We start from the raw sequence: 144,179 nt of genomic DNA on the forward strand, positions 1-144,179 counted from the left end.
TGTTAGTGTGTGTGTGTTTAGGGTCGGGGAGGAGGGGGTTTGGTGGTGTTAAGGAAGCTGTCTGGCAGCAGGTTTTGCCTACTGTGGTAGCTCTGTCTACACGCACATGCACAGCTGTGTACCACACAATCTAATCTCGCCATAGGGTTAAAAACACACACACACACACAGACACACAGACAGCCACCACTACAACCTTCTTCACTCCAACAAACATCTTCCTGAGCCTTTTGCAGCTGGGTATATAGTTGGAAATGAGTCTGAAAATCACTGACCAACAACCCTCCATTACATCTAAACGGACACTTTGCTTTTCTGTTCAGCGGTTCATCGATCACCTGCCATATGTCAAGCGGAGGCTGTTATGGATTACTAAAATAATGAGGGGCTACTAGCAGCCGATACGTCTGTGCTATTCCTTTGGTTAGTGAGTCAGAGACCCTGAAGATGGAGCGAGAGTCTGGTCCTGGGAGAGGAGGACTATTTCTGTGTCGCCTGCAGCCACTGACACAGCGCGAGTGTTTACTGCTGTGCCATGCTGCCTCTCACAGTGGGAGCAGTTGAAGGATGACGGCTGACATTATTGTGCCTCCAGCCTGTAGCAGGAACAGTACAGGGAGAGCTTATTTAACCATCAGGTCACCGGACCAACTGCAACATTACAGAGAAAAGGAGTTGATGACTGCAGTCGCATGGCCGTTGCAGCAATATGCAGTCTGTTAATTTGTCAACCTGCAGCCAAGGTTAAATTTAAATAGACCTCTTTTAAAATGTGAGACTTTTCTCAGAGAATCAACAGTAAATGTATTTACAGCGATGTAGTTTTAAAATGTAAAAATATGAAAAACAACGGCTGGTTTGATTTTGCAGCAGTACACCTCTCTCTGCACAAGATGGCACTGGTAATACACGTGTCCTGAGCAGAGCCTGAGCCTCTGTCTGGATTGGAGAGCTATTCCTTCAGGTTACTAATCTAAATACAGACACTCCTCATACATTGGTTTTCACTCTCCTCCGCCCCAGAATAGCAACTCATTGATCTAAATGAACGAGAGATTATTTGAAATGAAAATAAGCAGCTGGGAGTGAAGTTTCACTGCTTTTTTTTTAAATAAGTAACAAAAGGAATTCATTCACTTGTGAGCTTCAATGATAGTGGCCATTCCTCAGGCCAGGTAGGCAAAATCCTTTGAACTCTGCCAACCTGGTAGACGCTCGCTATCTCTGTTTTTCCTGCAGAGTAGTCGATGTTGTTTGCTCTCCATCAAAACAGTGATAAACAAGTGCTGGAGGGGGGGTTCCTAGACAGTGTATAAAATGCATGAGAAAAATTGTGCAGGGCTTCATTTGAAATGATATATTCTTTCATTCTAGTTTACAAGGGAGGTGCTCGCTGTCACAGACTCAAGACTATTTTGCCTCATATCTAATGTAGACAGTATTAAACCATACAGGGTATAAATGCAAATTAATCTTCATTTATATAGATGTAAGGGTATTAAAATGCCCTATACTAATAATCAAAGATCATTTGATTTGGAATAGTTCAAGTGTTTGCATTTTCAGAAGAAAAACCAAAACAACTTTATCAAGCTGAACTCCACCGACTCTGCCTTGTTTAGTTTTCCTCTACATATTTGAAGTGGTCTTTGAAGGCAATTGCTGAATATCTTGGTAACCAAGCTACATTCATTTACTTTACGTCACATTATTTACATTTTATTTGAAAAGGAAACCATCAACACTGAATGCTAGCAGCTTCAAAAGCTGTAGATTTTTGCTGTAGATTAGACTCAACTGGTTTCCTCAAGATGATTTCATTTTTACTTGATCTCTGGAGATTTGTGTTTCACATACCACGATGTGAATGCACTTTTTCAGCATATAACAACTGGACTGTGATCTATGTTTGGCTTTTATAAAGGTACAACTGCAGTATCACCCCGACCCACTGCCTTTCCTGGGTCTCCTCCATGATGATTTTTAATTGTGAGACGTCTGCACTTTAAAGTTTGACTTTCATGGTTAATATTGGACTTTTGTCCCATCAGACATGAGAAGCTCTCAGGGAGCCAGCTGTAATATCTGTATCAGCCTCTCCAGTCAGGGTGAGCCATCCCTTTCAGACCGACTCTCAGGGCTTCCACGGCAATTTGCTCTCACGACTACACAAAAGAGTCCTCAAAGTCCTCAGAGACCTTGGTAGATAGACAAGTAACAGCATCTTACGGAGAATAACACTTTACACTATTTCCCAATGTTGTGAAAGCAAAAGCTCTACAAAAGCAGCAGCAAGCAGCATGCTGTATGCATCACTTCAATAAACACTCAACTATTTGATGTGATAAGCGGGACATAGTGAGAAATGAATTATATAAACAATGATTTTATGAACTTTTCAGAAATGCCTAGAGGCTTTGCTGTACACTTGTCAGTTTATTTGAAGTATGTTTGCAATTATTGCATTTGTTAACTCATTTTTTACTTACATGTTGCTTTGGGCTATTGACATAATTGATTTAAAAATAACAATAAGGTTGCAGTCTGAGTTCCATTTATGAGCATATCCATAAAACATTTACATACAGTAAAATGTTTCACCCTTTTTCACATAATCCATTTCACTGCCAAATATTGATATCACTGATATTATTATCACACTGCCAATATGAGTCATCATCCAGCTTTACCTTTAGCAGGCGAGATGCTCTTTTATTACTGTAAACAATGCATTATTATGCATCAGATACACAAGAGAGACTCGAGTTATGAAATAGAAACAATAAAAGCATGCACGTCTAGCTTTTTCTTGTCAATTTGATGCTAAATGTTTTTGCTAATGAGCAATGGGACTAATGGAGAAGAGACAAGGAACCCTTATGGATTGCATGAGTCAGATTCAAACCCACACATCAGCTTTCAAATCAGATTGTTTCATATGATTTTACAACTCACGTTATTCATAAAATGAAATTTTAATTGGAAAGAAATTCATAAAGACACAGAAACATACAGAAGCCTTCAAAGCAAACTATGACAACATGACTGCTCCATTTTTGTCTCTCTGTTTAACTTTTTAATATCTCACATCGCTTGAATACTCCTGGGCATTTATGCACCTTGTTATTCTGATGACAGAACATCAATTGCAAATGCCTATCTTGCTTGCTTATCTGTTACTTTCAGATGATTCTTATTTCAGCTCGACAGATTGAGATGTGGTGTTACAGATTAAAATTGCCTAAGCAAAGAAGAAACAGTTTGAACAGTAGCACTATTTAAAGAATGTTGTGGATTGCAGCAAGAGGGAAAACAATGAAGCATAAGACAACAGCAACTGCATCACAAAAGACAGCTGAGGTCCATTATAATGTACCTCCTTAGTTTAACATGATATTAAAAACAGATAAAAGAAATTGTTCTGATACATAAAGCCAGAAGGAAACTTCCTCTAATTATGTTTTATCTTATTTTAATTTGCTTATTTGTTTCTTTCCCTCATTTTGTTTTAAGTTGAATATATTGCATATGGTATTCAAATTGTACGTGGATATAGAGAGGGTTTTTCATTTGCTTAAGCAATAAAGTTAAACAGATCACAAACAACTGAGACAAAACATATATTTAGGTAAATGTGATAGCACCACCCAGACTGTTGCATATATTTGTGTACTGTATGTACATTTCCATACATACAGTATTAGTAGAACAAGTCTTTTAACCTATGAAGTAAAAAAAAAAAAAATGAATGCATGACAAAGTCAGGACAGAGTGCTAGAGCAGATTAGTTTCTGCTAACATCTTCCAAACTAAATTGCACCCATTCAACAGAATCAAATAGCAAGAATACTAAATGGGTAGATAAGCAAAGGAAATTAGACAGCTGTAAACGCGGAATGCCTTTTAAGAAAGAATCAAAACACTTCAAATGCCATTTAGACTGTGGGCCAACTTTCAGATTGGATAATAATTGTGTGCAATGGACTGCTTTGGTCTCAGAGTGGTCTGGAATATTTATCAACAGGAGAATTTGCACCTACAATGACATACAGTTTAAATCCCAGACAGCACACGCCCTCCTCAGATCCTCCCCAGCATGCGGGCGATCCACCAGTTGCACGGCATGACAACCTGACAGATGACCCGGCCTCCTTGGTAGTAGTATGGCCACGGGTTGAAGCCACCCAAGGGCTCGTGGTAGCGGCGGCAGTAGCGGTAACCACGGCGACAGTACTGGCAGCAGTAGCCGTTGTCATCCAGACGGTTATCCAGCTCGATTCCAATGTCTCTCTGCAGAGGACACAGCAATGGGCAGGGTTACAATCACACGCACATGACAAATGCCAATCCTCCCAAGGCAAGGGCAGGAGAAGAAGAAAAAAAGAAGAAGAGGAGGGGATGGCGTGAATTGATGAGCCTGTTTTGCTTGTAGGTCAGCAGAATATATGTAAAAACCAAACAGGAGTGAAAAGATCAGAATTGATGTCTGTAAAAATGCAAAGTTGTGCCATGCTTGATGACTGTGACAAAGAGATCAAGATAGCGGACAGAGTGAGCGAGCTTGATTTAAGCTGCGGGAGCATAAAACATGATATAATACCCTTGACCTTTCTATTATACCAGAGGTAGCATGGCTTCACAATGCCCCATCTCTGAATCCAGCATTCACAGCCTCTCTACCAGTGCTATCTTCAATCAAAGGGACTCTAACGCCGATAGGTACCAGCTTAATTACACTATTTCTTTCATCTCTGACCTCTTAACTCCCTCGACCGAAGCCCACACTCTGCACCAAAATGGCAGACCCTCCTCCAGTAGAGCATTCAAATTAGAGCTCCCCACGTCTTGGCGGCCTCCCCCTGACCTTGACTTTAAGTGCATGGCACATTCCTAAAGCAATTAGCAGAGTAATGATCGCCTAACAAGGATTCTTTCATTTGCTCTTGCTGGCTGCCTCTGAATTTATAGAGGGGCCAAATGAAACCCAAACGAAAGGTAAATTGGGTAGAATTAATGGCCCTTGGATTTTTCTATTGTGGTGGTTGGTTCATACCCTCATAGACTCGGGGGTTGGTGGTGGGGGGTTGAGTGCCATGCCTTTGATCAAGAGCAACTCCAAATGGGGTTCGGAGAAGTGCCACTTAACTCACCCCGCAACTGCCCTCAGTGTGCATTTGACCACATTTCAATCTCTTTTAGTAAATGAATCCTTAGAGACAATCCGGCGCTGTCTCGTTAAACTGCTGGGATCCAGCAGACGATGACTTCACGTTCAGAACAAACTGGCATACAAGTGCTTACAGTGAGTCAGCTACATGCAATAATGCAAAACAGAACACATCCGCTCCTGGGAATAAAAAAATGTGTGGGAATTTCTTTTATGTAGCAGCTATAATCACGTAACAAAAAATTCATCATAAGCATGACTCATAAAATGTACACCATGCATTTCATGTGCGCTATGATAAATTGAGTAAAATTACACACTCGTGAGACATACTTAAAACACATAGACAGGGTGCGACAGATGATATCTAGGATAGCTGGGTTTGATTTATTACTATGACAAGAGCAGGTAAGCTTTTAATGATTTATTGTTTCAGTCAAGTTTCAGGTCATCAGCTTCCAGGCAACAATCTGTTATAGAAACAACACGAAAGCTGTCAATGGACCAATGATAATCTTATCTGCTCCTCGCAGCCCAAACTGGGATGTTATGAAATCTGGAGCTCCGGCTCAGAAAATGGAGAAATTATTCTATTCAAATGATGCTGCGTTTATCAAAACAAACAGCCAATAGGCGGCATTGTACCTTAAAGACAATTAATCAGAGCTATCCTTTTAAAACGGAGGGTACATATTAATCACTCTGGCTCGGTGTTGCCGTCTCTAGTGGGATGCTGCGGTGATAAGAATTGTTCACCTTGGGAAATCTGAGGCAGTCACTCAAAAACAAGCAGCATTAATGAAGAGTAAAAGCCATTACCCCCTTGATGCATCTGATTTCATCACACACTCCGGCACACGTATACACATGCAAACACACACACACAAACACACACACACAGACACACACACACACACACACACACACACACACACACACACACACACACACACACACACACACACACACACACACACACACACACACACACACACACACCTATGTGCATAATATGAGGTGCTGGATATGAATGAGTCTGCAGAGTAGAAAACTGCGTCAGTCGTTCAATAAGATGTAATGAATCACAGCACGACTCCTCTAATCTCCACACTTGTTGGTGTTATTTCACACATAATGATCACTGCTCTTCATGAGCTTGAAGCACGCGCCTGAATGTGGTATTACATCTCATAGCAGAGCTTGTCACATTCATTCTGGGATCAAAACAGCGGAGATAACATTTCTGTTTCATACCCTGCTTTTCAATCCAAACATTTTTTTTTTTATGTAGAGGTACAGGACGGTCGCAACACATAGAACTGCCTCACCGCTTGATCCTGATCTCAGATTTTCATCTCACAGTGGCGTGGGATGACAATGAAATTGGATATAATTGAATGAGGAGATAGTCATGTATTTCAGTAAACACTGCCTGTTTACCAGAGTGATAAGGGGCTTTAGCTTCAGTGTAAAGATTTCTCTGCAGGCACAAACAGCTCCTGCAATCATGGATTTGAATTCCTTCAGCTTTTTACACTTGTGTTATGCATTAACAGCCATCTAGCCTGACCCTGAGTGTGGTCCAAGTTTAACACACAATATGAACACTTTGATGCAGGCAGAAGCACACGCCAAACATGTTTCCATGTGTATGTGAGGTCAACTCATATTGGAAGGCCCTCCTTGCTTCATGGGTCAAGGACAGTGCTACCATCCCTTCAGCCTTGTCATATGGTAGTTATTCAGTTGGAAATGTCCAGGGCCACCTCTGATACACACTGCACTCTGACATGGCAGCTGTGGCAAAGGTCACTTTCATATATCTGTCAGCCTCTGTCACAAGGGCTCAAACGATTATTCTGCTTTCCAGACATGAACTGTGAAGAGTTCTGAAACTCAGACTTATGAAACGCAGATGAAGTGAATGCATATTACTATGTGTCAACGTGTGTGAGCATGATAGATGAAAGGATGTAGGTAGAGAGCTAAATAGTGTGAGCAGCGTGTGTGTGTGTGTGTGTGTGTGCTTGGTTGCTTTCTGACTGTGTGCACATTAACATGATGTCTGGACAAAGCAAAAAAAAAAAAAGGAAAAAGGCTTGGCTAACACATGTGGCATCCCACTGGAATAAGCGAGAGTTCAGACTCCCAATTACAGACTGCTGCCTGCCCTCTGCTTGGCCACAAAGGCCTTTGTTATCGCCGGACCCACAAACAGAGCCTGGATGTGCTGCTGGAATGTATTGCAGTGGTATGCATTACTCAGCTGATAGTGCCAGAATGCTTCAAAAGGAGAGACAAGTTTTTCATCCCCTGGTATGTTTTAATTGCATAGCACTGCATCTCCTGCCGCAGAAGATGAGGGAGAAGACACAGGAGGCTGGGGGGAGGGGAATTGAGAAGTTGAGCGAGAGGTGTTTCTGGGATGGGCCTGATAAATGTCAACATTATAGGACGTCTCATTTCTCTGTGTGTCTCTCACCGAGCCCGACTCATTATCCTTGAATTTAGCTTTAGTGGCTATTCACCTGTGAGTACTGAATGTGTGTGTGGGGGATATCGTTGCACCTGTTTCTGATATCTGACTTTTGTGTCAGTATGCATGCACAATTCCTGTGTTATATACTGGTTTATATGGTTTTCCCTCAGAGTCAGGGATGATTAACCATACAGTGTTGAGCGGTTTACATCAGAGCACCAGAATATTTCCAGTCATTTTATACGCTTTGATAATTAAAGCATTATTAATAAACGTAACTCATCTGTGAAGCAATGAGTGACCTTGAGAGTGCTCCTTCATAGTGCCTCAGAAAAAAAGGAAGTGAGAAAAGGAACTAACGGGGTGCTGTAGGCACAAGTTTCTGCCTTTGAAAGGCTGGATATTCCTCTCAATTAATGGAGAGACATTAAGGGAGTCTTCAATGAACTGGCCTTACTTAAACAGATATATAGAGCAATTGCTATGCCCTCTGGTGCACAAAGTCAGTTTTAACATCAATTAGTGAGCGATTTATATGCAGAAAGAGTCGAGGCAGAGCTGCAGCTGATTGAAGTGGCTCTACTGTAGATCGTGGTGTGGCCCTGGTTGATGTGCCGCAGGGGGGCCTACTTACGTAGTCGTTTACGGCAGGGTGGTCCAGGACGTCGCGGGTGAAACGCTGACCTGTAACCTCTGCATCGGGTGCATCCACATTTCCAACCTCAGCATCTGAGAGAGCGTGAAAGAGAGGAGCTGTTTATGTTCTTGCAACAGTTTTTCTATTGTTTGAAGTAAAGCTCTTAGATTAAATTTTGGCTCGCACACTCTATTTTCCCAGTGGCTTGATGTTAATTACTAACATTCAGGAGAAATACTCTGGAATTTATTCCAAGCTTTTTCATGCTTCTGTGTAACAATGATTTTGTTGCTGTTGTGATACTAACATACAAATCACTTTCCACAGATCCTAATTAGTAAAGCCTACACAGCCTTTTGAGGAAGATCCCTAAAAAGCAAATCTCCAGATGACTATCAGCTAGAATGGAATTTAAGTAGTACTGTACATTTACTTAAGTACAGTTTTGACGTACTTGTACTTTAGCTTCAACATTTGTATAATCCAACATCCTGTACTTTTTGTGTTCAGATTTGGTAAATACTATTGGACACGTTTGTCTTTATATAAGCTACGTGAGGTTTCCAAGAGAGTTTATGATCAATAATTACACTCAACATTTAGATTTCTGATACATTTTCAATATAAACTCTATCCATCATCTATTAATATTGTGGCTTCATCCTCCTTTTTTCGATTTTCTATAAACTCTAAATTCTATAAAATCACTTCTAAAAAGATGATTTCTAAGGTTGTGATAATCTAACTAGACTTTCAGCTTGATTTTCTTTATTTGAAAAAAAAAAAAAACTTCATGACTCACATAACTACATAATTCACATTTGTTGCAGAACACGTAACATAATCGTCACATTAACCGGTTAACAGCAGCTTCACCTCAACCTTATACATTAAAATGCTGCTTACACGTTGATACTACATATTTGACGTTATGTATTAAAACACTCTGAATGGGGGTTGTTCTGCATAATGAGTATTTTTTAGTTGATCATTTAAGTAGTCTTGCTAATAACACCTCCGTACTTTTACTTTTACAGTGTACTTGTAATTCCACTCTGTTATTTATAATTTTACTCAAGTACTGTAAATCATCTGAATGGTTCTTTCACCAGTGGCTATCAGTCTCTCAACTTTCCAAACACATAGGGAGTAGCCCAGGCTGGATGCTTAATGTGGTCGGGAAAATATGTTGTCCCTATGGGCCTGCCTATAGCCTGTGGGGATGCCCTCTGGCGAGAGTGTTAATAATCTGCATTTAGAGGCCTCTGCTCTCACCACTCAGAGGAGAGGGATGGATCCAGTGGATAGGCAGCTCCTGGCAAATCTCCCAGATCTTAGAGTTGAAGAGAAAGGCTGGGTTAACGATGGGCTCCTCGGCAGGAACCCATACTTGGGACTCTTCCACCTTCATATCCATATCCATGGCCTCGGTCTCCACCTGCGAGGAACACACACACACACACACACACACACACACACACACACACACACACACACACACACACACACACACACACACACACACACACACACACACACACAACATAGCATGTCAGAGGCCGCAAAATGTCCATGCTCCCTCCTCTTTCTCTCCTTCACCGTCTTCTCAAGCCTGCGGCATGCTCTTTCTATCATACATCATTGAAATTCACAGACAGTGATGATTTGACTTTTAAATGACTTTAGAAGTGGTCTTCATTACTCTGAGTGTGGCTGCAATATCGTTTAATGTGACAGACACAATAAAGCCTTGCATTCTCCTCCCTCCTGCCCCCTTCCCCCTTCCCCCCTGCCTCTTTCCCCCCTCCACCGCAATGCTTCGCTTGGCACCCAGCACTATCAGTGTGCTTAATTTGTTGATACTGTAGTTCATGAGCTGTAAAGTAAACTATTATTGCTTAATGATAGGGACTACACGTCAGTGTTGTCTAATAGAGACATATGAAGGGGATTTGGTAATGCTCTCCCCTAACAGTGCAGATATTTATTTTCTTCATGTATATGTAAATACACACACAAACAAACCCCTCTTCCCATTCCCTTGTTAATTAGCAACCCAGAACAGAAAAACAGTTCACTTGACAAATGTTTTTACAAGGTGATTTTCTCCCAGTCTAAAGCTTAATTGCACATTAGTTAAGCTTGACGTAGAATCCTGGGGCTATAATAGGAGCAAGAATCATTTATACTGGGTCGTGCCCCCTCCCTCATGTTCACCCCTGTCACTCTCGCTTGAATTACAGTTTTGCTTTCCATGCTGCTTCTTGTTTGTCATTGAGCAGCACAATTGTGACCTGCAGAGAGGAAAAAAAGACTTAAGCACATTCTGTTGTGTTTGGGTGAAGGAGGTGTGTAGCCCAAGCTTTAGACACACTTCCTCCACTTTTAAGCGCCGGCCAGCAGACTAATGATGACTCGGAGGACGGGTGTAGCAGGGTTGTGGTGGTACAACGGAGGGGGTGCTTTGGCAATGAGCTGGTGGGCTCACCGTTCCTGTGGCTGCAGAAATTAAAATCACACTCGAGGAACACAAACAGCACTCTCTAATTGGACCTCTTAACCGCTGAAGCCAAGTTAGTCTTCTCTGAAAGTAAATCGAGGTCACGACACAGGGCTCACAACATGACTTTGACTTCACAGTTGAGAAACGACTCCAATAACTTGCAGGAGAGGGCCTGGGGGGAAGTAGGAAAGGTCAGCATGGGGCAGGGATTTCTAAATGCCAGTTGACAAGCACAAAGACAACATGATTATAGTCCTCCAGTTTATACACAGTTTTGAAAGGCTTTTCTATTTTGATATTGACAAATGATATATTATTGGGGCACAAGCAACTTTTTATCAAGCATTGGACCTTGGGAATGATGCTAATTTGTTTTGTGCGGCCTGCTCCTGGTGTATATATGCTTTCTGCCCACAGTGCTTACAACTTAATTATACACCAGTTGTGTTCTAGTTAATGAATTTACCCTCTCTTGCCACTGTGTCCCAATGGGGGGAAACACTGTCTACATGACACATTGTTTAAAGTGGAGCTATGTTTGCCAGAGATCAACACATATTTTCTCATGAAGAGTGTGTAGCATACTGTACATTACACAGGGAGGGGTACCAGGTGGGGAATTTTAGTTGACACCCATATTTAAGCAACTGACAGTGAGAGTGCTGGCACTTGCAATAAAGGCCTGACGGACTTATACATGGTTTGCTCGTGGGAGCAAAGTTAAACTTTCCAGTTTTTCCCGTTTTGAGTTCAACTTTGGTGAACTTTGACATGCAAATTTGTACCACAAATAGCAAAAAATGCTGACCTTTGAGGGGACAGACAGAGAAAGCGTACAAAATGGCACTGTCCAGTTGTATTGAGCCCTTCTCTGAGGAAGCATAAACTTCTCTGCAAAAGCGACATGGTTGACAGATAATTTTGAGACTACAGTTGGTTGTACAAATACATCTTTTGAATGCTAGTTGAGAATTACCAAGTTTGCTAGCTTGGATAGAATAGAAATAGAAAAAAAGTGCAGAGAGTTACGTTATGAAGTTCCTGGCTGGCTAGCATGTTAGTGGTTAGCTTTTTTTTTTTTACTAGTTTACAAACTATCCTTGCAAATAGTAGTCACTCTTTTGGAAAGACACTGCTGTGCTTTAGCTGGTGTAACCAGGCTTTATGATTGAATACGTCACCAACTGTAGGAACTGAAGTTTTTTGTTGCAGAGTAGTCCCACCGGTTACCCTGTCATGAATTGAGCTCATATCTTCATGCAGACAAATATGAGACAAAACAAACCATACTGTGTGCTTGCAGGACTTTGGTGTATTCACATCCTCTGCAGTTTTTCTGTTTGCAGTTGTTGTCTGAGTGGGAGGTTTTGGGTTGCTGGGTGAGCTTTGGTCATCCATATTAAGTGGCCGTTTAATGGAGCAAGCAGCATCAGTTGACAATGTTAAGGGGTGTGAGGGAGGTGGATGGTGATTTCCGTGTCAGACTGGTGGGACTGGAATGAAGCTCAGGGATTACTCCCTCAGACGTTTCATAGGGGAGGCAAATTGAAAAGAGAGGAAGAAATCCTGGAAAACAATTCATGTTTGTCACCTGGTTCTCCCTCACAGGGGCTGCATTTCCTTATCAGCCGCTTGCAGTTTTTCCGCAATTTTTCCCATTGTTTTTCACCTCGGCTCTAAAGCCTGCCGCGGCTGCTCTGAGCGCTCTCTCCTAAAAGCCTGCGGCTGGGTTAAGCTAGGAACTATTAGTGCTTGGCTTTAAACCCTCTGAGCTTCATGTTTCACCACCTGAGGAGGAACTTGTGCTGATCTTCTCCAGGGTCACACGTGGACGGAGGACGGATCAGGGGCCACTGTCTGATGTGATAACCATGCCAAGGTCACTGTTTATTATTATATTATATTTGGAGTAATGACAAAAATAAACTTCCTTATACACAAAATAATGTATGGGATTGAATTGAATAATTACTATAATTTGACATTTGGGGAAATATGTTTAGTCAGTTTCTTGCAGAGAGTTTTAATTATTAAAGCTGTTATACAATTAAAGTACTTTAATATGAAGTTATACTGTAAGTTAACTTAGGTTTGGGAGTGGTAGCCAGGCCTCAACCACACGCAGTGGTTTAGTCTAATGTATTTTAGCAGGTATACTGTACTATATAAATATATGGACCAGAATGGACATATGGGGTCTGGGTGTCCCCCAGGGAAATTTTGAGTGTCAGAGACTTCATTTCCTGCATTCTGATACACTCTCATGCACTAATTTACAGTGGAAATCCCTTTATTTAGCTTATGCGGAAAGTATGTTGTTACATGTCACTGCACATTTTTAATTGGGTATATGGAAATCCTGGAGCTTTCTTAGTGGGTATACTGCGTATACCTGCGTATCATGTAGACTACACCGCTGACCACACCTTTAATCACCTATTCAATCCATCCTGCCTCGTTTTTCGACCCACCCTCCCTTTCCCTTCATCCATTTTCCTTCCTACCTCATCCCTACCCACTTCTCTTCATCGCCCTTCCCTTCTCCCCTCATCCCTTCCTATTCAGTCTGGTGCATACCTCGCTCATATCTAGGTACTGTCAGGGGGGACTTGTAATCAGCTTGGTGGGAACAAACCTGAGACGGAACCCAGAAACTGACTCTCCCTCCTGTCACGTCATACAGTAATCAACCTGTTGGTTTCTATTGGCCACCAGGCTGGGGTGGGTGTGGCTTATCTGTGTCGAAAAGCGGAAGTGAAGCAGACTAGAGGAACACAGGAGCTCAGTGACAGACTACTGAAGGCGATTGTGTTTTCTGACTTGTTGTGATGTTTCCCCCACGAAGTTGGGGTGTTAATGTTACGTCCGCGTTTTGAATGTCAAACAAATGAACTGTCAACTGAGTGCCATTGCTTCTTGCCAGAGGAAAGAAGGCCGTGCTAACCCAAAGAGAAGAGTGGAACGCCGCCGGGTACGACCAAGGTAAGGCCTCTAATCCTTAACTCCAGTCTGGCGGTCAAGCGTTAGCTTCTCTAGTTTTCAAATGCAAAAGTAAAACCAACTAAACGTCTGTTATAATCCTAAACGTAACAAGAGTAATCAAATTTTCCAAGGTTGGTTATGCCGTGACACTCTGCCCAGACTACAATAGACTACGTCCTTCCAGACCAGCCTAACAGAAGACAACCTTCTTCAACCTTGACCCCTCCCCTTAACATCCATTTATCTTCCTCATCATCCAATACCTCCAGAATTTCTATTAAAACAACACAATGTTGTGGCATGGTTCTTGCTAGTGAAGCAACCCATAAAGGAACTCTTGATCATTTTAGTTTATCACAAACATTCAAAATAAACACGTGGAGATACATGGTTTTCACTGGACAGTAAAAAATAAAAAACTGTCATCTGAAAAGTAACTAAGGCTATAAGACAAATGTAGTGGAGTAAAAAGTACACATACCTTGAATGTGTACAGTACTTCAATAAATGTACTCAGTTACATTCCACCACTGCTTTTATTTTTATTAGGGCCCGAGTGCCCCCTACAAAATTAAAGAAATTTAGCCCCTGCAGTACGTTTAACCTAGACTCACGAAACTTGGTACATATATGTAGCATGTCAAGACGTACAAAAAACGTCATTGGAGCCATACCCTAAACCCAACAGGAAGTCTGCCATTTGAATTGAAATTTCCAAATTAGTGCGATTTTGGCCATTTCCACATGTCGTACTTTAACAAACTCCTCCTAGAGATTTCATCCGATCAACTTCAGATTTGCTCTGAGCCATCTTAAGACGTTAAAGATGAAAAGTTGTTAAAAGAAAAACTTTTTCATCAAACGGTGGGGGCGTGGCGTGGCGGCCATTTTGAGTGTTTAGCGATGAACAAGAAAGTGGCTATAACTACAGTGTACATTGTCATATCTGCTTGAAATTTCCCACAATCAAGAGTCCAGGCCTGAGGACATATACAGGCCAATATTGACTTTTGGTCATAGCGCCCCCTGCTGGCAACAGGAAAACAGCCTTATATGACAAACATCATCCAATTTATATGAAACTTAGAATGTGTGGTCTACTTGTGATACTGAGCCGTAGCCCTATACTTTAACCACGCCCATGTACTCAGGCCACGCCCCCTTTTATGGCTTTTGACCCGTTTAATGTAGAGTCTTGTGTGAGGTATCATTGAACTCAGCAGAGAGTTTGTTTGCTATTGGTCATGGTTTGGCCCACCCACTATGTTTAAGCCACACCCCTTTCATAACTAATGACCCTTTTCTTCTACACTATTGTGTGATGTATCATTGAACTCAATAGAGAGTTCCGTTTCCATTGGTCATAGTTTGGCCCCCCCCCCATGCTTTACGCCCTTTACTTTTTACGCTCCCTTTGACAGCTAATGAACTGTATGACGTAGAGTCTTGTGTGAGGTATCATTGAACTCAGCAGGGAGTTCCCTTTTCATTGGTGACGATTTGCGGTGTCTGAGTGCTGCGCAAATGCACGGTCACAAGGAGCGGCGTCCGCCAGTAACCCCGATGTGCGCAGAGGCGCAAGGGCCTGTCCAACGCTGCTTGCAGCTTTAATTTTATTTATTTTTTAAAGATAATTATTTTGGGCATTTTAGGCCTTTATTATACACGACAGCTGAAGATTTGAAAGGGGAGAGAGAGGGGGAATGACATGCAGCAAAGGGCCACAGGCCAGAACCGAACCTGCGGCAGCTGCGGCAAGGACCGAGCCTTTATACATGGTGTGCACACTCAATCAGGTGAGCCATCCAGACTCCCCATTCCACCACTGCTTTAACCTAATCAGTCCTGCACTTTGTACGCCCACCATCCACCTTAACCAGCTCCCTATGACTAGCATGCGGTACAGATACTCAAACAAGCTTTGCCTGTAAATAAGTTCAGGCAGCAATTATGTTTTCCCCACTCAAAATAACACATTAGTAGTATATAAATGTAGTTTCAAGGAGACAGGGTTGCGTGTTTGGCTGCCTGGTTATCACTTCTTAGTCTGACAGTTGATTCAAGGATCCTTGCTAAGTGTAAATCAGTGTCATCTCATAAGGCTGTGTATGACTATTCATAATTATTGATTAGAACAACCTTGTGTAAATAACAACATAAAAACACCTTTTTATTGAACATGGTATAGAATAATATATTTTATTAATGTCAGTAATAATTAGGGCTTCTGTTACTACTGGTATAAGCCGTACTCACTTTCCTGGTCTTAGATGATTTACTTTGAAGCTGTGCATTAAGCCAATTAGGCTTTACAGTGCACAAAAGAAGACAGGAATGGCATGGACATATGGTGGTGCCTGGGCAATTAATATCTGTAAACGTGGATCAGACATATGAAGATAAGAGGAAAAACAAAACATATTTTAGTTTTTGGGTGTAACAGCTTGTGTTCTTCAAGTTAAAACTGAAACTGGGTTTTGCTTGGACTGACAATTGGCTTATTCTGTTTTTAAAATGAAGCTGTGAGTGAACAGCGTCAGATATTTGCCAGCAACTTCTTCCCAGCTACAATGTGAAATGTAAATGAGAGCATGCCAGCAGCAGAGACATTTGAGAGAGGGATTTTTCTCTTTGAACATACGGCCCACTCAGTGAATTGCACTGTGACATTGAAAAAATTGAGAATGTTGATTGATTGAATTTCATCCATTCCTTTTGCTGAAGTTCACATACAACTAGAATCCAGAGAATCACTCTAAACTTGGAGAGAGAGCCTCGTGAATTTTACAAAGAAATCGTCTTTTAAGAAATACCATTTTAATGGCTTACCTCTCACTCAGAGCTCTCCTGCACCCTTCCCCTTTAGGCTATTTGGGTAGAGCCTTTGGAGGTGATGATTAAAAATTTACATTGGCTCAAGATTGACAGCAAAAACCATTTGATGTGAGCCACAAAGATGCTATGGGTTTGTGGACAGCTTTCTGACAGTTGCAGGCACCACAAACCACAGTTTACTCTTCAGTGAGAGGGGTGAGGGAGATAGGATAAGATGGACAGACGGAGGATTTGTGTGGTGCTCACAGAGCTCTACTCTGGTTATCTCCCAACTATATGCATAACAGCCTCTGTAGGACTACAGAGAGTCTGAGGTACAGACAGATGAGGGAGGAGGCGTACCAGTAACTCTGTGTCCTCAGCTTCCACCTCTGCCACTGTGGGTAGTTTCTTAGTTTGGGTCCTGATGTAGCACCTCTGATGTTTGGCAAACCGGATCCCAGTGATTCCCTTTGAAAAAAGAAAAAAGAAATGAAGGGATACTCAGAAATTCAGATGTATCATTCATTAGCTTTCTGTGATGTGGATATCCCATAAGCACTGGGGCGATCGTTTTAAAATGCTCAGCCTTTTGCTGATAATCAAAGCTCTTAAAAAAGTCAAAGAAGTTACCTAAACCTAATGAGTGAGAAGAGGTGTCATCTTTTTTTTTAGCATGGTATAACATTGATGACTACCTGGCCCTCGTAACACATCTCTTGCTTTCTTGCTGAATGGAAGTAAAAAGGCGGGGGTGTTCCTCTGTGGCTGTATAATACTTCATAGCAGCATATATCGCACAGGAGAGCAAAGTGACATTGTTGAGAATGAAGTGTTTTCTACAGAGAGTGCCCCCATTGAATTAGGCAGTCATAGGTCCCTGTCACTCTCTTAATCTGGGCAGTCAAGTGTAGAGTCACTCTTCAGCTCCACTGATGATCCTCCACCATGTGTACTGTAGCTCTATTCAGTCTGACACATAGAACCTCAATAGGCAAGAAAGATCAGTTAATTCTCTCTCGCTGCCATTATGTGTTAAGATATTCAGCCGGAATCAGTCTGTAATACTCTCAGTATCTCAGATTGTATCCAATTTATTTTCTGCAGAGCAGAGCTGCTCATTCAGCACACTGTATTAGAACAGACGGCAGGATCTACATCTGCCACGGCTGCTTTAGAATTGTATCAACTGAAAATTGTATGAGCGGTACCATGAAAATGGACTTGATTCAATCTACATTTAATTACAGTAACACAGTGATTGCTATGACATCTCCTTTGAATTGGTTAACTTGACCATGTGGGTGCTTTTTCTACATTTTCTGTGGTGCTGTCATTCTGAAAACCACATACCAGCCGCACATGATATGATACAAAGTGATGTCTGTCATAATCTACTGCGTGTAATTTCATCCGTGCGGAAAAAGGATGGGGCAATAATGGTCTCAAGCACAAAAACATACTGTTTATGCCAGGCTTTATTGTGATGAGTCTCTGTTTAATTTGGGTCTTTTGTATTGGTGAGCTGCAGCAGAAGATGAGGAGCAATGTTGTGATGAGATACAATGATTACTGGGATTGGTCAATCAGAAAATGAAGACACATTAACACAGGGATGAAAAATGGAAAAGCGATGTAATCCAAACACACAATGATAAAATATCCACTTGGTGCAAGATGCTCATCTATTCATGAGGATAGAGAACATGTACCTGCATGCATCATTCAGCTCCTGTGAATAAAGAATTAAAGTCATGTCATCAGGTATTAGTTTGATTGATGTCTTGTTATTATCAACATCATTTTCATACTCTCCAAATACCTTAAAATCCAAATATTTGTGCTTTAAACCACAGAATAAAAATGGTTTAATGTGTAAAATCTGCATTAAATATCCCAACTTTATTTTAAACATAAAAATACAGCAAATGTAACATATTACATATGATCAACGTGTCTGTAACTTTATGTATAGCTACATAAACCTTCTTACAAATTGCATAAATCATTGTTCAATGACTGTATGATGGCAATAGCCATTTCGACAACATCTGGAAATCACAGTGGAGCACCAAATGATGTAATATAACCGTAGGCTATCCTCAACATCATCAGTAGTTTTCCTGCAGTCCCGGATTTCCAAAAATGCTCCAAAGAATCTTTGGTCGGATGAAACGCTGGAGGGGATTTTTGTTGCTTCCTTATGATTGTCTCTGAGAAAAAAGGATGCAGTTCCTACACGTGGTCTGGGAGTGTGAACAGGTACATGAGTTTTGGAATAAAACAACATCAATAATATCTGATGTGATAGGATGTCAAATTCCTACTGAACTGATTGTTTCGTTACTTAATGATGACTCTAAATTACACCTGCTTGGGAGACAGAAGAAAATTTGGCTAGCCGGCTCAACCGCAACCAAAAAAATGATAGCTCAACGCTGCCCCCCCCCTCCCCCCCACTCGCTTTGTATAAAACAGTGGTTGGCGTACTTCCTAGACATAGTTATGTTTGAGCTCTCTACAGCAAGGATTAACAAAGCCAAGCCATCGACTATAGATCTATGGAGAAACGCAGCAGCACAGGTATCGGTCCTGGTCACCTCAACGCCACAAGAATTAGAAGAGAACGACTAGGCAAGGTGTGATTTTTTGTTTTCTTGTATATTGGTTTGTTCTGTTTTTGTGAAGACCGCAGAAGGTGGTTGGGTCAGTTGGGGGTTGTTCTGTATGTTGTGCGTTCAAAAATATAAAAATAATAAAAAATGTATCATTAAAAAAAAGAAAAAAGGTTGCAGTGCAGTGTACACCTTTTTTTTTTTTTATTCCCCTCTGACCACCACATCCTCATGGCTGAAGGGGATCTGAAACGACTATACACCTACAGAAGTATATTTCATACAGTTATTTGTGACTGACAAAAAAGCAAAGATTTTGGCCAGCATAGTTGGATATTTTTTATAAAATTATTATTTCATATTTCATATTATTATTATTGATAATTATTATTATTATTAATAATAATAACAATATTTATATATAATAAATCAAATAAAATCATAATATTTGTTTAACCATGTAAAAGTCTCCTACAGATATGACTTTTTAAACAGTTATACTATTTTACTTTGTTATCTTGCTTTTACTATCGTGCTATTTTTTTGTTAGCTTGCTATTTTTTTTTTTAGCGGACAACAACCACAATGATCACCTGTACTCAGAGTCATAATCCATGATTTTTTGTTGATGGGATATTTGTTAAAGTGGTTGAGTGAAATCGTTGCTTTTTCCCTCCACAGAGAATTAAGATATAGCCTACTTGTAAAACTAGCCAGTGTCACAATGTCTGCCTCAGTTGTGTTTATTCTTTCTGTCCCTCTTTTCAGCCACATTCCCAGTTCCCCAGACCCCTTCATTGCTGTTTCTCTACCTGCCCACTAGATGCCCTCAGACTTTCCCACCTGTCCCAGTCACATGACTCCCACTTACAGTCACTCCCTCCCGCCCTGTAGTAACCCCTTTCCTGCCAATCCCATCACCTGACCTTCCCCGCCCACCTGCTCACCTGTTCCCTATTCCCCTCATTAGTTGGAGTGTGTAGAGCATGACCACCCTACACGTTTCCCCTCAGATTCTCCTGTCCACATATTTGGATAATTTTGGTAAGGTACATGGTTTTGGATTTACGTATGTAACACAAAAAGTAAGGAAATTTGTGTTTGGTAGGTTATTTCTCTGTGGTAAAAATTTGCCAAATCTTCTGCCAAACAGCTTATTCTGCCATTGACTCGTTTGGTGTTTGGTGGATTGGATGATTGAAGTTTGAAGAAACAAGACATATTGGCAATTGGACAATTTATTCATTTCACAAACAGGAGCCTGTCACCTCCTCCTCATGCTGGTCACACACTGCTGTGAGACGGCATCCCATTCTTCAACCAGCAGTCCTGACCTCAACTCCGTTGAACACTTGTGGGATCAGCTTGGGCGTGCTGTTCGTGCCAGAGTGACCAACACAATCACGTTGGCTGACTTGCGACAAATGCTGGTTGAAGAATGGGATGCCATCCCATAGCAGTGTTTGACCAGGCTGATGACCAGCATGAAGAGGAGGTGCCAGGCTGTTGTAGCTGTGTATGGTTCTTCCACACGCTACTGAGGCTCCTGTTTGTGAAATGAATAAATTGTTCAATTGCCAATATGTCTTGTTTCTTCAAACTTCAATCATCCAATCCACCAAACACCAAACGAGTCATTGGCAGAGAAGATTTGGCAAATTTTTACTGGGTGCAACCCACATACTCAGTGCTGCTGCTCATCCCACAAATGCATGTTCCTTACAAGTGGGGCACCATTTGAAAGGGAACTAAACAGGCTTTCCAACGGTATAAGATTTATTGCCAAAAAGCATTGTTCCCACAGAGAAATCTACCAAATACAAATTTCTTTACTCTTTGTGCTAAGTTTATAACAAATTAGATGAAATTTCAGGTGTCCACATACTTTGACCCATGCAGTGTATGTTGAGTTTCAGTCTGGTAAACAATATTTATGTAATTAAGCTTAACAGTAGGACTGGTTAATTAGAGATTACAAATTGTTTAAGTTGTATGGTGAATGATGTTGTATGGTAATTGAAACATTAAAAGTTGGACAAAGAAGCTGAATATTAATGTAACTCATAACATGCAAATTGATGACACACATTAAACAAGCTAGTTAGAAATAAGGCTCAGGTTATATAAACCTTTCATGTGTTGGGTGGGTGGGTACAAAATGCATTTTTAAATGGCTTTTGAAGCCGAGATGATCGGAAAGGCAGAAAAAATATCCCCCAGGCTTCAGTAATTGTTAGTAACTTATTTAAACTAAGTTTGCACACAAAAGGCCAGCATTAGTATCAAATTTAGTAACACTGTGATTGAGATTGAAATATATTAAATGGCTAAAAAGTCATATTGCCACAGCCATTTAACTTCTGTTATGTTTGAGGTTACCAGCTAAACTTTAGAGAATCTATCAGAGCAACTTAGTTGGAAAAAAGAAATGGCAAGCTAAATCCATTGAGAAACAAAGCCTATTACATTAATATTATTTATTACAGATTGGCTGCATTCACCAGCTGTTTCTTCCAACATCTGTGGTGATTTACTGATGTTGGTTCAAGCTTCAGGCAAGATGCCATCTGAAGGTAAGCAACGAAAACAATGACTGACAACTGCTGCACTGTGAATTCACCATAACTGAATCTGGTGTAGGAGGCAGTATCTGTGCTGAGAGGCTGGTGGCTGTAATGTGTGTGTGGAAGCAGACAACTGATCTAGTAGGCCGGTGGCAAGTGAAAGAAAAGGGTGGCACACTGGTGCAGTCCAGCAAGAAGGCTTTGAGTCCTCCGGTTTTCTCCCATAGTCCAAAAACACAGATTAGGTTAATTGTGACTCTAAAGCTGCCAGTAGGTGTAATTGTGAGTATGATAGTGTTATCCTGTTTGTCCGTAATAGTATGGGATTAGTTTTGTGACTTTAATTCCAAGCAAAACTTCTCAAGTATCAAACAAAAAACACTAACTCAAGCAAAAAAACTGTCACCTCAAAGGTAAAACTTAAAACTTGCAAACAAAACATTTGTGTAGTTGTAAACTATTGGTCTTTTATTTGTTTGATATTATGTCCTTTTGTTTACAGTTCCCTCTGCTTCTTTCTCAATGATCAGTCTTTTGCTCTCTCCATCACGTTTGCAGTCATGCTCCCAGCTTCTTGTTTGCTCCCTGACTTTTTGCTTGCGATTCTGACACAAACCTCAAACATGTGGGCGTGGTCTTACAGGGGTGCGTCCCCATTGGCTAATGAGACTTAAGGGGGAAAGTTTGAGTGACAGCTCAGCCTCAGTGCAGGTAAACTAACGCGTGAGAGACTCAGAGTCTGGTCTGGAGGACACACAAGCCACTCCACAGGGGATTCCTACAAGATTAATAAAGTTTAAGTATTATTAATATATATATATATATATTATCTGTGATCTACGTTGCAAGCATGGTTACTAGACATTTGTTGTTTCGTGTGTTAAGTGACTAGCTAGCTAGCTAGTAAAGCTTTTTTAAGTTAGCATTTAACATTAGCTATAGGCTACTGCTAACGTTATCTAAAACTTGTAGCTAGCCACCGGCTACCTTACTGAGCTAATAATTTACCATGGGAATCATGTATTCTTCGTGAGGCCTTACTCAATGGAGCTGTATTAATTATCGTCTTCTCTCTGTAGAGACCTGCAGGACCCGAGCAGAGCTACGATGCTCTCCCAGGTAACCTAAAGGTTAGTAACGTAGCTATATTATGGTCTATTAGGAAAAATTATTATCCAGCTAACTACTAATTGTTGTGGTTGCTAGTATTGGTTAAGTTGTACAATGTAGAAGCTGTGAATGTAATATATATAGGGTTCGACACATACATTAGATGTTCCATCTGTACACACTGTTCTTTCTTTGCACTACCTTAAGATGGTAGATAACGGACGTATTTTTTGTATTTTTTAGCGCTGTAAATGTCAACAATATTTAGAATTAATGCATAGTGTTACTACTGTCCAAACTATGTACTTTAACTAACACACCAGGCCCTTGACAAATACTTTGCTTAGTGATCCTTATGGTTTGATGTGATGTGCATGTGTCCTGGTGGCTGGCCATATCTTACTTTACACATGTAGTCAACGTGGAGGTAGGAATCTAGAAAGTGTGATCAATAATATTCCAGAAATAAGTGTTCCAGTAGTGTTCAGAAAGCTAGAAAAAATGTTTCTAGAGTGAATTACAATTATTTATTATTAAGCTAACACTTTTTTATCATCCAATAAGGTACTTCAAGCTTTACAATAAGAAGTCAAGGAAGTGAAGGACTACAGCCACATCCCAGCCCTTCAGAGAACTGTCCTGCAGAAAAGGCTGTCGTCCAGACTGGAGCAGTGGGCCATCAGTGAGCTCAGGAGACCAGATGATCCCAGGCGTCCAGGAGTTGTGTGTGATATTCCTGCACCACCCTCAGAAGTGTTGTTGCAGACACAAGTCAGCAGAGAAATACAGCTTGCCTTAGGTGAAACTGAATATGTGAAATATATACATAACCCAATTACTCAGTATGTTTGTGTATTGTTGGTGATGAAAAACTGACCCTGACCTGTGATGTACTGCAAATAATGACTGACACTGAGTTCCAGCTTCTTCTACCACCGGAGCCCCAGCTAAATATGTTCAAATATCCATTATGTATGTGAAGTTTTATATTGGACTAAAAATAAAGCATTATAATAGTCTCAACCTTATTTCCTGTTTTATATAATGAACCAAACAGACAAGGGTGAATGTAAAAAAATGTTTTATATATTATGTGCATTTTAAAATATAATTACAGTAAGACAATGTAAACACAAATTAAATTACAGGACCGTATACTGTAGTAGGATATATATTGACATACAATGGACTAAGAAACTACAAGTACACCAATGAAAACTTAAGAAAAAAGGTTATTGTAAGTGTTAACTGAGTATCTGAGCAAAATATGATCAATACATACACTATTGGTCTATACCCTGGCTGTTTGAAGCCTTCGCACACAGTGTTTCCTCCACAGAGAGACCGAAGGCTCCTCTCCCTCTGCTGCTCCACATCCTCCTGGTTGGTCTGCCTGATGTGAGCTGTGATAGAAAATTATAACAAAGGTTCTTACACAAATCAAATGGTAACAAAGTTCTTACTGATAACTGAGGCTTCCAAGGTTGTGTGATTTACAATTAAAATAGCTTGCTTTTAAGTAGCCATTAGCAAATGTGTAGCCTTTAAAAACACTATGAACATTTTCCTTATGCTGACCTGCTTGCAAATGCAACAGAAGACATGTAATTGGAGTTAGGATAGCCAGTATTTGTCCTAACTAGGAAAGTACAGATGAGCACAAAACTATAAAGATGAACCAGTTAAGCAGTGCTAACACTGCATTTGTACTGTACAGTATGTGTCAACCTCTAGATATAATACATTACATTCACAGCTTCTACATTGTACAACTTAACCAATACCCTAGCATTGTGTATTATCAGGCCAATAGCAACCACAACAATTAGTAGTTAGCTGGATAATAATTTTTCCTAATAGACCATAATGTAGCTACATTACTAACCTTTAGGTTACCTGGGAGAGCATCGTAGCTCTGCTCGGGTCCTGCAGGTGTATACAGAGAGAAGACGATAATTAATACAGCTCCATTGAGTAAGGCCTCATGAAGAATACATGATTCCCATGGTAAATTATTAGCTCAGTAAGATAGCCGGTGGCTACAAGTTTTAGATAACGTTAGCAGTAGCCTATAGCTAATGTTAAATGCTAACTTAAAAAGCTTTACTAGCTAGCTAGCTAGTCACTTAACACAACGAAACAACAAATGTCTAGTAACCATGCTTGCAACGTAGATTACAGATAATATATATAATTAATAACTTACTTACACTTTATTAATCTTGTAGGAATCCCCTGTGGAGTGGCTTGTGTGTCCTCCAGACCAGACTCTGAGTCTCTAACGTTAGTTTACCTGCACTGTAGTGATGGGTCGTTTCGTGAATGAGTCGGCTCTAAGAGCCGGTGTTCTGTCGATGTAGCATACTTTGTCAGAAGAGCATACCGGAAGTTTAGTTTTATAGCGGGGTCTGTCAATTTGGCCTACTTTGTCAAAACAGCATACCAGTGTTTGTGAAGGGTATGCTGTTTTGATAACCCCTGGTTTAATAAAAAAAAATACAGTTTATAAAGGGGTATGCTGTTTTGATAACCCCTGGTTTAATGAAAGAAATACAGTTTATAAAGGGGTATGCTGTTTTGATAGCCCATTTTTTAATAAAAATACAGTTTCTATAGGGGTATGCTGTTTTGATAACCCCTGGTTTAATAAAAAAAAATACAGTTTATAAAAGAGGTATGCTGTTTTGATAGCCCATTGTTTAATGCGATATAACAGCCCGGTCTCATGGAAGTTCGTGTAATTGTGACGTTATTTGAATCTATTGATACGTGTTCACGGAGACGTTTTTGTCGGTTTTTACGTGGACAAGACGAAAATGTAAAGTAATGTATTTCACCAGCGGGCCGCCTCGCGGGCACCTCCCGGCTTATGGAGCGTCCTTTTCGGCCGCCTCCCGGCCACCTCATCCAGCGCGTCCCCAGCGGCGCTCGCGGCGCCTCCCGCTTATGGGCGGAGCGACCTTTCGGCCACCTCCCGCCACCTTATCCAGCGGGTCCCCAGCGGGGCCTCGCTGGCGCTCTCCCGGCTTATGGAGCGACCTTTGCGCGCCTCCGGCCCTTACCCCCGAAAATAACGTTACATTTACAAGTCCTAAAATAACGTTACATTTACACGTAAAAATAACGTTACATTTACAAGTCCTAAAATAACGTTACATTTACACGTAAAAATAACGTTACATTTATAACGTAAAAACGGAAAACGTCTCCGTGAACACGTATCAATAGATTAAGAATAAGCGTGGCCATTTACACGAACTGCCGTGAGACCGGGTTGGATATAATACACCAACACTTACCGCTTGTAATCTTAGGTATGCTGAAATGATGGTTTAAATTTAACGCATGCGCCAATCCCACAAATTTCACTGCTGCGCACGCACATTAACCGAAGGTATCCCATTCTGATGGGTATGGTGTTCCGTTAGAACACCGGCTCTTGTAGGTGAACGGAGCGGAGCTGGCTCGCATATCCAAAGAGCCGACTCTATTTTTAAAATATAGCCTATAGAAATTAAATTATATAATAATGAAATAATGAGTGAATTTTATTTTATTTAAAATAATTGACTAATTCAAAGAACAAAAAATAATTATATAGGCACACATTAGTTTCGACTGTCTGATCAGCCTCACATTCTGTTCCTGTCAATCATACCGAGGTGTCAACCAATAATCGACATGAGGGACGGGCCGAGCCATCACACACGCATGCACGCACGCACGCACACACACACACACACACACACACACACACACACACACACACACACACACACACACACACACACACACACACACACACACACACACACACACACACACACAGTCAAACTCTGAGGAGAGGACAGAGGAGAGGAAAAACAGCTCTGAAAACAAAACAAAAGCAGGAAAATGAGTCGGAAGCACAGCAGCATTTGGAATCATCTTAATGATGTAGACAATGTTAAAGCACAGTGTAGAATTTGCCAAAACCAAATCTCATATAAAGCCGGTTCTACGCACAACCTACACCGGCATATGCGAACTGTGCACCCAACTGTGAAGCTAGCGGAGCTTCGAGAAACTAGCGGTCCCGCTAGTGACGGTGGTGGAGCGACTGGAGCCAGCACCTCACGTGGAGATGTATCCACTCAGTCAAGTAGGCCTAATCTGCGACCCACAGCAACGCAGTCTTCATTTCATTTCATTTAATAATTTAATTAGAATTGTTTTTCACACCTATCATAGTCAAAACATAAATTTTTTTAAAGAGCCGTTTGTGAGCCAAAAGAGCCGGCTCTTTTCAGTGAGCTGAGTCAAACGAGCCGGCTCACGAAAAAGAGCCGGAATGCCCATCACTACTGCACTGAGGCTGAGCTGTCACTCAAACTTTCCCCTTAAGTCTCATTAGCCACCAGGGGAGGGGACGCACTTCTGTAAGACCCACCCCACGCGAGATGTTTGTGTCAGAATCGCAAGCAAAAAGTCAGGGAGCGCAAACGAGAAAGCTGGGAGCATGACTGCAAACGTGATGGAGAGAGCAAAAGACTGATCATTGAGAAAGAAGCAGAGGGAACTGTAAACAAAAGGACAAAATATCAAACAAATAAAAGACCAATAGTTTACAACTACACAAATGTTTTATTTGCAAGTTTTAAGTTTTACCTTTGAGGTGACAGTTTTTTTGCTTGAGTTAGTGTTTTTTGTTTGATACTTGAGAAGTTTTGCTTGGAATTAAAGTCACAAAACTAATCCCATATAATAGCCTATTGGTGTTAGTCCTGTGATGGACCCTGCCTCTTACCAATGTGAGCTATAGGCCAGAGGACGCCTGCGATCCTGCTAAGGATAAGCAGGTATAGCCTAGATATTGGTTGAATGTGTACACACATGAAGGACATAATGTAAGAAACACCTGGTAAGATAACAGAAATAAATACAGTATGGTCTATAAAACCCTACTTCTCACCTGATTTACATTACTTCAGTAAAAATGTCCTAACGATTTCATGGTCTTAATCGCTAGTTTCAAGTCTTCTTCAATACAGCATGATGTTTATTTTGTAAATTATGGTTCCATTTAGAGTGAAATAGATGATAAAGCAGGGCACGTTTTAGGGCGTGGCTGCCTATGGTGGCTACCTTGTGATTGACAGGTTACCATGGTAGCGACAGAATAGAGGCAATGCGTATCCATGGCACTGTGTACCTTAAAGGGGCACTATGAGTTCCTGCATGGTTACAGTGCGATTTCATTTTTTTCTCAAATCGTAGGCATCTCTCCTTGATCCGCTAGCTGCTTGCCCCATGAATACACTGTGAAAAATCCCGGTCTCGGGAGACAACACAGGGGTCGTAAACGTCAAACAAACATTAGGGGCACAGGCTGTGCACCAAAATACAACAAACCTGTTCCAGCCAATCACTGACAAGATGGTTGGGGGAGGGGGGTGGGGGTTAGTGACAGTTTGTCAGTTAGTCATGGCAGTTACAGAAACATAGGGGGAGGGGCGAGCTTGCTCTGTTTTGTTTGGTATTTACTTGGAACGTCAACAGAAGTGACGTCATGCAGGAACTCATAGTGCACCTTTAAAATAGCCGAGAACTTGTTTCTGGGTGTTGTCTGTGTTTTTGTTTTTTTGGACTTTGACCCCTCTCACAGTGTGTTTTCACTTCATGACAGTGAATTGTAACATTTTGGTCCCCTAAGAATATCTTGTTTCGTTGCACCTTGCCTACCAAGCTAGCTAGTGTTAGCTTGTACAGGCTCTGTGTCACTGCAGCGTGGGCAGTACATGCATATGGAAAGCAAAAGTCGGCTGGGTGACATGCATTAAAGCGGCAAGGTTTCCCTCTTTAGAACAAAAACAGTAGTCCACAAACCATTGTGTGATGTCACGGTAGCTACGTCCACTTCTTTTTACAGTCTATGGAACAAACTAAAAGCAGTGACTGAAATACATCACCAGAAAGTTTCATGGTGGATCTTTTGAAATGTAGAAAAAAACAATCTTTTTAGCAAAACATGTTTTCTTTTCTAACCACAACTAAACCAAACCTCAACCCAAAATGTCAATGTTTAGCTTTATCCCTTACTGTTTCTGATTGTATCATAGCATGCCTTTCATGTAGGCTATTTGAAATATACATGTATACAGGACTTCAAATTAACTTTTTTGATCACCAACCAACATGGCTAGCAGATTTTTTAAGTTACCAGCCATTGAGATTTTCCACTATCCACATTTGTTTTTTCCTAACTAACTTTACCATCTTCTCCGTTTTATCCTAGCTCGTAACCGATACCACAAGCTGACACGTAGCCAACGGTTGTACGACACGTCACAACGTGGTGTTCATGGGAAATGTAGGATTAGGCAACTACAAGCAGTGTTGCCAGATAAGATTACCTTTCCAAGCAAAACGAACACAAAACCGCCCAAAGTTCTTGGTGGAAAACAGACCAATCTGGCAACAATGAGTCAAACTGCCAATTCAAACAGACGCAGAATTATTTGCTTCTTCATCACCAGCTAAACTGGCTCGTAACTTTATGACCAATGTTAATTTTTACCCGCATTTGGTGGGTTGGCAGGTGTGAATTTAAAGCCATGCATTTATATATGCTGTAACACCAAAGCAGTTGTCATTTTATTGAACTAAAATTTCAGAACAAGTTTAAGGCCAAATGTGCTTTTGTTTACTTAAAATAAATGTTCTTGATAAGTGTGCTTTAACATTTACTCTGGCGATTTTCTCTCAGGATGTCCCTTTTTCCATGTTTTTCCCTGTTAAAATGAGTAGTATTGGTCCGGAACAATAGCGAATGGATTTTTGCCTGCGGTCGATGGACCTGGTGGCATAATCCCCTCATTTTCCATTCCTTACACAGCCCTCAGGCTCGATGGAGATTGTTTTATTTGGTCTGTGTAACAACATACAACTTCCCTTTTTTGTATTAAAGAAATCTATTCTAAGATCAGCACACAAGCTACCACTTAGTACAACCCATTATGTTTTGGTGGGTTTCCTTCCTTTTTATAAAAAAAGAATCACAATGAGGTTTGAATTACTCTGCTCATTCACTTGTTTCTTAGTCTTCCATGGTGGAGCACTGAATCAAACAAATCTCCTCAGGGGCTGTGCTTCACTAACAGAAAGTGGAACAAGCAACAGGCGTGCGTGCATGCGTGTGTCTATGTGTGTGTCTGTGGGAGAGATTAATTGCACAGGTTAAAGGTTTCCGGCACTGTGCTGGGTTTCCATTATTTTAGATTCACAGACCATTGTAACAAACAATAACTCAATGTAGGTTTTTGTTTGGGATGAGTAGCATCCTGTAACGTTCAGCCTTGCATCCCAACATTTCACAGTAAATAATGGTGTGAGAATAAGAGCATCCATTAACCAGTCAAACAGCAAGCTCCCTTTTCTGAGGTGCAGCATGTGTAACACTCGAAAGGATTTAGGAATGAAAGGAAAGTTAATGAGGTCTGCTGAAGACAAAATTGCAGTTGAAGAAAGGTGTGAGAAACAAATAGAGATGGGCTTTTTAATGGTGTTTGTCTCTGCAGTGCAAAGAAGTTGCTGTATAAAATTAGCAGGAAGAAAACGGTCTTTTAGTGACTTTACTTTCTTTCTGGGCTGCTTTTGTGTGCACTCAAACACACATAATCCCTAGGAGTACAGTTACTGATTTAATATCTTTTTAAATAATTTGTCTCATCCCTGTGTACACCTCACTGAGTATAATTTCCATTATTTTGTTTCTCGGATGTTTCAATGGTTTGTCACACCTGTTTTCACTCAGTGACAAAAGCGGAGAAAATATTGTTGAAGAAAATATGATTTCAACAAAGGATAAATGTTGTCAACCGCCTCTTTAAAGGGCAGAAAGTGAACCATGTGTTAATCATAATCCTTCCTTCACTGAAGAGAAGACACAATTACAGCATTTAAGTTTTGAGCAAAAGAAGAGTAGCTTACATGGCTTTGTTTAACCTTTTACTTACATTTTTGAAGTCGTGCACCTCAAGTACCTCCTCGCTGCCGTTCCCCATTCTGAAGATCTCCATGCGCTGCCCTGGGTCAATCTCCATCATACCGTCTCTCTCTACTCCATCCAACATAGCTTTGTACTGGTGGTCGTACACCTGCAATGACACAAAGAACCTTACACCTTTATGCTACTGCGTCTTTGGTTTATTTAGCATTGGCTATATCATCATTTTGTACCAAAGAATAAAAAAACATAACAAGAAGGCCAATTTCTTAGGAGTCCACCCAAAATGAGTCACAATTTTTCATTATTTAATAACTCTGCGCTGAATATAAGAGAGGCCTGTCCAGACTTATGTATGAATAGCTGCCCACATTTCAAGATTATTTCAGTGGTTTAAATTGGTCTTGTGTTGACAGCTGTTTCCCAAATTGGTAAACAATCGAGCCAATAAGAGTTTTGTAGAATGGAGGTGCCATCTTTCTGACGTCATCTGCCAGATACAGGAAAAGGCGACCGAGTAAGTGTACATAACATTTACGCATCTGTACAGGTTGTTGCAAGTCAACTTACAGAAATAACAACCTCCAAAGCAACCACTAAGCCAGCTTGAATGAAAATGACAACTGATCAAACTACATGAGCCATATGTCACTTGCTTCCGAAACAAAACGGCTGACATGAACACGACTGAATAATGAAGCACAATGAAATGGCAATTCAGTCTGATAAATGGTTTTAGAAGGTTAAATTGCTGTAAACAAATAAAATATTAACTGCACTTAGTTTTGTTTTTGGCCACTTGAGCAGCACAACAAGTGGCTGGCAAACATACTGTATTGACATACTATCACTTAAGTATTTATGGACAAGTAGTCTGTTTACACATCCAGCAGCTAAATTATATTTATTCTGCTGTTTGGTGCTGGGCAGGGCAGGTAGCGTACAGTGGGTTTATCAGATGTTGTTTTGCTAAAAAAAAAAGAAAAGAAAAAAAGCTGCACGCTGCTGGAAACGAGGTTGATGAGATGAGCAGTAAGTTGTGGACTCTTAAACCAAAACAATGAGCTGAAAGCCGCTTAAACACTCGCGAATTATCTGTGGGTTTGTCACTATGAAAGGCCCCTTAAAAGTACACATGTGAAATATCGATCATAGTAGCTTTAAAGTATCAAAGCCTGGATATTTCCTTTAACCCCCCTATATTAACAGCCATGATCTCAAACCTCAGAGCAGCTACAGTATTGAGAGAGTATCTTTTAAAATGTCTGTCTCAAATACATCTATAAAATCAGTGATCACAATCACTTGTGCAATCAAAAAATTTGTGTCGACAAGCTGTAATGGTAAATAAGAAAATATTTTGATAGGACCCTGAAGTAAGCAAAATAAAGACCTTTGAATCTCTGGTACAGTTAAAGCCTTCTCTTCACTGTTTCCCCGAAGCAGTGTTGTTTATCACAACTGCTTGCTTATGTACTGTTCTTGGACATGCATGGATGGCTCTTAAAATTCCCTGTCTGAAAAATGATTCATGCCCACCAGCTGAAAATATGCTATTAATATTTATGTGAGGGTTGTGTTATGATGAGAAATATATTGCTGAGTTCATCTTCATCTGTCTCAGTGGCAAATCAGAGCCTCGCCAATGAGACGCATGATTAATGATTACACTCGGATGAGAGTCCATCAGGATTAATATCCCTCATCAGAAACATCTGAATGTCCTCTAGTGGTCTAAAACTAAATTAGCTTTCACTTTGCACTCTTTCACATGTTCAGTATTTAACATGTTTTGTGTGTGCTTGCTTAAATGCAGGACTCAAGCCATTTTAAATACACTGCATCACATACAGCGATGACTTCTTTTTTTCTGGTGGGAGAACAGAGTAGTAATGATCAAATGGGATATAATTCTTAATAGAAGATCACTGTTAGAATGGCTCTAGCCTATAAATCTCCATTAATATGGGTCACAGTAGCCTTGGTTCCAAAGAGAAGTAGAACTTAAAATCGTCAGGAGAAGCCAAATTAAGATGGGCTTGAAATGTAAGTGTCAATTGGGCAGTTATGGATAAAATTGGGGCTATTAAACAGTCTGAAAGTCTGAGTGGTGAATTAAAGTTCTATTTGAGCATTTCTTTTATATTAACATAAAGGTGGAATGGGGGAATAGCTTCTGGAGGCTTATTGATTTATACTAAAACAGTGAATTACATTTTCAGCAGGCTATCACTTTTGATGAAAATCCAGCGGTGAGAATCTCCCCACTGCACCAGGTTGAAATAGATAATAATGTATTACAACAGTTTGACTTCAACTGGTTCAATATCCAAAGCTGCTGCTGTGCACCATAATTGGCATTCTGAAAATAGAAATGAATAGCCTCTGTATGGCCTCTTTTGATACTTATAAGTTCTTCAGTACATAGGGGAACTTGCAGTGTGATTTATGCTGCAATAAGGAGAAGATTTTGGAACACAGCTCAATATTTTGCCTCACTGTAATGACGAGGATCGTTATAATTTGTTTTGGTGCTGACTCTCATTATTTACATTTCACATTTGTTTTTGTTTTTTTAAATTTTAAAATATGCAATGGGAGATTTAAAGAGGGCTAGTTTTGCATAATTTACTTATCTTGTACCATTTCTAAATAACAATTCACAGAAATTGTCACTTGGCTCCAAAATGTTTAAAAAAAAAAGAGTGAAAGTTAATTAGCTTCCTCTATGACACTGAACAGGCAGATAAAAGGCCAGCACTAGGAGGAGCTCCAATTTATGTTACACTCTCTGTACAAAGACTCTGAAAGGCCGCTATATGACTACTTTGGTCACAAAGACTTTTATTTTTTGGGGCATTTGAGGCCTTTATTTTTATAGCACAGATGAAGACATGAAATGGGAGAGAGAGGGGTGAATGACATACAGCAAATGGGCGCAGGTCGGAGTCAAACCCGCGGCCGCTGCGTCGAGGAGTAAACCTGTGCGCCTGCTCTACCAACTGAGCTAACTTGGCCACATGGTCACAAAGACTTTTAATACATTTTAAATTCTTGAAACTGCTGTGACATTAAAGGTGCAGTAGGCAAGATATTTTATTTACAAATACACCAGGCATGTAGTTATGACTAGATCTTAACTCAAAGTCCACTTACTACCTCAATCAGAGACACTGGCGTCAAGAAAATGACCATTTCTAGAAAACGGTTATACAGTTAAATCTCTAATATCATAATATATATTATATAAAAACTGTATATGGATATGATTTGATGAGTCAGCTGATGTCAATAGCTATGATTGAGCCAGTTATTGTGACGCATGGCATGACTGAACTATATAATCTGCGACAACAGAGCAAACTCCATTCACTGGCGAAGCCCATGACATGCTGTGGAAAGCACCAAAGAAGATGGTAAGTGGTGCTTGAGTTAAGATTTTGCAGTAAGTCTACTGAACTTTCATGCCTAACCAGTCGTAAAAATGCATTGTATTAGCTGAAGATTTGCTCTGTTTACCCAAATGATTATTCGATCGATCATATAGATCAGATATAATCAGTGCCTGCAAATGAATTCATTAGGGTTACAAGAAAGATGTATATCAACAAATACAACATCAATTAATATACAAACACTTTTAAACTTGCATTATTCATTTTGTTTGGCCTCTTGGGAACATTGCAACATGCTATAAACACAACATTATCATATTATCACCTCCATAAAGTTGTTTGCAAATGTGTTAGCAAACAGTTTACACATCTGGCAGATATGTAAGTCTAATATTAACTGTCCTTTTAGCTTTTTTTTTTTTTTTAAAACTCATGATAAAAATATCTGACTCTTAAGCTGCTAAATGCTCCACTATGTTCACCAACTATTCGCTAACTGTCTGCAATTTAATGGCTGTGCAGTGGGTTTTTAGAGCTTTTTTAGGGCTGAAAACAGCTGCTTCTGCAAAACGATCCTGATGGAAGCAAAGTGAACTAAAACTGAAGTTGGAGGCTATAAAACCCAAAACCATAAGCTAAAACATGCTAAAACGCTTCATAGAGTTGAGGGGAACTGCAGAGTGGATTGATATGTATATGTGGCTTTGTCATTTTTCCACTGCTAATATGAAAATACTAATTGGTGCAGCTTTAACTACATGCAGTATAAGTGATTAGGACTAATTTTATAGTTGCGCCACAAATTTCTTCATAAAACTATTCTCAAGTATACCATCTCTACTCTTAGCTAAAAACACAATTTTAGAAGAAACTATCTTAGTTAATGAATGTGGTCATTCTTTGAAAGACTACACAGCTCGGGATTTTACATTCTTAAAATTTCAAGAGTTTCTTATCAACATGATAGCTTTCTTCTTTTCTTAAGTTTCCTACAGCGGCTATCCGCAACAGACTCAAATCTGAAGTTCTGCATCCACTCCCTGTCAGCGTAGCAACTTCTAAGAGCACGTCAAAGTGCAAAAACAAGCCGTAGGAATAAGAGCAGAGTTTATACAGTAACTGCTCTTTATAAGACAGCAAAGCAGCAGCAACAATACATTGATGTAAGCAAACAATCTGGCACTGTACTGAAATACTCATTGATTGCCATGAAACATTACTGCGAACCAAGTCTTGTATTTATTTGAAAAACTGCCTTGTCCGATATCCCTCTGGAGCAGGTCCTTTCTCACATCACAAGACGCCTCAGACTGTTGTACAGATTGAGATAAAGAATTCACATCTCCACAGCGTGGAGAAACATTCAAGCTCAGAAGTGTGAGGCGATCTGTGCGAAAGCTTTCACAGACAATTCCTTGTTTATTTCCTCTATTCAAGGTTTCTGTCTGAAATGGTTGTTAACAACCTCCACCTAGATGGTTTCAAGGACAATAAGAAAAGGTCATGTAGCTGTTACAGGTGTGTGTGTCTGTGTGGGGGGGGAGTGTGCATCTATGGAGAGATGAGTTGATGACAATATGTCCTCTTAGTTGTCCTTGAGGGTTAAGAGATAGAGGCTCCAGTCAGGCGGAACGGGATGCCTGTCACTTACGGCGAGGTGGTGATGGCGGTGGAGGCAAAAGGGCGGAAGGCGGTGCGGGGGCTGCACAGTGCACGGGCCTCCTGGGAGCCATAGGCAGCCCTGTGATAGATCGAGGTGGGCAGCAGCTTAGACAATCACACTGGCGAACATCGTGTCCTTTTGGTTTGAGTCTATTTAAAGTCTTTGCTGGTTTTAAACCACCTCGAGACTTGTGGCTTTAAATTCAGTTTGACAAAATTTGTCAAAAATAAGACACGGGTTATACCATATTTAACCACACTATGATGCAGTGTATTTCTCTTATTTATAAAGCATATATTATAGACATAATAGACAAAACAAATCCTAATACTGAAACGACAAAGTAGGTTGATTGTCAGCACCCTCTTTCAGCCCAATATATACAGGAGCTGTACTATATATATTACTAATATATAATCATATATATACTACAAAATAAAAGTATGTTTTGTAAGAAATGTAATGATACCCAGACTGTTCTATTTGCGTAAAGACAAATGTTTAGTTTATCTGCAAAGTCGCAACATGTTGATACTGTGAAATGTTCACTGACGTTCATATGTATTAAATTAGGTTTCCTAATATCTGCTATTGCAATACAATATCCACTCCTAACAAATACTGCATGATAAAACGTGTTAGATTTAGGCATCCACAGCACTTGGTTGAGGGAAAAGTTCTGGTCTTGTTTTCATATAGAAAAAGTCCCATAGTTTAAGTTATAGTTGAGTGTTAACTCAAACTACAGAAAAATCACCTTCATAATTACAATGAAACAAACATTGTTCACTGTTGGTAGAAGACAGGATGTGAATCGCTGGTGAACAAAGGCTCTGTACGCTCAACTATCCAACCGATCTGCCTTCCTCCTTAATTTGCGATGGTACACTGTCACAATTCTTCTGACTTTGCTACTGAAAGCAAACATACCTGATCTTCTTTCAGTAAATGACCGATACTATTAAGTCATTATGTGCATGGCCGCAATAGGTTTTTGTCAGTAAAATGTAAAAAAAAATAGGTTGTTTTGAACCACTGACGAATGCCATCACTGGCATTCGTCAGTGGAGAACTGTGTCATTGTAGAACGCTTTACATTTATTTTTATATAATTGTGCAGACTGAACATATTGTGATCTTTGCATGATATTGGGTTTGTAGTCCATTTAGTATTTAGCTTCTTCGGTTTCAGGTTCCTGGTGTTGTTCATGCTGGCCCATTGTCACACTGTCTCACTGTCACACTGTCATGACTTTTTGAATAGAACAGAGCCAGAGACACACCAAATATATCTGTATTTTTTGATAATATAAATTACAGGTTTATCCAGATATATATTTGTGAGTTTGACTTTTAGATTAAAATGTTGTCTATTATTTAAATGATAGGCATGTGCCTAATATTTAGTTGTTTAGTGATAATATGTGTATCAAAAGACCTGTCAATTTGGGAGTGAAAGCTTGTTTAAAGCCTCGTACTTTGATAGTGGGCCGACCCATTAGATCATATGTGACTGTGCCTTCAACGGGCTCGAGAGCTGCTTTTAAATAGGCAGCGAATGGAACACAACACTTGGCCACATTTGATGGGAAGACGCTGACAAGTGTTTTTTAAGGAGATTTCTGAGTTGCACTGACAACGAAACTGCAGATAGTCATGCTGTCTGGATGCTGAGTCACACAAAGTTTGGTGTCTCTAGATTGTAGTAGTTGTTGTAGACGTTGCATTGCTGTTTGTGTAATGTCGAACTAGTGAAGACTTCAAACGTTTAAGGTTTGTTTTATTGCCATTTATACAGCTTTTTATCTGTAATGCATCTGACTTTTTTTTGCTGTAGAGCTCAAACTCAAATCAGCTGGGCATGGAAAAGCAGAGTTAGTTGATCACCTCAGCTTTCTTGCCAGTGTTGCACAGGCAGCTTTCCCTTGTCTCTACCACTGGCTCCTTGTCCTCAACCAGGCTGCACCAGACTTATTTTTCAGAGCTCAAGTCTCAAACAACTAAAGTATTTATGGTACTCTGGTTGGTAATGTTGTTTTTATTAGTTTCTCATTTTCTCAGGAGTAAAAATGGAACATCTCCTTTAGGTACAGGAAATTGCAACTGCTGTAACCTTTACAAATCAAAGCAAAAACTAACTGCTAGAATAATTAATACACACACAGACAGACACACACACACACACACACACACACACACACACACACACACACACACACACACACACACACACACACACACACACACACACACACACACACACACACACACACACACACACTCTATTACAGGTAATGAAAACAAACCTGGGAGGAGAATTCTTAGAAACGTAACACATTAAGCTAAGGGAATAGCAGGAGCCGGTTCCTATGGAAATATTATTTGAAAATGAGGATCAGAAAGGGAAATAATTACAGCTGGTATAGATTTCCTACCCAGGAGCAGTGGTGCAGATGGCCTTCACACATATTGACACATGGTCTCTATATTCACGGTCTGACACTGTGCGGTATGCATATTTGTGGATGTTTTTTCTCTCGCAAGGCAGATTTTATATGTAAAATCTGAGAGGAAGGGAGAGGTAGGGAGAAACACAATTGATTGTGTGGTGTCTTGAGACCATGGGGATTATGCTTGTGGACACTGATTACCAAACCTGTCAACTCCCAAGGCCTGGAGAATTTGGATAGATGAAGTAGGAATGCTTTCTGGCTGCCAAACGCATGCAGGCTGCTGTTTGGTGATGCCTCCTGAATACAGGCAGTTGGTTCTGGACAGGTGCCAGCTCAGAAAATTAAATTTGAAAATACTGGTCAGTCACTACTGCGTCAACTTAGTTGGTACTGGGTAGAATGAGCCTACTGGCAGTGCACAACATCAATCTCACTGAAGACAACCTGACAGCAAGCAGAATACAACACAATGTTGCAAACTGTAGAAATACAGTATATGGCTGTACCTCACACAATCAATGTCCATTTTAGTTGACATAAAGAAGTATCTTAGATACTGAACGTATCTGCAAAATGTTTACTGACAACATATTCCACTTGTTTTCCCTCGATTATCCACTCTTGCAATAGAATATCAACAATTTAAGGTTAAGTACTCACAGCACTTGATTAAGGTTAGGGAAAGACTGTGGTCTTAGTATTATAGATAGTCAACAGTGATATAAAGCACGGGACGAATTTGTAAACTTCTGTCTTTTCCTACGTGTTTGTGTCTTACCCTAACCAAACGCAGGACTTGTATACCCACCATCCATCCAGATGCAACTTACAACTACTAATTTCATGTATATTGAACTTGCTTTCTGTTTTTTTTTTTTTTACTTTCTCGAAGGAGGTTATGTTTTTTAGTTTGGTTTGTCCCTTTGTTCGTTTGTTGGTTGGTTTGTCTGTCAGCAAGATTACAAAAAAAGCACTGGTCCGATTTTCATGAAATTTGGTGGAACGGTGTAGCATTGACATTCAATTTGGAAGCGGATCAGAATCACAGGGCAGTTACACAAATAAGTTTTCACATATTGCAAGATAGGGCGTTTGTGCTGCATTCATGTGGTGTCGGAATAATCGGAAACATTATTTCCTGACAGGGAAAATTCCCACATTAACATTGCATGGCTTGGCAGCGTTATGAATCTGACTGCTTTCCTTAGTAAGACACGCCCTGCGTAGCATTCAAGCGCTAGGATTGGCCAGGCATTCATGCTGTCGCTCTACGACATCGCGAATAAAACATGCTTTTCAAGGTTGATATCATATAGACTTGTGGCTTCTACAGGGGCATCAACCATTGTTTCACAATCTTGTGAAAGTCTACATTGGATTGTTAAGACATTATGGCTAATAATCCAAAATCCTCCATAATATGAATGGGATTTTCACTTCCGGAACCACACTGTTGAGCTCTACGGGCTGTCCCAACCCCTAACCTCTTGAGGTCGATGCCTTACCTCAACAACCATCTGTCTAACCACTCAGCTGCTACGCAGGGCGGTTCTTGCCAAGAAAAGCAGTGGGATAGGCTACATAATAATGCGTCAGGAAAAATGAAACTGATATGGAACTGTGTCAATCAATTACTATTAAGAACAGAATGTCCAACTACCAGTGACAGAGCAGTTACTTTTTAGTCCAACACCTGAATGTCACAGAAAAAACTGTGCTGGGAGTTACGTGTTTATTTTATGTAATTCTCCATCTATTTTTATTTTTAGTCACTTAAAATATGCTTAACATTCAGATTAACAACCATGCCAGGCTTTCTTGGAAGCAAGGAATCTTCCAAATATAAAGCCAAAGAAAGCATGCAGTCTCAACATTTGTCTGGAAGCTGTATGCGTGGGCCCAGTCAGTGTGTAATGAGAGGACGCAAAATCTGACTCTGGCTCTAAATATAAACATTTGCAAGGCACTGAAACATTGCATTGTAATTAGTACCCGTCTTTTCTGTGGTTTTGTTACATGTGGAGGTAAATAGCTGCATGCAAGCAATTAAGAAACTGTGCCCTCTTATCTGCAGGAAGTTCTATCAATAGCACCAACAAACACCAATGGGTGTTTAAAAAAAACCTGAACCTTGCATATTTACTACTCAATACACTGGCATAAAAATAACGAAAACTTATTTTGATCTTGCTGACATTTATGATGTTGTTGCATACTAGAGCTCCTGCATTTTAGTGGTTTCTTAATGTTTTTGGAAGCCATACAAAACTCACAATCTGAGTGTGTGGTGTATGTAGCATTAAATGAAAAGCTAAAACTAGGTTGGCATGGGGGTTAAAGTGCTTTTGGGAATTCACCCAAGCAATTACTTTAAGCATCAATTTGATGTTAAAATGTTTTACAGCTGCCAATGCCAAAGGCCAGTTAAGGAAAATGCTAAGGTCATTAGCCTTTAAAAGAATAAGCTACAACGTGTCAAGTTGCAAAAGCTTAATGGAGCCATCTTCCTAAAGCACATTAACACTGTAGAAAAAACAGCTACTGGCAATGTACCTTGGATGCACCTCGGTTCTGAGCCAATTTTGTCGTTTGTGTATTTTTCTCATTTTAGCAGATACTTCGCCACAGACAGTACGATGCCACTATAAATATTTCTAGCAGAGCTATGATGGAGTTTACCTAAAACATCAGTGATAAAGGCCAGATTTTGGAGTCAGTCTTACAGAAGAAAAGAGCAAAAGCTTCTTTCTAAGTCAACAAATTTGCACTGTTTAATAAATGCACTGTAGAAGAAAAATCCCGATGACAGAAATCTCAATAGACAGGAATGTAATGCAGCCACAGTTTAAAAGAAAATGCATTTACTCAAAAGTGAATTATGACATTTCATCACAAAAAAACACTCCTGAAGTGCATTAAACATCACAAACTGATGATACTTAACAGTGTAAGAGTATCCGAGCGTGGATATTTCCTTTAGTGTGGAACAGACTGGAAAACTACATTACTGTAAGTCTATCGATGACCTCCTTGAAAAAAGCAGTTTCCTCTTAGCATAGTGGAGTTGAAAAAGCTTGAGCTTCACAAGGTAATGGGTTTGAGTCTTCTGCCCTTAATCAGATTGGTATCAGATAGGTGTCGGGTAATGCAGATGGCCATTGATCTGGTGAAGAATTACTGTGAGATTTACGACTCGTCCATGCTGCAGGAAGGAGTCCTAAAACCTGGAAACGAGTTAGCATTTTTGCACTTCGGGTTCCCTCATCTTAAAGTCAATGGGTTTTTTGAATGGGTTTTGGTTGGATGCCCGAAATAAGGCCTTTGGTTAAGAAAAGCCTAAGAGATTTTAACGTTTTGTTCTACGACATAAAATATGTCAGTAAATACCCCACTTGTGAATTTTGAAGCTTGTACGTTTCTTAAAAAAGGCGGTTGCTAACAACTGGCTAGCTGAGACAATGTCATCATGCCAAGCACTTACAATCTGTTAAAAGCCGTTGGAAGCTAGAGGTGGCGACTTATCTGCTGTGATCCTAAAACTAATGCAAAAACCAATTGGGTTTTTGTCGAGGAAACCAGGGCAGTGCTAACTTCCAGGTCGGCCTACAAAAATATGTCATCCCTGCAACACTGTATTTGAGTAGTACAGCAGGTTATGTCAGACACTCAAAAGATTATAAAGGAACAGCACAACATTTTGGGAAATAGACCTATTTGCTTTCTTACCGACAATTAGATTGATACCACTTAAGTTTAAGAGTGGTATCAGTCTTTTCATTTATTTCCCAAAATCTAGAGCTATGCCTGTAAAGCATGTCAGACAAATACCACAAACACACAAAATAATTTCCTTGGCTCTTCTCTGTTGGCTCAATGTGAAGCCAGTTACAGATTCAGTAAAAATGTTTTTTTGTAGATCCCTTTTAATATGCTAAACAAGTGGAGGAAAGAGGAAACTATACTTTAAAAACCAAAAGAAAACCAGTTACCAAATAAAACGCTTCTTCCAGGAGTACCTTTCTGTCAGGAATAATGGAGCGTGGAGATATCTGAGAGCTTGTGGGAATATATGGAGCATATTTGTGCAGTAACTCAAGTGGAATTTTGGCAAAACTCACAGACTATCATACTTCTCCTGTTTTATTTCCATTGCTGAAATCAATTCATCACAGAGCCTCTGAATCTTTAACGTAGCCTTCCTTTCTCTTCTGTCAACCTACTCATACCTGAAAGGGATGTAATGACCCACTTTCTCTCCTTGTCCCCCGGCGACTCTGCCGCTTACCACGTTTGACCACCTTGCTGTGGCCGACTACAGTTTGCAGCTGCTGTTAATTTACAGGAGCACTGTGTACCCCTTTTTCAGCTCTGAAGCATATATGACTAATCACACCAGTCATTTTAAACAACTTGAGCTCTCTCTGGCAATAAATCACCTTGATACGTGCTACTGTGCCCATAATAGAGCTGCGTTCAGGAGGGAGGGGCACAGGGGGAACTTTGGGAGCTATTCAGTACTTTTGGTCAACACACTATTGTGAAATACACTCAGGGACTGGGACACATTGTTGTTCGATGTGTTTGTTTCTATGATCTCAATAAAAATCTAAGTGAAAACAACACAGGGTTGTATTTCTTCAAACAGCAGCTCGGGGAATGTGATGTTTCCCCAGACTTTTTTGCTTAAAAAGTTATATATTTTCCTTTCTTTTTTATCTTTTTGCAGTTATAACTTGTAAAAGCCACAATCTTAGCTTGATAATTATGCCATAGAGGGTTTTTATTAAGACCCAAAGTTGTGTGTTCAAGCAAATGTGTGACACAGACCAGGCTGAGAATTGCTACATTTAACCAATGTTTGATCAGCTTTCAACTTTTTTTGTATTTTTTTTTAAGTTTTAGCCAAACCCCAGATAAACTAGAAAGAGGAAATGGTGGCTTTTTCTTCACCTCAGTGACATGGAGAAAAAAGGGCCTCCAAAATTGCCAATAGTATATTTTTTTTTATCTTCACCTGCCAACTGTCAGAGAGAACACAGGGACTTCACAAGGCCTTTAAAGATGGTGTTAAACCAACCTTTTAGGACATGACAAATTATGTAACCTCTCTCCAATTCCACAAGCCAACATGAGATAGATATGGCTTCCACAGTATCAACAACCAGTAGAAAGTAGTAAAAACTGAATTGAAGGTAAACCACACGAAGGCCCTTTGACTGTGTTTTGCCATCTCTTTTTACTCTGCCATTGCATTGTACCATGTTGCATCTTCCCTTTGTGCCTTTCCCTACTGAGTAACCACTGTGCCGAGCTGAAGAACAATCTGCTGGTTGTCAGGAGCACTGACTGAATCCTGTTGCTTATTGTTGTCTCACAATCTGAAACCTCAACAGACCAAAGACTGCAAGCTTCTGAAGTATAAGCCAGACAGTCACAAGGTGAATGACCTCTATAGTGGATACGTCTCCTTGTCGCTCTGCTGGTTTTCAGCCATTCCACCTCCCAATAAATCAACAAGAGCACACTCTGGGATCCAGCAGCTAAGTGGCATTTAAGAAACAGCTTGTGTGAGCTGTAAGGCTGCAATTTGGATCATTTAGATGCGAGGCAATAATTTGGCCAGATGAACGCCATTAACAGCAGCCAGAAAGTTTTTAAGCAACTAAAAAAGAAAAAAGTCCAAGTCTCATTTTGTTAAAAGTCAGTGGAGGCTGAACGTCTTGTGGTTCAGAGGGGCAAAAATGCTTTCCATTTGCACAGGTTTACTCAATATTGTGGATGTGACACATTTAAATTCACTGGAAAGTTACCAACAGATGACAATAGAGAGTCGCCTTGGTATTTATCAGCAGTACTTGTAGTGCATTTATCTGCCTGCCAACTTATGCATAAATAAAATTGTGCGTGGAAAGCAATGAAAGCCAGTCTACATTCAGCTTACTGCAAAAATGCCAAGATATTGTTTCTGCTACACCATCTATCTATAAATTACAGGAACGTCTGTCTGTGTGTCTTTTATTCACATATCTCTCGAACCGTAAGTCAGATGGATTTCAAACACCTTGACAGGTGTATGGCTACGGGGACGAGTAAGTGCAGTGCCAAGTTTTACATTGTTTGGATTAGAAATGCAAAAGATATCGTTAAATACAGTATATATCGGTAAAAGAAGCACACATTGGCTTTTGCCGCTCTAGCCGCTGGCCACTCCCCCTCTCACACTGCACACTGAGTGAGCACAGCGCAGGACCAGAGACAGAAAGGGTCGAAGAAAGCAGCGGAGCTTTGGAAGCTAACATGTGAAATACCCCTCAGACCAACAAAAATGTGCAAAGTAGCCCTACTTTGGACTGTCTGACTTTGAATGAACAAACGACAATTCCCAAATTTAGGGACGTTTCAGAATCCCACACATGCATTTGCCAACACTCTATAGTATTAAGTTGCTTTGAGCTGTAGCCTACATTCCCCCACTTCTAAACAGAGGCAGAACATAACGGAATCTCTGAGATTATTCCTTAACAGCGCTGTGCAATGCGAGAAAATCTCAGAGCTGAACCGGGCAGACACAGCAGTTTTTATCAGACTCATCCTGGGTCGGGTTAGTTAAGTCTACTGCTAACTTATAACACTAATAACATTACCGTCACCAGAATACCCCCGAGAATCAAATCCCCTACTTCACCGTTCACAGTCAAGTCACTAAACCTGTATAGAAATTATCGCCTCTGCTGGTTTACAATCATACTACACCAGACATCTCTCTCTCTCTCTCTCTCTCTCTCTCTCTCTCTCTCTCTCTCTCTCTCTCTCTGCACAAACAAAAACAGTCAGGTTCTGGTGGTTGATTAATGCAGCTATGTGCTGATTAGCTCTCATAACGGGCCAGGTGGGTAGTGTGCTGCCATGAGTCCATGAGGCTAATCTGATTACTCCACATTTTCATTGTGATATTTTGTGATTACATTCTGAATCTGCCCCATTCTCTGTCAGGTAAATCAGTAAGTCACTAGTAGGCTATACAGTGGAGTTGCATATTAAGTGGTTTGGTGTCCTTCTGTAAGCAATTGTGGGGTACAATTTGGTTTTGAAGAATTCTACAAGCAGCAATACCACAGCCCAAGCAATCGCCCCGTTCCAAACAGGCACATTTTCAACGGGCACTGTACTAGTACCAATAACAGCAGCTTTAGTCCGGATGTTCAAAGTCGTAATCACTACAACAAAAGTGGGACCAACTCTCTTCATTTTATCATAACACAGCTGATATCCTCACCACTACTTCATATGCAGGGGTGTCGGACTGGGGGGAAAAAGGGGACTGAGTACCCAGGGCCCTGTGTGAGGAGGGCCCAAAAAGATTCTAGAATGAATAGCTGTGGAGGGGCCCATAGAAAATGCCTTTCTACAGGGCCCAGAATTTTGTGCTACGCCTCTCTTCATTATGTGCCTTATACTGTAACTTATAGAACAAGCCAGCAATGCCTGTAACAAGGTAGCTCCGAACAGAGCTTCTGGGAGATATACAGGCTTATCAAATGTTGTTTACACCATGATTCTGCCTTGCAGACACAATAAAAGAGGGAGTGACACTCCTATGCAGAGACACTGGGCTATCACACTGGGACTATTGGTACTGATGAGAAGCTCTTGGTCTGTTGCCATGGCCCCTGTGTGGGTTGCATGTCAGTGCTGCTCTGCCCTTCTTTTTAACAACACTGAAAAATACTTTGAAGACCCAATGGGAGAACACAACACATTATGCTCTCAATGGTCGGGGTCTGTCTTTACAGCTTAACATTGTCTCATGCTATTAAAAATAAACTTAGGAGCATCATTATTTGACTCAGCTTTTGAGTTATTATAAAACCTACATGGTCCATCACAGTCAGCCACTAATGAAAGACATGCAAATTAAACACTTTGAAGGAGAAAATGAATGCTTTTCAGTGTTTTTGCCACTGGATGGGAGGATATGTAAATGAAGAGAGGGACCAGCAAATATGATTTCTTTTCTCTGAGTGAGGTACATGAGCAGTTTTCTCACTGTCATGTGGGGTGAAAAGGTTGCTTTGGTTTAAGTATAAACATTTTACGCCCCTCCTCGACTATTAGCCTATTGACTTCCATTTAACAACCTGTTTGTGCCCAGTTTACGTCAAGAGTTGGAAACTCAAGACACTTGTTAACGATTTACTTAGGTTAAATGAGTAGTTTTTGCAACGATTAGAGTTGACAAATTTATTAATTACAATGAGATTTACTGTAATTGTCTAATGGGGTGGATGTAGGGTGGAATTTTAGCACATCTGCACCTTGTGGTGTAAATATGTGAAACGTGTTACTTTTACAGTAATTATTACAGCAACAAATATAGAATTAAGGTTGCTGGATGTAAGTTTAGTGGTGTAAACTGGTAAAGTCACATATTGTCGGGATGTTCAAACTCCTGATAGACGGTGTAAAAATCTATTTCTCTGATTTTTTTATATTAAAATTAAGTGTATGACAGTACAACATTTGACCCAGGCTATTATTTGTTCCTGCCAGACAGCTAACGTGCCCTGCATTTTCTCAGCGAGAGACAACAGCCCAGAGGACACACTGTACTTTAAGGAGTCTGAGACCCCTCGTGTAACTGGTTAAAAGAGAGCGGTGTTTCCAAAACAACGCTTTCTGTGCTCACACCGGGGGCCTGTTTCACAAAAGCAGAATATATAAATCCAGGATAACAGATAAAGCGAGGCTTGACCTAGTCTAATCTGTGCATCCTGGCTTGGTGCGTTTCACGAAGGCCAAGCCAGGCTGAGGAGGAGCGACTAGGTCGAGCCAGGCTGAACTAATTCAGATAGATGCGCGTCCACGGCTTTCCTCAAAAGACCGCAAGGTCGATCACAGATTTACTGATGCCAAAATGGAGAATACACATTGTACATACTTTATACAGAGTGAGCAGCAGCTTCTTGTGGAAGTATGATGACGTGAAATACATTATTTGTATAAAAAGAAAAGAAACACAGCCGCTGTAATGAAACAGCGAGAGAAAGCGAGGCAGACGATCACGGACCGATCACGGAGCCTAAACATATACATTAACTGACCACTGCTCTGAACTGAAACCATCATAATCATTCCATTCAAGGATTAGGCTACTAATCATTTTCACAAATTAACAGTTGTACTCTTTGCCTTAAATGTAAGCAGAAGATAATGTTACTCAGGAAATTTACAATGATCAATTTTCTAGCAACGCCAGAATATGATGCGTAAATATCTCTTTCAATCTGTTCCTCCATCTCTCTCATGGGCTAAAATATAAATTTCCTAAGTCATATTAACTTCCAGTACTCGCTTTTAATGCAAAGTGTAGAACTCATTGAATGGTTTCAGTTAAGAGCAGTATTTCATAAATGTATAATTTTTAGACTATCATTCAGTCGGTCCGCTATTATCTGCCATGCTTTTTCGCGTTTCATTTTTTATTTTTTATAGAGGCCGAGTTTCCTTCTCTACATATTATATGCCTTGCTCCCTCGTATATATGGACATAGAAAATAAAGACACTGAAGAAATTAGACTCTAAAATCTAGAAGCTATGAAGATAATTAAGTGATAAATTCCATGCACACTGTAAACATGAATGGAACAGAGTGATATTCATCAGTTATTTTCCCCAGCAATATATAAGGTCAAAAACCATTGAGGTGTCCTCTCCCTGTTGTTAGATGAATGTACAGTAGCCTACATCACTAGATAGTTATTGGTCCAGTGAACTGAAAACTATTTGGGGAGGATTGTACAATTAGGATATGTTATTAAATTGTACAATCCTCCCAAATTATATTCCCAATTTACTGGACAACATAAATTGTGTTCTAAGAATGCCAAATACAATGCACATGGAAGTGGAACAAACATGATCCTTATTGTTAAAGAATTATAAAAAAATGTATCAACTAAAATAATTCAAGGTGCATTGGTCAACTATAGAAATGTACAGCATTGTATGTATTGCCCTTAGTAACAGACTTCATTTAAAACACATTTGAAATGTTATCAGCCTTTTTAATTATCTCAACAACTGCCAGAATATATTCATCAAACTTCTAACAACAATATGAACAGCAGTCTTCATACAGCAATATAACAGTAACAATGACTGTCACAGGAATAATTATAAATAAAAAAATAATGGTCACAATAACAGTACTTAAATAAACAGCAATATGCACCTGTTGTATTTTAATCCAGGCTGATAATAACAATAGGGTAAAACCACTGCTGGGTGATCAGAAAAGGCTCCAGGATTAAATAAATCCTGACTGTTAGCGTGGTCAGGAGCAGGCTAGCTGTACAGAATAAATCTCCGTGGTGATTTATGTGCCTCCGCTTTCGTGAAACCGAATCAAGGCTTAATTCATCCAGGATAACTGGGAAATCCCGGCTTAATCCCTTATCTTGGTTTTGGGAAACAGGCCCCGGGAGAGAAGAGCAGTAAAAAATCATCAACAACCATCATCCTCCTCCTTCATTTAACATGAATTGGATGCTCCCATTTCATCCATTCACATTATAGCTGCTCATGTAGGTCAGCGGGTCAGTCCTGCTGCCTCCATGAATACCAGAAAGAGGATCTTGACAAGCTTTATCACAGTCAGCTGACAAAGTGAAGTACATTTTCTGGGCAAATGAGACACAGCAGCAGAGCAGCAGCTGTCATCCATCATACTCGTGGTGATGAGTGCTGGATAACGATACATCCACCACACATAAGAAGAAAAAAAAACACTATACAATACTTCAGAGCATTCAGGTGCTTCAAAATATGCATTTAATATGTAGCTACTCTATAGGCATCAGTGACCATCAAAAAATCATGACCACATGTACTGTATGCAAGGGACGTAACTTTGGGTTCTTTTGCAACAATTTGTGCCTTTTCTGCTCTAATTTATGTGAGAATTTCTTTAATTATGTAAAGGAAATTATTATTAGATATTGGGGGGTTACACTGGCCAGTTTTGATTATTGGGGTGGGTTGTAAACCCCCAATCCCCCCTGTAAATTACGCCTATGACTGTATGTAAAACACAGACACAAATGGGAACATGTTGAACTACTGTAACAACATGGATGCAGTAAGTGTATGTAAGGGGGTTTACCAATACTGCTAATTAGCATGGTGTCATGCCCCTATTTGGAAGCAGATACGATTTCACTCCCCTGATGTGTAAATCAACTTGATTTTTTTATCAACCAGTAGCAATAAGAGCCAGGTGGAAATGATTGAAATCGGATCATGAACTGTTTCTTTTAATGCATGTTTCTCATTAGTTTCTGTTGTAAAAATGAAAAATGCAAGTTAAACGTGACTGTCAGACTTTTTTAGACACAATAGACACACAATCCCCCTATTATATTTGCTCTCATCCTGTAATTGGTGGGCCTTTCATTTGGGCTAATTGGTAGCACCTGGCCCAATGCTCCCAGTCACTATAAAAGCCGCCTCTCAGGGAAATGCTCTCCATGTACTTTGTTTGGTTCCTTTTAGCATTTTGCCGTCGACACACATCCACTCACTTGTATCAGTGACTCTACTGCCATCAACAACTCATCTCTTTTGCAATTTAATGTAGGCTATGCTTTTGTAAATAAGTCATGACAATATTGACTGAGCAAGATGGGCTTCTTCATCCTTTGGATTTGAATGACATGTTTGCCTAATGAGCTTGTCTATTTTGTCCATTCTTCACCATCAAAGATCTGTTCAGCTTGTACTGAACGTTGTTTTGCAATCAATCTAGCTAACCTGAATCCTTATAGCTATACTCAACAGGTTCTCACTCCCATCTCGTAAAATACGGACGCTTGGTCAGGTGCCTTTGTCGTTATTATTGACACTAAAAGTCTCCTTGGGCGTCATATAACGCGCTTCAACTAAACACGTTTGGTCAGGACTATTGGCATCCCTTTTGACGCAGTTATGTTAAGGAAAAGGTCGTGGGTGGGCTTACGTTTCCGTGACACGCGGGAAGAACGGGACGGTTAAAAAAGAAAGCAACTTTAGGAAACGTGACAAGCGGGACACAAACTCCGGTCTCCTGGGTGAAAGTCCTGTGTTTGACCCATCCGCCACCCCACTCAACCTCCCTGCGCGGAATTTCGGCCTTACATACTACTTGCTAAACCCCGTGTAGCTGCCTGCTCTCCCCGGTACGTTATACAAACACGCTGAAGGACGCCTTTTTCGTTGTTTCAGACGCTGACAGCCACTGACAGCCACTGACCGCCACTGTCCAAACGTCCGTATTTTACGAGTTCGGAGTGAGAACGGGTCGCTATGCTAGCATCAAACTACTCTTGTTTTTCCATTGTTCCCAAATTAATGTTTTTTATTTATTTATTTTTTTACAGCAGACATTTTACTTGTCATATAGGGGAAAGCACATGTGCAACAAATAACATTGGGCCTCATTCACCAATATTTTCCTAAGTTTTCTCTTAAATATGTTCTTAAAGTCCCTAAGAAAAGTCTACGTCTGATTCATGACGTGTTCTTAAACAGCAGAATTGTTTGCAGGTGTGTTCTTAGAATGATGAATCCCAATATCTTCGTAAATTGAAAGCTTCTGCCCGTTGCTCCTATTTAGCATAGGTAAACGCCCCGTTCATTCCCATAAAAGAGCATGAGATGACAGGGCCATGTCATGTACACACTTAGAGAAATGTCCAAAAGACGTGTCAAAGACGTTGGAGGCCTTGACTCCAAAAGAAAGTCCAAAAAAGTAATTCTGAAATGGAGGTACTGCTGCAAGAAGTTAACGAAAAACGAAACATCATATTTAGTATCGTCAGCAGTGCGTACTAAGCAGCAAATAAAAGCGATGCATGGAATGCAGTTACTCATGCAGTGAATGCTGAATCCGGAGAAGGGCGCAGAACCGATGAAGTAGAAAATAAATGGTTTGATCTGAAATCTGAGGCCAAAACAATTACTTAAAAACGTAGAAGATACTCTTGGCGTATAAATAGCGTGATCAATCACTTATTATTGGATGGCAGGGTTCCATCCATCCATCTTCATCCGCTTATCCAGGGTTGGTCACGGGGGCAGCAGCTCCAGCAGGGGACCCCAAACTTCCCTTTCCCGAGCCATATTAACCAGCTCCGACTGGGGGATCCCGAGGCGTTCCCAGGCCAGGTTGGAGATATAATCCCTCCACCTAGTCCTGGGTCTTCCCCGAGGCCTCCTCCCAGCTGGACGTGCCTGGAAAACCTCCCTAGGGAGGCGCCCAGGGGGCATCCTTACCAGATGCCCGAACCACCTCAACTGGCTCCTTTCAACGCAAAGGAGCAGCGGCTCTACTCCAAGCTCCTCACGGATGACTGAGCTTCTCACCCTATCTCTAAGGGAGATGGCAAGGTTCCCAGTTAACATAATTGATGTGAATTGAAGGCAAAGCAAGGCAAGTTTATTTATATAGGCCTAGCACAATTCATACACAATGGCAATTCAAAGTGCTTTACAAATGATCAGCAGTGTGTATTTATTAAAACAAACAAATTTATAATTATGTGTAAAGTAATGAAAATAATTAGTTACGAAATGGAGAGAAATGTTAAATTTGAAATTAGAACGGCTGAAAACTGTATAGCTACTCGTTTTGCGCAAACATGTCAGCTCTGAATTGTGCTTAAGAGTGCTCTTGAGTGTGCGTAGATTCTGTTCTTACCTAAGAACAAATCCCAAACAAGAAAACATTGGTGAATGCCAGAATCTTTGTGAAAACTGTAAGTGGGGTTTAAGAAAACATTTGTTCTTAAACCCCACTTACGTTTGGTGAATGAGGCCCATTGACGACAACTGCAGTAGTCATTAGTGTTATTGTTTACAACTGGGTTAAAGTGTTTGCTGTGAAAATTAGCTATTACATTTCCCCCCCTGGTAATGTGCTCCCCAAAACAGTATGTTGTTTGCAAATGAGAATTTGTTACTTACTGTTGAGGTACCCTGTGAAGTTTGACGAATAGAGGTGCTATTGTTAAGCAGTGTTTTGCTGAGCGAGTCTCTATTTTGTTTGTATCTTGTTCTACTGACTGACTAGTTGGACCGAGCGGACACCGCGTCCCTTTTTCATTTCTTCAACCAGCTTCTTGAAAAGGGCGGCATATCCAAAAAACTGTTGATATCCAAGTCTTTGGTAATGTTTAAAAGTAGCTGTGTTTCTCCTTTTTTATCGGGTCTGCAGCCTTGCAAACTGTTGGCTGGTAGGTTTGTGTACAGCAACCATAGCAACATCTAGAGCTGACCATAAGCCTGTGGAAAAATCCAAGGGGGTAAGCTTCTCCTCGGAACGCGTAGCTCCTATGGCGCCATTTTGATGCTAACAAGCCATCACCTCCCGTTAGCATCCCATTGACTGCCATTCATTTTGATGTCACTTTGACAGCAAATAACTTTACATCTGAAGCGTTTAAAGACTCTATTTGTCCATTGTTTATTTCTAAAGAAACACGACCATGTATAAAAGGCTAAATTACCTTGTACTTCACGTTATGAGCAGTATAAATATAACAATAAAGTCTTCGTTGTATATTCATTGAATATAGGAACTTCATGGAATAGGGGTTTGTATTATCATCAGGGGCCTAATTTAATTCACATTCCAAAAGTTAGATTTTGCTTCAGCATCTGTCAATCATCCTGTCAGAATTTTGAAACGTTATATTTACTTATATTAGCAGGCGTTTTTGTAAAAATAGGCTAACGATTGTGTCATAACCATGAGACTTACTGTCGCATAGTAGAGGAATTACCGTATAGTACAGAAAGCCAAAAAAATTTTTTTTCATATTATTTTTTTTAAAATAAAAAAGGAGAAGCTAACAGGCAGTTTTGTTTCCCTTTTGTTGTTAACTAGCATTTTAGTTAGCAATAATTAGCCTGTGCCTATGTCATCTCCTTACATATACCTACGGTCTCTACGTATCTGCAAGATTCGGAATGATTGAGATTTCTCTTGTCACAGCTACCAGAAGACGTACAACTTTAAGACAGGTTGCTCATGTCACATCTACGACTTCGAGCTCAGTTGGAGGCTGCACAGTAATGCTCAGCCATCACTGGAAAAGTGCTTCTAATATCCTTTACTGGTCTCTGTCCAGAGCAACAGGATCTGTTGGTCCATTTTATATATGTCAATGTAAAAACCCTGATTGAGCTCGACGCATATTCTGAATGTGCTGCATAGGCTACATGTCCAAAGAAGTCCAGTCTTCAGTGGAAAATGCCATATTTGGAAAAAGGACTTATTAGGAATATCCAACCGGACTATGCTGTTTACATGACCTGTATCAAATTCGGAATATTGTCATATTCATAACCGATGTACTGATGGGGATGGTGTGATAAACTGTTTTTGGTTTACAGGAAAACTCCACAAGGTACTGTAATATATACACTAGCTGCATTATCCAGTATGTTGGCGAATAATTTATTTTTATGTGACTTATGGATTCATAACATCTAGAATGAATACCTCATCATTAATGAGGTTCATTACAGCTCTAAAAATTAACTTGTCTGGCTTACTTTGCTCATTTCCTGAGCAAACACTTGAAGTTTCACTGGATGAAAAATCTCCCTTTTTAAAAAGTGTTATTTTTGCTGATTTTCTTAAAAAAGCCTTCATAAGCCTGGCAGGTCTAAATGTGTCATTAAAATTAGCATTCCAACTTTTAGAGCTGTTACAAGTTCTCATTTTCTCACATAAAAAAGGCTAATCAGCTAAGGTTATTTAACATGAAGTGTTAGACAGAGTCCTAAAGGGATGATTAAGATGCCGCTTCTCTCCTCACATATTGAGCAAGGTGACTAATGGGGCAAACTCGCAAAAAAGTCAATGCAACCTTTTAATTGCTGACAGATATATAGCCGAACACTTTCACATACCCATTTTTCAGAATAGAAATTTAGTAATTTCTAAAATCATGATCCATGAGAGTATATACCAACATTATAGCACCATTTCTTATCTGCAACCTCAAATATGTTGAGAAAGGACAGGTGAACAGAGCATTTCCCTTTTGCTGTTCACTTCTCTGCCTCGGCATTGTCGCTGTAAATGCACATCAAGGCTATAAGCGGTGCAGACTTACTGGGAGAGTGAAAGTGGATGTGAAAGCTCAATCACATTCTAAATTGTACAACAGAGCAGAGGAGTCTTCTTGGCAGTCACACTGGTGGGACAGAGAGGAGAAAGAAGAGTCTGGGAAAAAAAAAGGCAAGCATTTGTGTCTGTTTACCCACCGCACTGAACATACAACATGCTGCACATGAGCTGCTGGTGGATTGGCAAAATGAAGTACTGGCAATTAAGATGCGGATCTCTCCAACACCCGTATTAGTCTTGCTTCTAAAAAGAAAATCACAGACGTACTAAAGTGCTGTATGGCACAATAAATAACTCCCGGTGGGCTTTGCAATGCTGTCACGCTCTCTGTAGCAGTCACCATCCCAGACGAAGGCAATGTGCCACAACCGCCATGAAGCCTTCCTACCTCAGGCACTCCACTGGCAACAATTTAAAACAACTCTCTTTTGTTCTTCCCAATCTGCATACCCTCCCTCTTCCTGACTGCTCCCCGAGTAGAAGGCATAATGCATCATTTTAGGAGGGAGCCCGTAGCAGCCTAATTTAACAGCCAGGGAGAAACACCAGTGGACACTGGCCTGCTACTGAATGAATGAGCCTGACGTGTAAAATCAGAAAAGATTACAGACTGAGGGGCAGGCCCCCCAAAAAGGTCTTGCCAAACCAGCTGTTTTGATAAGCCTGGCTGCTCCCCAGAATAATAATTCCTCCACACGAGACGGAGTAAACAAACTGAATGTGAGGAGAAGTTAGCACTGTCTTGTTTTGTTCCTGGAGACAAACTAAGAAAAAGGATAGTAGAATCATATCATGATCAAATCTTGTGTCTCCCTCCCCTGTTGCATGTTGACATCTGGACACTGAGGGGATGTTGGGTATACACAGCCCACAAGCAATAAATAAACAAAGGGGCGACCGGCCTTGAAAAGCCATCCACCTGTGACCAGTAGAAAAGCAGCAGGCACAGCAGTGTTCATTAAGGAAGCCGGTCCTGACAGTGAGGCATTTAAGAGGCCATCAGGAGCGACAACTCAGCAGCTACCTTGGGACCGGAGAGGGAAAGGCATCAAGGTGAGCAATGCAATTTCAGCTTGAATAATGGAGCACTTTCCTCAGGTCTGACATTCATGTATTTCTCAGGCAGTTTTGCCTTACAGACCTACACCTGTGAGCTCTTCAATGTTCCACAGGAAAAACAGGTTTACAGTGTCCACAGGTTCACAATTACTCAGTCTATGGCTGCTGGTCTGCAGATAATCTCGCTCAAAGTGGTTCATGAATTAAAAATGGCAGCAAATATATCAAATCTAATGTACAGAAATTTAGATTTTGGATGCTGTGCCCTACAGACATTCAACACAGCAGACATCAACATCTAGGTTTAGTTCTTTATGATTTCTTAAAATAATTTCATCAAGGCAAATTATTCTCACTTTCCTGTTGGATTCACCAGCCAGATTCCATTTTCACAGAGTTGCTGAGTTACTGGTAATAACAGAGGATTAATTTACAAGGAGGCAAAATTCCCCAGTGAGACTTGTGGCCCAGAACAATAATGAGCACATAGTAAACAGAAATTTGCTGTAAGCCAAAAGAGAATGCAGAGGCACCTAATCTAGTAACACACAATGCACACTGATGCGTACACACACACACACACACACACACACACACACACACACACACACACACACACACACACACACACACACACACACACACACACACACACACACACACACACACACACACACACACACACACACACACACACAGAGAATGATGGCAAACTATCTTCCCCAGGCCTGTGTAACAACATATGTTTTCAGGTAATTAAAAGAAGATCCCAAGCGGTTATCATGTCATGTTGAAATACAATGCACAGAGCAAATTACCATTCTGTGGTTATTCATACAAAGCCGAGGTCACGTTGCTTTGGTAAACTGTAAAAATAGACAAGGGGTGTTCGTGGCTGTAGTCGTGCAGTGGTTTCAACTTCAAATTAGAAATGCTGAGGTCAAAGCGCTATGCAATACGTGATATATAATATAGTATGTAATGTGTGTGTGTGTGTGTGTGTGTGTTTGAGTGATAGCTAGTAGCCTAGTAATTGTTTTAAGTGCATGTACATAAGTCAAACTATTGACTGAGCACAAAAGTAATTGTCGCATTTTCAAGAGTGCGTGAAAAACGATTTTTAGAAGCAGAACCCATTTGCAATCAATGTTTATTGTAATAAGATCTAAGGACTTTCTTTGCTTGTTAACTTGAAAGCTGTGGATTCTCAGATTTGTCAGTTTTGATCCTTCAATTGAAAAAGTCCAACTGATAGCAGAGTATCCCTTGTTTTAAACTTGGAAGTAAAACGCCATACCACCATCTAAGTAATGTAATTGTAATGTAATAAGTAATCTAGTACTTCTTAGTGTGCTCCAGCACCTCTTTCTTTTTGTAACTGTCAAAAGGGTGTGACTCTTACAGTTTGCTCCTCTCATCTCAGGTGATCAGATCTGTCAAAACAGCAGGAGGAAGAACAGATTTCAAACTGAGAAGTGCTGTTTTATTAAAATTATGTTTCCAACTCCAACCCCAAATCCTTCAAGTCCACTCATTGGTAAAAAAATAAAAATAAAATAAGACAATAAAACCGATAAACCTGGTAACATTATTATTATTTTTTTTTTTTTACAAAAGGAGGGGGGTCCACATTAGGAACTTTCTCTACATACCTGTTTTGCACTTGTGAATCTGTTGCTGCACATTTCAGAACCCTTCTTTTTCAAAAATGATCACTTTCTTATGTTCTATAGTAATAATAAACTGGCAGTTTTTGAGGCCACTTTGCAATCAAAACTTTTCAAACTGGGAGAAAAGCAAGAATACAAACTTCATCAACTAAATCAGTTTTGTACTAAAACAGTGACGGTGCGTTAACATGTTACATGGCCTTTGTAACCAGAGAGATGACACAAACTCTCCACCTTATAATATTCCATATGTGTCTTAAATCTGCATTAATTTATATTTTGGCACAACAGGCTGTAAAAACAACCACAATATATTATCATTATCATCTTTTAAAGTTGTGCATATGACTTTCTGCAAATGCACGTGAAGTCCAATATTCACCCTCCCTTTAGCTCCTTCAGTCTCCATCAACTCCTGAGGGAAATATCTGGCTCTTTAGCTGCTAATTGTTCCACTATGTTCACCAGCTAACTTTGTCTGTCAGCCTCTAGTGATGGGCATGCAGTGTACAGTGATTTTATCAGGGCTTTTTACTTTAATGGCTGCCTGCTGCAGCTGGAGACCATCCTGATGAGAGCCAAAACAGTAAAGTTGTGGGCAGAAAAACCAAAACGATAAGCTGAAAGACACTAAAACTGCGCTTTTGCAGCATTAAGTGATAATTCTTAGAAATATATAGTACAGTTTTAAAGAATATTCAAGTCAACTGGGCGAGTTGGGCAGTTGATGTGACTACTCCTTATACATCATCTTAAATAAGCACCATGCATACGTGACCTCTCTGGTTAATCTTGATTTAAGAATATTTCTGGACAACCTGGAGCTGGGGAAGTAATAAAAATCCATTATAACCATGGTAACATATGTCTTTGTTGTATCCAAACTAATATATTCCATGTTCAAGGACTCTAAGGGAAGCACTTTACTTGAGTTGAATTTGAGTTGTCCCCATGCACATCTTTGTGCTCAAATAAAATAACAACTCAACGGTTTCCTAAATTAATGGTGTACACTGCCCTTGGCTTCAGATGTGCCCAACTTGATATCATGACTTTATGTAAACACACGCCTACTTTCTTAAGCCAAGTGGTGTGCTATCTGTATGCATTTTGAGCTATCCGCGTGTATGTCTACAGTGGACGGCGATCTGCAACGTCACAGCGTAAACATACACGTGGCGTGTTATTGCAATGCTACGTGTTATCGCGAGGCTACGGTTGGGTTTAGGAAACGTCACACGCGGGTTGGGTTTAGGAGAAGAAGAAAGCTACGGTGTTTAGGAAACGTGACACTTGAGTTGGGTTTAGGAAAAGAAAAAACGGTTGTGTTTAGGAAAAAAACAAACGTGGAAAGGAAACGTGACACACAGGACACGAAGGAAATGTGACACGTGGGACGCGATCCCTGCTATCCTAGGAGAAAGTCCCGTGTTTTACCCATCTTCCACCCCTGACCAATCTCCCTACGATGATTTTCGCCCTTTCATACTACTCGCTACAGCATCAATTCACACACAATCACAAGGTAATGTAAGTCAATGGAGGCCAAACGGCGTTGATAAACATGCTAAAAAGCGATTATGCGTCTTGATAACACGCCAATAATGGCAGACAAATTGTCATACATACGCCACTTCATGAGATCAGTCTGAGGTGCCAGACACTGCTCAGGATGAACTGGTGTGTTAAGTGTCCTGCTGAATTGCACCCAATACCTGTTCACCAAACAAGGTGCTGGCTGCAACGCTGATCCATCCATCCATCCATCCATTCACTGTATCAATCCATCTCTTTACCTTCAAAAAGTCTCCAGATAGTTTTACTGAGGATACATACCTTAGTTTTACTGCCATGCTGTGTCTGAGGGAGCTTCCTTCCTATCTCACAGACAGGTGATTCTCCTTTGAAGGTGCTCCATCTCACTCACTGATGGGGAGGCCAGAGAATGAGCCTACCCCTCAAGACCCCATTAAAGCAAAACCCAGGGTGCACAGGTTTGATATTCATCGCCTGGGCAACCTCTGCCATCAACACATTTTGTGCCACGTGAGAATGATCACAGCTTATTAAAGTAGAAATAATGACTGCTCTACCTCCGGCATGAAATATTTAACAAGGACAAAGGAGATGGCTCAATGGTGATTCATATCTATGTTGAAAGGAGAGAACGTGGACAATACTGGCTACACAGGAAATGCAGATGAACCTTGGTTAACCTGAGCTCAGAAGAGACTGATGGCACTTGAAATGTGTATCTTAATGGAAGCAGAATTGTGGCAGAGGGTGTTCTGAATTAATGTTTACTAGGCATAACAAAGACATTACACACAAAGCAGACTAATGCATGCAAGTTTGAAATGTATGTGCTCAATTTTAACCATCATTTTATTGTAATCATTTTCTCTCTGTGCTCAGAACATATAGAGCTTCCAGTTTCTGGATGTGAAATTATAGATGTATTTTTCCTCCTAGCTTGGGTAAATTAGCTTTTTTGGGCCCCTGAGAAAATCGGGGGGGAAAGAGCAGAGTGAAAACGTTCTCAAAGTGTGATTGAATTGGATTTTACAAGATGAATTGCCAGAACAAGAGTTTATCCCAGTTACATTGCCAAGAGGTTTCAGTCCTGCTGCAGCCACTCTGGTCAACAGCAATTAGGTTCAGCTTTGAGTTATCAGAATCTGTCATTGTGAGAAGATGTTTACAATGTGAGCAGAAAGTAGATAAATGCAACAGGCCGACATTTGCAACAGTAAAAAGCGGCTTGTGGTTTGGTCCAAGAATTCATGAAATTACAGATCTGACAGCCAAAACATGAGCAGAGCAAAACACAGCTGTCTTTTCCCGTAGCCCACACATCTTTTAATCCAGCAGAATACAATACACACGGCAGAGACTGCCTTTGGCTCTTTGTGTGGCTGTTCATTATTCCTTACTCGCATATTTTCTTTTCCTTGAGGGAACCTGTATGATTTGCTATTGTGTCCTTCATCTGAAGACCACACTTACCACAGACAGTGGCAATAAGCCTGATGACTGGCAAACAATGAGGTAATATTTAGGCTTACCTTCCCCAGACTGGGGCTCCACAGATATCTCAGGCTGAAAACACAGACAGCCAAAACGAGAAAGACCAGAGCCAGAACCAGAGCCACTCGCTGGTAGGTGTGGTACTTGGCCTTCTTCTCTTTTCCCACCTCAACCTGCAAACAATATAGGTTCAATATTACTGTATATATGGTGAAAGCCCACTGATTAACAGAGGTGTCAAGTAATGAAGTACAAATACTTAGTTACCTTACTTAAAGTGATGGTTCGGAGTAATTCACCCTAGGGTCCTTTGCACCATGACCTCGAGCCAAACACCCCCCCAGAAACTTTTTTCACCTGGGTCGAACATTGGGAGAGTTAGCGTAGAGTAGCGTTATCAGCTGGGGTCCGTTCCAGGTAGGAGGTTTAACAAACTCTGAGTCTAACCCTGATGTCTGAGTTGATTTAACCTGAGATGGGAAACTCTGAGTTTTCGGTTCCAGAACAGCTGATATGAGTTGGTTCAATCAACTCGGAGTATGTTCACTCAGGGTTACGCGCGTGCACAAAAGGCAGTATGAATGGAGCCATGATTCTACGATTCACCATGGTAATAACCACAAACAAACGGGTCGGCGGAAATACTCATGCGCACAAACAGCGAGTTTGAACATGTGTTTCGTTAAAAAAGCAAGACAGCGGCTGCTGCTGCAAAAGAGAGAGAATTGGTGTGGGAGAAAATTGCTGCTCGAGTCAATGCGTAGCTACACATTCACAGTGTATTAATTTCATATTTAATCACAGTTAACTTATAATATTACTGGTGAAAACTGGAATTGTATTAGGCCTACACCTATAATTTCATTTAGGTGCAATCCCTGCGGGGCGAAAAGTAAACTATACTAATCCCATTCGGGAGGCTCGCCGCACGATCATTAACAGAACTATAATGTATAATGATGTATTTCTTTTTAATGGCTCTACTGTCCAGGGAACACTACAAAAAGTTTAAAAACGTTTCAGAGCGAGTCACACTTTTCTGATTGCTCTGCATACAGTGGCTTAGCCTACTATTAGCCTACAGTATGATCCGCTACACTGTTGTTAAGAAAACTGCTGTTTGCAAAAAACGTAATGCGATACAAAGAATCTGCTGGGATGTTAAAGCCTGTCCACGATGGTTGATGTTAGTGATATGAGGACGGATAAGGTATCTACATAGCTAATGGACTGTGATAAAAAATACCTCTCAAATCGGTTATGTGGAAATGAAAATACATCTATAGTCGGGACTCAATACCGACGTAAACTCTCTGTGAATTAATACAGCTTTTTCATCAATGGGATCGTCGACAAAAGGACGTGACATGTTTGAGAAAAAAACGTTTTATAATCTGCCAAATATAAACCAATACGTTTTTTATTCATGCAGATAAAACTGCATTAAAATGCGCCTGATACAGACTGAATGAATGAATGAGGAAATGAGTTTCTCCTCCCTCTCAGTGGGAGGAGACTGAGAGAAACTCGAGGTTTCTTGAAGAAAACCTGCTCCCGACCAGGTTAGGTTCACAGACTCAGTTACCATAGTAACTGACTCCGAGGTTAAGTTACCTCTCTTTCTGGAACGGAAAACCCAGAGTTTCCCTCATCTCAGGGTTAACCAACTCAGAGTTTTCACTAAACCTGCTTTCTGGAACGGGCCTCTGAATAGCTTAGCGCAGGGGCTAACGGACCCACGTTTGTATCTCGTAAGTTACCCCACTAATAATGCCCGAAATGATACCAAACGTCTACAAGTAGTACAAATAGGTTATGCTCTCATAAAACGATGGATTGGAAAGTTTGTAAGTACACCAGAAGTTTATGTAAATAACACTTGCCTGCTGGCTTCTGCTCTCTGCTGTTGTTGTTGCTGCTGTAAGATGAGTGCTTAGGGACCGTCTACAAATTACAACACCGAAAAGAGATGCAACAAAAATATTTATTAATTAAATTTTTTTTTTTAAGTAAGTGCTGTAGTATTACTAGCAGGATACAAGTAATAATTGAGGTAAGTTTGGAGACATTACGTTATTTAATCATTGAATTAATAAATATTTTTGTTGTAACTCTTTTGCGATTGTAGTAAGTTGGTGCCGCCCTAAGCACTCGTCTAACTGCAGGTAGCAGCAGCAGCAACGGAGAGCTGAAGAGAGCAGGCAAGTGTTCATAAACTTCTGGTGTACTTACAAACTTTCCAATCCATCCAATCATTTGTACTACTTGTAGACGTTTGGTATCATTTCGGGCATTATTAGTGGGGTAACTTACAAGATACAAACATGGGTCCATTAGCCCCTGCGCTAAGCTATTCAGCTGATAACGCTACTCTAGCTAACTCTCCCAATGTTCGACCCAGGTGAAAAAAGCTTCTGGGGGGGTGTTTGGCTCGAGGTCATGGTGCAAAGGACCCTAGGGTGAATTACTCCGAACCATCACTTTAAGTAGAAATTTTGGGTATCTATACTTTACTGGAGTAATTATTTTACAGCAGACTTTTTACTTCTACTCCTTACATTTTCACGCAATTATCTGTACTTTCTACTACTTACATTTTGAAAATAGCCTCGTTACTCCTATTTCAGTTTGGCTTGTTTTCGTTCCGGCTTGTCATCGTTAAAAAAAACACACACACAAAAAAAACCTATCCAGATAAATCGCGCCATCCAGATAGAGTGAATTTGATTCTTGTTGGATGAGAAGTATAAACATATACCATTCCGACACCCTATTGGTTTGTACGCGATCCATCGCACCTGCACAAACCTGGTGCTACGGCACCGGTGCCTTAACGACCGTTATCTACCGGACCGAATAGCAACATGGATTTCGGTGCCTTATTTAGGTGCCACATAAATGCCTGCGCTTCTCTCTGATGCTCCGAAAACGGACGTTAGAGGGAACTGAAACATCGCCGCACGGGTCGCTAGTTAACACTACACTCGACAGCAGGTAACGTTGGCCTCCCGCTAGCTAGCAGCTGGAGTAAACACTGTAAAATGCTGACCGCTAAACGGTGTAAAAGTGTGTCTGTATTTCACTGTAGGATTGTAACACCAGACTGTAGCTGCCGTTGTCTGAAAAACACAGACTCAGATGTGTCACCTTTTTCAGCCCTTCTGAGTTTGCAGGTATGATTTTTAATATAACATTATAGTCATTATGGCCTTTAGAAAAATGTTTTTTTGTGGAGGTGGGGTAGTGCACTATAGGCCCCTGTGGGGCGGGCTAAGCTTTTGTCCTTAGGCTAATGGCATTTTTCCGCCGTACATTACTTTTACTTTTATACTTTAAGTAGTTTTGAAACCAGTACTTTTACACTTATAGTTGAGTAAAAGCTTGAGTTGATACTTCAACTTCTACGGAAGTCTTTTCAAACCCTAGTATCTATACTTCTACTTGAGTAATGAATGTGAATACTTTTGACACCTGCTGATTAACATGCACTATCTCCTTTGTTTAACAATTTGTGGTTGGTAACCTCACAAAAAACAAAACCCCATATTCTCGTTTTTACTCTTTTTATTTTTTTTATTTATTTATTTATTTTTTTGATTAAATAAACAAAATATGACATGTTAATTAGTGAACTTTAAAGGTGCTGGTGGGTGGATTTTGTTACCTTTAGATAGAGATAGGTTAGCTGTTTACCTGTTTCCATGCTTTATGCTCAGCTATGCTAACATGCTGGTGGCTGTAGCTTCATAAATAGTTGTGAAGTAAGAGAGGAGCTGCCGATTCAGGAAATCTTTTTCCCCATTCTGTATTTCCAATGGCACTACCGGGGGCCAAGCAATTGTCCCACCCAATCGACCCACGGGCACATGTTTCAAATAGGCAAGCCCCCCCCACGACAACACTGAAAGCAGCGATAACTGGAGCAAAGCAATTGGCCTGTTCCAAAAGGGCACGTGCTCTGAATGGCCACACCTCAAACGGACACTCCACTTGAATCTTCAACGTTACCTAACATATAATATAATGATCGTAACCTGTAGGTTGATGTTATAGTCACATGTTTCTGGCTGGACCACCGGGACCCCAGGGACCAGCCATAGGACCTTGAAATTTTGTTGCTGAGTAATTAGTTTTTCTCAATTTCTAAAACACTAAAACCCATTAGCTGAATAAAGTTCTCAGTTGCCTGAACTCATTTAGCTAATTGTGCAGTCTGTTGTCAATACTTTAAACCATTTCACATAGTAAAAAACAATTTGCAGATCTCACTTGGACTTTTCAGGAAAATTAATGCACATTACTAGTAATGTGCATTAGACATGTGCAGAATGAAGAAGTAGTAATTTCTGATCAATTTTGAGCTACTATGATAGAACATGTTTTCATTCATCAAAAGATGAAAAATTTGTTTTGAGATTAAAAATGTACTTCTCCCTGAGAACTATATGTTTTGAACAATGTGTTTTCTATTTTTTTATGTATTGTTTACTGACTGCTTGATAGTGGATATCATTTTGATCACTTTGTTTATGATTTGAGAGCAGTGTTTGATTTTGAACACAGGTAAAACTGTTTTGAGGCGAAAGTTTAATTTTGCGAGAGGAGTCAGAGGTTTTGTAAATAGTGCTTGAAGATGAGGTTTTGTGTTTAATGTTTTCAGAAAATGGAGCAAGGTTTCAGAAATTGTGTTTTAGCAATTGAGTCAGAGTGAGTGTGAAGACGTGAGTGTTGGTGTTTCCCCATTTGCCATTGCCCAAATGTATTGAAAATACAAAGGGGTGGCAAGCAGGGGATGCATATGTGTTCATTTATCAGTATCAGATCATTTATATCATATATAATATGTCTTCTATATCATTTATAATAGATTATCAGTGGGTTTTCATGCAAGATTTGCTCGTGGCTGATAGATAGACGAGACACAGAAACCACTGCTCCACATCTGCTCCGTGGCGCAGCGCGTGCTGTAAAAACCGCACTATTGCTTAACATGCGCCCTTCAGTGGCCAGTGTAAACCCGGTGAAAAATAAACTACTCAAATAACAAAAAGGAGTTGGCCTACTTATGAAGAAAGGAGAAATCATTAAAATAGAACCATATAAAAGTAGCATAAAGGAAACCATGCCAGTGGGACTTAAGTTTCAGTTTCCGGTGGAGATATTAATAACGGTGCACCAAAGAGAGCAGAGAGTAAAGTTGTGAGGTGGTAGTAAATGTACAGTGTAGGTTTCATTTTCTCCATGTATAAATGCTGCAGCTCATCACGACCAACATTTGAGGCTGTGATTCATAATTGTCATGGGGTGAAACATCGGTCCAGTCTGTTTAACAAAGTAACTAATTAGACAAAAACACTTTAGATGAGTAATCCAGAACAGTTACTTATAGCATTATTTGTCTCAAACGTACCTTTACCAACTCATGTAATATGCTACGCCAGTACACAACAAACAAATATTACTGCTTTTATGTCCTTTTACATTCAAAACAAGCAACATATGAAATACCCCCACCCCTAGTTCACAACTCTATTTACAGTAATGGAGATATATGATAGTAGTATAATTCCTAAAACAAAAATAATATAATGTCCGCAACACTGCTTTAAACTCCCATATTTAATATAAAAAATGCAACGCGGACATTATATTATTTTTGTTTTAAGTATTTTCATTTGTCCTGCACCTGCCAGAAGGTGGGATGTGCACACAGTTACTTTTTTATAAGTAGTATAATTCCTCTCATCTAACTAATTCTCATCAAGAAAGCCTCTATGCACATTTCCCAAAATGTACAAGTATTGCTTTTAATTTATCATTTTCACGACTGAATTTATATTTCCTCCTTTTCAGTTTCTCTTTTTTTTTATCAGTATTGCATTTAATCAGAAGAGAGGCCATTTGATTTGGTCTCTCGTCTGCAAAATGTATCCATCAATAAGGCTACTAATGACAATAATATAACCATCCCCATGCCAAATGCAGGGAAGAACAGACTGCTACAAGTGCCATGGAAAAGTTACATTTATTACACTTCTCCTCAAAAAATAACTTGCCTGCTGTAGTCAATTCCCTAGGCTCAAGGCCACAAATTAATAAAGACAGGCTTTTGTTCCACCAGAGCTCCAGCGAGGAGAAAATGAAAGCTTCTCATTCACACTGGACCACTTTTGAAGGTCTCAGAGGACAACAGAAAAGCAGATATGTAAAATAAAAAAAAATGAACCAATTTCAATTAGCTAAATTGGTGTTGCTTATCTCTGTGTCTTTTATAATGACGATAAAGCAGCTTTGGTTTTCTATTGTGGCTGGGGCTGGAACAGTAGTTAAGCTGCAGATGATTGGGCAGCACTTTAACATGCTGACTTCTTAAAATAATAATATTTTTTTAATAATAATAGTTGTATGGTTTTTCTAACATTTGGACTGGTATACTGCTAAATAATTATCCAAAATGGTCCTGGAAAAATATATTTGATGTAGCCTTTTTCTAATTTAAAAACTACAGTGTGTAGGTGGCATGCAAGAGGAAATAGCATACAGCAATAATGGCATACAGTTACACTCTGTGCTTGTTGGATTGAATTTCTGATTGTTAATAAGCATTCAAGATAGCTTCCTGAAAACTTAACACTAAACATTTGCCTTTAATGAATTCCACATTGTTACCGTTGTTTATTGGACATATTAGAGACAGTAGCCATGAAAGCGTGAGGCACATCAAAGTAGTGTACATTCCTAAGGCATGATGAAAAACAGAGTGCTACAGTCAGAGAGCCAGAAATTCCTTTCATTGTGGATTTTTCAGAGTGAAGAAAGAAAAAAAAGTGGTGGCTGAAATCCTCTTCTCTCCTGTGGCAGGTTGCATAAGCAGTGGAAACTTGACTAGAGGACAAACCTCTCTCTTTGCCTGTTCTTTGGATATTGAATACTCACAGGAAGAAGGTGGGATTGAGAGACAGACAGAAATAAAGGCAGGGATGGAGACAGGGTGAGCAGTCTGAGTGCGTAGCACTCGCCAACTAGTGTTTAAAGGTTTAGGAGTTCAGAATCAGCCAGGCTTTGTGAGGAAGAGTGCCTGGAGCCCCCTGCTGTTATCATGCAGAGAGGGAGCACTTCTTTGAGAGAAAAAAAGAAGTAGTAGTCTATAACCAACAAGCAGAGGCAGTGTTTTATCACACTGGGGTACGCTCATATAAGCATTTGAATTGCTGTGAAAACTATTCTGAAATATGAAGCCACTGGTAATTTCTTAATCATCATTCTCCACCCATCACCTAGAGTGCAGCTATGATTAGTATCTGCTGGGACACTTACCTTTTCTTTGATGGACAATAACAAAGCTTTTTCATATACAAAGATAATAATATTGTGCTCTGCAGGTATTACCCCTTGTTCCATTGTTCTCGAGTTCGGCAACAAGTGAAATATGAGAAGTGGAAGAAGAAGAAGGAGCCAAAAAGAGCCAAAAATCCCTCCTCCTCTTCCTCAATAATAGTTCTTAAATAAAGAATATTCTTGGTCTATATTTGAATGCTGCTTGCATGTGAGAAGGATATTTTAGCTATAAAGCAAATATAATGGTTCAGGTGAGACTGAATATAAGAGTGGAAATAAAGAAAGGAAGCCAAGGCAAAAAGCCAAAAGGAATTAGATGGAAAAATACAATTCTGACAAAACTCAGATCACAGAAGAAAAGATTGAGCAGCAGATTCTTTTAAATAAAAAAAAATAAAAGATTCAAACTTACTGACATATTTTACTTTAAGCTTACACTCAAATACCACAGTATCCCCCTCACCACTTTTAAACTACCACTGCTGCCACCTGCACTTAATTTATTGGGCTGTACATTTTTAGGGGTGCTCCCACTTTCTTAACACTATATTGACCTAAGATCCTACACAGTATTCATAAAGACACTAAATTTTGGAATTTATTTTAAACAGATTTTTTGCAATTAATAAAAGTGCAATAATTCAAACATGAAATACGGGGAAAAAAATTGACTCACATCTTTCCACAGAATCTGCTGACTGCTGGATTGACTGCTTGCCTCCATTATACAAGCCTGCAGGAGGAATCTTTCCAGTCGTCTTAGCTGGGGAAAATAGTAACGTACTGCAAGGCTTAGAGTCCCAGCTTCCTTCCACTGCTGTAATTTGGGAGGGTGCTGAAGGGGAGGGAAGTTTCAGGTGGAGTGGAATTACTGAAACATTTGTGATACCCATTAAAAGCAAGGCAGATGTCTCTCCCGCCCGCCTCCCTGCTCTCATTTCAAAGGTTGAAAGCCACGAATGGATTCAGACTGAGACAAAACCTCTGTTGAATAAATTACATACTATACTTGGATGAAAAACACTGTAGTCATTCACTACTTTCAAAAGATTCCTGCTTGGAGGACACAAAGTTTGCATGTGAAAAAAAAGAAGTAAATCGTACCCACATAGTGCAGATGCTGATGTTTTCATTTATATTTTCTGAAGTATCAAAAACGGTTCAAGTACCTGCTCTCTGCTTTTGTTCCCCAGTCAGTCAGTCTGCACACTCGGCAACAAACACGTACAGTTAACAAGAGTTGAGGTGACTGAGTAGCAGCATGCCAAAAGATTCAACCTTATAAAATGAAAAGAATTTGCACTTGTGCACATACAGAAAACTGTAGTAATTAAGTTAATCGGAGGACAGAAGTTTAAAGATTCCCTTCAGACAAGTTTTAAGACATAAAAATACGCGACTTGAAATAATGATTGTGCAAATGTTTTTTTCTATTTAAAAAAAAAAAAATAAATAACCTCAATAGAAATTCTAAAACATACAAACTACATTCTCCCTCATTAAAAAAAAAACAACTAAATATATGCAATTCATTTTAAAAGTTTAACTGCTGGGTGCAACATATCTTCTACTTGTGCACTTAAGGTTTCAAGTTTCCACAAAGTTGCATATTGCTATTTAAACTGGTTGTAATGTCACAAAATCATGCTCCCTGCTTATATTAAACTGAGATTTGAGCAGATGCATTTGAAAACGCCCTTCTATTATCATCTCTACACATACATCATTCTGCACGATCCATCATTCTGCACAGTTCAAACACATTTTGGAGTGGAGGGGGACTTTAGGAAGCATCTAAAGGTCATCTGAGCAGCTGTTGCCCATCAGAAACTGCTATGAAACGGTATGATAATGCTGCTGTTTGCTGTGGAAGCATTTATAAATGCAATTAGTATTGAACTAGTCTCACAAGGGACGGGGTTAAATATTGTTTGCAGCAACTGAAGCTTCTCAAATATTGGCACCTGCAGAACTTTATACAGCTATTTGCAAGCTTAATAATGACATCCGAAGGTACCCAGTCATTTCTCTCATCCTTACAGCGCACAGTACCATTAATAGTTTTTCAAAATGTCACTTTGACTCAGGGAAGGTGTGATCGCACCTGCAGTTATTTCTTCCATTGTTCAGAGCTTGGTTGGTCAAGTTTCATTTCCAGCCCCTGTACAGTATGATTGACTACTCTGTATTATGATTCATCAGTACTGGAAGTATGTAAAGTCAGACAGAAGAGACTGGGAGAGCGAGATTGATGGTAATATGTTAATGACATATGATGAAGGTCATGGGCAGGATTCAGACCCAGGATGTAGTGCTGGCATGGTACATCATGATGTCCTGTTGCTTTTTTAGAGGGGTGAAAAATAGCTATCTATGTCTCAGTAAACATTAAAACAAGAATAACAGACAACCCTTATTATTCATTTAATTATTTTTTATTTATTTTTATTTAATTCTAACACCAGTTTAATTAAACTAGTTCACATTCAGACCACTAAATGGCACATTACGCATAGGTGATATAGAATAGTACTGCTGGCACGCATAGAGGAAGAATAAATCCTCCTGCCATGAAGTTAAAACCAGGGCTACGTTCAGCCCCGACAAAAAAACGTAGCAACACTGAAAGGGGGGTGCGTTGAACACCCTGTGCGTTGAACACCCCGCTGTGTGCGCGCGCGCACTCTGCCTTTTTCTTACCACAAGTTTACATACATGTCTCTGCAGATTAGGTATCACCTGTGACACAGCCAATAAACGAGAGACACACCCACCAAAGAGAGGAAACCTATCTCAAAAGCTGTTGCACACAAGGGGGTAAGCTTCGCTTCAGAACTCGAACCTCCTATGGCGCCATTTTGATGCTACAAAGCGATCACCTCCCATTTGCATCCCATTGACTGCCATTCATTTTGACGTCACTTTAACAGCAAATAACTTTACATCTGAAGCGTTTAAAGACTCTATTTGTCCATTGTTTATTTCTAAAGAAACACAACAATGTATAAAAGGCTTCATTACCTTGTATCTCATGTTATGGCTCCGTAGCAGACGTTTTTGTAAAAATAGGCTAACGATTGTGTCATAACCAAGCGACTTACTGTCGCATAGTAGAGGAATTACCATATAGTACAGGAGAAGTTTGCAGGCAGTTTCGACTTATATTAGCTGTTAAAGTTTAATTACTAATTTTAACTATCATTTTAGTTAGCAATAATTAGCCTGTGCCCATGTTATCTCCTTACATATACCTACGCTCTCCGTCTCTGCAAGATTCGGAAATATTGAGATTTCTCTTGGCACAGCTACCAGAAGACTTACAACTTTCAGACAGGTTGCTCACGTCACATTTACTTGTCTCTCTCAGTTGGAGGCTGCACAGTAACGCTCAGCGCTCACCGGAAAAGTGCTTCTAATATCCTTCACTGGTCTCTGTCCAGAGCAACGGGGTCTGTTGGTCCATTCGTATACTGTCTATGGTTGCACACCGTTTCATACCGTTCCGAGGAAACATGTCGTTCAATAGGGAAACCGTAGCAACTAAGTCTATATTGATGACGTTACATTTCCGAGATTGTTCAGGTGCTGCCGGAAATTCCGCGAGATGTCCGTCATTTCAGCCGGATGTCCGTTTCCTTCCACTTTCTATGTGTTGGAATTTTAAACTCCGGTGGAGTTATAATGACTATGGTTAACTGCTCCTCAGATCTCTGCAGGGTAAATCCAGACAGCTAGCTAGACTATCTGTCCAATCTGAATTTTCTGCGCGACTAAAACAACCTTTGACCGTACACATGTTCCACCAAAACAAGTTTTTCTCCCATCCCAGAATGCTGTGTGGATTAGCAAGACCCTCCTTTGCAGTGCTGTGGAGGAAGGTCTGGCAAAGCGAGGCTAGTCTACAACAGATATGTTTGATACCTGAAGAATGATTTGTAAGAGGAAGAATAAATCCTCCTGCCGGGAAGTTAACACCAGCTCAATGTGTGTGCTTTTTCTATTCTTCATCACAGCACAGCGCTGGCAGGACTAACTACTTGCCCTGACCACCAGGTTAGGGAGGGTGTAACGAAAAACACACCAGCTAGGGTTGTATTTTTCTAATCCCATCGCTGATTAAACATACATATTGGGTTTTTCTGGATTAAAATGAATGCCACAATTTTTTTAATTCCAATGCCATTGTTCTTAATATTCTGGATTTTGCAGTCTAGGTTAGAGATAGTACAAGAAAATTAGGGTATGGTTAGGGTTAGGCAATTTAATCACTTGGTTAAGGTTACGGAACGATCGTGTTTATGGTCAATAGTTTTAGCTCTGTCATGGGACTCAAACTCAAGTCTCCCTCGTGAAAGTCTGACACGCTACACACCCATCCACCACCCGAGGGAACACTACTGAACATTGGCACTGACGTAAATCATGGGGTGTGGAAACCTCTAATAAGGATGTAATTTTTCTATAGATTCTTTCTGTTATGCTTTGTTTTTTCTGTGAATTACTGCTGGGTATCTAATGTCAACAACCAAAGTCTTGTATAACCTTTGAGTTTTGTGTAATTTACAGATACTATTCTCATTCCTTGGACTACAACAAGCAATTTTAGATGGTCTATTAGGTATGGTCATTTCAATATTTTGTGTACCTTATTATAAAGTGTTACCCAACTTTATTAATCAACACAGCGCTTTTCTGAAATACTGCACTGCATAGCTGACAGTATCTTCATAGCATGCCACCTGTTCACTGGTTTTAGGACATGAAAAACACACAATGCCAGTTAAATTTTTATCTTTACATAGCATGAGAGGGAGTGAAGGATACAGTATTGAAACACATGTGTTCATCCTATTTATAAAAAAAAAATCTGTCTTTTTTTAAAAATCATCTCAGATGGCACACAAAGCAAAAGCTGATAAACATGTTGTGTAGTGATTCCAGTTTATTAAAAACACAATTTCACAACCTAAAAGTTCCACTTCACACTCAATTTAAAGAAGTAAAAAAAAAAAGACAGCTCGGTCAATACCATCTGAGGTGGAACATTCCCGGGAAAATTGGTCAACCTGCAAGACTTTAGTGCGGCAGGACACATTTGAGCACATATTAAGTCTGTCAGATCTGATAGTGGGACCTCGTCAGCTCTTTCCCATTGATATAAATCTTCACAATTACTGTGACATTTTGCTTGAGTAAATCAAGTGGCGGGTCTTTCAGGAATAGTGTTGTGTCAGCAGCAGAGTTGTAGCATCCTGGGACCCTCATTCCCCCGATAGCATTCAGCAGCAGGCTGGGGCTTTCACACCTGCAGAATAGAATAAACAGTAATTTAGTTTGGAGTGCATACCAGATACTCACAGATTAGAGCAGAGGTTGATGGGAGCAGCCTTGGCAAACTAGGAAGAATCACAAAATAAACATTTACTCTATCCTTCATGCTTCAGGCCTGATAGCTTTGATAGGAATTTTTCTCTTTTGTATTTGTCACTTTTGCAAACAGACTGAGCACTGTGGCCAACAGCGAGGCCCATTACAAATCCAACCGACTAAATTGTGATTTATTTTTTTAATTCATATAAATACACCGTTTTCCATCAGGCAACAGTAGTTTTGCTCAAAATGGCTTGTCGTACTTCGGGCAGACGCTGCCTCCACAAACTTGCAGAGTATATTCTGCTTTCTTTTGCAGTGGCCATCTGGAAAAAAGCTGTTCCTTGTTTTCGTTTCTTAACTCTTAAGCCAGCCTCTAAAGCCTTGTCGAGCTTCTGTCACTCATGGAGAGAGCTGTGGTGGAAACCCACACATTTCCCACGTGCTCATCCACATTCATTAACAGTCCCTTCCCACATGAAGGGAGACTGTCACAGCTAGAGAAAAAGATGTGGAAAGAATACTGTATGTGTATGGGAGACAGACAGACAAAAAAATAGAAAGCAGGACTGAGAATTTATTGTCTCTTTCTTGCTCTTTCTTTCTCTCCCTCTCACACACTGACAGAAAAAAAAACTCCTTAGTGGATTGAATCACACTTGAGTACAGAAACTGGGTCCATGCAGGTCATAATCCTGTGTGATTTGATTATCCGCCTCCTGGCTCGACTCACCTCAGTCTTTCATTACAGGAGAAAAAAAAGGGCAAGAATGGGTTCATGATGAAGAGGCAGTCACAGATCCTTGACTTGCTCTGGACGAAAGATCTGAGAGCCTCCATCCGTCATCTTTCAGGATGCTCCTCGTGCTTCAGTGATGGCAGGAAGGAAGTGCACCTCTGCAGAGGAAGTTTACACAGTGCTCTGTTTCCCAGGAGTCACTTGCTTCTTCAACAGACTGTAGCGAAGGCCTGACACATCATGCTGATATACTGCTGCAAATTGCTAAGTGCAAAAATACAATATGTGTCTGTATGTATCTTCAGGTAAAGTTTATTTACAGTATTTATGGTTAATTGGCAAATTTGAGTCCATGACACAACGCTTCTCCAGCGCACAATGCTTTATTCGCCAAATGTTTCAGCTATCAGCTAGATTTGTTTTTATGCTTACCTTGTATACAGTTCATCGATCAGACATTTGACTTATACAGTACAGGCCAAAAGTTTGGACACACCTTCTCATTCAATGCGTTTCCTTTTATTTTTTTATGACTATTTACATTTTAGATTCTCACTGAAGGCATCAAAACTATGAATGAACACATATGGAATTATGTACTTAACAAAAAAGTGTGAAATAACTGAAAACATGTCTTATATTTTAGATTCTTCAAAGTAGCCACCCTTTGCTTTTTATTAATAAGGGAAATAATTCCACTAATTAACACTGACAAAGCACACCTGTGAAGTGAAAACCATTTCAGGTGACTACCTCATGAAGCTCATTGAGAGAACACCAAGGGTTTGCAGAGTTATCAAAAAAGCAAAGGGTGGCTACTTTGAAGAATCTAAAATATAAGACATGTTTTCAGTTATTTCACACTTTTTTGTTAAGTACATAATTCCACATGTGTTCATTCATAGTTTTGATGCCTTCAGTGAGAATCTACAATGTAAATAGTCATGAAAATAAAAGGAAACACATTGAATGAGAAGGTGTGTCCAAACTTGTGTCCTGCACTGTAAATCACAATACATAATACACAATTACTTTACTTTTCGAGATGCTTGAGAAAACAAACACATTTACTCCTTGTCGAGAAATAAAACAAAACATACAATATTACAAACAACTTTTCAGAATATTTTTTAGAAAATACAATCTTAACCCATCAATGGGTTTCTTTTTTTATTACAAAGCAGCGGAATCTGCACTCTTTTCACCTCAATTTTCAAGACAAAATACACTCAGATGACTTCCATCTCGTAATATACTGTATATTGATAACGGTAACTATTTAAAAGTCTATCTGTGGTTGATGTTAACAAAACATCTTTTAACTAAATTCCCCACTGTTCTCAAAAAACGGTCCTGTTCTTTGAGAACTTTATGGTTCAACTTCTGTAAACCTTCACCTCTCTTTGACAAAGATACCTTCTGGATTCCTATTTTAGGGAAGAGATGTCAACGTGTTTTCATTTTTTAGGACTTACATTAAAGCTCACGCTGGTCTGCACCTCCCTGTGAGTGCATTCTTATAGTTAGAAATCAGCAAATCTCAAACATTTGTTTATCAATAAATCGAGATGTTCATCTCCTGAAAGTAAAAACAAATTAAATAAAAATTTGTAGATTTCACATATGAATTTATAATCAGAAATTGGTTCCTACTGTCCAAAAGTGATTTTAAAGGAGAAGAGTTTAAACAGGATTTTGAGGGATAACTATGCACTACGGAGTTCCTTTGACAAACTGAGGAAATAGATGAATAGGAATGTGGATTACGTAGCTCCAAGTTTATACATTCATTTCCCAAATCTCACCTTGAGAGTAAAGCTACTTGCTGGGGGATTTTCTCAATTTCTTGCTTGATAGGACAGGTGTATTTACTTATATAATTGTATTCCTCATCCAATTTATAATGCGATTAAATATTAATACAATTCTGAGTTTGAAGAGAGGCAGATCTGTGAAAATTATCTAGACAGCAATATTGTGAAATTGTTCTTCTTGCTTTGCAACTTTCTCAATCACCCATAAATGGAACAGAAGCAGTGAAAGAGAAAATATTCTGCGCCTTAGGATGCATTGAAAATGGTATTTCAACAAATAAAGCACTCTGAGCGGAAGTTAAAAATAGGTGCAGGTATTCTTCACTGTGATGATCTCGACTCATCTTGGCTGAGCTTTGTTTAGTCAGTAGAGGAGCTCTCTGGGGGAACATTGAGTGGTGTAGTCAAAGTGGAACTCTCCTGATGAGCTTGAGCTTCAAGTTCCCAATATCTCAGCATGTGCGCCACAGAGTCAGACAATAGAGCCAAACGCAAGTCATAGCCAAATCGTAATTACCTCTGCACCCTGCAGAAGCAGACCAATTGACTCCTCTAGATGAATGACAACAGGTAAAGGGCAGTGATTAGCCGGAGGCCTCAGAAGCTTTGTTTGGTGCAGAGGGAGAGAACATTCTCTATATAGGGCAGAAGCTATGCTTCAGTTATTACGCTTATTATTCTGTGGACTTATTATGGGCACAATTCTGCTCAGTGCTGGAAACTTTGCTTGTCATGGTCGGCTGGTAGTGGGCATACTGTCTACATCCGGAGATCAAATTGTTTGTCTTGTTTGTTACAGTTGTAGCATCCTGACCAATTACCCTATGATTTATTATTGATTGAGAATACCTATAAATGATTCATATTAATATTGAATTTGTCACCATGATGTTTAATTTTCTGTTCTCATAGTTTGTCATTGGTCATTCACAAATTATGAGGGTTAGACTCATTGATGTAAGAGAGAAGATTAAGGATATTTTGTGTGCACACGATGAAATAATAATCAGACGATGTTAAAGATAAAGTTTCATTTTTACACCTTAATTTATTCAAACTGACCTTTCAAATGTAGTGTTGTAAAAACAAACACTCATTTAGTGCAAGTGAGAGACAGCAGCCTAATTACAACCACCCAGGTGATAAAAAATGACCAAAAATTATTCACATTCATTATGTACAAAAGATCTGTGCCCATGTAATGAAATACTACTTTAACTCATTTATTTTGTGAATATTGATTATACATTCATGAATAAATCAGTAGTTCATTGTTGTTTGCACCTGATGTGTTATTGGAAACAAAGGAGTAATCATTCTAAATAGTTATAAATTTGATCCTGTTTGCTTAATAGAGTTCTGCTTTACATGACAAACAAGTTGAACCCTTAAAACTGAATTCCCATCCTTTTGCTGCCTAAAGCTGTGTGAGAACATTTTCTTGTCACTAATTAAATATTTATAAAATAAATGACTATCAGTAGGGTTGTAATGATTTATAAATTATGATTTATGCTGATTCAACCACATCCATTTAGTAAAATAAAAGTCACATATTTGCACATTTATCTAATGGCTGTACAAATCTAGCTGAAACTAAGTAAAGAAGAAAGAAATTGCGATGAAAATCCTTAAAAAAAGAGAGTTAATTGCTCCTAAATCATGAGTTAAATCATAAAGCAAAGAATTCAGTCTCCTAAATCATTAACTTTAAAGACCACATACAGTCATTGAAAGTGCCCCAGTTTTTATCCATTTAAATTCTCACACGTTGTAAGGTGTGGCATTTGGTCGGAGTGATCTTTTTGAAGCATAAAGCAACGTGTCACAGCTGGCACAATGTGTGAAAGCTAACGCTGAGCTACTGAAGTGAACGAGGATTAAATGATCTGTGAAAACATCTTCTGCTGTGATATCACCATTACACCTGTTGGGCTGTGACAACAGGCGCGCACAGCAGCTCTCAAACTGTGATCTTACATCTCGTATTCAGTCAAAGCTGTAATAACTGGACAATGGGATTTATCTGAGATCTGGCTTGATAATACAGACAGTGTAGTGAATTACAGCAATCTGGTACCAATCGGTTATCATTCATTTTGAACAAAAGACTCCAACGTGAGATAATACAACCAGAGAGTGTATACAAATGATCTTACAACATGCAATAATTGGATTATAACATGTAGCTATCACTAGCATCTTAGTCCCCTGCAGAGGACACATCTGGATCTAGTGATGAAAGTAAACAACTGTTTGCTTAATGATGCTCATTATCTCATGGAAACCAAAGTTAAAATAGTACGAGGTGAACAGCACACAGAACATTAAACCCTCCAGGGTTTAGGAAAGCAGAATAAGTAGAGGCTGTGCACACAGCCCCGGTGAAGGGGCTCCATGGGAAGAGGGAAGTGGTTCCCAAGCAACTATTGCTGATTCGCTGTGGGGAACTTAAAACTGGACTAATACAAGAATTAAACCTTTGCCATGTCAAAAATGCTTTCTGTCTTGTGCAGCAATATATATTAAAAAGCAAATTGCCTGAATTACTATTACAGTATTTTAAAAGTTGACTAGAAGCTATTAGGCCTATTTAATTCTTAAAATCTCAAATTTCCTTTCACATGGCCACTGCAGGGGGCGCATTTCAAAATATCGTCTCTGTTGCTGGGCCTGAAAAACACTGCAGGAAAACTGCAATTTTTTTCAAATGAAAAGTCAGTAAAAAGAAATTGGATGGATGTTATTGTTGAAGTGGCAAGCCATTTAAATGGGTTCGCTTTTAACAAGTTAAAGTTGAATGTCGAATCAGGTCTCTGGAGGTAGAGTGACGTAAGCGAGACAAGGCAGAACAGTAAACAACAGTGGCAGAGATGGATTAACAGCGTTGGCTCTGTTGATGAAGCGGTGTCTTCTGCTACTGCAGAATCCAAGGTTAAACACACGACGGGAACAAACAACTAAACTTAGAGCACACCTCATTCGACCTTTCATTGAATCTATCCCCTACCTCCGCCACTGAGAACATCCCAAAGTCTTTGTTGCAAGGGCGTAACTTTGGGTTCAACGTAGGGGGGGTTGAGATCTAGGGAGGTCCCGGGGACATGTCTGCACATATTGAAAAAAATGGTCGAAAAAAACTGAGACAAAAACGTCAAAAGGTGACAAATGTCGGAGAAAACACCAAAAACTTCAGACAAATAAAAAAGGCGACCAAACGTTGAAAAAATTGTCAAAATAAAACTTGAAAAAGGCGACAAAAACGTCAAAAAAGTTGTCCATAGAAATTGTCAAAATGATTGTCAACAAAACTCAAACAGTGACAAAAACATCGAAAAGGAACTAAAACTTCAGAAAAAGCCCAGTTTTAATTACGCCTATGCTTTGTTGTGTTGCAGATCAACCGTAGCGGTTTTTGGCATGGGTGAAGTGGGCAGCCGCCTGGGACGGCATTTTTTCATGACACATGAGGGGCAGCACGAGCACTTAAAAGAAATAAAAAATAAATAAATAATAATTTTTTATATATATATATATATATATATATATAAAAAAAAAATATATATATATATATATATATATAAATATATATATATAAAAAATATAATACACAACAATTATGTGCTCACCAAGATGAATTGGTTTAGTCTTGACTTCTGGTCGTAAGTGACAGTGTTGGGGGGATGGGAAATGTGTTGATTGTCGAGTGCCAAATAAACACAGAGATGGACAGGAGAGGTCAAAGCCATCAGGTGCCCAATTTAGAAAAAAAGAAAAGAAAAAAGAGGAGAAACACGCAAAAGATAAAGGTATGCAACTATGTTCTCGCTGTATTGTTACGGTATCTATGTCATGAATGAAGGGCTAATGTCAGTGATGTAGTCTACGTGATACGCAGGTAGGCTATACGCAGTCTACCCTCTAAGAAATCTCCAGGCAGCTCGTATGGGTCGACGTTGTTGATATCAGCCAGCTTCTCTAAATACCTCTGCTTGGCGCTGGTAGTAAGTTTCTCCCTGTAAGGGCCCTTTTCTTTTGTCGCCTTCTTCTCTCTTTCTTCTTAATTTTCTCATAATTTCACCGTTTAAATGGCGTGATGATAATTCCTCGAGCTTCGAGCTGCTCCGTCTGTGTCTCTTACACTGTCAGAATGTAGGAAATGAAGTCTTTGATGCTCAAAATTTTCCTGGGGGAGGACACCCAGACCCTCCACTATCATATGGCCCCCCCATCCTGGCCCATACATACAGTTCAGTATACGCACAATACATTAGACAACACCACTGGCTAATGTTAATTGTTTTGTTGCTATGATGCTTGCAACAATAATTCAGTTTTAACTCAACAAACACAAGATCTAATTTCACCATAATATTGTGCTTTGCAACAAAACTGTTTAAAGTTCAGTTATTATTTATTTCCATAATTTGGGTTAACATTAGGCCCTGTAATTAGCCAATGGAATTTTCAAATCTGTAGGTAGTGACAATAGTTTAACAAGTCATAACTAGAAGTGTACCATGCATAGAATTTGAGGCAGTAACCAAGGAGCTAATTGTTCCTCCCTAAAAGTTAGATCAATATAGCGTGTAATGACAGACATTTAGCGTGTAAGGGCATGTTTATGTAACCCTCCTATGAGTAGCGTTTGTTTTTTTTTGCACGGTGGGTGGGGGAGCACTCGAAGGGGGTCTTGCCCAGGGTGTAATTCAATGTAGAACCGCCATTGCAGATCAAAGCTAGGCATTATGCACAGTGTTCGGAGGAGTATTCAGATCCTTTACTTAAATAGTAACTTAACACTAAATCCACTTTCATGACCTCATGAGACATGTACCGTCCCTTGATCATACTATATATTCTGTTGATCCTGGTCCAGTTGTATTGTGTTCTCCAGTAATTCTAACCACTTGAGCCCCCAAAAAAATCTGTGAAAGATCTGTGACGTACGCTGGACCACTCCGCCCCCAAACTGGGAGGCGTGTTTATCTTACGTACATGAATGAGTACACTGCTGTACACATGCATGTGGGCCACGTGATATATTCTTGCCCATGGTTTCACATAATTTGATTGATCAGCAGTTACTGCCGCAGTAACATGCCAAAAATTTGCAATGCGCGAACAAAGGAGAAGAAGATGAAAGAAGAAGAAGAATTAGAAGAAGAAGGACAGCTAGCTGCCAAATGTCTCCAAAACTCATCTCTGGAAATATTGCTATAATAATAATAATAATAATAATGATAATAATAATAATAATAATAATAATAATAATAATAATAATAATAATAAGGAAATGCATTTAATTTCTCAGACAATAGCGTGAACATAACTTTGTTAAAAAACAACAAAAACAAACCCACAGACATCACAATGTTGTAAAAAATCAACAAAAAAATCCTGCATTGAAAATATAAAAGTATTATTAGCAAAATTGACTTATTTTGTACTTACTAAGGATCAAAAGTTAAAATACTTTACACAAATATGGCCCCTGTATGCATTTACATTTTTAAGCAGCATTTTACTGTAGTAATTCTTCTTACCTTTTATATTGTACAATTAGTAGCTTAATGTATCATATTTTATAAACTCATATGTTTTGTCCATAAAATGTTAAATATAGCTAAGTCAGTAGAACTTAAGTAAATGTACCACATTCTTTATAGAGTTAATTATGAAAATTAGACCCAGTTTGGAATTTCTCTCAAAAGGCTAGATTGTGAAGTTTGGGTAACAAACAAAAATTATCAACCAAGACCTCATTAAATACAACTTAACATAAAATACTATAAGAACTGTAACATTTCAAGTTTTTAGTACGTTTGGCCTCGGTAATGAAAGCGCTGCACTTTTCTACTTTCTGCTACTGCTGTATGACTGTGGCACTGCTTTTGGCAGCAGTCTCTGGTTTTCCTGTGACGGTTTATGAGAGCATCTGCTGAAAGATTCCTTGCAACTGTGATTGAAAGCATCTGCAGAAACTCTGATCTGTCGAGCAAAGAGCTTACATACCAAGAAGAGCTCTGTGGATGCCAGTTTCTACCCAGATCAATACTACTACTACTAATAGGTAATAATTTACTAGTACAACCGCTCTATAACACCGCAAATCTACCTCGTGTGGTCTGAGAATCTTAATCTATTTTTTCATACCAGTTTGATTGAAAAAAAGTAACCATATTTTATTTGAAATATCCAGTAATAGAAATACTGGACAATGGCATTCATAAAGTTGCTATGTGAATACGATTAATGTAGGCCATGCTTCTTTTATAACCTGTGGAAATAAATTGGATGCAACACAAGACAAAGACCACAAACCTTCATTATATTTGTGCTCATGAGCAGTGGGACAAAATAGACCTATTCATCACATATTAATTATCATGATTTGCCAATACAGAAAAGGTATTTTGGAGGCCTCCAGCTATTTTAATGGACCTTTACTTTCTAAAAACGCTAATTCAAAAAAGGGCTCTAAATTATTTTAATGTAGTCATTTTTCTCTTCCTTTCATCGGAAAAAGCCACAGACAGCACACAACTAGGCCTATTTTTTAATTTGCCGGAGAGAAATAATTCACCCCATCACTTTAAATTACGCACACAGTTTAAAATTAAATTTTGAACTATATCTATGTTCAGCTTCTACCCAATTCACTGAAGGGTGACACTAGTAAAAAGAGTAAAAGTAGAAAACCTCATTTAATGCTTTCTATAGTCAATCATTCCGTTTTCTTTATTTTAACCTGTAGTGTTCGCCTAAAACTCAGTGATAATTAGGCAACGAGAAGTTAAGAAAGTTATACAGTCTGTAATACTTAACACTCCATGGCATTTTGCCAGTTTCAGTATTAGACTATTCAAGTGTTACCTGAACTTTTAATGGACATTGGTTATGAATATTTGATCAAAATGGCCTTCGCGGAGCTATTACAAGAAGGTAATAAAGTTCAGAAGTGTCTGTCATGGCAGCAGTGCAGTAATAGTACACTTTAGTGATGAAACAACAACAGAGAAGTCAGTGTTTTATTCAATATCTTATCTGATGCTCAAGCGAAAAGAACAAGCTAGAAAACATCACTGTATAGACACAAGGTTATTATGATCAATGTCTGCTTGATGGGTGAATTAGTAGAGTATTTTTTATCTCATTACATCTCATCTCATGCGTCAAATGACCATATTATACCTGGCATAAAAACACTTACTTGATTGTTTATAACACATTATGACACTATATGCTACTTAAAGTGGCTGTATGTAACTCTGAGTTTGAGTGTTGATTCTAACGGCCGCTTTGGACAAAATCGGTAGTGTTTTTACCACACCTGCTGTCGTAAAGGTCTTTTCTTTACGGTGCTGTATTGCCCACTGTATTACAGTGTTAGCGTTACGGGGGGATCATACAGTTGCGATGAATGTTTTGCTCAGACAGAAAATCATTCATTACAATAAGAGAATAAGTTACAGATGCATCGTTGCTTTTCAAGTGTTACGGTACGGATACGGTAACTTAGCCTACTTTGGATGTATCGTGAGCTAAACCCGGTATCACTGTCACTGTGTCACGAGCCAAAGCATTAAGAGATAATTGTAGCAACCAACGTAATAGTAATTTATATTTATATAGCGCTTTTCATGAAACCCACGGATGCTTTACACAAGTAACGTTACAGGGGGACAAGGGAAAAGAAAATAGTAGGCCAACACAGTTAAAGTAAAAGGAATAAAATGTCTGCGCTAAATGGAAGGGGGACATCATTTAATGTCGGATACAGGCGTACAACCACATCGCGCATTGTACAGTTATTTTATGAATTAGACATGTTACATACCTGAGGGCCAATTCGGGGACGTTTTTGAATCATTTACAATCCCGTAAATTTCTACTGTCCATCTGTTGATAGCCCGATCGAGTGTGACTCACATTATCGCCTTTTGTCTTTTCACTTTACCTTTTAGCTTTTAGTTCTTTGTTTAATTTCCCTCTTTTCTGTGATGGTCCTGCTCCTGTATCAGCCATAACTACAGCAGATAACTTGTAAAATAACATTAAAATACAATTCAAATAGCTAATATAGAATGTGTTACTGTAGCGTCGTCTACCTGCCGCAAATCATTCTGTGACTGCGCAGGAAAAATCAAACCCGGGAAGAGGCCTTACTAAAAACTATAGAAAAATGGCGTTCTTTTCACCGTTAGTCTCGTTTGCTGTTACAGGTCATTTAATATCATTGTATGAAAAATGACAGAGCTTCAGAATTTTTTTTGTCCTGGCAGAAAATTACCAGTACTTTTTCCATTAAGTTTAAGGACATTTCTGTTCATCCAAAAACTGAAAATTCTGTAGCTTTACAGTCTACCCTCCACCTTTTAACGGACATTTCTGTTAATCCCAAAAAATCTGAATACGGAAAAACACTTGTGAAAAATTCCTTTATATCAACACAGTATATTAGCCTGTATTTCTACAGACTTTTCTAACAGTGTATATACAGTATTATGGTTGTGAACAGATATTGGGACATTTTAGCTGTAATTTCATTATATATGAATTATTTTTTACGGTTTATATACATACATAAATCATTCACATACAGGTTTAAAACTTTTTGTAAAAGTGTTGAAAACTCATGAAGACTCATTCTTGACATCGGAAGTAGAAGTTTTCACAAAGAAACGTCCACTTATTAGATTTCTTCCAGAATTTTCAGCCACACCTCGTTCCCTTCATTGGCGGATGGAGTTTGATCATCATGAAGAGAAGTGTTAAAAAAGAAATGCTACAATAAATGTAATGACTTTAAAACTAAATATAGTAAATACATATAATAAAACGCTTCACGATTACAACTGTGTTATTTTATATTGTCAATCCTTAATTTTTTGAGTTATAGTTACAGTATATATGTCATTATATATACTGCCAATCAAATTAAAGTTTGTTATAAGCAATTTTAGAGCTGAAACAATTAGTCCATTAATTGATTGAAGTCAATCGGCAGAAAAATACTACTAAACTATTTATTACCATTTACTACTATTGATTCATTGTTTTCAAGCAAAAATACCAAATAGTCTCTGGTTCCATCTTCTGTAATGTGAGAATTTGCTGTTTTTCTCAGTTTTATATGATAGTAACCTGGATATCTTTGGGTTTTGAAGATATCACCTGGATCTCTGGGAAATTGTGAGTGGCATTTTTATTTTGATAGACATTTATATTTTCATATTAACAATTAATCAAGACATAAATCTACAGATGTAGTGAAAATAATCATAGTTGCAATAAACCATTTAGTAAATGTGTTTCTAATAACAATGTTGCAATATGCAGATTTTTGCCTTGAGGCAGGAAGTGCATTATTAGTCTTACCCTCCTCCTCCTCCTCCTCCTCCTCCTCCTCCTCCTCCTCCTCCTCCTCCTCCTCCTCCTCCTCACTTGGTCAAGTTTGATGAAGGATCTGACCTGAAGCTGAGGCACTGTGCAACCATGAAGCACACTCTGAAAAAAAAAACCTTAATGCTGATGTTCAGTATGTTTTTGAGCGAGGTCTCTTACAGTATGTGGAGCTCTGATGTTAATTAGTTTCTTCCTGCCCTCCCTCATTGTAGTTGTTGCCATGACTTCCCTGAAAGCCAGCAGACTGTATAGACTTATTAACATCACAGAAATCGCTAATGTATAGTACATATCTGGTGCTGAAGCATATATATATATACACACACACACACACACACACACACACACACACACACACACACACACACACACACACACACACACACACACACACACACACACACACTAGGACTACTGTGTTTTGTTTTCTCTTTTATTGGAAGATTATTTTCTAGTTGATTACAAAATGTTTTGTATGTGATTGCCAGTGATATGACGGAGGGAGGGAGAGAAGAGGATGGAGAGAGAGTGGACAAAGAGAGGGACCTGGAAGAACCAGGTGAGAAAGTGGACATATATTATACGGGCAAAAACACTTAAAATATTCCATTCACATTATATTTACATATGCATTTCATGGAGGACTAGGCTCTTAAGAAAAAGAGATGTTGAATTTTCCCCATCTGGTTCAGAGATTTAGCTGTATAACCATATCCATTTCTATCAATTCTGTAAATGAAAAAGTTGAAAATTATCAGAAAAAAACATGAATAATCCTGTCCAAAAATATGTTAAGGCTTATTTTACCAGTTCAAGGTATGTGCAGGGGCGTAGCTCAAAATTCTGGGTCCTGTAGAAAGGCATTTTCTATTGGCCCCTCCCTGCATCCACAGCTATTAATTCTAGCATCTTTTTGGGCCCTCCTCACATGATACTCAGTCCCCTTTTTCCCCCCAGTCCGACGCCCCTGGGAATGTAATAATCATGCTTTGTAGTTTCCATCTTTTTTCACAGCAGATGCCTTGAATCTGTTGATAGTTTGTCATAATTGCATGTCTCAATCTGTCTATTTCTTTCCCCAAAACTCACCAGAAGTCATGATTTAAGGGTTTAAAAAAATCTTACGGGGGCATGCCCCAAGACCCCCCTAGCTTAACTTCTATCAACTTTTCATTAGGTGCTGAGCCCCCCCAAAGGTCAGATCCTAGAATCGCCCTGAGAGGTACAAAGACAGAGTGGGAACATGGGATACGGAACACGCTACCGATCTATCCTTGAATTTAATCAAATGGAACTAAACTGATTAAACTATATTTCATGCATAGGGACAAAGTAATTTACTTTATAACATTTCCTCATTGAATCAGCTAATGTATAATTTTAATCAACTCATATGTATTCTCTCTTTTAAATGTGCTCATTCAGAAATAATAGCAGCTATGATCGCTGTGTAATTACTTTGTGATATAATTAGACCATGATTAGCACGACACTGGCAATATTTTTGTAGCTCTTATTTTGTTTCACAATTTTCAGAGATTTCTTTTTTCACTGTGTAAGGCAAGCATAGTGGTACGCACAAAGAGTCTAAACATCACAACCTCAACCTGTTTCCTGTGTTCTTACTTTTATCTTGTCAATACTCAGCAGCTGTCAGTTGGGAGCATTTGTTTGCTAATGACAGAGCACTAAAGGAGCAAAATAGTTTTGCTATATTATTAAAGTGAAGATAAAACACACGTAATCATGGAAAGTCTGGAAAGCTTTGACCCAGACAGCATGTTGATGAAGCTTTTTCTCCCTTTTAATTGGCTAGTGATGTCTTCATGGGTTTGTACCAACAGCCGGAAACTTTACTTCCATCCGTTACCTTGTCAGGAACTTTGGATTGAGATTGACTTATCTAGTGACTCCAATCCACAATACATCTAAAATACTCTCATGAGACCCAATTTCCTACCTGTATCCCTGCACCTTCTCGTTTGAGTTATTTCCTCTGTGAGCACAAGTAAGCCATCATGCTGGACAATACTGAAAACAAAACTTCTTACATTGATGAAACACCCACACAGACACAAACCAAAGAGTCTTGAGGGTGTTTTGATGCACTTTTTATTTTATTTTTTGAAATCCATTGGCAAGTGTGAGACATGAACAACTTTACCGTTTTTAATGATATGTTTGCTGGCTGAGATTTTTGCAGAAAATCTGAGTGAGTTTAAGGAAATGGAAATACATGGTAAATGAATAAAATAATGTGCAGTGCATGCAGATAAGCTTCATTAAGCATTTGACATTTCAACAGGCCACTAGCGGCGCCAGGATTTTGATTGTAGGTGGGCCTCCAGAAAACTGGATGGGCCAGTTAAAATAAGCAGACAGCCAGACACTAACGATAACGTTAGCCTAACTGTTAGCCTAACGAGCTTGCTTGAAAAGCTTGCGCGCAAACGTCTTTCATTTCATTGGATCACTTGCTGGTAATGATGCAGCCTGTGGGCGGGCTTAAGAGTCCACACGTGGGGTAGAAGCCGAGATTGGCTGAGAAGCTTTCACTCAAAGCTTTCCTCGGGCTGCTTATTGGATGAACTGCTAGACTGAAAATCACTCACTACTCACTATAGGCCTGGGTCAAAATCGGCGGGCCCATACCTAAAATGGGTGGGCCAAGGCCCACCCGGGCCCAATGGTAGCGCCGCGGGTGCAACAGGCTGGAGATTTACTTTGCAAAATTAAACTATAACTTTACAAATGCTGACATGTTTTACCCTGAAGAAACGTATACATTTGGCTCAGGTCATACGTTAATGCCCAGGCCAACTAAATAATGATGAAGATTTAGACAAGTATTGAGCAGTGGAAAAATATTCATATTCCTAGAGGTACCATCATTAGCTGCTATACTCCTTGCTCAATGTTTACTCTCTGGGGGTACAGCTGGAATAAATTACAGTAATTGATTGGATGCACAGAGGTGGATCGAGCACATAGAGCTGTCCACATGTCTGACTGATCTCCTTGTTATAGCACTTCTCCCTCTTTCTGTCTCTCAGCCTCACAGAGGCCGTCCTAATGTATGACCATTGTCTAGAGGTCACTGTGGATGTCCGAGTCATGTGGAGGTAGCTCGTCATGCAGAGCGCTGCATGCTTCAGGGAGTAATCACAAGCCTCCAGCTTCCCCCATCAACATTCTTTGCTGCCCTTAGGCCAACAAACCAGATTTTTCATGTCAGCTGGCATGCACCTTCAACTCATAAGTAGCTGTTTGACTTTCACAAGTCTCGCATCATCCAAGCATACACACACTCCCAGGCAAGGTTGCCATATCCTTGGTCCATAATTATATGCCAGTTATAAGTGTCCACTTGCGCATGCAGATGGGCTGGGCACCTTAAAAATCCAGGTAGCAGGTCGAACCTTTCTGCGCTGACTATTTATTATTCCCTAAGGGGGGAGCCCTCACATCGTAATAATAATTTCAAATATTTCCCATTACTTTTGTTCTCAGCTCCCCTACTCCCTTCCACACACCACAGAGAGGAAAATTGGAAATAATGATGACAACTTTTTTAATTTATTTTCCATGACTTTCTGTGTTGTTGATTCTGCATTAATAATCCTCTTATTTCTTTTTAATAGATCTTTTAAGTTTACAACCCTATACATAAAAAACAATCAAATAAAAAAAGTAAAATTGTTAAAAAAAAGACAAATTTCATTGTTTGACATTTAGTTTATAAAATGACACAAACATTTTAGATTAGAGTCTCTGATGGACAAACAGACATTACACATTACATGATGACTGATGTTGGATTTCAGAACGAGAAATAATGTTTATCAAAATCAAAATATCAAAATTGTTCATCATCGTGTTCATTAGAAAAAGCGGCCAATCGTTTGAAAACATAAATAAATAAATCAAATAGCAAAGTAAATGAGCCTTCAATAAGCTGACTGATTGCATTAAATTCTGATTGGAGCTCATTACTGAGTACTTCATCTGAAGTGACAGTGATTCTCAATTGTAATGTATAACTTAGTACTGACAGGTATTTATGGACAGTAGTTACTGCTGTAATGTCAGGGGAAGGCTCTTAAAGCGAGGTACTATGGTTCTGAATATACAGTGCCAAGAAAAAGAAAGGGAACTATTTGGAATTACCTACATTTATGCACAATGTATCCATAAAATATGGTCTGAGCTTCATCAAAGTCACTATAATAGACAAATACAATCTATGTAAATTAAATCGTGAGGAAAATGAAATGGGCCATTATATGTGATGTTATGTTATACAAGCATAATATAAGTAAGCAATAGCTCACAGCTAATTATTATATTATATTATTATATATTATAATAGCTCATGTTCACAGTAAAATAGGCCCTCTTGGGCTGGCTGGCTGCACCATGGATGTTTTAAGAGAAGTTGCACACACCGAGGCAGTTGCTATGGAACGCAGCGCAGGTAATGTTAGCATACGCTATCAGCTAGCACAGGCTATTTCTTTTGCTTAATGCTAAAGAAAGACCCACAACAACACAAACTAATTAACCCATTGAGGCAGCAGTAGAACAGTAACAGGGCCTTCACACCAAAAAAAGTGATTTGCCGCAAGGTGGTGCGGCGGGGAGGGGGAGTCAACAAAACGGCCCGTTTGTGTGACGTCCTGTTTTCCGTCAGCTCATTTAACGATCTGACTCCTGTTTTCTGTGAGGTAAAATAACTGTTTTTGTCAATGTACTCTGGTGGCTTTGAAGATAGCATCGATACGGCTTTAGTTCCCCGACGGCAAGGTAGAGCAGAGACATTTCTAAATAAAGCGTATTATACACTTAAAGGGACACTGCCGATTTTAAACCAGCTCTGTGTCATGGCAGTGTGTGTGCGCAGATGAACGGCTTCCCTCCGTGGCACCAGCTATCAGTTTGTAATCACAGGTTTGTAAAATGTGTCTTACCATTATGTGCCATATTGGGATAGGTCAGTGACCTTATGTAAGCATGTAGACAGTCAATTATGAAATAGTTTTGTGTTCTGCTTTATCTATAAATAATGACATCGCTTTCTTAAGGGAGAAAGAAGGGGACAATTCACTTGAGCTCTGTGTACTCTGTATACTCTGTATACTCTGTATACTCTGTATATAATATATTGTATACATTATAGTATACTTTAACCCATCAAATGCTTTGTGTGTTTATATACTGAGTGTTAATTGTTTGTAGGCAATTTCCACGACACTATACTGAAAGGTTAATACTGTACATGCACCTTGTGTGGCTTTTAAAACATGATGATTCAAGAGTGTCTGTCACACCTCTGCATTAGCTGCTTTTTATGTAGGCCTACACTAACTGCAAATTGAAGAGGCGGTATCTGTGAGCTTCAGCCTTGAATGCTGACGGAGGAGCAGGGAAACACATCCTCCAAATCTGAGAATTTCTGCAAAATATTCCAGCTACCACAGTTATTTCTTACAATTCCGATACAGCACACGCCTGGAATATTCATGCTATGCTCGAAGCCATCATGCCTCCCACGTTATTCTCCTGTGTCGAGTTATACATGCTGTAAATGTATTTAGAAAGTCTAAGTAGCAATGATGTTTTGTGATTGACTTTCTGCGTGATGAGAACATCGGAGGACGCAGAGAGAGTGTTGTCTTCGCTCATTACTACCACCATGGCCCAGCTGCAGAGACAGCTGCGGATTATGTCAACACCTGCCAGAGGAGGGGACGGGATACATCACTCGTCAGGCTCAATATCAGCTTGATCTCAGCTCCGAACCAAACTTCACGAGTGTCAAAGTAATAATAAACATGAAAACACCTGCAAATGTCAACAGTTCAGACCAATTTGGAGTCTGTTAATAAAAAGATGCTGATTGTTGATTTCCTCACATTCTTGAGGTATTGAAAAATGCACGGCTTAAAGAACTTCTACGCCATCATGACAATCTTAATTGAAAATGTGCTTTGATGGTGAGCTTGGCAGCTCTGTTTATGTGTCGTGATACCCGTATTAAAGTACAGCAGAGCAGACTGTGGGTCCATGAGGCAATTTCCACAGTTTAGATCCAGTCAGAGACTTCTTCCAATGGAACAGGCCAGCGTTCAACCCTCACACTCGGAAGCCCTAAAAAATACAAAGTCATTACAGAGTTCAGCACAGTCAGCAGATTTCAGCAGAACTTTGTAGCTCGGTGTTGGCAGCCAACTTAATACTCAGCAGAGGTTAACCATTGGCTTCCCTTGCTAACATAAAAGTGTGGAGAGTTGTGACCTCTGCTGTTGTAGATATAACATACAATGTCTTATATGGGAAATGACTCTCAATACAGTTTGGTCCTGTCAGAGCTGAGGTTGAAGTGGATTAAGTTTTATCCATTTGGGCCTTTAGGTTCTGGAAACACTGACAAGATCTTATTGTTTGATTTTAGGTTGGACTTTTGTTCTGTATGTACCATGTCTAACCATTTTGAATTTGTATTTTGCCTTTATTGGATAGTGACCGTAGACATGAATTATGGGGAGAGAGAGAGAAAGAAAGAGATTCTATATTTGTGTTATTGTACGCAAATTTCAGCAAATCTCGTCCTTACTGAAGACATAATGCTTTGAAAATGGGTCACAAACATACTTTAAAAGATGCCAAGATAATTTTATTAAGCAGCTGGGCCCTGTAGTTTTTAGCAACTGTTACTCAAATGGGTAAATAGTGCATTTGTTGGAGGCTATTTTCAGCTGCAGATTGAAGGTCTAGTGAGTATTTACAAACCCATGATGGTGCGTGTGAGATTACCTCAAAATACAAATTCTATGGCACCGAAGATTTTTCTGTATCAGGCTTCACAAGCAATACTTAGGAGCCGGATCAATATATTGTTTATTTATTCTTATTCCTTTGTTTTGTCTTTTCATTGGATTTGTTGACAATAAGAAAAAATATACAGAATGTCACCAGACTCATCTTGAACCACCAGGGGCCTGTTTCACAAAAGCAGAATATATAAATCCAGGATAATCGATAAAGCGAGGCTTGACCTAGTCTAATCTGTGCAGCCTGGCTTGGTGCGTTTCACGAAGGCCAAGCCAGGCTGAGGAGGAGCGACTAGGTTGAGCCAGGCTGAACTAATTCAGATAGATGCGCGTCCACGGCTTTCTTCAAAAGACCGCGAGGTCGATCACAGATTTACTGATGCCAAAATGGAGAATACGCATTGTACAAGCAGCAGCTTCTTGTGGAAGTATGACGACGTGAAACACATTATTTGTATAAAAAGAAAAGAAACGCCCGCTGTAATGAAACAGCGAGAGAAAGCGAGGCAGACGATCACGGACCGACTGAATGCGTAATTGTAGCCTAAATATATACATTAACTGACCACTGCTCTGAATTGAAGCCATCATAATCATTCCATTCAAGGATTAGCCTACTAATCATTTGCACACATTAACAGTTGTACTCTTTGCCTTAAAAGTGAGCAGAAGATAATGTTACTCAGGAAATTTACAATGAAGATCAATTTTCTACAACGTCAGAATATGATGGCGTAATATCTCTTTCACTCTGTTCCTCCCTCTCATGGGCTAAAATATAAGTTTCCTAAGTCATTAACTTCCACTGCGCTCGCTTTTAATGCAAAGTGTACAACTGTTCGTTTTGCAAATGACAGTGACTCATTGAATGGTTTCAGTTAAGAGCAGTAGTTCATAAATGTATATTTTTAGGCTATCATTCAGTCGGTCCGATATCTGCCACGCTTTTTCTCGCGTTTCATTTTTTTATTTTTTATAGAGGCCGAGTTTCCTTCTCTATATTATATGCCTTGCTCCCTGTATATATGGACATAGAAAATAAAGACACTGAAGAAATTGGACTCTAAAATCTAGAAACTATGAAGATAATTAAGTGATAAATTCCATGCACACTGAATGGAACATTTCCCCCCAAATATGAGGTCAAAAACCATTGAGGTGTCCTCTCCCTGTTGTTAGATGAATGTACAGTAGCCTACATCACTAGATAGTTATTGGTCCAGTGAACTAAGACTATCATTTGGGAGGATTGTACAATTAGGATATGTTCTTAAATTGTACAATCCTCCCAAATTATATTCCCAGTTTACTGGACAACATAAATTGTGTGCTAAGAATGCCAAATACAATGCACATGGAAGTGGAACAAACATGATCCTTATTGTTAAAGAATTTAAAAAAAATTAATCAACTAAAATAATTCAAGGTGCATTGGCCAACTATAGAAATGTACAGCATTGTATGTATTGCCCTTCATTTAAAACACATTTGAAATTTTATCGGCCTTTTCTAATTATCTCAACAACTGCCATAATATATTCATCAAACTTCTAACAACAATATGAACAGCAGTCTTCATACAGCAATATGACAGTAACGATGACTGTCACATGAATAATTATAAATAAAAAAAATAATGGTCACAACTTTAAATAATAACAGTACTTAAATAAACAGCAATATGCACCTGTTGTATTTTAATCCAGGCTGATAATAACAATAGGGTAAAACCACTGCTGGGTGATCAGAAAAGGCTCCAGGATTAAATAAATCCTGACTGTTAGCCTGGTCAGGAGCAGGCTAGCTGTTCAGAATAAATCTCCATGGTGATTTATGTGCCTCCGCTTTCGTGAAACCGAATCAAGGCTTAATTCATCCAGGATAACTGGGAAATCCCAGCTTAATCCCTTATCTTGGTTTTGTGAAACAGGCCCCTGGTCACCAGGACTCTTAATAAAGTGAAATGCACATGTTTTTAGTACTATGACAAATGTGAAATATAAATGCAACGTCCCATTTATTGGTTCATGTGTTAAAATGATGTGGTTTATAAGTGTTATGTTTGAATATGGAACAGGTGCAGGTGGAATCAATCTTGGCCATCTGTTTGGTTTATCTGGGACATGCTGGGTGTGACGAAGATGAGGAAATATCCCCCCTCCCCCAAGTGCAGCTAAGTTTTATAGGAAGGAGAAGCTACATAAACTGAACTGGAGCAGACTTTGGCCTCTGCTTCATAAGGTTGTCGAACAGGACACACATCATCTCTGCTGCATCATTGCTATGATCCGTCATGTAATATTGACTATCTGAAGGGCATAAAAGCTCAACACTTGTTATCCTGAGAAGTTTCTTTCTGGTTGCATCACTCCTGATCTCACTTTTGGTTACAACCATAGGGCATACTGTGTTTTGTGATACTTACACCTTTGACTGTTGACCTAATTACCTACCCTATAATGAATAGAAATAAAGCTAGATATTTAGAATGAGGATTTGTTCTCTGAAAGTAATTAGAGGGTGATGTCAACAGAACTTATAAAAGGTGTTGGTACAATGGTGGTTACCATAGAAACCTTGTGGCCGAAGTGGACTTCTGGGAGGTGTGCTTTAATAATATACTGGCCAAGCAGAGAAGGCAAATATAATATCACTCTATAGAAATGCCAGTCAATGAACAGATCCTTTTGAGGGGCTGGATGTATAAGGGTGCATATGCTGATAAAAATGAATTGAGGGCTGGGGTTTTGAAGGAAAATACCCATAAGTGTAAAAGCTAGGTTATAAATAATAAGATAAAGAAATAATATAAATAAAGTACATTAACTTTAAAGCAGCTACAAGGAGTTTTTAACTGTTTTTGAAACAGTCCCAATATGGATGCCTCCATATGACCTAAGCAAACAAGACCATCAGCAAGAAGACTGGCTATTTCTTTATGAGTTAGGCTTAATGCCTGTCCCCTGGTCTGATTCCCCAAATTTTCTTCTGTCTCCCAAGTAGGTGTTATTTAGAGTCATCATTAAGTAACGAAACAATCGGGTCAGTAGGAATACGGCATCCTATCACATCAGATATTATTGATGTTGTTTTGTTCGAAAACTCATGTACCTGTTCACACTCCCAGACCATATGCAAGAAAGTTCCAGTTTGTTCAGGTTGAACAATTGCCGAGATTTGAAATTATTCAAAACCAATCCTGAATTGGCCCTCTTCTTCTACATAGCGAGACATGCTTTTACATCAATACATGAATTAACATTGGTGGCAAAAACAGTTTGTTAAAATTGTAAAACTTTGTTTTACCATCATCATATTGTAATGAACCAATATAGCAACAAATAAATACAATACCTCATCGCTATTCATCTGCAAACAGCTGTGTTTCAAAAAGAAAATAGTATTTTAAATAAGTTGTCAAAACAAATGCATGAACTAGCTAGATCAAGATCTTTACATCACAAGGCGGTGGTGCTCAGTGCAAACTTCTTTTTTTGTACACAGGGGCTGCCAAAATCAACACAAAATGAAAAATCCTTGATGTTGCTTTAAAGCCTCTGAACACCCACAGAGGTGTTTTCAGATATTCTGGCTGATTAGACTTTGCTCAGGTTGAAGGTGGGCCTGAACTTTGATGGGAACTTATTAGGTCACAAATTCTTTCTACCAATAAGTTAAATTATACAGCTGTCATTTGTCCCGCCCTAACAGGTGCAACAGCACTAACAGGAAGATGTCACTCAATCAGTCTAACCACACCCACACAGTCCTAAGAAGAGGCCAAATCAGCCACATTAACTGAAAACACCTGTATGGGTGTTCAGGGCCTTTAAGATGATGTAAATATGTGTTGTACAACCAGTCTGTCCCAGAAATAAGAATGAAAATGAGAATTGGGAATAGCATGACAGTACTATTCTCATTAGTGTGGCTAGAAACACGTCACTATTTCTCTGTGTGCATTAACAGCTGCAGGACATGAAATTGGTATTGCTTGGCAACCAGCAGTATATGTTGTGTATTTTGTATCTTTTTGCATGCATGCCTAACCATGTACAAACTCCTCTTTAAAATCTGAATTATTCATCACACATATTCATGTCAGAGTTCAGCAAACTGATTCTAAGGCCACTACACTGCAGGGCAATTGACAGACATACGTTCGTGTGTGAATCATATCTTAATGCTTTTATCCTAGTAGATATTTAAATGCCAATAATTGTGAACCTTTTAACCGGCCACCATTATTGTTATTAGCTGGATTTGCAGCTCTCTGTAAATGTGCAGGTGTACTACTGACGTGTTACGTTTAACCATTGATTTGTTTCAAAGGACAGCACAAATGAACAGTGGCAACACAGTTTTTCCCACTCACTGTTGCAGCTGGTGCTTTGTTCAACAATCTTTACTGCAAACAATGTTCTCCTGAAAAATACGGACTGACGGAAAAACTGTGTAAGGGGAAATGATGCAGAAGTCTTGGTATATTGTCTGTAGTAACATATTATACCTGATTCTAAGCGTATAACTTCGTTAAGATTTATGTTTTATTGTATCATAAAAGGAAAAATAATTAGTATTGTTCCTCAGTTCCTCATCTTTTGAGCTCTCATATCAAATTAGAGACACACAAAACTTTTAGATACACTAAAACATCTTATGAAGCTTTCACTCACTTATTATTCAAACGACTTGTAAGGCTGACATTGTCCTTATGAAGTATATAGACATTTCTTGCTGTATACAACTGTATTTCTCAGTTAATTATTGATACACGATGATACACCTCTAAAGTAATATTTTTTAAGACTTGCGTACTGGTTCCTAGTTTACTTTGTGCACTTAATCACACAACTAATCACAGTACTTTGCTTTACATTAAGTTGTTTTCTTTTTAACAAACTACCAGCTATTAATCTGAGGCTCCTCCTGGAAAATGTGCCTATAGGTATTCAACATTGTAACTGATAGTGTGCTGTGCCTTTCTCTATCTGTACCTAAAGAATAAAGTGACAATGTGGAATTAATTTGAAAATATAAGGTTATATTTTACAAAAACTAGATCTTGATGAAGAATTTTCATTTGCTAATGCAATTTTGTAATAGAACATAGTTAAAAGGGCTCATATGGATGTCCTCAGCCATGGCCTACTCAAGAGCTCACTTTGATTTGAATTCTAAAGCAGCTCCATTTTACTTTTTTGCTCTGGAATTGATTGTCATTATGGTTCTTTGTCTATAGTAACATTCAATTCTCTACATAACTCTCGGGTGCAGGCACTCTAAGTTGTTACGCAATTAGCCTTGAAGTAGTTCAATTTTAGCCTGACACAATGAGAAGCACTGAGCCGGCTGAAAAGACACTCCAATTTGTCCATTTCCACACTTCCGTGGATCTGAGTAATCATCCAGCTATACTTGCTGATTGGCTCTGAACAGTGGCTGGTATTGTATAGTAACACCATGCTATTTTAAATTTTTTTTTTTCCTTACTTAAGTAAGACCTGGTTATACATTATAAGCTAAGTCTCTTTAAGAACACACCCTGTGTATATTTAAGATAAAGAATCCTAATTAATATAATAAAAGTACATCATTAGTGTTACCGCCTCTTTAAACAAACAATCCTCAGTTTAGTCAGACATCATTTGTCTATCCTCTAACCCCCCAATACAGTATTGGTGTAGTAAAAGTTATCTGCTCTGATATAACATGGCAATGGTCTTTGTTTGTCTATTATAACACCTAATTGGTAAGCATTAAAGCTAAAGAGTTAAAAAGAATCTTGCATTTTGGAAACTTGGACATACCCATGCTTGCTCTATTTATAAAATTAGAAAAAGCTGTTGCTCATAATGCAGTTGTGAAGGTCAAGACAAAGTGGAAGTGATTAGGATTGTTAACTTCAGATAAACCTTCAAATTCATTTTTCACACAACAAAGATTCTGTCCCCCATCACTTACATCATAATCACAGTAAGAAGGAATCTCTTAATGGCCAGTACAGGAGGAATAATAGCAAGGAAACGCTGTTTCAATCGTAGAGGCACCTGTCAATTGTTTTAAGACAGAAAAAAATTATTAAAACAATAGTCAGGTGCTTTCATAATTTTAATTAATACAAAGCTTAGTTTTGTTAGTTATTGATGTAAGTAAGACATCACAACATACAGTAGCCTATACTTTACAGACATGGTTCATACTGAGCCATTAACATTACGTATGTAAAGTTGATAGTATAAATACGCACTTTGTTCCATTGGCCGCCCAAGCTTCTATCAAAGTTTTTAAAGGTCCCATGACATGGTGCTCTTTAGATGCTTTTATATAAACCTTAGTGGTCCCCTAATACTGTATCTGAAGTCTCTTTCCCGAAATTCAGCCTTGGTGCAATTGACCAACTGCAACTTTGCTCGTTTGAAAGCTATGATGTCTCTCTCTCTCATGTGTGCGCCAAATTCTCTAGGTGGGCAAAGCAGAGAAAGAGGAGGTAACCTTGCTCCTTATGACCTCATAAGGAGGAGGTTCCAGATCGGCCCATCTGAGCTTTCATTTTCTCAAAGGCAGAGCAGGATACCCAGAGCTCAGTTTACACCTATCGCCATTTCTAGCCACTGGGGGACCATAGGCAGGCTGGGGGAACGCATATTAATGTTAAAAAAAAACTCAAAGTGAAATTTTCATGCCATGGGACCTTTTAAGACGAAAGCCAACTGCTCTCAGACCGAGGTAGTATTTCAACAATAAATGTATTTATTGAAAAGAAAGATCATTTTAAACCACTTCTTTAATATTACTCTTTCGGCTGAGAGGCAGCTCAAGGTAAAAAACACTTAACAGTGAATGAACACATTGATTTCGGTTTCTGACCTAGCACGCACACAACAGGAGAAACAGGAAAATTGACAGGATAAATGACACCCATTATTGAAAATATCTCAAACCAAAAAGCTCTCACCTTTGGGCACTCCCATCGTAAATGTAATAAGGAGTTACTGCTGCCACAACCACGCCAGCACAGGTCAAAATGATTTTCAGTCATTTTAGAGAATTTGACAGTTGTATATGTGCTATAGAAACTCTTGAAATGTATCACTTTGTATCTAACACATAATTTGTATTAAAATCCTACAGGTGGTGTAAGTCACCTATATACAGAATAGAGGACTTGTCCTGACAAAGAGGCAGAGGCTGCATCATTACTATGATTTTTAATAATCATGGGATCACAGGAATTCAATCAAGAGGGAACAAGGGTGTATTTACTTTCATTTAAAGCACAAAGCATTTCACTGCACAATGTAGAAATATGTTGAGTATGTGACAAATAAAAACTTGAAGTGGTTTGCCTTAAATTAATAACCATAAACATTAAACAAATTGATCTTACTTAGCAGAAACCGGATAAACGTTCAGTAGCAAGAATAAAAGAGGACCGGGTAACCCTGCTTCAGTCTTCAGTTTAGAAGTATAAGTACATATACCAAGACATTTGTTTTGACTGATGAAAGAGGGAGGCTGTATAGAGCTGTTACCCAACGCCTGAGCATAAACCCAAAGCCAGATGTACTTAATGCATAAAATACAGCCCTTTTTGGCAATTAATGAGTGAATGAGTGAGCTTTCAGTGGTGTCTAACCTCACAAAGAATTATATAAGCAAATAGTTTATGTTGGCTTGATCCCATTAAAGTGCCCCCCTCTTTGAAATTAGTAATTGCTGCCCAAAAATCCTCCATGTTAGTAAATCGTGTTTGCTTTAACAATACCGGCTTGTCTTAAATCAATGAGAGAGAGAGAGAGAGAGAGAGAGAGAGAGATGAACCCACAGTTACACCATTGGAAATTTATATGCATGTTTTTCTTTCAACCCCAAGGCTACACACCTGTCAGAAGAGAATCAGCTAATTAGTGAAGTCAGGTGGTGTAGCTTTTAGTTGCAATAAAAACCTGCGGCCCCATGGGCCTCAATGGCACATGGACAACATTCACTGAATAGCTTTAAAAGTGTATGTGTAAAAGTGTTAATGAATAATTGTATCATGTGTGAGAACCTGACAGAGACATATGCTCTGATGACAGACAGATTGCAAGCTCAAGCTCTGCGATAACACCATCAAGGAGATGAGTGACTGAAAGATATCCCCTGTGCTTTCTTTTGGAGCAGTGATCTGATGTTGTCAACTCTTTTGGACAAAAGATTTCTTACATGATTATACTGCCGTTATTGAGTTTTTTAATCTTCTCAGTGTCTACAGGGATCATTTTACATTGGCCCTGACAACTTCAGTTCCTTCCGCTTACTTCTCAGAATCTCTGAATTGAAATTGACCTGACTCATACCTCCCAATGGGCACCTGAAACACTCTTCAAAGATAGTTTTTTTTTCTGTCTATATTATTAATCAGTCTGACAGTCAAGCTGTCAATTTTTGACATACTTGGAAATGGTTTTTAAATTAGAATTCAGACATGGAATCACATCTTTATGCGAGTTGAGCTGCACCTTAAAAAACTGCCCTTTGTCTTGCTTTATCTTACACTGAGGAAAGTCCAACATGGACTGAAACATTTGCACTTTTGCACACTGCACTTTCTTTACTGTCTGTACAGCCGTGTAATGCATCAGATATAACATTTGGAATCCAGATCTCGGTCTGAATCTCTATTTGGTTCCTCCCCTGCCGCACTATGTTTGTACAGAAACTGATTTCAAATTAAAGAAATACTTCAAATTCAAATTAAAGAAATTAACCTAAAAATTTAATTTGTATATCAATTACTCACCCTGTGTTACTGAATTCTTGAAGAAAAAATTGTTTTTCTAGCATGCCTCCACGGTGAACAAAGATTTGAAAAACTGAGGAAATTATTGGTTCTTTGCTGAGGCATGCAAGAACATCGGGCCCAATGTCAGGCTTGGTCCCTCCCCTTCCCTATCTGCGCTATCTATTTTGCAAGAGCATCGTCGCTGCATATGGGGCTTAGCGGCGCCAAAAACGATTGTGATTGGTTTAAAGAAATGCAAACAAGCCAGAGGGTCTTTTATCCCCTATCCAATAATTGTTAAGCAGTAGCCACAGCAGACTGCAGTGCTGACACAGTGCAGTGGAGCTAGGTCTGGCAATGCAAAATTAGTATCTCTCAGTTCTTTGGCTCCCACTGAAGATGTAAATCTTAAAATCTTAAAATTGTAGCTCAACCCAGACAGGCATTTACACACACACACACACACACACACACACACACACACACACACACACACACACACACACACACACACACACACACACACACACACACACACACACACACACACACACACACACACACACACATATGATTTAGCAAAAATCCTTACAACATAGATTTATTTCCACATTCTTGAATCAATTAGCTTAAAATCAATAGTATAAACCAGGTTTGTTACCTAAAATACAGAAATTAGTGTTCATAAATATGCCCTCACCGATGCCCTGCCATGCCAAAGTGATGGGGCAGTTATTGGAGAGGTCTGTGCAACTGACATATTTAGCTTAACTGCTTAGGGGCTGTAAATATGGAGCCTGTTCCAAAACTGATAAACTCTGTCCACTGGTAGTGTTTGCACCAGGCTTAAGCCTTGACATATGTTTTGGAATGAACATCTGCTGAGGCTAGCGATAATCCTATAGGCAGCCCATTAAACACCCGAGGTTCACAGATAAGATATACAGTATCCCTATATTCCCTCTCGGCCCCTATCATCTTGAAACTGATTTCCAATAACATGCATGGGTCTCAACTCTTAAGCTGTCTCATGCTAATGCTACTTATCTGGTCTAAAACATTAAGCAAGGTCTTTTCAGAGGTTAAAATCACACCAGCTACCCCAATAAAAGCTTTACTGTAATCATTTTACTTAGTGACAGTGGTGGTTTCCCCATTTATCTACAAAATCCAGGAGATGGATTTAGGGGGGCACACATTGTGGCTACAGTTTACTATACACCACTTATCTCATCCCTGGATTTCACAGAATGATAATACCAGGCAGTGTTTTTCATTCTGTCATATTTTATGTGCTCTTATACTGTAAAGCTGCCACTAACTCAATGATTATCATTTACTGTTCGTACCATCGCAATGAATCGTTCTTGTGACTGACCTCACATCATTTATATGTTGACATAAAGACACCAGCTGCTGGTAAATGTGGATATAATTTACATTTTTATCATTTCAAATGAAGTACCTGGACTGCCTTTCAAGTTGAAGCACCTATGAGTCCACTATCCACAGTGTGCTACTCAGATTGTTTTTGTTGTTAAAGCTGAAGCATAAAATCACAATTCAAGCATTAAATAGTCTCAGGCGACTAGGTCATTAAGATAACCAATCCAAGCTGATGTTTTGAAAACTTTTAATGTCTCCCAAGACACTAGTAGAGTAAAGTTTTAATATTATTTTACTTAATATTTTAAGTTATAATACTGCGACTACCTCCTCCAGTGACAAGTGTACTGTATCTGCTTCATGACTCTGACATTTCAATGTAGACTTGAGAAATGTTAAAACATGAAAGCATACATGAACAAGATTACTAGCTGTGGGTGGTAAAAAGAATGATGACAGGAGAGAGGTTTGTTGGATGTCCAGCATTCATCAGCGTCACAACTAGGCTGTGCTGAGGCCACTTAAATAACACAGAAACACAAGTGCATCTATTTAAAATGATGGCCATTGCACATTGCAAAGAAGAAAACATTTGCATATAGTAACAAATCATTATCTAGCACCCGAAACAAGGAAAAATATGTGTGGTTTATGATAAATCTCAAACAAATACATAAAAACCTGTGGGGGTTCTGGAGAATGGGGGTCCATGGTATCCAGTGGTAGAAAGTAAGTAACTAAGTTAGTGAGTAACTAACTAAGTAACTAAATCACTAAGTACATTTACTCAAGTATTGTACTTAAGTACCATTTTGAGGAATTTGTACTTTACTTGAGTATTTAAATTTTGTACTACTTTCTAGGCTACATGACAGCTTTAGGCACTAGTTATTTTGCGTTAAATAATTTGTATGCGTTATTTTGAGTAATGCCTAATATAATTAACAACATACATTGTGATGTAGCTATTATTATTGGTTACGGTAAACTACCCAGCAGTATATCAAGTGGTTCAAAGTAGATTTACCAGCTGCAACATTAAAGTGATGCTTACACATAAATTAATCAATAAACATCCAACGAATAATAAAAAGCCTAGGCCTATATACTTTATCTGGAGTGAACCATTTTGCATGAAGGTTACTTTTACTTTTGTGTTTTAGAACGCTATCACTGCGAAACAAACACAAATAAGCTTTATTTCTTTCTACCTATTGTACAATGGAAAATTCAAGTAGCTACAAAACATATACGTTCTTGTGGTACACAGCTGGGGCACGTTCAATCTCAAAACGGTGTGCACCATATTGCTACGGTTTCCCTGTTGAACATGTTTCCTCGGAAAGGTGTGAAACGGTGTGCAACTGCTTTGAGATATGTTTTTTATCTCGTTTTGTGTGTGTGTGTCTCTCGTTTATTTTAACCGTTTTCCAGTGTTGCTAATGATATAAACCGCTTTGTTTTTGTAGGAATGATGTAGCAAGCTAGCAGCGATGGAGGGAGGAGATAACTTCTGGTTCTGACAACAAGCAACAAGTGCAGAGGGATATAACATGACATGGATATTGACAAACGTACCTCCATAAAACGTGAGTCAAATAAACTTTCTGACTGTCTGTCTCTTTCCTAGCTAGTAGTTTTCTGATTGAATGTCTCTCTGTGGCTGTAAGTGTGTATTTAACTCCTTGATGTGTGGTTGTTGATGTTATATACTGTGTACTTTGTTTGTCTGGCCACTTAAACTGTTGCATGTAGAGACTTGGGAACAGGACCTGCCATGTGCTATGAATAATTTAAAATTGCATTATTGCTTGATGGGTCAGCTGTTGATGGTCTGTGATTTGTGAATGAGCATGTCTGCCAGACCTGCTTGTTGCTTGTGAGAATTTCTTTCTGCAGGCCTTGAAGGCTGTCTTGTGTCTGCTAAGCATATAGATAAAACTGTGCAAGTCATGTATTTTATACATGCATTAGTGTTCTTTGATGTGAACAAACACTTTTAAATCAGTCAATGTTTTCAGCGTAAAATCTATATATAATACATAATCTATATAATCTGATATGTAATTGTAAATTAGGGTGGCTTTGTAGTACTGTCTCCAAAATATGTACAAATATAAGTGTGTCTAGGCTATATATATTGGAAATATATTTTGGTTTGCTAAGAAGCTACTAGGGCTGCAAATACATTTTTTTATCGATTAATGTATAAGTATAGTCTAGATACATATAAATATAAACTGAGAAAATGAAATATGTAAGAATAAACTGGCTCCATGTGTGACGCCATTCATTAAACAGAGTAAATATCTGTATGAATTAACTGAAAAAGTAGAAAAATTACAGAAAGCCCACCAAGCTGTAGTCTGTATTCAAGGCAATTCATCATGTAAGGTTATAAAGGTAAATAGCTGGAAGCATTTTCTTTTCAAGAGAGCTTTTTCAATGTCACTGCCTTTACAACTAATCTCTATTCTTTCATACCAATGTGTTGACATTTGCTCTATGCAATGTGTGTGGGGATATATCCCCTCCATACCTACTGTATGAGTAATACAACAAGAAAACAAGAAATTAGTTTTTGCCAATCTGATATTTGCATGAACAGAATAGAAGATACAGTTTATTCCATTTATGGCATTGCATGTTATCACAACATGCAATGCAGATAACATGCAAGTCCAACAAAAACAGAATAATACACAAAACATGTAAGAAATGTAAGCTGTATAAAAATGTAAGACATGGTCACTGATTTGATCTATTTTTATTACATCAAAGACCTGTAACTAGCACTTGCATAATAGCCTATATTTTTAGGGACTTCATTATTCACAGCCCACTTCTCTGTGATTTACCATCTTGGAAATATATTCATACCTCGCTCATTTCTGTACTTTTTATGATTTGAACAGAGTTGAGAGTCAAGTTGAACTTTTCTATATTCATGAGACAAAAATAACAGTCTATTGCACAGTGGGCCTGTGGGGGAAAATGGAAAAGAATAACATAACAAATCCAGACAGAGAGAGCCACATAGCTGTGCCACCACCACTTCCAATCTGTAGCCGGAGATGAGTATCAGTCTGGTCAAAGAGCCTTCCTGTGTGCTGGAGCTGTCCTTGGAACTATTTAATCACAACATGGAACTCTGTGGCAAATTGTAGCTTTCTGATTGGCCCGTGCTTGACAGCCATGACCATATGGTGGGAAGTGATATACCTACCTGCTATCTTCCCGTGAGTGATGTCTCCAGTAAAAATGATTACTTCATTTAACCACGCATTATTCGGTTGGCTGGGGGTTGGAGCAAAATAAAAATTTATTAGGCCGTCAGGTGGTGAAGCACAGCACACCAGCTGAGCCTCAAATGCGACTATTTTGTTAAATCAGTTCATGAAGTATTGGAGCAAAATGTTTATGTAAGGTGATCAATCCTTAAAACAATGCACAACATACAGCTGTTTTTAATGTATCTCAGTTATTTTATAATTATATTGTCTTTTGTTGATGATTTTTAACATATTTGATGTAAGAAAAGGCAAATTAGTCCATTCGTTCCTGGTTTATGAGATAAATCTAAGGGGTTGAAAAAAAGAATTGTCGTTGCTTTTTTTCTTTCTAGTTTTTTCTCGTTAGATCTAAACAGTGTTCACATAAAACAATCTGAAAGGGAAACATTAGCATTTATAGGCATTAGGCAGTTTATTAACATTCAATAAATGCTTTATAACACAATATAAGTAAGGGCAGATATAAGCATTTTTTATGTATTTGTCATCAACTATAAGGCCTCCTGGAGGCACCCATTCAGTACGTAGAAGCTGGTGTAAACAGATAATGGGTGACAATATACATAGTAAAACAGCTGTAATAATATAAAGTATGTCTTCATAGGAAAAGTTATAATTGTTGACAAACACTCTACATTAATACATATTTTGAAAGTCAACAACTACATCATAGTGTGTTATAAACTGTTAATTGTTAGATGTTTAGAATTGGCTTATACATACTAAATAAGGAGGGTTAAAGTAAAGTGTTACTGATTGAACAAGCAACATATTTTGGGAATTGCAGATTTAGTTTAACATACACTAATAATTGTTGTCAAAAGGGGCTTCTATAAACACAATGCCTGCTTATGGTTAGTTACACAATGGTGAGTGAAAAACCTCGTAATTGAGAAAGTGTCCTGTTTAGTGATATTTGCCAGACAATTAAGAAATTACATGTACATACCACATGGAAGGAGCAGCGCAGATATGTGGCATTTAGGTAAATGTCACCCAAAGAAATAAACAATATTCGGGTTGCATTTCACATCCATAGACCGTTATTCATTAGTGCTGACTGACATACACTGCAATTAGATCAAACAATATACTGTATCTTAACTTAACAAAGGCACAAATGAATGCCAATAAATGATCTTTGGCGTCAGGAATCTTGTGTTAAATGATGGCAATACGGGATGTAATTTAGCAATTACCATTATGCGTGCCACATGTGAATTTGAAAATACTACGTCATTGCCTAGTTCAGCCATTAAACCAACAAATTTAATAATGTGCTCATTATGCGTGTGCTCGAGGAAAGTGTGCGCTTTTAATGCCGAAAAAGTAGGGATTTTTATGAGACCCCGTTGTGCGTGAGCGCAGAGACGATATTAAGTTAAAAAAAATTGAGTTATCCTCTCAGCTAAGTGAATCCAAAGACTCTTATTACATTACCCAATGACATGCAGATATATACGGGAGTAAACTGAATATTAAGAAGAGCATGTGATTATATCAATCAACCGTGGTAATGAGAGAGAAACAATTCAGGGCTTGCAATGGCTCGACGGGAAGATCACGTGTGTACCCAATGTTTGGAAGGATCTTATGGTATAATTATTCAAGAAGCAAAGATTATTCAAATGAAATATTCAATATGAGTACAGGGGCTTTAGCTGGAACATTGAGCCACTCTGCAACTTACGTACCAGCCCAAGGATGTTTTCATTGTCTCGTTACTTAATAATGAGGGTTATCGTAATTATTGACCTTGTTAGTGGAAGTGACAGTTTTCTGTAGAAATTATGAAATGCAATTGAAGTCTCCTATATTGAAAAGTAAAGTCTAAAAACAAGCTTCTAATTCACTGTCAAGGTGCTCTGATAAGTGCCGAGGAGAATTGACATGTTTGCTTATAGAGTGGAAAAACAAAGTGTGGATTCTGCATTGCCGCTCTTGATTGCCCTTATCACTCCGATATAATTCAGTCATAACCAACTGCTGAGAAAAACAGTTTTGTTCTGGACACCTTCATATATTTACCCTTCTTTGTTTATACTTGACATTGATACTTACTGTTTCATGTTCTCTTAACCACCTACATAACTCACAGACACATTTTCACATGAATGAATAGATTTTTTTATTTTAAAATAGACTGCATGCTCCTATTTTCAAGTGAGTGAAATCATAACTTTTTCACCTTATTTTTCTTGACATGATGTTTACAAGATTGGTCCATTTACCCTAAGCTATTGGCCCTGTCCCATTCTTTACCAAATGGAGTTTGGAAAGAAATATGTGGGGCATTCTTTCGATTTGGAATTTTTTTTGTTCGTTAGCAGTATTACAGACTACTGGCTTACTTTTCATGAAACTTGGTGGAAGGATGTAGCTTGGGCCAAGAAAGAAACTGTTGGAGCGATCCGAATCGCGATCCGAATCACGTGGCGGATATATACATTCTTTTTCACTTTCTTTTACATTGCGAGATATGGTATGGCCTTAGTTTGAGTTGTAGTTCCGTAATGGTGGCGGAGAAAGATGTGAGTGAAGCCATTCGGTCCATTGTGGCAACGCTGCCGAATATTCAGAAGTTAAAGCCCGAGCAAGAACAATCTTTGTTGAGTTTTGTTGGTGGCCATGATGTCGTGGCCCTCCTCCCCACGGGGTTCGAGAAAAGTTTGATTTTCCAGCTCGCTCCGTTAGTGGTGAAGGTTAGCTAAGGCGAACACTAGCGATGCTAAGCCGACGTCACGACCAAACGTTAGCGATTGGTTATGGCAGATCCAGAGTGGCTCTGGGCAGATCCAATAGTTTTAAACTTCAACAGAGTACCCGCCTTCAAGGAAGTTAACACTTGTCAATGGAGAGTGGCCAGACTCTCTGTACAAATGAAATGTACGAGAGTCTGGTAGGACCAAGCTAAGGTAGGTCAGTCTAACGCATGGATCTTCTGTTTCACCTCAAATATAACTTCAGTTTTCCCATTGTTTATTATTACATGACTGAAAAACTGAAAATTAAAATTAAATTGCAGTACATTATAAGGAAGCACAAGTCAGCAAAAATGTGTGGTGCAAAGTCATGTAAAGATGTGAAGATCTGTGAAGAGCCACTGGTCGTGGGCTAATGATGCTATGCTCATCTTATTTGGACTTTGACAGGCTTCACTGATGTGAGCACATAGTTAATCAAACCACTCTCAACCCTCTCTCATATACTGTAACATGTAGGGAAACATTTGCTCATATCGAAAGTGTTGAGTTCAGAAAGTAATTGATTTCTGATGGATTGCCCTAAGTATATATTGTGAAAACCACATAAGGAAAACATCAATATGACGGCAAGTTTACTCAAAGTTTGTGCAAGATTACCAAGTTTAAATAACTGTTTATACAGGTTTCTCTCAGTCCACAGGCTACTTCTGTAATCTACTTTATGTTTCACCTTAATATCACCCAGAGGCAGTTTAGTCACTTTAAACAGGTAGAACATCTTCAACTTGTTTGCCAAATAAAACCGTGCTATTGCCACCTCCTGTTTGTTACAATCCATTAAGACTGATGATGACCCTTTTCGTCAGCTACAGATAAGACATTCCCCTTGTCAAAAGCTATTTGCAAAACTGTTCTCAGTGACAAGCAGATTAAACTCACCATCTGATAGCCTCCTTGAATGATCTGACAAAATAAAGAAATTAAGCATATTTTGCTCCCGTTCAAAATTCTGTGAGACACGTCTTCATGACCTGATAATTGCACTGAGATTTCTGGTGCCAGTAGTAGCCTAAAGCATATAGAAATAGGTTCATGATTGGAAGGTTATTGGTTTAAACCCTTGACACCCCCGACACCTTGAAGGGGAGAATGAACAAGTAGTGCTCTCCCTTTCTCACCAGCTAATGTTGAGGTGCCCTTGAGCAAGGCAATTAATTACATTGTACTCAAGTGAAATGACTCAGTGGCAGATTTCAGGAGGCGGTCTTTATGCGTGGCAGCCGCCATATGTTAATGTACACTATTAGATGGGTGTGAATAGGGTTTGGTATCGGGGTTTTTTTCTCCCCCATACCTGTGCTAAAGCGATACTTTTAAAATGGTGCCGGGGCCTAAAGGGTGCCTGAACCAAAACTTAAATTCTTTTTTTTTTTTAAATAAATAGAAGAGCACAAAACGACAGTTGGCTACATTAAAGAACGGCTTATTTATTGCTAATGCCATATGGTCAAAATGAAATGATTTATTAATAATGTAATAACAATAACTTATAACAATAACTTATTTCACCAGTAAATTGCTGTTAAACGACAAAAACAACCACCAAATGAGAAAAGGGTCATTTTACAATAACAAGGAATGCACCACAAGGCTTAGGCTACCAGTTTCTGTGTAGTTTCTGTGCCGACAACGCAGCTGCAGACTGTTACCTCCCGGTGTTGGAATCCTCTACAGTGAAATACAGTCACACTTTACACCGTTTAATTTTAGCTGTCAGCATTTGAACCGTGTTTAGTCCAGCTGCTAGCTAACGGTAGGGTAACGTTATCCATCCGTTTTGGAGCATCAGAGACATTTAAGGCATTTACTGTAAGTGGCACCGAAATGAGGAACCGAAATCCGTGTTACTATTCGGTCCTGTTTATACCAGTCGTTAAGGCGTCGGTGCCGTATTAGCACCGGGTCTTGGTACCCAACCCTTGTGTGAAGCAGGAAGGTTGTTAATGTTCAGCGAGACTTTGACCTGAAAAAGTAAAGAACTTAAGCCTCACTGTGTTCATCAGGTGAAATACTGCATGTAACGGGTAGAGATGACCAGAGCCACTCCTAGGGCTCTGTATCAGGCCTGATCAAGACATATTTTAATGGATCGATATCGGCTCCACCTTGACCAGTTCTTTGTGAGTATATATGCAAATTCATTGTTATTAGTTTTAAGAAATGATTGACGAAAGTTGCACTATTTAATAAATTTACCATAAATGGCGACATTAGAAGCAGACTTTTGTTACTTACGAAACAGTGCTTGATAGGAATTATCCAATGCAATTATCCAATAAACTGCATGCATGATAACATGTCTTACATGCTCTAATATAGCCTGAAAGTTCTTTAAATTCTACTGAAAAGGCAAACAAGCACAGGCTGGAAAGTGTGATATTGATAGAATTAAATTGCAAACAGATATTTCCCCCCCAAAATAAATTGCACACCATGAAACTGAGTGCTTTTTGCACTTCTGTCTCAACAATTATTTGTATTCTGGACCTTGAAAAGTTATTTGTTTGTTTTCAGTCCTTTGGTTTAATAAGGCTGCTAATATCAGTTACACTAAAGATTGCCTTGTGTGTGTGTGTCTCTGCTGCTGGGGTTGTGCACTCAGGAGAGATCAGATGCAGAAAGAGATCTAACCTCTAAACACAGGATTTCTAATTGCTCTGACATTGCTCACGCCATTGGGCCTCATTTGTATGTTCAGGTGAAGGAGCAATTTGGTCTAATGCATTGACACAGATCATTTCCCTCCACCTCTTCTCTCGCTCCTCACCTCACTTCATCAGCTGAAGGTGGACGGGCAGAGAGAGAGAGAGTAATATACTGAACCCATCTGTTCATCTGTCAGACCTTTTTCTCCTTGCAATTTATGGCACGTCTATTTGTTGAAGTGCCTTCCCTCCCACCGAGGCCCAAGAGAAGCTGCAGAAGTGAACAGTTCTCACACTGGTGAAACCTGTGAAACTGATTTGATGAGTCGAGCCAGATCATTTGTGATGGAGGCTTCTGATGCATTCTAGACTAATGGCAGACAAGGCTACAAATTGCACCCACTTACACCCATATCTTGGTAAGCCTACTGTCTGAGTCTGCCTGACTCCACCGAGACAGGTGTGCTTCTGGCAGTTCTCTCTGAAGTATTGTCAGGCATCTTTTAGCAGTTCCGCCCCAATCAAAAGCAGCTAGAGAGACAAGGAGTGGATGATCTTGCACACCCCAAACCAGCTGCTTCCTTTGATCTACTTGCTGGGTTCACTTGGTTTGGATTATGAAGCCATCTTTATATGCACACGCACATATTTTATCCAGCAGGAAGCCAGAATCTGTGCCATCTGACACAACCTCTAAAACAACTGCTGATTAACAACAGAAGGCCAATCAATTCCCTCTGTGAGCAAGCTCGGGATTCACCATTGCTCTTATGGCAGACATATGGTAATTTTTTCACTTAGCATAAATTATAGTCTAGTACACTTCTGTGCCTGTGCTGGAGGTCTCCTACTAGTGTCGTCACACTGTATTAATGGTCAACATCATGTTTCAGACATGTATTTACTGAGCAACTCAGAGAAATGGCAGAAGTGCCATGTCATTCTTTTGTCTTGATCAACATTCATAATCATCCTTGACCTGCGTTACGGCTCAGATAATGGCAATCATATGAAAAGCAGAAGACACTGTCTGCAGCGTGAATCATTTTACACCATATAGTTGAGCATGTAGTTGAAGTGGACAGATTCAGAAGGTTGTGAATCTGCATTTTCACACAGATTGAAAAATGTATTATGAGTGGGGAAAGTCAACAGTGATACTCAACCCTCCCACTGCATCCACTGCGAAGGTGTTCCAGTGGACCTTCCCACTGGCTAATTGCTGAGACTGTAGCCATATGAGGATACTCTCAGGTGTAAATGGTAATCAGCAGCACCAACTCACCTCCTTGTCTCTAGAATTAAAGCTCTGATTGTCTGAATGTTTAAGTGATCGCTGTGAAATTGCCATCTCTCTCTCTCTCTCTCTCTCTCTCTCTCTCTCTCTCTCTCTCTCTCTCTCTCTCTCTCTCTCTCTCTCTCTCTCTCTCCTGTCTCTGGCCCTTGTCCAAACCAGTCCCCTCCCCTTCTCAAACTTTACGACAGAGTGTCACTCCACATGAAGTCACACTCACAGGGCAAAGGTATAAATAAACAGACATGGTTTGGGTGGCATAGGGGCTCACTGTTGCCTCACAGCAAGAAGATCCTTGTGTATTGTGTGAATGTTGAATTTATGTGCTCCATTCAAACTGTGTTCTCCCAAAAAAAAAAACGTGCATGTTGGATATAAGGGAATACTCCTGCCAAGAAACTGGCCTGAAAACTGGAGTAGGTCCCCTGTTGTTGCGCTGTGCATACCCACTGCTCCTAAATAATTAGGATGGGGAAATGTTTGCTAATTTCCGCTTTCATTGTGGACACTTCTGCAAGGAGCATGCGCCTCATCAGGTATGCAGGATTCGGCATGAGTATCTTCTAAAGCAGTGAACGTCAACTGGCGGCCCGCGGGCCACATCCGGCCCGCCAAAGCTTTTAGTCTGGCCCGCAGAATAATCATGAATTCACAAAATGTAAAGAGGAAAAAATGCGTTCTGTTATTTATCATTTAAAGCATTTAGAGCAAAAACACAGCCCCCTGTATTTGCATCTCTATTCACATGCCGGGATTCTGTACAGCGATGCCCGAGCTCCACAGCTGAGCGGAGATGTGTGTGAGTTAAAACACACACACAGCTGAGTCGGGATGTGTGTGCGTTAAAACATGCAGCAACTGACTGGGAACGAAACAGAGAGAGTTACCAACGCCGCTGGGGCAGATGAACTCACGCTAGTCTCTTTTCTGTAAATAGGCTACAATTAAACCTTTGTGAGTAAAAAGTCAATACTTATCAATGCACTCACCTGTGTAGACCGGCATAAACAGTCTGCTCAGTCCACTCTTGTCCACCATGCTATTTTACGCAAATACAGCTCTACTCTGCAAATAGCGAATTTTTACAAATAAGCTAAAACAAAAGCTGTCGGTTTGTAGTCTAACTGTAGTCTTAGTTTGCTGGGAATCTGGAAATTTGGACAAAGTCTTGTAAACCTCACTGCTGGCTGAACAAACCAAACTCCGCTGGAGCGGTAAATCTATGGAGGTATTATAAATGGCTACTTAATATGCACGTGAATGACGTGATCGTTATGTTCGGGTTCTTCATTCTTGATTAGGGCTGGGCGATATGGCTGAAAACTGTATCACGATATAAGTGTTTCATATCGGTCGATATCGATAATTATTGATATTTTTTATGACCTATTTAAAATAAGGACCAGGAGAAAAATATATTAAATTTAAACATTTTTAACCATCTTAACCTTCCTCTGATTATAATCCCCTCAGTTATAAAAGCAGAAATGTCAACACAACCATGGAAACCACTCAAATAATTAAAATGTAAACATAAGTCTAAAATCACAGTGAAGAAAGAATAAGTAAGAACTGCTTAATAAGGTGTAATAAAATGGTGCAAAGTGTTAAATATAAACATAGAGAAACCTGAAACCTGAGAAGAACTATTTTCTGCAGGTTTAGTGCTAGGTTGGTAACCTGGCTTCTGGACAGTGCTCAGCACGTCTGCCTCCGTTATTTCTTTGTAGCGTTTAGTAAGGCGCTGATGCAGAGTACCTCTCCATGGCGGTCTGCTGCTTGTGCGGTGTAGTAGCTGCAGATGTTGTTGGACGTTGCTGTCGAATACGGCTGTGCTCCAAAGTGTGAGCGCGGCTAAGGTGGTAAAACAAGTTTGCGGTAGTGTTGGTGGGAACGACGGTCAGACTTATAAAATCCCCAAAACTGCCATACTGACTTTTCCTGTTTTATCAACAATTCCCTCGCTCGCTGCGGCACTCACTTTCCACTTATCACTCCACGCCGCCGGTTCTGTTATTGTAGAATGGTAAAATCCAACACGAGACAGCGATGTGGCGCAACCAAACTTGATACTGTTACATTATTGGCTGTTAGAGTGTCACTGCCTACGTTGCTAGGTTACCAGAGAGTGAGTGCCTTTGTTCATGCAACCAAACTTGCTTCGCAACTTCTGGTTTCTTCCGAAGAAGAAAAACAAGTTATCGAACGTTTTATCGAACGCATTTTCTATTGATATTGATTACGTGTCTATCGCGATACATATCGTTATCGTTTTATCGCCCAGCCCTATTCTTGATGATGATGATGCTGGTTGTATTATTTTGCAACAGCATCTTTCATTGCAAATGAGGCATACATGACGAGTGCATAACCTGTCATTCATCATTAAAGCTGGGCTTTTCCACATCAACTTTTTCCTTCAGCCTCTTTGACAGTGACATGTTTACCTGACAACAGCCATTTCTTTCTGCAAGCATTTTCCACCAATCAGGACGCCGCATACTACAATAATGTTTCCATAATCACAGACATTAACCATCACTCCTCAGTGAACTGCCTCCTAGTCTGAGATCATTTTCTAGTTAAAGAGCCAGTTATCATTATGGAGTTTCCATGTTTTTTAGGAGTTTGCTCACACTAATACATGTAAAAAAAATATAGCATTAATTCAGTAAGAAAGTGAAAATTTCGAACAAGCATAGGCGTATTAGGTATAAATTCATTTTATTTCAAAGTCCGGCCCCCAGAGTGTCTGCTTAGAAAAATTTCTGGCCCTTGAAAAATGTAATTGATGACCCCTGTTCTAAAGTATAGCTCACTTGACCACAGTTTACATTTTTAAGGTGCATTTAATTAATATTTTAAACCATACACAGTGTGTAAAAAGGTGTTTCCTTATAATTGTTTTAAGACAACAATAGACTAAAAAGAGGGTACACAGACTTATTACACAGGTATGATATGCAGCTTTCCTAAATATGTATTTACTTTCAGCATTTACACCTAAACGCAGCTCAGGACACTTGTTATGAGGGGTGTGATTCATAAAAACTAAGTTGATGAAGGTATAATTAAATTGACACATTTGCTCGTGAAAAAGTGTAAGCATATGAAGAAAAAAAGATGAACTTGTTCTGTTACGTGATTTGAAAAGTGGAATCAGTTGATTTTAAAAGCAAGCTTAATTTGAGAAATACACATTTATTATTAATGACGGCTCTGCACAGCAATTATCATTCAACACCTACACTGATCAATATGTAAAACACAGACCATTCTTATAACCCGTCAGCGATCGGTTATACTTTATCTTGCAGTTATCACTTCCAACATGATTTGATCATTCCCTTTTTGACTGCTGCTAGCCTGCATGTTCTTTATGTGATACTGAAATGAAGCACAATATACTGTAAGTGAACAAAAAAAGATTTGTTACTGATTAATGTTGCTTCGGTGTGGTCATTGAAACTGAATGGCTAGCCAACAGGTGGACTCACAAATAACATTTTACTGGTTTACATCAGGTGTAATATCAGAAAACTGTAATGAGTCACTCGGTGTGGCCTATGATTGATATGTTTGCCATGTGAAACTATAAACAATCAGTGTGCAAACTTTGAGTGCTAAATGCAGGGACTTTTTTTTAAAAAGATTATTGTTTGGGGCATTTTTAGACCTTTATTTGATAGCACAGCTTAAGATAGGAAAGGGGAGAGAGGGGGAACAACATGCAGCAAAGGGCCGCAGGTGGTAATCGAACCCCCGGTGGTAAGGACTGAGCCTTTGTATATGGGGCGCCCCACTAATTGCAGAGTCTTGAGTTGTGATGAACGATAAGGTGGTTTATCAAGTCAAGTCTGTTTTTGTTTTTGCTTCATCAATTCATGTCTGCTTAAATCATTTCATTTTGTTGTCTTTATTTAAACAAGATACGTTTAAGAACAAATTTATCATTTCAATTATATTTTCATCAGCCTTGTTATTTGATTCACAATTTATCAAATATCAAATATCAATCATTTAATCAACTTTTTTTTTTCCTTTTTTTTTTTAATCGTTTCAATTTCGTGAGTTCCATCTCTAATACAAATGTGTTTGATAATCTATCCAACACTAACGATCTCTGCTGAAACGCTTCCCTGCCCTCAGTAAGTGAACGACAGCACGTCTTTACAGATGTAGAGCCAAGCTTCAGCCTTTCATGGCACATCCGCTTGGAGTGACAGGCTGCCATTCTGATTTAAGCTAATAAAAAATAACCTCTACTTTGCCTCCAGAGCTGACATATTGCATATGCGGATGCAGGAGGAGCAGCAATTTATTTCTTCACAAGGGGTCACTTGTATTTTTAATAATTCATCCAGCATATGTTGAGATGTCAGTTGCTGCTCTTTGATCAAAACCCAGCCTGTCTCTCGCTGAGCCATCATTTTCCAATGAAAGTATTTGGACTTCAACACACACCTGCTATGAATGTAGCGCAGAGATCTTCCTCATATTCCCTTGCACAACACTCTGAGATGGTACACTTTTTGGTACACTCAGCAACATGATCAGATATGGCAAGTAGTTTAAAAATAAATATCACAGTGTATTTGTTTGGCTAGGTTGTATGACATTCATAGAATCATGTGTTGAATTTGTTTGTGGAACAAAGACAAACATTGTTCTGTGGTCTGCAGCAATAAAATGTTATCTTCACATTGTTGTAGTAAGTAGATGGGAATATAGTTGAGCAGTGGAGAGAGCAGAGTGCTGCCTAGAGAGAACATGGCAGCAGATGTTTGTTTTCAGAAGTCAGAGGCTTTCTGCTGCCCTCTGGGGACGTCCACATACATCTGGCTGGCCTCTCTTGGTCTTCTTTCTTTTCACTGGCTGTCAATGAGCCTTAATTGGAAATATTGTTGCTGCTGCTAGGTCAAATTATGTCCATCACTCCCATCCTCCATGTTTTTTTTTTCTTTTCTGCACACTATTGTTGTTTGTGTTTTGATTATTTGCAGTTTGTGCTTTCTTCAGCACTGTCTGTGCTTTGTCCTTTGGGGCCACCATACTCGATAGATAACAATCTCTGTGTAGCCCTAGCTGTTGATTTAGACAGTTGGATTATAAGAAAGAAATAACAAATTTCACCAGTACAGTTCGTGGTGTTATCCTAATGTTGTTTATTTACACTTTCGTATTTGTTGCAACAGGTGAGAAATGGTTGCAATGGTGTTCAGAAAGCAGGCAGCTGAAACACTAAAGCACCACCACCTTCCCCCAGTCTCTTCTGTGTGGTGAAAAAAGGTGCTCAGTCAAATTACAAACACAAGTACAACAGGGTAAAATCCAAATGATAAACTCTCAAGGGAATAGGAGACAAAGACTCAAGCATCTTTCAGTATATTAGGCCACACACACACACACACACACACACACACACACACACACACACACGCACACACACGCACACACACACACACTAGGGGTGCAAGATATATCGACTCAATATCATTATCGCAATATCACGTTGCGCAATATTATATCGAGGGGTGCAAGATATATCGACTCAATATCGTTATTACAATATATCAAAAGCGTCGCAATAAGTATGCAATATTTTGTTTATTTTGTGGAGCACTGCGTCCCATCCGTTGGCTGTGTGGCTTAATTGTGTTCGATTTAGAGCTCGCTTAAAACGCTATAATGATCGTGTTTCATTGGCCAGTTACCATGCCACTTGCACATGTTAGTGCACGTCAGCGCACGGGTCCACATTACATGACAAACCCTATGGAGACCATGTGATGTGTGTTCATATTTTGACAGAGTGACAGTGTAAGTGAAGAGATAGATAGAGACAACTAAACGGAACAAATCAGAGAAGAGAAAGAAAAGTTGTGTCCTGTTCTCTTTATTTATATATTTTATACTGTACAACCAGTAAAACATGTCCTGTTCTGTAGACATGGTCCTTATTTATTTATTTATTTATTTATTTATTCATGTTGTACCAGTCCAATATGACATAAACCTTGTGTTGTAAGAAAACTTGTTTAATTTGTTATTAATCTATTTTGATGCATTTTCCCATAACTTTTGTAATTTTACATATGTTAAAAATAGGGCTGGGCACCGAATGTCGATACTTTTATGGCACCGAAAAAAATTATTTATCTTTTGGTGCCAAATTTCGGTTCCAAAAGCGTCTGAGCGCGTAAGCGCAAGCTTATTTGTCTTCTCTGCATATTGACACAGAGCGGAGCGCCGACCGACACACACACACACACACACACACACACACATACACGGAGAGGTGCGGACGAAGTAAACTACGCCGCTGACTCTGCAGTTTTGTTGAAGTCACAGAGAGTCACGGCGATGCCGATAAAGTGGTTTCAAGTGTGGTTACAGTTTTTCAAAACTTCATGCAGACAGCGTTTTTGATATTAATGGCGAGCCGAAAGCGGTCGCGGTGCTGTTGACGTTACACTTCCTCTTAGACAAGCAGGCACAACAGTGGTTTCTCTGCCCTGATGACTGACTGACAGGCTGAGCTTGCAAACAAGGCACTTTTATTAATGTTACTCTGAGTGAGCAGTGTTACCAGAATTTTTTTAATTTTGATAACTATTTTGATTCACAATTAAGGTGGAATATAAAAGCTTTGTGTTTAATGTATTTTTGTTGATGTTGAAATGGATTTTAAAACATATGGTATCGAAAAAAGTATCGTTAGGAACCGGCATCAAAACTGAGGTATCGAAATTGGCACCGGATCGAAAGATGTTGAACGATGCCCAGCCCTAGTTAAAAGATATCGAAATTAATATCGATATTGCAATATTCATAATCGATATCGCAATATCACATTTTGTCAATATCATGCAACCCTAACACACACACACACCACAGTTTTTTTAATTTATAGTTTTATGAGAAGTTGTGATATTGCTGTCTGACACCTTGTAGTTATTCAGGAGCCAGCTTAGTATTCACACAAACATAATTAGAATGTAAGTGGACAAAGATATTTCCCACAAGGTAGTAAAGGGTAGTTGGATAATAAAGTTAAGTTTCTATGGCAACTGCCTGCATAGATACAATATCAAGGAAGAGTGAAGAGCAGTGGAGGGGATGGACAAATTCATGAGACTTTGAGTGTGCTGGTCTTCCATCTCTAAAAATGGTCGTCTCGTACAGCTGCATAGTGAGTAATCTCAGACTTAAAGGTCCACTGAGCATCTATCTATCTATCTATCTATCTATCTATCTATCTATCTATCTATCTATCTATCTATCTATCTATCTATCTATCTATCTATCTATTATGATGGTCAGAAAAGAATTAATTCTCAATTTAGCAGATACAGAAAAATAGTACAATAGAGATTTGATTTTGAGCATGTGAACTTGATGATGCGTAATGTTAGCGCAGTGGTTGCATATATTTTAAAATATGTATATTGTAAATCTGTAAATGATAAACATGATTTTTATTATCAGCTGTGATGAATCACATATTTTCGTATTATTATGGTTGTTTATATATTTAGTCATTTGATTCAATGTGAAAAATGTGAAAAATATAGCTAAATTAAGCTTCACTGTAAGTAGGCTACAGTGTTTTAGGTAGGATATTGCGGCTCTTTCTGCTACAATAAGTGTTATGGACCAGACATTTCACTTTGTGAATCTATTCATAGTTGTTACAGCCTAACTGTGCAGCTATATCTAACTGTACAGGCTGTTGTCTCATGACTTGCCAAAAGGGTCTTTATAGGGTGTATACTAAATATATTCAGTACACTTACATAAGTAGCAGAGCTGGGTTAAATTCCTAGTTTGTTTAAGGAATTGTCAGAAATTCAAGCATGGTAAAGTAACTAGATATGCTGTGTAGTAAATTAGGACTGAAACTAACAAATAATTAAATAAAAACGATTAATCTGCTGATTTGTTCCTTCAAAAGTGAAACTTTTTACAGCCACCTTTCAGGCTCAGGTGATGAGTATTCCTTTAAGTGGTTTCATTTTAACACAGCTGCTTATTGCTACTGTACATAAAATGTAAACATAAAATAATAGGAAAAAGAGTCATATACTTCATATCTTTTTACTTGGGGAGTCGTTGCCATTTTCTCGGGTCAGATACTGTACTTGCCATGTTATGAAGAAAACCCCTCTCTGGCATTTCAGTCAAACAGCATGTGCACTTAGTTACCTTTCCTCATCAAAAGCCTTTTTATGAACGCAACTGCAGTGGGCTTCTCTTTCACTAATGCAGTTCAAACACAGGTCCTCAGAAGTAACCACTTTTCTTTGGTTTCTGTTTTTAAGGGTAAATGGTGGCACACAGACAGCAGGTCACACGCATACACAAACTGCCTTTTTAAGACTTTTATTTATGGTCATATTGAAAACAGATCATAAATACTCAACAACACAAACTTCTGTCTGAGCCTTTGTACCTTCATGATACATAGCCTCACATAGGGCCTGCAAATAGGTGACTGCCAAAGATCAATGCTGAGTATGACCTTGCATGTATCTTTTTTATTTTTTTTATTGAACATCCCTCACCACTAATATATGGACATATTGACTGACAAATTTACAGACACAAAAGCAGCCTGTAGATCTAGTTATACAGTAAGACATCAGCTAAAGTCTGGTACTTTGTAATCTCAGTGAAGAACGCCTCCACCAAACTGTGGTCCAAAGTACAGCTCACTTCCAAAACAAACACCTATCTGCTGCCGTCATCGACAACATCTGGTGTATTATCATATATTTGAGATTTGAAAACGCATCAAATGCATTTTGAACATTTTGCACATGGAAAGAACAACACAGGAATGCTTATACATGTGTTGTGGCTGCTGTAATATGTTTTCTTTATTCTTTATTTTGTGCAAAGTAGAGAGAGAAGATGTGGATGAAATTACATTTGTATTGGTGTCATGTAATTCAGTGTGGGATGGGCCACTTAGTACACAACATACATCATCATCATCATCATCATTATATACATTCACACATATGATATCTATGACCTTATGTTCTTGACTGGGAAGTCAACTATTCTGTCACATTAACTAGGGATCAACTTTTCAAGGCCCATACTAATTAACAATAGTTAATGAAACCGATACCTATATTTGGAACCGATATGCATTTACAGTGAAAATGAAAATCTTAAAGTCAAAATTTAGGATTTTGGAATGTTAAAAAATCCAACACAAAACTTAGTTTAAATGCTTTAAGCAATAAATTAGAAACTTTCAACATAATACCCAGTAAAAGATAGTCAGAGTGGGTGGGACATTAAGCCAGACTCAGTGGTGAGTGAAACCGAAGCAGAGTGACAGACGCAGAGCTGTAGCGAAAGCCAAATTAGCGAACAATTTTAATTAATTAATTTTATAGGTTATCAGGCAAATAAGACGCCGATACAGATAATCTGCAAACTGCCAAAAAAGGGCCTGCTATCCCTAACATTAACTATATGGATTGATTTGTACATTCAGTAAATGTGATAGAAACAGAAAACTGATTTTACCCTGTCATAGTTGAAAAACGACTTTTGACTGAGTTTGGTGGGTAACTAGGACATACATAGAACCTCAAAATCCCATTGACACCCCTTTCCTCTGCAAATCTCACAATTTGAAACTGCTGCTGAAAACAGGCAACTCTCAACAAAGCTAAAAGTTGATGTCAACTTCTCAACTCCTCCTCATTTGGCTCTAGTCTTTGTCACACCCCAACATTTACATAGGCTACACAACTGACCTGAGGTCAGCTAGTATTCTGAATCTAGGTCACGCAGATCTCTGAAATTGTATACATTGTTCATCTGCTATTTTACCACTAAATTCACTTCTGAGACTTTTTTTATGCGAGAAATCAACTATGTAAAGCTCGAATATGGGCCGTTTCACCAAAATTGATGGCTAATTGCAAATTTGGTAGGACAGTATAGGACTTCACGAGCTCCACAATCAGCTGGGACAGGCGACGGCTACCGGGCGGGTTTGCTGCCTTCTTGTCGGCCTCTCCCCCTTCACAGACCCGCTGAGCTAGAGCTCGGTCAGGATCGAGCTGCACTATGTAGGACTTTAGAAAGAACAAAGTTTGGAAGTTTTTAAAGCATATTTAAAATTAACCACGGTCGTAAATGCAGTGTTCCAGACTGTACAACGGAATAGCCTACTGGCTTTTTACTGTTTAGAATGAGTATATCGGACAATGGAGCGGGAGTTATGGATCTAATGCAGCGCTGCAGAGGCACTGGCGGAGGACATTGCAGGGGTTCACTCTCCGGCTCCCCGCTTACTAGCTATTAGGTGAGTTGTGATTCTATGGTGGAGGTTTTTTATGTCCCAAGGGTAACGTTACAACTACACTAGTTATAATGAAAGTGTCGAAACATTTTATCTTGGCTGCAGCCGGCTCGCACCCGGGCATGTCTGGGCATGTAACAGACAGATTGTGTGTGTGTGTGTGTGTGTGTGTGTGTGTGTGTGTAATATGAGACTCCAATGTATGCGTATGTGGGTCGCTCAACCAATCAGCGAGCAGCTCATCTAAGTATTCATGAGCATACCATATTTGGAAGAAAAGCTCTTGTTCAAAATAGGGCCATATTCACAGGGTAGTTAATGGCCCACAGAAAATCAGCATTTCAGGTGTGTGTGTGTGTGTATATATATATATATATATATATATATATATATATATTGTACTTTTAATTCCACTACAATAATCTATAGTTTCTGGGTTACTACAGCTATCCTTACTGGGTACTTTGTTGATCAATATTTTAAATACAAGACATACTGTAAGATGGGCTTATAAAATACAATGCACTTTTTAACTACCCAGCAGTATTTAAAATATACATGGGCTGTTTTTCCTGCATGAGTGTTTTGCTGATAATACCTCTGTCCTTAGGACAGTTACGTGTAAATAAAGTATTTTAGTATTTTAACAATTGAGTATTTTTACCACTGTTGTATTGCTACTTCTACTTACAGTGAGTAAACGATCTGAGTACTTGTTCCACCACTGGATGGACCTGTAGTCTTGCTTTACGCCACTGTGTATATAATCATGATATAATTGTATAGATGGTAATTTTAGTAAATATCTAATTAGAAACACAGTGATGAGCAGTTTTCAAACATAAGTTTAAACCAGTCCAGCATCATTGTTGTTTGTTGTTCAATGTTTAATTGTGCCTCCATGCGTTATCAGGTGTTAATTGATCTTGAGTGCTATTTGCAGTGACACAGATACCCTCACACTGTACCTAATCTAGAACCTAGAGAGAAGATACATTTCAACCTGCACTGCGATTGTTTTGCACATTAATGAGGATCAGATCACATATTTAGGTGGACTTCTGATTGTTTTGTGTCCAGTGAATTGCTGCACTGACACAAATTACACCTTGGTTGAAATTTTGTCTAATGAAATTCATACGGACTGAGGTGTTTGCGCCCTCTGTGCTCTATTTCGACCCATCCCTTCTTCATCCCTTCTCACTCAGCAGCTTTTGTAGAAATGGTCATGCTCAGGGTCACAGTTCAGCAGTTCTCGTTTTCCTGTGTTAGCTTATCTGCTTGATCAAGTGGCTGATGTAACTAATATTGTCAAATCCAAAGATAGAAAATAGATTTGTTTTTTATATGCTATAGTTTTAGCTATCTCAAGGAAACCAATATAGATTTCCTCTGTGTTTCTTTTATTAAATTATTGTGCTGCCATCATATTGAATCAAAACTACATTTTATTACTATGATAATGAAAAATACAGCTACAAAATAAAATTAGTCTGCATGATAAGTGCTTCGTGATAAAACCGTTGTCTTTGTCTACTAATTTTACCTCAAGTTAGAAAACACACATTACAGTCACTACTTGTCTGTTGTTTGAGAAGATTGGGTTGAGCATAGACAACGTGTTACACAATATCATTCATCCTTGCAAGAATATTTCACTGCACATAGCAAACGGAGGCTGAAGACAAATCAAACGCTTAGGATAATGAGCGAACACTGGACAATTATAGTGCCTGATTAGAAAAACATAATTACAGCCAACTTCCACAAAAAGCATTTTTCAGCTGCTGTTGAAATGAAGAAGGCTGTGAAGTTGCAGCATATTTCTTGTGACAGCTGAATACTTTGTCGATTTGACCAGAGTGCGGCATCACTGATTGTGGTGCGGTGTATTGTTTGCAGGTCTGATTTCATTCACATAAATAACAGGAACCATCCATCTGCTACTCTTACTGTAATAGATTAATTGATGACTACAAAGATTTGGAAATGGTGTGTGTGTGTGTGTGTGTGTGTGTGTGTGTGTGTGTGTGTGTCTATTCCTGTCTGATCTTGTGCTCTAGCCTCTCTGTTTTGGGGTGATATGTGAAGTAAACATCTCCTGATTTGACTGTACGGTGACATGGTACTGTAGATTTCTTGGTTCTAAATGATTTTACTGCCATTTTCATTTGAAATTGGTTAGATTTAATGCTAATTAGTCTGCAGCTACTTTGTGATAATTACTTATGATATTAAATCAATCCTATTACTATTATCTCTGCAATTATATGAGCCATACAAATGTATTTGCAGGTTTTACAAAATAACCTTTTGTTAATGATTTTGTTTTATCTTATTTGAATTGCTGTATGCAGTTTGCAAAATGTTTACCAGGTAAATCCAATCACAGTTAGCCAGAAAACGTGTGATGCATTAATTAAGAATTCAACAATACATGTCAACTTGTACCACCCATCATTTCCATGGGCCATATAAGAACCTCTGTCAGTTTTGATTAATTAGCAGGTTGTCCCACTTATCACAGTAAAGCTTAATTAAACTCCCCATTTGCGTTAGCGCTCAGTGGACCTTTGATTAATACAAGCTTTTGTGGGATAATTTAGTTGATATGTACCACGGAAGAAATTACATTTGTACTCTGAAACATAAATCTAAAATTCTAAATGATCTTTGAGCAGAGTCTGCAGGACTAGCAGCGCAGTCTGATCATCAGGACTCTAATGGGTACATTTCTTTGCTCTGATCAGCGAGGGCTTGATCGAAATCAACTGGTGCAAATGACAAAAATGTCCCAAAGCTGCAGTGTTGAAGTTAATAAAACATGAGCTGCAGAGGGAAAACCCTCACAACACTGACATCTGAGCTATTCTCACAGAGAAGTTGACACTGTATACAAAGTGCTAAATTACTTGCCAAACACCCTGATTTCCCACCTACTATTTTCCACAGTACATGAGGTACCATTCACCCCTGCAAAGTGTATTTATTTTCCCACTGTGCCTTTCTGAGTTATGAGGCCCATTCGGTCTGAGAACAGTGAAGAAATGCAGCATATCCTCGAGCAGAAAGACAACAAGGAAATACATTTGGAATTTTTGTCTCACAGAATCTGGCTTTTTTGTTTTTTAAATAAACTTTTTAGCTTTCCTGAAGATTTTTTTTACATGCTTTAAGCCACAATTAACGTAAGAGCAAACTAAGAGCACTTAATGTCAACATGAAACTGCTGTGTTTTATACATGAGGGAAAGTCACCATCTTGTCCCTCAGCCGTCTCTATGCAATCCTGTGGTGGCTGTAGGTAGTTCACATTAAAGCTGGTCAAACATTTTTACAAATAAAAAAACAAGTTAATAAAATGTATTACTGTATGATTTTGACAATAATACCTATCAGTGGCTGGAGCATTAGCTCTTAGCTTGGAAACCAGAGGTTCGCTGGTTCAAGTCCATACCAAGTACGGCGTGTTGCTCAAGAGGTGCCAGTTCACCTCCTGGGCACAATTGCTCAAGGACACTGCAGAGTTGCCCTTAAGCAAGGCACTTCTCTCCCAACTGCTCGTGATGCCTGTCCATGTGAATAGGTTCAGTTTGCACATGTGTGTATTTTGGTGTTTGTGAAATGTGTATATAACATGACAGAGTGACATTTTGTTATTTCCCCTCTGGGATTAATGTAGGAAAGCTTTTTTGCACACCTCTTTTGTCGGGCAGGTGCGTAGGATATGATCAAAAGTAGCAGATCAGAAGCTTAGAAAAAGTCCTGCACACTGACCATTACGCAAGCAATAATTTATTTAGAAAAATACAATGTTTCGGTCTTAGACCTTCATCAGGTAAATTCACACATTCACCTCAACCATAGCCTTAAATAGTTTGGTTGACTGACCAGGACCAATCAGGCACTTGAATGACATCATTCATTCACAAAGTGGCACTCCCATCACAGACAGTGAACAGAAAAAGGCAGAAAAAATGCCACTCAGTATATTTAAAAACAATGGATAATCAGACCAGTTATGTTATAGGCTCATAATCAATGCATTGTTATTAACCCAATATTTTTCTACACTTAATCAGAGAGGACACAGGGATTAATGAAGTATGTCTTCCTCTTCATCTAAATAATATCATTGATAACATTTACTAATCATTGATAAGCTATTAGACATTCAGTTTACAGGTAAATATTGAATATTTATATTTTTTTATGCAGTTATTAAGAAATATGTTTAAAGCTGAAACGGTAATTTGATTAATCCGTTAGTAGTTTGACAGAAAATGAATCTACTATTTTTACAATTGATTAATCATTTGAGTCATCAACATTTTCTAATTCTAGCTGCTTTTCTTTGTTTAATATTATTATAAAATTAATATTCTTGACGATTATAGTTTTTGACTGAATATAGTTTCGGACAAGACATTTGAAGACATCCCTTTGATTCTAAACTGTGATTGCCATTTTATAGATTAACTGACCAATTGAAGATTATTATTATTATTATGGATGAATGATAATGAAAATCATCATTTCCAGCCCTATATGTGTGTGTAAGTATTGGTCACAGCTGATCTGGCTTGAAGTAAAGCGGGACCTTCATTCCTCAGAGTATTTCTTATTTCTGTTATATTATTATATGTACAAATTAAAAAAAATATTTGTTTCAAGAGGGTTGAAACCACCAGTGTAGAGCAGTGGTAACAGGTGAATTAATTCTATATTGTCATATAGAATTAATTCTATATGCATATTAGTACGAAGTACCACAGCAATGAAATACAATGTGCCTTAGCACTCTCTCAGCACCAGTCAATAATAACAATTTTAAAAACATAATAGCATTAAAAACATTATAAAATATCCAACATAATCTACATAACGGACTAAGTTCAGACCACTTGTTGTTGTTGTAATATGATCTTATAGTGCAACCAATAAACCTGTTTATCTCATAAAGGTTGCTCAATTATATCTAATTACTGGATGGACAGGAAATAATTAGTCAATGCAATGATGTTTAAGAGGAAAAGGATTGAGAAAAGGATGAGTGCACTCTGTAAAGTGTCCATGTGTTATCATCACCCCTCTGTTAAGGATTAAAGTAATCTTAATATATGCATTTACCAAGGGAGGTGATGCTAAGCCAGCGCCTGGCTAAAAGCAGGGAATTATGAGAACAGGAAAAGAACTCGGGGTCCTTTGATTGGATTACTGTATTTACCCAGCGAGTGTTTGTAACTCAGGTGACTCAGCCACTCACGGCATCTGAAGCCTAGGCTATTATTTCCTCTGATTGGAACATTGCTAATTCACTCTTTCAATATTTGCCAATCAAGAAACATTCTAGTGACAAAGTGAAGGAAAACTTTTTAACTCTCAACTTAATAATATAGCCTGATTAACGTTGCAAATTCTGTGAGACTGCAGATGACACAAGCATTGTTCCAGGCAGCGCTCTCTGCAATCTACCCTTTACTTGAGAAACTCCCCCCATTTCAGAAATTTATTAGGGGATTTGTATTTCTAATGACACCTGCGCCCTGCCACCAGAGCAATGTAAATAATCCCATCACAGAGCCCCGACTCATCAGCGACAGGCTAATCCCTTGTTTAAGGCAGTTACACCGACCCCACCCATTAATACCGGCTTCATAAAGACGCAGCTTAGCATACATTATGGAGTTATAATGTGGCGAATGCTTACAGCCAACTTGAGAAATCTCCCTCTCTGCTCCAGGAAGAACATGTCACCTCTGCTGGTTTCATAAAAGGTTCTGACACGCTGCATCACAGCTCCCTCTTTTAAATGCAAGAAAAAAAGAAAAAAAAACTCATCTCGGTGATGTATTGGGACAGAGTTAGTGCAATAATAAATTAGACCAAGCCAAAAGGATTTAGTCCTTGGAGAGAAATGTTAAGAGAAGTGGAGGAGTCAGGCACAAGAACTAATATCTTGTGACGACCCCTCTACCCAAGTAGTTTCAGTAGTTTTTAAACTTATGCAGCTTCATGGTTGACTCAGTAGAGCATGTTTTCTCTTGTTAGCCGTACACTTGATGTGCAAAAGTGAATGGTAATTTGCAATTTACGTAACTTTCCTCTTTGTGTCAACTAATTTTGTCAATGTGCCCAGTCGAGTTCACATTTCAACAGTCAACCTGGTAGCTGAAGTACTCCTTAAACCACATTTAGCAGTATTTTTTGTTTGATCTGAGTACAGCACTTTAAATCGAAATGTAAAAGCTCTTTTTATTTAACAGTTTTATACTCAAATTAAATGTATTTGAAAGCTAGCCAAAGTTTTTAGTTGCTAAAGTTTTTATTTTTGTATGAGGACATATAGGGCCCTATCTTGCACTCAACGCAATTGCCTTTGTACACCGACGCATGTATCATTCCTATTTTGCACCCGATGCACAGCGGACTTTTCCCTCCAGAGACGCACGTCGGTAAATTAGGGAATGTATTTGCGATCCAGGGGGCGGTTCAGCGAAAAGAGGAGGCGTGTATAGGCGCATACGTTCCCTGGTGATATTTTGCAGTTTCAGAAAACAATGCTGCCACAGACCATGACAAACCTGGTCTAAAGTCAGTGGCGCTAGTCTAAAGTCAGTGGCGCTAGTCTAAAGTCAGTGGTGTTAGTCTAAAGTCATTCATTATTCAGATGCTATTTTAGGGGCGCATGCTTGGCCATAATGTAGTGTGCGCACAACGCGCATACACTTTGCTTCTGTCATCTACACAGACGCAGTAGTTCCCATTTTTGCAAACCATACAATTAGAAGGAAAAATTTTACTGAAAATGCGCTTCAGGTGTTTGGATAGGTCAGGAGGCACTTTACAGTACAGTCCTCAAAAGTTGCAGCATTCTTTGTGGCTTGTTGTGTTTTACACAACATTTCCATGAATCATGGATGTGTTGATGACATAAATGAGGAAATAGGAGGACTTAAAGTGATGGTTCGGGGTAATTTCACCCTAGGGTCCTTTGCACCATGACCTCGAGTCAAACACCCCCCCATAAGCTTTTTTCACCTGGGTCGAACATTGGGAGAGTTAGCGTAGAGTAGCGTTATCAGCTGAATAGCTTAGCACAGGGGCTAATGGATCCAGTGATGTATCTCGTAAATGAACCTACTAATAATGCCCAAAATGATACCAAACTTCTACACTAGTACAAATAGGTTATTTACTCATAAAACAATGGATTGGAAAGTTTGTAAGTACACCAGAAGTGTATGTAAATAACACTTGCCTGCTGACTTCGGGGGCCTGTTTCACAAAAGCAGAATATATAAATCCAGGATAACTGATAAAGCGAGGCTTGACCTAGTCTAATCTGTGCATCCTGGCTTGGTGCATTTCACGAAGGCCAAGCCAGGCTGAGGAGGAGCGACTAGGTTGAGCCAGGCTGAAGTAATTCAGATAGATGCGGCGTCCACGGCTTTCTTAAAAGACGCGAGGCGCGAATTCACAGATTTACTGATGCCAACATGGAGAATACGCATTGTACATACTTTATACAGAGTGAGCAGAAGCTTCTTGTGGAAGTATGACGACGTGAAACACATTATTTGATATAAAAGAAAAGAAACACGCCGCTGTAATGAAACAGGTAGAGAGCAAGCGTAGCAGACGATCACGGACCGACTGAATGCGTAATTGTAGCCTAAATATATACATTAACTGACCACGGCTCTGAATTGAACCGTCATAATCATTCCATTCAAGGATTAGGCTACTAATCATTTGCACACATTAACAGTTGGTATACTCTTGGCTTAAAAGTGAGCAGAAGATAATGTTACTCAGGGAATTTACAATGAAGATCAATTTTCTAACAACGCGCAGAATATGATGCGTAAATATCTCTTTCACTCTGTTCCTCCCTCTCTCTAATGGGCTAAAATATAAGTTTCCTAAGTCATATTAACTTCCACTGCTCGCTTTTAATGCAAAGTGTACAACTGTTCATTTTGCAAATGACAGTGTCTCATTGAATGGTTTCAGTTAAGAGCAGTAGTTCATAAATGTATATTTTTATTTTTTCTCGCGTTTCATTTTTTTATTTTTTATAAAGGCCGAGTTTCCTTCTCTACATATTATATGCTCTGCTCCCTGTATATATGGACATAGAAAATAAAGACACTGAAGAAATTGGACTCTAAAATCTAGAAACTATGAAGATAATTAAGTGATAAATTCCATGCACACTGAATGGAACAGAGTGATATTCATCAGTTATTTCCCCCAAATTATGAGGTCAAAACCATTGAGGTGTCCTCTCCCTGTTGTTACATGAATGTACAGTAGCCTACATCACTAGATAGTTACTGGTCCAGTGAACTAAGACTATCATTTGGGAGGATTGTACAATTAGGATATGTTCTTAAATTGTACAATCCTCCCAAATTATATTCCCAGTTTACTGGACAACATAAATTGTGTGCTAAGAATGCCAAATACAATGCACATGGAAGTGGAACAAACATGATCCTTATTGTTAAAGAATTTAAAAAAAAATTAATCAACCACTCCATTAATCAACCACTCCAGAGAATCAAAATAATTCAAGGTGCATTGGCCAACTATAGAAATGTACAGCATTGTATGTATTGCCCTTAGTAACAGACTTCATTTAAAACACATTTGAAATTGTATCAGCCTTTTCTAATTATCTCAACAACTGCCATAATATATTCATCAAACTTCTAACAACAATATGAACAGCAGTCTTCATACAGCAATATAACAGTAACAATGACTGTCACATGAATAATTATAAATAAAAAAAATAATGGTCACAACTTTAAATAATAACAGTACTTAAATAAACAGCAATATGCACCTGTTGTATTTTAATCCAGGCTGATAATAACAATAGGGTAAAACCACTGCTGGGTGATCAGAAAAGGCTACAGGATTAAATAAATCCTGGCTGTTAGCCTGGTCGGGAGCAGGCTAGCTGTACAGAAAAAATCTCCATGGTGATTTATGTGCCTCCGCTTTCGTGAAACCGAATCAAGGCTTAATTCATCCAGGATAACTGGGAAATCCCGGCTTAATCCCTTATCTTGGTTTTGTGAAACAGGCCCCTGCTCTCTGCTGTTGTTGTTGTTGCTGCTGCTGCCGGCAGTTAGACGAGTGCTTAGGGACTTCTACAAATTACAACACCGAAAAGAGATGCAACAAAAATATTTATTAATTTTATGATTAAATAAGGTAATGTCTCCAAACTTACCTCAATTATAACTTGTCTCCTGCTAGTTATACTACAGCACTTAAAAAAAAAAAGTTAAATTAATTAAACATTTTGCATCTCTTTTCGGTGTTGTAATTTGTAGACGGCCCTAAGCACTCTTACTGCCCGTTAGGTAGCAGCAGCAGCAGCAGAGACGAGAAGCCAACAGGCAAGTGTTATTTACATACACTTCTGGTGTACTTACTAACTTTCCAATCCATCGATTTATGAGTAAATAACATATTTGTACTAGTGTAGAAGTTTGGTATCATTTCGGGCATTATTAGTGGGGTCATTTACGAGATACATCACTGGATCCATTAGCCCCTGCGCTAAGCTATTCAGCTGATAACGCTACTCTACGCTAACTCTCCCAATGTTCGACCCAGGTGAAAAAAGCTTCTGGGGGGGGTGTTTGGCTCGAGGTCATGGTGCAAAGGACCCTAGGGTGAAATTACTTCGAACCATCACTTTAAGGAGACGTGATGTTGACAATCCGGCGGGATCTGGTCAGGGAGTGGCGATGCGCTCCTGGTGGAGCGGGTGGACGGAGATGGAGTGGGGGGAGGAGGAAGGGGCACAACAGGAGCAGGTGGTGCGTTTGGAGGCCCACGCTCCATGGCTGCAGAAATCCTCTCCCTAGGCTACTATCCGCCGTCATAATAGCAATCCACCATGGAACAAGCGCGCCTGCTCTTAAAGGGAATGTGAGATGACGCTCTGATTGGTTTATTGCACGTTACACCCAAACCACACCTAGCTACTTCAGACCAACCCATTTAAGATTTGCGTCGGGCGCAAGAGTCATTTATCCCGCTGGTATAATAGCAACAGCGCCTGAGATCCGCCCACAAAGCTACTTGCGTTTCACGTTTGATACTTGCGTTTCAGATCGTTAAAATAGGGCCCATAAAGTAATATCAAACTACATTTAATTTGTTTCTTTTCTTTTAAATTGTATGTCTACTGCAATCACAAAGTAACTACATTTACATACTGTGAATCGTTTTTTTGAATCGAGAATCGTTTCTGAATCGAAAATCGATATTCAATCGAATCGTGAGCCTAAAAATCGGAATCGAATCGTGACATTTTCTGAATCGTACACCCCTAGTAGATACCCCTTAAAACCAAGCAAAGTCGCGAGCTTACTTGAAACCGAGGGGTACCCAGAATACACTGCACAACCGGCAACAATGGTGTCCAGATCAACCAGAGAGTCCCATAAATGTAAGTATTTTCGGCTAATAATTGATAATTATTATATTAATTGATTTAAAAATTACGACAGTCTTGTTTTGTGATCTACACAGTCCTGTACATATATATTTCCAACCATGTTTTTATCGCTAGTTTGCTACGCTAACGTTACATTGCTTATTTGCACAACAGTACCGCATTTCTCTGCCTTGAATGGACTCCATGCATGTCTACAGTTTTAACTAAACTCCATTAGCAGCTAATTTCGTTTGATATCAGTGCATAACACAACTTGCTTTGGAGACATGCTTTACATATACCGTCCTGTATCCCACAGGGACGCCGGAGGAACCCTGACACCTGATCCACCTTCGGGCTGAAAACGAGCAGAAGTTTCTTAAATCAAAATATGCTGAAAAGCAACTATGGAAGTGAATTATGCGTTCATGTTGTAGACATTCATTATTGTATTGGTACTGTATTATAGTAATCATTTGTAATTCATTCCTGTTCATGCACCTTTATATTGTTGTTGGTTATGATACAGGACACTAATGAAAGCAATGGGGTTGGAGGGAAGGGTTACTGGCCAACAGCCATCAGACTGTGATCTGGAATTTCAGAATAGCTGTCATTTTTTGTTTGTTTGTGGTCTTGTGTGTCTTTTTTGAGTTTTATACATTTGAGTGCCTTTTTTATATGTGTGTGACATGTAAGTTATGGTTCTAATAGTTGATAATTGTTCTGTACAATAATATATTTTATATAATGTTTTTGCCTGTTATGTTTACTTTATTGGGCAACAAAGACAGATTTTTGTTAACAAAGAAAGTGTTTCTAAACATCAATGACATTTAAAACATTGATAACTGAAACAGATATCCAACACAACATGCAGCGTGTATAAAAATATTTATTGCAAACAGACCTAAGTAGTACACAGATAAGAACATCTGCATCTGCACCACCACCACCACCACCGAAGTAACATGAAATAACTATAAAATATATACATGCATATGACACTGTTGTCAAAACCCACGCAATCAACATACACACATTTGCAGACGGCATTTTGACGGAAGTTTGTGATCAATGCTTGTCGCCTCTGGTAGCAGCCAGCTAGTGACGATGTATGATGTAACCGTAACCAAGTGTGTTTCATTTCATAGGGGTGTGTTTTCACCCCTAGCCCTTACCACTCTGTTTCAAGGGACAAGGGCTAGGGGTAAGACGAAGGGGTAGGGGAAAGGGTAAGACAGAGAAATGGGATTCAGCATTAGTTTTTCCCAGGAAGCGAACACCGCTCTCTGGCTTGAAAGCCCTGTATGTTAACGCCCACCCATCCACCCCAACCACTTCCTTACGCGGCCAGCTGCGTTCTTATACAGCGGCCATCAATGTAGTGACAGCAAAAAAATGTGGAATGCTTACAAATTACAGTGCTTAACTTTTTGTAGCATTTTGAACGAATGGTTCATGAGAACAGGCTGATTTTTGTCGTGGTTTAGTTATAAAATCCACCAAGGACCATATCTCCTGCCTGGCTGCTCACAGCGCTGTCAGTCAAAGAGTCAATTACACGGACTAGGGCTGAAACGATTCCTTGAGTAACTCGAATAATTCGATACTAAAAAACCTTGATGCAAAATGATTTGCCTCGAAGCTTTGTTTAATCAACGTTACCAAAGAATTTCTAATATAGGAAATAGTTCCACTCCCTTGTTACTTCCGGCTTCTGAACTGGTTGCAGTTCCACCAGAGTTCCATATAGGGGGCGCTCACAGGCCAGTGCAGAATGAATGGGACTCTATGGAGCTATACTCCTCAAAATCCACTTTTCTCAGGATATAATTTTTTGTCTAGTAATTTGAATGTTGCATTCGAAAGGGGAGGCAAAGAAAATACACAAAAGTCGCTTTTTTGTTCTAAAAAGCCTTTTAAAATGTCAATGACGTCATACACATATACGGCCAGAGATACTGCTTTACGGCAAGCTCTGAGTCGCTTCCTTTTTTCTGTTGAGGCATCGACAACACAGCTAACAGGTTTGGCTCTCCCTGTCAATACACGTGCTAGAAAGAGGTTTGCTAATGTTTTAAAGACCACGCCGAAATATTCACTCTGACATTCATGCTCTGCTTCAGATGCCGTCAAGCGGGATCTCCGATCGTAATCAGTCCTTCACTGACCAATCAGCATTCATTAGCAGAATGCTAGCGTGTTATGGGCAACAACGACTCACCCTGTAAGAAATCAAAAGGACATAAGTACTCGTTCATTCAACTTTCGACCTATAATCCATGTTGAACTTGCAAAAACTACAATCAAATCTGAGGTTTCTCAACGACAATCAGGCGAAAGAGACACATTTAGCCGTCTAGCTCCATAGAGTCCCATTCATTTTGCACTGGACCGCGATCACCCCCAGTGGAACTCTGGTAGAACTGCAACCAAATTCGGTACAATGGGGCTGAATAGGGAGTGGAACGGCTTTCCGTAGACCGGCTTTGACGTTACCAAAGTTGTATCGCTCACGCTGTTTCTGCACGGGTGATTAGTAGCTACTGTCGCACACCGGGCTGATGCTGCTGGCGACACATGCCATGAAGACTGACGGCGCAGATTACAAAATTAAGAAAGTGAGCGTAAATAGTGAGGGGCTAAGAGAAGGGACAGGCTGGAGAAAACGACAAAGTGTCTAAAGTTTGAAATCAGTTCAAACGTAATTAAAACAAACTCTGTACAGTGTGTCTACTGCAAAATCGAACTAGCTTACCACAGTAATAGCACGACTTCAATGCTTCAGCATCTCAACAGAAAACATAGTCTAACTTAATCATCCATTCCATGAAGCGGACCCGACAAAAGTAAATCACAGAGTCGTATGGACGATGAAACTACACCAAACACAACAACTACCAAAAACAATGACAAGAAAATACGTAGTGTTGACCACATTTTGATCTAAGGAGCCGACTTGTTGACTATCCTTTCGGAAAAACAGCTGACTGTTGCGCACCATTTTCTCTCCCTCTTTCTCTTAATGGAGAAACAGCTGATCAACGATCTACTAGCATAAATGTAACTGTGTAGCTGTGTGACATTGTAATCAAATAAATGAAAATAGGTTAAGTAACTCATATTTACATATAGGCCGATATACAGATCAGTCTAAGGTTGAAACTTGTAGTTCTGAAAGTTAAGTAGCACAACTTAAAGGGGTGATAGAATGCAAAACCGATTTTACCTTGTCATAGTTGAATAATGACAGTTTAGTGGGTAACTAGAACATACATAGAACCTCAAAATCCCACTGACACCTCTTTCCTCTGCAAATCTCACAATTAGAAATTGCATCTGAAAACGGGCAAATCTCAACAAGCCGCCTAGTTGACGTCAACTCGGCGGCTCCTCCTCATTTGGCCCTAGTCTCTCTCTTTGTCACGCCCCAGCATTTACATAGGCTACACAACTGACCTGAGATCAGGTAGTCTTCTGAATCTAGGTCGTGCAGATCTCAGAAATTGTATAAATTGTTCATCTGCCATTTTACCATTAAATTCACTTCTGAGACTTTTTTATGCGAGAAATCAACTATGTAGCAGTCAAATATGGGCCGTTTTTAGGAAAATGTATGTCTGATTGCAAATTTTGTCTGACTGTGTGTCGGAGTTCAGCGGCCGGTGCTGCCTGTGTTGCTGCCTCACCGCCTGGCCTGCCTTCCTTCACAGACCCCGGCCTGCTGTGAGGTAGATTGAGCTCCATCACGGCTGGCAGCCCACAGCACTCCATACCTGTACAAAGTCACAGTTTTTTGGGTGAATGGACTACCAAACGCCGCTGCCTGGACAGAGCTCCAGGGCCTGCAGCTCCCCTCTTCCTGCTAAATGGCCAGTGTGTGTGAGTGAGAGTGCGGTCAGCGAGCTTGTTACGTCAGCAATCTCTTACCACAGGTTCCAGTTAATCTTATGTGTGTAATTATAATGTGTTGAGTTATTTAAACAAACGATCGGTGAAATAAACGCCTCTTGTCTGCGAGTCTCATTGATAGAGCCTGCGGCTGGATGGAGCTATATCAATGAGAGCGAGCTAGCCTCCTCTTAGAATTCCTCTGAAATTCACAAAAATTTATAAAATTGAAATCGGACACCACTGTTAGCTTTGTAATACCTTGGGGTAGAGGTTATATAAGTGGCGTGACGAAATTAAAACTGTAAATATACTCTAATTACGCCGAAAATGAAGCTAACTAGCCGCAATCTGTACACATAGGATTGAAGTGACAGTCGCAGCTAACGAAACCCCTAGTGTTCACAAAAATTTATTAAATTGAAATCTGACACCATTGTTATCTTTATAAGACCTTCGGGTATATGTTACATAAGTGGCGTGACGAAATTCAAACTGTAAATACTCTAATTACGCCGAAAATGAAGCTAAATAGCCGCAATCTGTACACATAGGATTGAAGTGACAGTCGCAGCTAATGAAACTCCTAGCTTTATAAGACCTTGGGGTAGATGTTATATAAGTGGCGTGATGAAATTCAAACTGTAAATATACTGTAGTTATGCCAAAAGTGTAACTAGCTAGCCGCGATATTTTCCCATTGTATTGAATGGGACACATAGCTAGCTAGCTGCTCCTCCTAACAAGACCCCTCACGTTTATAAAAATGCCTTAAATTCAAATCGGACTGTTAGCTTTGTAAGACCTTGGGGTAGCTGTGATATAAGTGTTGTGACGAAATTCAAACTGTAATTAAAGCTGCAAGCAGCGATGACGGGCCCTCGCTTCTTGCCCCGGGGGGTACTGGCAAATGCAACATCACATGTAGACCACACATTCTAAGTTTCATGTAAATCTGAATAACTTTTGCCAAGATACAACCGTTCATGTTTCGAAACCCACCTACAGGAAGTTGTTCCTCCATAACTTGCGCATCGTGCTATCAAAATTCTTTTAGTCACGAGGGTCCACCGAGTCTATATCCAAGTTTTCGTGCAGATTGGTCTCACGGCCCAGGAGGAGTTAGACCAAGTATGTTTCCCATATATCGCAATGTGAATAATTAATAAAAGCAATTCTCACAGCGCCATCTAATGGCCGATTCACTCTGAATTTGGCATGGATGCTCATGCCCTTATTCGGAAAAACTGTGTCATGTTTGGTGTCAGTCGGAATAAATCTTGGTAAGGTATGCAACTTCCTGTTTCAACAGTCCCCTACAGGAAGTTGGTCCTCTGTAACTTGCGCATTGTGTTAGCTATCACAATTATTTTGATAACTTTTAGTCACGATAGTCCACCGAGTCCATATCCAAGTTTTCGTGCAGATTGGATTCACGGCCCAGGAGGAGTTAGACAAATTAGGTTTCCCATATATCGTGATGTGGCTAATTACAAAGAAAATTCTAACAGCGCCATCTAATGGCCCATTCACTATAACTTTGGCATGGATGCTCATGCCCCTATGCGGAACATCTGTGTCATGTTTAGTGTCAATCGGAATAAATCTTGGTAAGATACGCAACTTTCTTTTTCGACAGCCCCCTACAGGAAGTTGGTGCTCTGTAACTTGCGCCTTGTGTTAGCTATCAAAACTCTTTTGATAACTTTTTGTCACCTGGGTCCACCGAGTCTATGTGTACATTTTTGTGCAGATGGGACTCACGCTCTAGGAGGAGTTAAAAAAAGTAGGTTTCGCATAAAGCAAATTTGCTAAATTTGGCACACAACCTCAGTAGCACATGAGGAACAACTGCACTAAGTTTTGTGGCCATTGGAATAGCCGTTGACAAGATACAACCGTTTCTGTTTCCACACCCACCTACAGGAAGTTGGTCCTCCTTAACTTGTGCACTGTGTTAGCTATCAATATTCTTTTGATACGTTGTCTACTTGCAAGTTTTCGTGCCGATCAGACTCACGTCCCAGGAGTAGTTAGACAAAGTAGGCTTCCCATATATCAATATTTTGCTGATTAATAAAAAAAAATTAAAACAGTGCCATCTAATGGCCGATTGCCACCAACTTTGGCACAGATGCTAAACCGGCCATGAGGAACAACCTTGTCAAGTTTCGGGGCAATGCAAATAATTGTTGCCACGATAAGGCAACTTCCTGTTTAGACAGGAAGTTGCTATAACTTGCGCATTTTTTCAACTATCAAAATTCTCTGGATAACTTTTCGTCATGAGGATCAACAGATACTACCTGCAAAGATTCAAGAAGATTGAAATCACGGCCTAGGACGAGTTCGAAAGAATGTAAAACACCTGAAAAATGCATAATTAAAAATGGCCGCCTTCCGGTTGGGCGGAGCTAATGAAGGTAAATGGGAAATATATCCGCAATTATTAGAGCAATATGTGTATTAAATCTGGTGATGATCGGAGCAACTATGTCCATGTTAAGGCCTTCCACGCCTTAGGGGGCGCTATGGAGCCCGCTTAGAGGTATGGCCCAAATTGCTATTACAGTCATGCAAAGCTCCCAGGTGTTTATGTGTTCGCCAATTTATGTGAGTTTTCGTATATATTGAGGCCGTCAAAAATGTGCCCAAGTGCTAAATCCAATTAGGGGGCGCTATAGAGCAACCGTACCACTCCCAAGCCTAAATGTGTATTCAGATGAAAGATTTTAATATTCTGCAAATGGCTGCAAAAGTTTGAGAGTTTTCGTTCATCCTAAAGTCCTCAAACATGTGTTCATAAAATGAAGATTTTTTCACGAAAACCAATATTTCAGAAATTTTTGAATTTTGTAATTTTTTCTAAAAATAGCACGATGGAGTTCAAGATGAGACCTATGTTCCCTCAAAAGTTGGTATATTAACTTATTACTTTTGTCGTAATTAATGCGCCGCATTAGGCGCTATGGAGCCCCTGGCAACGCCGCGGCGCCAATTACTACAATAATTTCCAATTTTCACCAGTTGTGACATGTGTGCAAATTTTTGTGAGTTTTCGTGCATACTAACCCCCTCAAAAATGCATCAAAGGACTCGGAAAAATAATAATAATCTGACGAAAAACAATAGGTTCCTTCGCACTTTCAGTGCAAGGCACCGTTGGGGCCTTGCACTTTCGTGCTCGGGCCCTAAATATATTATAGTTATGCCGGCAGCCGGCCACGGAGCCCCGGTAGTGCAGTATCCACAAAGGGTGACTTTTCCCTGGGTATGGAGCCCAGCAGGCTGCCGCTTTCTTGTCAGACTGTGTGGAGGTCCTAAAGTAGGACAAGTCTTACCAAATTTGTAATTAGCCATACATTTTCGTAAAAAGGCCCATATTTGAGTTTTATATAGTTGATTTCTCGCATAAAAAATTGAAAAGTGAAAGTGAATTTGGTAATGAAACATTGCAGTGTCTGGAATATGATATTCTGTCGCGTCTCTAATGTGTGTGTATGGGGATTCGCTCAACCAAACAGTGCGCAGCTCATCAAATATTCATGAGCATACCATATTTGGAAGAAAAGCTCTTGTTACAAATAGGGCCAAAACACAGGGATGCATAAGGGCCAATAAAATATCAACCAGACCATTTTCAGCCCAACCAATGTTACATACCCCATTAGGAGACCATAAGGAACAGTGTGAAATACCCTATATAATCATTCTATCACCCCTTTAAGATCATTTTTTTTATGTATGTTTGATGTATGCCTTAGTTTGAGGTTGTTATTACATTTCAGAAACTGTTTTCTTTAAAAACAATGTAATATTGGGGTGGCCCACCCAGTAAGAGTGCTCACCCCATGTTGGCTGAGTCCTGCAGCAGCGTGGGTTCGAATCCGACCCACTCCCCTTTGCTGTGTGTCATCCTGCATTCCTCTCTTCCCCCTTTCTGGTCTATCTAATGTCATTAAAGGGAAAAGCCCCAAAAAATAATCTTAAAAAAAAAAAAAATGTAATATGGCAATAAAATTTGTGCTTTTTCCGAAAATGAAACCAAACTATTATATATCATTGCTCTTCAATAAAACAAAAGCATTTCTTATCCGATTACTCGATTAATTGATGGAATAATTAGTAGAATACTCGATTAATAAAATAATCGATAGCTGCAGCCCTACACTGGATGGCAGTAGGGGAGGTTGTATCAGCGTGTGGTTCAAAAGTAATTTAGCCGACTTTAGGGGGTGGCCCTTCAGTTCACTACTGAATGACACATAAGGGTTTCTGAAACAATTGGGTTCATTAAATGCTCAATAAGGAACAGTTCACTTTTATTATTGTGTTTATGCTGTGAACATATTTTTTGCAACGTATTGAATACATTTGTAAAATGTTAACTGTTGACTCAGTGTGTGAAAATAAAACATTAAACAAGGTTTAGAGCTTAGTTATTATTGATAATTCAAAACCAAAAAGTGCCTAAATTTTCTGTAAATGAGTTTGAGCCCATACAGCACCGCGGATGATTAAATGTTATGACAGAACCATCATCATTATGCAAGATGTGTTTACTTTTCAATTTGCTGTGTAACACCAGTAGCCTAATAGCCAGAAATATATCTCTAGAATGTTTTCCTCTGCTGGTAGGAAATAAAAGTATTTACACTTTACAGTAATGGTGACATAAAATGAACACAAATTCTCATTTGCAGATTACATGTTGTGCACAGAACGTTTCTCTGCTGTAAATTAGATTATGTGCAGTTGCTTGACAACATGTTAATGAAAAGAACACCAACAGTATGCTTTTTGATGTACTGACACTCAAGTAACGATATGTCATCAAATCAGTGTCAAAGGTGACAGGATGATGGCTTATTAACATCAACAACAACAAATGAGAACACATCTGTGCAGCTATGATGGAGTGGAAATACATAGATAGAACAATGTCACAAATTAAAGCCTCGAGTTTTCAGTGTATGACAGATTGTATTCTGAAAAAACAGAAACAGCAACCTGGGTTTAAGGAAGGTGCCGCAAATATAAATTATTTGTACAATGTGTACCGATGGGATGGAGCAGCTCTAGCAGTCTCAATCACTGCTGTATTCACACTGCAGTTAAATCAGCCTTGAATCGTATGGTGTTGAAAGGGTTTGTTTTAATAGCTTTTTGGGTTCATCTATTGAGAGTTTGCATTGACCCTGTGGGGGTGTATTAGAGAGCAGCACTTCCTGCGGCTGAGTACTGATGTAAAGTAAAACAAAAACAACCATTATGGTGAAAACTATGAAATTAAGGCAGAGGTTGAATTGTTCTTTAAGAAGAGAAAAGAAAGTGTTCCATTTGTGTGTTTTCGACTTGATTTATTATTTCTCAGGGTTCTTACACATTCCTACATTACTTCAGTCTTTGCCCAAACCTTTATACTATGGCACTTTTATCTGCAAGCATATCCATTACAGTACTCAGCATTACTATTTAATGGTATGATATTCCTTTGCATTACAGCACGTCCCATCTCTGACAACAATCTGCGCATGCTGCTTATGCCTGAATGCACAGTTAATGCTTTTTATACATGTCAGTTGATACTGCATGTACAGTATGATGTATATTGTCTACTGTTCTCCTTAAAACAGAATCTGGGGTCATGTTGCATCAACCAGAGCTAATTATAAGTATTTTTAACTACTTAGAGTAATTGCTTTTTCATGTACATGTCTTTTGAGTGCAATAATTTAATAATCATACTATACTAAGACATCATATTATCTGTACAGAGCTACTACTAAGCTAGACATTAAGTAGATGTCGATTTTAATTCCATGTTAAAACAGTATTTCACATCCTTCTTTTGATTCCCAGCCGCAGCTTGTCACTCCCTACCGCTCGATCTCTACCTTATCTCCGTGCCCTTGTGTTGCTCATTCCTGCTACCTTTATTGTTCATCAAACTTGATATGAAAAAAGTATTTTGTTTTCACATGTGGAGAGGCTATTCTTCCTATTACACAGCACATGTTTATCAGACAACACAACATAGTTTTCATGGTTTATGGTTTTCACACCATACAAACCAGACATTTGTTACCAGTGGTGTGACTTAAGCAACAATTGTGCAAACTTTGTGCAAACATACTCCTTTAAAGTTCCATTTATGTCTCTGCAAGTGTGTACATTTGCAAACAGGTCTTTAATGGATGATGAGCTCAGTTTGGAGAAAATATTTTTTTATTTTTGTACTAATTTAGTTGGTTACAAAAATCACAGAGTGTCAATCTTAGAATTCAAGTTATTCATATGCATGCGCTATGACTCATACATTTTTACTTTAGGGTTATTTCTTCCTGACCAGAGTCAGTACTGTACGTAACACTGGGGAATATCCATCTTCGGTCCTCACTCAGGTCAAGAGTTTATAACAATCTCCTGAGACCAAAGATGACGACATGCACTAAAACCCTCCCGGGGTTGTAAGCTCCCTTCATGCTGAACCATCTTCTTTGTAAAACCACCGTTACTTTGAACATGATGACATCTCATAGAGTTAGTTGAATTGCCGCTGCAGTGAAGGGCCTTAACAACATGATTCTTGTAGTCAGAGCAATCTTCAAAACATGAATCAAAATATGAGATGCGTTTCTTAAGGTTTTGTGAGAATACAAACAGTGACGACTGAGATTTAATTTGTTGTTAATAATTAACAGCCGCTCAGCTAGGCGGTACGATTTAACAAATCTGATTAAGAGTGACACATTGTGGAGGTGCAGTTGTATTTCTTGCTAATGGGTTCATGCTTGCAGTGGGCTGTAGGAGGCCATAGTGCTTTCTGATTATATTAGAGACGGACAAAGTGACACTGTTGCTGGCAAGGGATGATTTACTATAATACACATGCTTGTTGCCTTAGAACTGTTGTACATCCCCATAAGGCAAAACCTGCTCTCACACAGAGGCGGCCACCTTTCATCTAGACCCAGACTCTCTACGGTTGTGCCTTTGGCCTCTAAATAGCCGGACCTGCTCCTGAGAGTTTGATAATCATATTGTAGTTTCTGCACTCTCTGCTGGATGGCAAAAGATCTGCCTCTACCTCGAAGGTACATGTGGCCACCATCATGGCCCACATGGTAGAGTGTGAAACCAGACTGTAAGGTCTCAGAGACTTCTTATCAGGTTTCTAAAGGGGACTTGGTGTTAGAAGCCTTATGAGTACCTCGGTGGGATTTGTACTGAAGCCAAGTTTCGAGTGCTAGAAGCGCTTTGTCTGCTCCCTATTGAACCCTAGGGGAAGCCTTAGTGGGGCCGTCTGCCAAAACTGCAGCCTTTCTTCTTGCTAAAGCCTCAGCAAAGAATGTGGGTAAGCTCCACACCTTGTTCATGAGCCAAGTGTGCATGTGCAGGAACTCCTCATTCCTCCCCAAAAGACTGTCTGCCTTCCCTGCCAATCAGGCCAGTGAGTTGGCAGCATATGACCTTGCTCAACAACAATGTGACGAGGATGAGATATCAAAACCGCTTCACCCAGTGTGGCCTGACTCCATAAATGGAGGA

General features: G+C 39.3%; 1 protein-coding gene across 1 annotated transcript; it reads right to left on the bottom strand.

Annotated features, from left to right (window-relative positions):
* Positions 1-2,416: 2,416 nt before the first annotated feature.
* tnmd (tenomodulin) lies at positions 2,417-68,774 on the bottom strand. The gene is made up of 8 exons (XM_039813267.1): positions 68,737-68,774; positions 68,309-68,467; positions 60,333-60,467; positions 30,866-31,006; positions 16,946-17,053; positions 9,559-9,721; positions 8,281-8,375; positions 2,417-4,290 (listed from the first exon to the last, which is right to left on the bottom strand). Exons 1-8 carry the CDS (start codon positions 68,740-68,742, stop codon positions 4,081-4,083), a joined length of 1,017 nt encoding a protein of 338 aa, XP_039669201.1. The 5' UTR covers positions 68,743-68,774; the 3' UTR covers positions 2,417-4,080.
* Positions 68,775-144,179: the final 75,405 nt, after the last annotated feature.

Source organism: Perca fluviatilis, chromosome 10 (genome assembly GCF_010015445.1).
Source record: "Perca fluviatilis chromosome 10, GENO_Pfluv_1.0, whole genome shotgun sequence".
Lineage (NCBI taxonomy): Eukaryota > Metazoa > Chordata > Actinopteri > Perciformes > Percidae > Perca > Perca fluviatilis.

Excerpts from the sequence above, each read along its gene's own strand:
- tnmd (XM_039813267.1), bottom strand. Across the intron at positions 31,007-60,332 it reads GGAGCCCCAGTCTGGGGAAG|GTGTACGACCACCAGTACAA; the intron begins GTAAGCCTAAAT and ends GTGTCATTGCAG. Across the intron at positions 9,722-16,945 it reads CTGAGGACACAGAGTTACTG|GTGGAGACCGAGGCCATGGA; the intron begins GTACGCCTCCTC and ends TGTTCCTCGCAG.